This window comes from Aotus nancymaae, unplaced genomic scaffold (assembly GCF_030222135.1).
Source record: "Aotus nancymaae isolate 86718 unplaced genomic scaffold, 86718_ANA_hifiasm-v0.15.2.pri h1tg000017l, whole genome shotgun sequence".
Taxonomy (NCBI): Eukaryota; Metazoa; Chordata; class Mammalia; order Primates; family Aotidae; genus Aotus; species Aotus nancymaae.
The window spans coordinates 12,956,901-13,101,079 of record NW_026988429.1 but is presented as its reverse complement, the minus strand read 5'-3'; the positions used below and the strand labels follow the sequence as shown (position 1 = coordinate 13,101,079).

Below are 144,179 nucleotides of genomic sequence, written 5' to 3'. Positions count from 1 at the left end.
CCGACCAGGCCAAAACTAAAGCGGCACCGCCCCCTGCTGGGCCCACCGGGAGTCACATTTTGCTGGAGGCGGGCGACAAGCGAGATAGGGAGTGTCCCTGCTACTAGTCCCAGCTCAGTCTGGGACCCCGAATTACCTGGGGTGCTCACCCTCCCCGGGTCTCCGTTTTTCTTCCTCTGTGAAGTAAATGTGCCGGGCCGGATCTTTTCTGAATTCTCTTCCCACTCCGGATTCTAGATCCCTCACCTGTCCTCTCTGTGCCAGAGACCTTCAGGCGACCCTTCCCTGTCCCTCCACCCCACCCTCTTTGCACCCCGTTTCTGCCTCGGGGCGGCGTGCTGAGCTCTGCCCCCTGCCAGGGACCTGACCTCCTCAGGGGCCGCTGTTTCCTGGGGTAACAGTGGGAAACGTGTCGGCTGTCTCCACTCTGGGGCTTGCTGTGCACAGAAAGATTAATTCATAGGAGAGTGACGGGGGCATCCGGGCTCTGGTGGACACTTTACAGCCCCGCCAAGGCTGACCCAGAGATTTGCGCAGAATGAACGGCTGAGGATGGAAGGACTGCAAGGTCCACGGCCTTACTGCTGGGACGCGGCCCCACCTCCTTGTCAGCCGACCTTGCCTCCACCGGTGCGCTTGGTGCTTGGTTCCCAAACACTGAGGCTGTTTCTGGTCTGAGATCCCGGCCCTGCTCCTGCATGCCTACAGCCTGGGCTAACCCCGCGCCCTTCCCCCAGCTCCGGCCCCTGCGCCCACCACACTGCTCCTTCGCCTCCTCTAGGCTGATTCAGGAGCACCAGCTCTCGTCGCCGGGTGGCCCTCCCCAGCCCTCCTCCGCGCCTGCTCCGGGTGGCGCTCCGCTGGGCTCCTGGTGCGCCTGTCCGCGACCGCGCCCAACGCATCCTGGCATCCCCCCCACCATCGTGACATCACGTGTTCCCTCGTCTGTCCCCCAGGCTGGCGTGCCCCCCTTCTGTGGGACCTGCAGAACAGAAATTGGTGCGGGGTCCGCAGCCTGCGATGAAGCCGAAGGAAGCCTGCAAACCCCACCCCTAAGCCAGCTTCACACATAGCTCCTCTCCATTGCACAGCCGCGTGGGGAAGCACCGTTCTCTACCCCCCAAGTAAGAAGCTGACTATGGGGCACAGGGGAGATCTTATAGCATAGCTCTGCTTTTGGGCACTCGCAGGCAGAAACATTCCCAAAGGAGTTTTTTTGGTTTTGTTGTTTGTTTTAAGAGACGGGGGTCTTGCTCTGTCGCCCAGACTGGAGTGCAGTGGTGCAATCAGGGCTCACTACAGCCTCGACCTCCGGCCTCAAGTGATCTCCCCCACCCGCGCCAGCACGCCAGCTGGGTTTTTTTTGGTTGGTGATGGTGGGGTTTTTTTGTTTTTGTTTTTGTTTTTGTTTGTAGAGAACCTGATTTCCTTCCAACCAATTGTGCTGTCCTAATTCCAACAACCAAATGAGGCTTCAATGCTTCTTTTTGTTCAGAGGCCATCCTGAGTCCTGTCCTACTCACAGTAAAGGCTCTGGCAAAAACAACAACAAACAAAACAAAACGTAACTGGGAAAAATAAACTGCAACTTAAAAAGGCTCATTTTCCTCTCTCTCTCTCTCTCTCTCTGTCTCTCCAATTTGTTATCTTGAAACGGTTTACCCAAAATAGAAACTTTAAAAAACCAGTGGAAAATTTTCTTTTTCCACAAGATGGTTAATTCTTCTTTTGGGTCCTGGCCTGGGGTCCACGAAATAAACTACACTCTACCACAAAGCTTTTCACTCCCATGGTTTGCACACTGACAACCTTGCTGGTAGCAAGCCCCCCTGTGTGACTTTCCAAGGGAATTTGACTGGTGAAAGCCAGAGGATGGGGCTTCATTATGTTGCCCAGGCTGGTCTCCAACTCCTGAGCTCAAGTGATGCTCCCAGCACGGCCTCCCAAAGTGCTGGGATTACAGGTGTGAGCCAATGCGCCCCACCCAAAGGGCAGTTGACCTCAGTGTCTGAGGTGTGGAGGAAGCAGTTTGTTCCTTTTTCCTGCTTAACTGGGAAGGTGCAAACCATACAAGAAATTGTCTTCAGACTGTCGCTGCGAAAAGAGAAAGAAAGAGGAGTTGCTGCAGGGCAAGGACAAGGAGGAAAGGGGGAGCAAGCCCTGGACTTTCCTTGTGCTTGTCTTTCCTTCCTTCCTCTCTCCAAGTCCACACCTCTCCTTCTGAAGTCCTAGAAATGGGTCACCCGCTACGGGAGTCAGAGCCTTTGCACAGTCCTCACGCTCTGAGGGTAAGTGGGTGGAAACAGTCGCCTTTCCTCTTGCAATGTTTCCATCACTGCATCCTCCAGCTTCCACCACTCAGATCCCCTCGGAAGGTCACATGGGGGGCTTGCCACCTGCAAGGTTGTCACTGTTTGCATAATGTGGGAGTGAAAAGCTTTATGGTTGAGTTGAGGTTATTTCATGGATCCCAGGCCAGCACCCCAAAGAATTAACCATCTTATACAAAAAGAAAAATTTCCATTGGCTTTGTAGTTTCTATTTTGGGTAAACTGTTTCAAGATAACAAATTGTCACGTACACAGAAAAGAGAGAGAGAAAGAAAGAAAGAAAAAGAAAGAAATGAGCCTTTTTTGGATGCAGTGTATTTTTCCCCATGATGTTTTGTGGTATCTGTGTGTGTGCATGTGCGTGTGTGTGGGTGCGTGTCTGTGTGTGTGTGTTTTGCCAGAGCCTTTACTGTGAGTAGGACAGGATTCAGGATGGCCTCTGAATGAAAAGAAGAGTTGAAGCCTCATTTGGTTGTTGGAATTAGGGCAGCACAATTGGTTGGAAGAAAATCAGTTCCTTAAGCATCAACAAAATTTGTATTTTAAGTGATGTGAGTTATGGAAGGCAGAAATAGTACTTGGTGTATAGAAGTTACTGAAACAGAGCAGTGAGCAAACGGGTGATCAGCAGAAGAGGAAAGCTGAATAGCCAGCAAACACGGGGCCGGATGCTCAGTCTCAACCTTAATAAGGGAGGTGCAAGTTTAAACAATGAGATACCATCACACCTTATCAGATTGGCAGAATTAAAAAGACTGACCAAACCAAGAATAACAAAGCTCGTGGAAAAATGAAAACTCTTCCACAGCTGGTGTGAGTGTGAACTGGACCATGACTTTGGATAAAAATGTACCAAAAGCTATGGGGCACATCTTTCAAATCAGTTATCTCTCACAAGGTTGCCATACTCCTCAAATTATTCCTTTTCCAGGAAAACACCCTAAAGAAAATCTTGTACTTGGACTCTAGGGAATGTATACAAGGATGTCTGTTGTAGATTAGCTTATAACAGCAAAAACCAGAAGCAGCCCAAAAGTACATCAACAAAGGAATGAATAACAAGTTGCAGTTGTCGTTACACCTTCTTATTCTTGTATCACCCCAGAGTATGAAAGACTATGGACTCCTTCACTCACCAAAAAAAAATTTTTAGGCTGGGTGTGGTGGCTCACACCTGTAATCCCAGCACTTTGGAAGGCCGAAGCAAGTAGATCACATGAGGTCAGGAGTTCGAGACAAGCGTGGCCAACTTGAGGAAACTGTCTCTACTACAAATACAAAAATTAGCCAGGCATGATGGCGTGTGCCTGTAATCCTAGCTACTCAGGACACTGAGGCAGGAAAATTGCTTGAGCCCAGGAGGTGGAGGTTGCAGTGAGCCAAGATCATGCCACTGCACTCCAGCCTGGGTGACAGAGTGAGACTCAGGCTCAAAAAAAAATTAGCAGGGAACAGTGGCTCATGCCTATAATCCCAGCACTTTGGGAGGCTGAGGCAGGAGGACTGCTTGAGCCCAGGAGTTGGGAGGCTCAGGAGTTGGAGTTGCACTCAACCTGGTTGACAGAGCTAGACTCTGTCTCTAAAAAAAGGAATTCTAATTAATTGTGGCAAAATACACATAACAATTTTACATTTGAAGTGTGTGGTTCAGTGGTATTGAGGACATGCATACTGTTGTGGAACCTTCACCACCATCCTTCTCTGTAACTCTTTTCATCTAGAAAAACTGAAACTCTATAACCGTTAAACAGTAACTTCCATTCCGCCCTCTCCCCAGCCTGTCCCAACCACCATTCTACTTTCTGTCTCTATTGTTCTGACTACTCTAAACACCTCAGATAAATAGAATCATACAATATTTGTTTTTTTGTGACTGGTTTACTTCACTTAGTGTAATCTCCTCAAGATCCATCCATATTGTGGCTTGTGTCAGAACTTCCCTTTTAAGGCTGAATAATATTCCACTCTATGTATATACCACATTCTGTTTGTTTAAATAAATCTTATTGTGTATATTTAAGGTATATACAACATAATGGTATAAGACACACCTATTTAGTAAAATGGATACTATAGTGAAACAAATTGACATATCCATCATCTCAGTCACCCATTTATTTCCTTCTTTTTTTTTTTTTTTTTTTTTTTTTTTGAGACTGAGTTTCGTTCTTGTTACCCAGGCTGGAGTGCAATGGCGCGATCTCAGCTCACCGCAACGTCCGCCTCCTGGGTTCAGGCAATTCTTCTGCCTCAGCCTCCTGAGTAGCTGGGACATTTATTTCCTTCTGTAGCAAAAATCCTGAAACAATATACTATTATTAACTATAGTCTTCATGTTGTTCTTTAGATCTTTTGACTTGTTCATCCTGTATGTTTGCTACTTTGTATCCTTAGACCTACATCTCCCCATTTACTCTCTCCTACTCCAATCTAGATAACCACTGTTTTATTCTCTATATATTTGACCTCTTTAAAATATTCCACAGGCCAGGCACAGTAGCTTACACCTCTAATCCCAGCACTTTGGGAGGCCAAGGTGGGTGGATCATCTGAGGTCAGGAGTTCGAGATCAGCTTGGCCAACATGGCAAAACCGTCTCTACTAAAAATACAACAATTAGCTGGGCATGGTGGTGGGCACCTGTAATCCCAGCTACTCAGGAGGCTGAGGCAGGAGAATCACTTGAATCCAAGAGGTGGAGGTTGCAGTGAGCCAAAATTACAACACTGCACTCCATCCTGGGCAACAGAGTGAGACTCTGTCTCAAAAAAAAAAAAAAAAAGAAAAGAAAAGAAAAGAAAATTCCACATATAAGTAAGAGCATGCAATAATGCAATAGCATGCAATATTTTTTCTTTTTTTTTGAGTAGAAGTCTTCCTCTTGTCACCCAGGCTGGAGTACAGTGGCGTTATCTCAGCTCACTACCACCTCCACCTCCCAGGTTCAAGTGATTATCCTGCCTCAGCCTCCCAAGTAGCTGAGACTACAGGTGCATGCCATCACGCCTGGCTAATTTTTGTATTTTTAGTAGAGACAGGGTTTCACTGTGTTAGCCAGGATGGTCTTGATCTCCTGACCTTGTGATCCACCCACCTCGGCCTCCCAAAGTGCTGGGATTACAGGTGTGATCCACTATGCCCGGCCTGCCATGTTTATTCTTTCTATGTCTGGCTTACTTCATTTAGCATAATGTCCTCCAGGTCCATCTATGTTAAAGCAAATGGTAGGAGGTCCTCGTTTTTAGAGGCTGAGTTCCTTTATATATATACATGCCACAATTTCTTTAACCATTCGTCCATTGTCTAGGTTGTCTAGGTTGTCTCCATATCTTGGTTATTATTAATAACGCTCCAATAAACATATGAGTACAGATACCTTGTTGAGGTGGAGATTTCATTTCCTTTGGGTATGAGCCCAGAAGAGGGACTCCTGAGTCCACATTTTGTTTATCTATTCATGTAGTAATAGACACTTGGGTTGCTTCTATATTTTAGCTACTGTCAAAAATGCTGTTATAAAATGAATGTACTTTTTTACTCACTTTTAACTTGACATCAAACATTTTTCATCACTATAAAGGATATAATTTCCAAAGTGAATGTTGATTTTTAAAATAAAATCTTTACATCATTCTTTTTAATTATTTCTAATAGCCCATAAATAATATATCAGTTTTATTTGAACCATCACTCATTTTTAAAATATAAGAAAAAGTTCTTAACTTTTGGAAATTTTTCATCACTCCTTTTTCTCCCTAAACTTATGAATTCTAGGCCAGGCACAGTGGTTCACACCTGTAATCCCAGCACTTTGGGAAGCCAAGGCAGGCAGATCACTTGAGGCCAGGAGTTTCACCAACCTGGCCAACATGGTGAAACCCCGTCTCTATTAAAAATACAAAAATTTAAAATGCAAAAATTAGCCAGGCGTGGTGGTGCACACCTGTAATCCCAGCTCCTCAGGTGGCTGAGACACAAGAATCACTTGAACCCAGGAGGCAGAGGTTGCACTGAGTGGAGATTATGCCACAGTCTGGCCTGGGTGGCAGAGTGAGACTCTGTCTCAAAAAAATAAAAAAATAAAAAATGAATTTATGAATTATATTCTACTTCCTCCATAAAATTTTAATATAATAGGTGCACCTTATATTGATCAATATTTCATACTTCTCTGCCAAAAAAGTATATGAGATGAATTTTTAATTCCTATAACCATGTTTCTAAATATTAAACGTTTATTTAGATTATGTCATAATTGCAACTATTAATTTTGCACAATTGTCCTTTATAGCATAAAATAAACTATAAGTCTTTAAAATTAATGAATATTAAAAGTAACCTTTGGCCAGGCATGGTGGCTCACACCTGTAATCCCAGCACTTTGGGAGGCCAAGGCAGGCAGATCACTAGAGATCAGGAGTTTGAGACCAGCCTGGCTAACATGACGAAATCCCGTCTCTACTAAAAATACAAAAATTAGCCAGGCATGGTAGCGGGTGCCTGTAATCCCAGCTACTCGGGAGACTGAGGCAGGATACTCGCTTGAACCTGGGAGGTGGAGGTTGCAGTGAGCTGAGATCACACCACTGCACTCCAGCTGAGGCAACAGAACAAGACTCTGTCTCTAAAAATAAATAAATAAGTAACCTTTGTTAGGGGAAACTGGGTGAAGGCTATGGAATCTCTCTGTACTCTTTCTTTGTTTGCATGTCAATCTACAATTGTCTCCAAAAAAAGTTTTTTAAAAAATAATTTTGGGGGAAAATTCAGCTCCTAACAAAATGAATCCCGTCACAAATGAATTTTGGGGTCCAATTAATTAATGAACCCATAAAATAACAGGATTTATTGATTGTTAGAATGAGACAGAGCTCGGCATTAATTTTGTTTTGTTTTTGTTTGTCATACAATGTAAGTACTGAGAAATTTTGTCTTCATAAATGAATAGTTGGTTTTGTTACAGCAGAATCACTAAATCTTTTAACTTTTTCCTTTCTTTCTTTTTTTTTTTTTTTCCACAAGACAAAAGCATGAGCTGGGTGTAGTGGCTCATGTCTGTAATCCCAGCATTTTGGGAGGCCAGGGTGGATGGATGGATCCCTTGAGTCCAGGAGTTCAAGACCAGCCTGGGCAACATGGTGAACCCCATGTCTACAAAAAGTTAGCTAGGTATGATGGTGTTGCACCTGTAGTCCCAGCTACTTGGGAGACTGAGGTAGGAGGACTGCTTGAACCCAGGACGTTGAGGCTGTGGTGACTCCACTGCACTCCACCCTGGGCGAGAGTGCAAGACCCTGTTTAAAAAAAAAAAAAAAAGCAAATAAAAAGAAAAAGGCAACAAACACAATGTTATCTATCATCAAAAATTAATTTTAATGATCTGTTAGTTGCTGTATTAGTTTGCTCGGTCTGTTTTAACAAAGTAAGACAAACTAAGTAGCTTCAACAAAAGAAATTTATTGCCTCACAGTTCTAGAAGCTAGAAGTCCAGGATCAAGGTATCATCTGGGTGTGTTCCTTCTGAGGCCTGGAGAAGAAATTTGTTCCATGCCTCTCACATAGCTTCTAGTCAGTTGCTGGCAATCTTTGACATTCCTTGGCTTGCAGAAACATCACCCCATCTCTGCCTTGTTTTCAGATGATGTTCCCTGTGTGTGTGTCTTGATTGCGCCTCTCCATAAGGACACCAGTTATATTGGATTAGGACCCATCCTAATGGCCTCATTTGAACTTGATTACCTCTGTAAGGACTCTCTCTCCAAATAAGGTCACATTCAGAGGTACTAGAGTATAAGACTTCAACAAATGAATTGGGGGGACACAATTCAACCTGGGATAGTTGCCAAATCTAGAAGGCCTTCTTCCAATTTTGTTAAAAGCAAAGACTTGGGAACCACTGACCTGCACATGGGTTTGTTACCATCTTTAGAGTTATTCACTTTCTCAGTTTCTGGAAGCCCTAAACTAGGTTTTACCAAAGCCTACCAAGTAGACAGCAATGACATCATTCTTTTTTCACCTAGAAACAATTGCCTAAATTGATTAACTTGGAAAATGTTGGAGTATTAGAAATATTTTTTATTTAATTTCAAGATAAATTCCAGCACACACAATATTTTGATAAAACACTTTTTTTTTTGAGACAGAGTCTTGCTCTGTCACCAGGCGCCAGACTGGAGTGCAGTGGCACGATCCTGGCTCACTGCAACCTCCACCTCCCGGGTTCAAGCAATTCTCCTGCCTCAGCCTCCTGAGTAACTGGGATTACAGGCACGTGCCACCCCCACCCCCCAATTTTTGTATTTTTTAGTAGAGACGGGGTTTCACCATGTTGACCAGAATGGTCTCGATCTCTTGACCTCGTGATCCGCCCGCCTCAGTCTCCCAAAGTGCTGGGATTACAGGCATAAACCACCGCGCCTGGCCGATAAAACACTTTTATCTTTTTTTTTTTTTTTTTTTCTGAGACGGAGTCTTGCTCTGTCACCCAGGCTGGAGTGCAGTGGTATGATCTCAGCTCACTGCAACCTTCGCCTCCTGGTTTCAAGCAATTCTCCTGCCTCAGACTCCTAAGTAGCTGGGATTACAGGCACATGCCACCACACCTAGCTATTTTTTTTGTATTTTTCGTAGACACGGGGTTTCATCACGTTGGCCAGGCTGGTCTCAAACTCCTGACCTAGTAATCTGCCCGCTTCGGCATCCCAAAGTGCTGGGATTATAAGTATGAGCCACCATGCCTGGCCAAAATGCTTTTATTTTACCACAGATTTTTAACTTGTTAAAATTGTTTTCTTTTTCTAAGCTGTTTCTTAAGCACTAAACTTGATTTTCATCAAAACCTTGGAGCAAAAGCTTTAGTTCATTGGATTCAAGGAAAATTAAAATACTGCCTTATTGACAAAGCTGGTCTTCAATGTCAAACAAATGAACAAATCAGACCTACTTTCTGTTAAAAAAAAAAAAAGTCTGATTCCTTTTGCAATCATAATGAACATGTTAATATGCATCCTAATAATGACTGTCTCACCTCTGAATTCTAGCTCTATGATAGAGAACTAGACAGAGTGATGAGGCCCCAAAGTCTGCTGTGAGGAACTCTGCCTCCTGCATCCCTCCCAGATGACTCTTTACCTAGATACTGGGGTATCCAGGAGAAATGCATTCTTTGGCAATTTCTAATGAATGGACATTTTATGAAAAATGTTTGGATTTGTCTCTTTTTTTAGATGGAGTCTCGCTCTGTCTCCAGACTGGAGTGCAGTTGCGCAATCTCGGCTCACTGCAACCTCCACCTCCAAGGTTCAAGCGATTCTCCTGCCTCAACCTCCTGAGTAGTTGGGATTACAGATATGCGCCACCACGCCTAGCTAATTTTTGTATTTTTAGTAGATGCCGGGTTTTACCATGTTGGCCAGGATGGTTTCAATCTCTTGAACTTGTGATCCACCCACCTCAGCCTCCCAAAGTGCTGGGATTACAGGCGTGAGCCACCTCGCCTGGCTGGATTTGTCTTTTTATTGGTGGCCCAGAGGATTATGCACCCACCTCCGGGGCATAGTAAAGAACAAGAGGGGATTTTCCAGCTTTCCGGAATCCCCTCCCACACAGTGGGAGCTCCCTCCGGGATTTTCCCCTTGGGAATCTCCTTCCACACTCTTCGTGGAAGCCTTTCTCTTCTCCTTTCCTTCTCTTTTCTCTACCTAAATAAAATCACCTTTCTGCAAAAAAAAAAAAAAAAAAAAAAAGAACAAGAGGTGGGAAGTTTGCCTTTCAGTTTTAAGGTGGGAAATAAAACAATCATGAAAGAATAGGCCAGAAAGGAGAACGAGCACAAAACCTAAACACAGGCACTTGTTCTTGGGCAGATCCATTTTACGAAAAGAGAGTCAATGGGAGTTGAGAATCTGGAAAACAATTTTCTTAAAATTATGTGTATCCTTAAGAACAGCTTCCATGTACCTGCAGAGAGATGAACACTCTAGAGGTTCAGGAACCACTGAACATGGAAATGTGGTACATTCACAAGACGACACACCACACAGCACTTAAAATAAATCTGTACGTATCAACATGGCTCAAAGACACACAATATAATAACATTTCTGTATTTTGAAACTCTCAGAAAATAAAATTACATAGCATTAATATATATGTGCGCATATACATGTATACATATCTAGTAAAAATTTCAAAACAGAGAAGGGAAAGTTGAAAGTAAATGGATCGAAAAAGATACATTATGTAGGCTGGGCGCAGTGATTCATGCTTGTAATCCCACCACTTTGGGAGGCCAAGGCAGGTGGATTGCCAGAGGTCAGGAGTTTGAGACCAGCCTCGCCAACATGGTGAAACCCCATCTCTATAAAAGTACAAAAATTAGATGGGCATGGTGGCGCACACCTATAGTCCCAGCTACTCAGGAGGCTGAGGCAAGAGAATTGCTTGAACCGCACAGGTGGAGGTTGCAGTGAGCAGAGAATCCCACCACTGCACTCCAGCCTGGGTAACAGAGCTAGACTCTGTCTCAAAAAAAATAGAAAAAGGAAAACATACATTATGGTAACGGAAAGCATAAGAAAGTTGTGTTCCTTGTGAAACAAAAGTAGACTTCAAAACAAAGTATTACCAGAGGTAAAGAGAGACATTTCATAATGTTAAAAGAGTCAATTCATCCAGAAGACACAACAATTCTAAATGTGTATACACCTAATAACCAAGCTTCAAAATATAGAAGACAAAATATAGACAGAATTAAAAGGAGAAATAGATAAATCCACAATCATTGGAAATTTGGCATCCTTCTGTCTCAGCACCATAGAAAAGGTAAAAAATTAAAAATTAAAAAAATTAACATCTTTCTGTCATAATTAATAAACAAAACTCCAAATTTGGTGAGAAGGCAGGTGGGGGAGTACTTGGGAGGGTACAATTTTATCTATAATGTTTATATGAAGGAAATACGACAAAATGCTAGCACTTAAAAAGTATAAGGAGTGGGCATTTTATATTATTTGGTGTATTGTTCTATGTTAAAATGTTTTCAAAACTTTTTTTTAAGTGAATAGCAGAAACATTTAAATGAGTGAATAAGAATGAAGTTCAGATGTCAACATCACTTCATCCAACATTACCCTCCACAACTCCCCATGCTGTCCCCTCCCTCGCTTGTCGGTCTTTCTCCTATGAGTTTTCCTTCTTATCATCCACCGATGACAAATGTGGGACATTCTCATATGGGCCAGGGGCAGACATGAGCTTAAAATCTCTACCTGGCACAGGCTTTGATGACCTCTCTGTGCCTCTCTTAGAGCCCAAACCTCCCTTGTGAAGTTTTTCCACCTTCTGAAGCCCCATTCTGAATTTCCTGTACTACCTGGATGCCTTGCCAACATTTTATTTCCTGCTCTTCAATATAAGCTTTCCCTGAAGGTTCCATATCCTCTTCTGTATGTTTCTTTCTACACTACCTTCCTTGGGAATGACACCCACTCTCACAACTTATCACCTTCTTCCCAAGGCTGCATCCCCAGCCCTGGCTTCTCTCCTGAACTCAAATCCTGGCTCTCCAGTTGCATGCAGAACACTTCTGTTTCAGTGTTCTTGAGACTAAAGATCCACAACAATTTCGTTACCAAAACACCAGGGGATCCATCTAGGTCCTTCTGCTTGCCTCACAGAAAGCCAATCACTGAGACAACAAGTATTGCCAAGAAAGAAGAGTTTAGTTAGGTATTGTTGCCAAGGAGATGGGAGATCAGTCTCAAATCCATTTCTCTGACCGACTAAAATTAAGGAGTTTACATAGCAGGGAAGACGTGTAATCATGTATCGGAAAGCAGGAAGTAGGGAGGAGTAAGGAAAAGGAGTTGGTCAACAGGAAACAGGAGGTTGGTTAGGCCATCATGCCAGGTGAAGAGTCTGATGCCTCATTGTTCAAAATAAGTGGTCTAGTGAGTTTCAGCTCATCGCTACTATCTGGGAGGCCTGATGGTTGGTTTCCCTAGAACGGAACTTAGATAAGACAAATGTAACTTTCTCAGGTTTTAAGACTGTGAGGATCAATTTCTATGTTTATTCAAAGAAACCATGAACATCAACTCTATGGGACCATTGGATCAGCTTCAGTTTGACCCAATTCAGCTTTACAGTAGGCACGTGTCAGCACCAAGAGAAGGGGACGACAGAGAGTCAATGCAAGGGGTAACCAAGATGCGTACATTTCTCCCCATAACATTTCAGCTTCTTACCCTCTCTGACCAATCCAATCTGCACCTAAGGATTCCCCTGAATATATTTCAGACATCCTAGCTTCCTGGGATGCCCTCCTGTCTTTACTGTTTATGTCTTATAATTTACTTTGATATGTGCAAAAATATGTATGTTTTTATACCTGGCACTGAGAGCATTTTTAATCTGAGAATGTTTGTCTTTAATTGTGAAAATTTTCAGCCATCCTTTCTTCCAGTATTCCTTCTCCATGTTCCCTTTGTTCTCCCCTTTCTGAAATCCTATTAAACATTTCACCATGCTAATATACATCTCTGTGTTGTATTCTCTGTGAATTTCCCAATGCTAGCTCCCAATGCTCTATTATCCCTTCAACCATGCCCAACCTAGAGTATATCCTAGTTTATACCTAGAGTGTTCATTTCCACTATGCTCAGTATTTATCATCTTCAACTGTTCTTCTTTAATTTCTGCATTTTCTAGATTTGTTGTTCTCTTTATTTTAAACTTTTTTCAAGTTGCTCAATAATTTTCATCTTTTGGGAAGTGAATTCACATTCCACTTGTTGAGTCTTTCTTATATATACTTTGAATTTTGAGTGTGTGTGCAGGATTATCTTGAATAGAAATTTTTGAAAATCTCTTCCTCTCTTTACTCTCTCTTTTCCTGAGTTATTTTTTTAGTAGCCTCTGACTTTCCATGGCCCACAGTCAGAACTAGGCCTTACATAGGTGGCTGTGGAATCTCTCTCAGTCAAGAGAAACCCAGATCCAAATCCTTGTTTCAAGCAGAGAGCCTGGCTCCAGCCTCCCCACAGGGAAGCCAGGGAGCTCCCCAGGGGAACCTGGCTCCCCTCCCCCTCCACAGCACTTTGGAACTTCATTAGCTGAAAGAGTCAAATTCTTGGTGTCTCTGCACTAAGAATAGACCCTCAAGACCCAGGCCCAAGAATGGTTTGCTAAGAACAGATCCCAGCAAGCCAACCCCTGATTCCAGCCCTTGCCCTGAAACTACATCCTTTAAGATGTTTATCTTGCTTTTGAGTACATCTGCCTTCTCCCCTTCCTCCTCTTCCTTTTGTTTTTAACTACACCATTACTGTGTGTTAAAGCACGGTGTCAGCCAATCTTAATCAGAAATATCAATGCCTCATTCTAACCAACTTCTCTCCTAATTCTTCCTTTATCTTCACACCCAACTATGTGTGAAGCCTTTCTTGACCACCCTGAGTTGAAATGAACTATCTCAGCCTCCTCTGGTCTGCTATACCCTACTTCTGCCTTCCTTTAGCTTTTACTGAGCAAGAATTTCTTGAGTGTGTGCCATTCAAGTGTGTGCCAAGCCCTCTGTTTGGCACCCTGGTATAAACCTGAGAGGTACAAGGCTCTTTCCTCAAGGGACCAAGGGTTTGGTGGTCAAGCTGGACAGGCAAACAAACCATTGTGTTCTAGTCTGCAGATACTCAAGGTCTGGGTGACACAGAGAAGAGAAGGATGTGGTCTATACTGGCTGGGAGTGGGAGGAGGAAGGAGCTGAACCCCACAGGAAGGAGACGCTTGAGCTGGGTCTTAAGGGAGCTGGGTCTTAAGTTTGGTAAGCAGAGAACAGAGGTGAGAACATTCTCAGTTGAGGGAATATCATGCTTAATGGCTCTGAATTGGAAAGGACTAGGGCCCCTTTGAGAAATGAAAGATGCTGAACCTAGGAGGAGTGAAGAAAGTGATGGGGAGAGAGGACAGAGACTATGAAGCCAAATGTGCAGGGCCTCACAGGCAACATTAGGGATCCTGACATTCTCCTAGGGACACCAGGAAGACATTTAAGGTTGAAGCAGAGGGTTGGCATGATGAGATTTTCACTAGAAGAGACCAGAGCAGAAATGGGGATGGCCAGTTAAGAGGCCACTGCAAAAGTCCAGGAAATAAGGACAGCAGCCTAGATGAACTTGGGGAATTCAGGGTGGAGGAAAATAAAGATGACCAAAGTGAGGCCAAATTGATTGGCATTTGTAATTGAGATCAAACAAAGCCCTGATAATTTAGAGTTTCTAGCCTTGAACAAGCTAACTCCTTCCAAGAACAGTAACATCTCCATAGACGTGAATTGGCAGTGGGAATACAGCAGGCAATTTCCCAGCCGTGATTCCAGACTGTCCCTGCAGTCCATGTCTTAGGAGGAGTGGCACAGAACCCTCATGAAATTCCTACCACTGCTCTGCCCAGTTATACATTTTGAATACGTCTTCAACCTAAATTAAAATTTTCCATTTCCATGGACCAGTTTAAATAAGCATAGAAACTGGTTAATATTAAGCATAGAAACTGGTTAATATTGAGCCTGGTTACTATCTTACCCTATTTGCCTCTGCATATTTTTTAAAATAAGGTGCTTGCTTAAAGGAATACAGTCATTCACATTTCTTCATGCCATCCCAAGTGAGTGCTGCAGTGTGGGGTGTGGAAGCTTACCTGGCAGTGATGGATAGGCCCAACCCAGCCGTCTGCACACCTGGTCTATAGAAAGTATCTCCAGAACTTGTGCAATTGCATCTGTTCTGCCTACTGCAAGGCGGATGTCATTGTGGTTACATCGAGAATGCACTGCGTTCTGTGAAAAATATCATTGGGGTCACAAAGCCTCCTTGGTGGGTTTGACATGTTGCCTTGTCCTCCCCACAACCCACAGGGCTAAAAGGCCCCCAAGCTGATTTCCGGGAGACTGAGATGGAACTACTCTATTTTCAAGCAGTATGCCCCAAAATCTGGCCATCATCATACTCAGGGGCCTGGTTCCCAAGATCCAAATGTGTGGAGGTTGACTATGGCCCCCTCAATGCTTCCACCACTGGGCAAGTGCAGTTTCATGTCTAGCCATCTTTACCACCCTCCTGATTGTAGCCTTTGGCCAGTAGGGCCATTTGACACTCCTGATACAGTGCTGGTGGTGCTGAGCAAAATGGCAAACTGCCATCTAGAGCAAGGATCGATGTGTTGGTGGCCTGTCTGGACTTTATTGCTTCCTTGTCTCCTTCATTCATGAGAGCTGAGGGACGGCACTATGTCTACACAGCAAGGGACCAACATACCATGCACACACACACACACATGCATACATCAATATGCCAGTTCTAACCATCAATGCAAAGGTGTTTTCTTCCTCAACTCCCTCATCTTCCATTTGAAAAAGCTGTAGGTACTGGTGCAAGTCCTCAGTGATACAGATACATTGTACCTACCACAGCCTTAGTAGTGTTGCAATAATGGGCAATTGCCAAATTTGTCCACTAACAGCAGAATTAAATTATGGAACACCCATATAAAATGCACCCATTTATAAGAATGGGGTGGATTTACATCTGCTGAAAGCTCTCCTACTGTGAAACAAGATAGGTTGCAAAAAATGTATACCTCATTCAATCCCATGTGTCTAAGATGATGTATAAACATCTGTTTATGTATAGATACTATCTGTTTTCTGTGGGGAGCAGATGACAGTGATGAGACTTGAGACAGGGAACTCTGTGTTTGTTTTTGTATTGTCTGAACTTTCTCAAGAACATATTGCACTCTTGTCTCTTAAAAGACATTTAAAAAATTTCTGAATATAAAATATTCCATGTTCGAATAAGCATCTTGGATGCTTTGAGGAACCTGGAAGGAGGTACTGAAATCAAAATAATTAGGAAAAAAAAAAGCTCATCCAGTCCCAGATATGGTAGCTCACGCCTATAATCTCAGCACTTTGAGAGACCAAGGCGGGGCTGAGTGCTTGAGCTTAGGCACTAGAGGCCAGCCTGGGCAAAATGGGTGAAAACCCATCTCTACCAAAAATACAAAAATTTAGCTGGGCATGGTGGTGCACTCCTGTTATCTCAACTACTTGGGAGGCTGAGGTGGGAGGATCACTTGAGCCTGGGAGGTAGAGGTTGCAGTTAGCTGAGATCGTGCCACTGCACTCCAGCCTGGGAAACAGAGCCAGACCCCATCTCAAAAAAAAGAAAAAAAAAAATAGCAACAACAAAAAAATCCCACGAAACTTGTGAAGTTTGGACCTCACAAAGACAAGGAGAGTGCAGTTCAACAAGCACAGCTCAGCCCATGCTGTGTTTCTGGGGATGGAAGACACATCATGAAGTCTGGGGCACAGTCCTGGCCCAGGGGAACTCGTGGGTGGGGCAGACACGTGGAACACAGAATGCTAGGTGGCTTGCCTCTAGGATCAAGCAGTAGCAATGCGAGGTGCAGCCACTATGGGATTCAAAGTGGAAAGACTCAGAAACCCTGAAGAAATGGGAAGAAGGCATGCCACTGGTGATAGAAGGTTTCAGGATGGCAACGGACAAAAAAGAAGGATGAGCTTATAGTCCCAGCTACTCAGGAGACTGAGGCGGGAGGGTCACTGGAGCTCAGGAGTCTCAAGCTCAGCCTGAGCAAAAGAGTGAGACTCCAGCCTTTTTTTTTAAAAGGGAAACAAAAGGGAAGGGGACGACACATGTGTGCCAGGGATAGAAGAGAGAAAACCACCTCCACCAAACATTCACCCATGTCACCCACACCTCTCTGCAGAGCACCCAGAGCTGGGGGTGAAAGAAATGAGGCCCAAGTGAGACAGCACGGGAGCTGGCTCCAGGGCTTAAACAGACCAGTATCCCTGGTCTGATAGGGACCGTAAGTGCAAGGGTATGAAAGCACAGAGAGCAGTGGTTGGATGACTTCAAGCCTGTGAAGCTGCGGCTGCAGGTGTATGGGAAAGGCAGGGCAGGGGGCTGTGCAGAGGCTGGGAGGAGCCAGCACCCTAGGCCTAGTCAACCAAGCTGGGGTTGAGTTTCCAGCAATGCAGACCATGGGAGGCTGCAGGAGTGACGTTGTCAGATCCCCTTTATGAGAATAATAATAATTTTTTTTTTTTGAGACGGGGTTTTGCTCCTGTTGCCCAGGCTGGGATGCAATGGCACAATCTTGGCTCACCACAACCTCCGCCTCCCGAGTTCAAGAGATTCTCCTGTCTCAGCCTCCCATGTAGCTGGGATTATAGGCACCTGCCATCATGCCCGGATAATTTTGTATTTTTAATAGAGGCGGGGTTTCTCCATGTTGGTTAGGCTGGTCTCGAACTCCCGACCTCAGGTGATCCGTCCGCCTCGGCCTCTCAAAGTGCTGGAATTACAGGGAGAATAATAATTTTTATAACAACTTGGCTGGAAGACAAGTCAGGAGAGAGAGTGGTGTGGAGGCTCTTGCAACGGCCCCAAGAAGAAATGAGGCTGTGTGGTTAGTTTAGCCGCTAGGTGAAAGCCCGGAAGGGTGAGGTCAGCAGCGCCACCCAAGGCTTCGTCTGCTGCAGCCCTCATGGAAATCTCCTGGGGGAAGGGACAGAGCCCTTCCTCGGTGAACACCGCGGCTGCTCTGCCCGAGTTCCCGAGAAGCGGGCAGGTCGCTAGCTCTTCTTCCTTTTCAGTCCTCAGTGCCCATTTTGCCGATAAAAAGCCCCAAAGTTCAAGAGACGCCTTTAGTGAAGGCAAAGGAAAGGGACACTCCCCTCCTTTCCTGCCTGCTCTCGCCCTCACTTCTTGAAATCTTTGGTCTCTCTTCACCCACTCTGTCAATCTCACAAGACAGCCATTTCCAAGGACTATTTCCAAATCCTTTTCCTCATCCCCAAACCCGCAGTTTTCAGCTGTCCCCAGCTGCCCCGCCAGACTGCCTCGACGGCCCCACTCACGCCCCGTGTCCTCACCCGGCTGGAAGGCGACAACCGCGAAAAGGAGGGTGACTGTCCTCGGCGGGGGCTTCAGGTGACATCACATCCTCCAAATGCGAAATCAGTCTCCGGGCAGGTCGAAGGGCGCAACATCCCCCCACTCCCCCGGTCTGCGCCCCACCGGCTCCCGCGCGCCTCCCCTCGCGCCCGAGCTTCGAGCCGAGCCGCGCCGCGTCCTGGGGAGCGCGTCATGGCCTCGCCCGTGACCGCCTTGCTCCTGCCGCTGGCCCTGCTGCTCCGTGAGTTTGTGACCCCCGGGAAGGCAGAGGGTGGGGCGGTCGGGGGGCGCGGGACTCAACCTCGCTGCCTGCTGCCTGCAGACGCTGCCAGGCCGAGCCCGTTCCGGGTGTCGCCACGGGATCGGACCTGGAACTTGGGCGACACGGTGGAGCTGAAGTGCGAGGTGCTGCTGTCCAACCCTGCCTCGGGCTGCTCGTGGCTCTTCCAGCGGCGCGGCGCTGCCGCCAGCCCCACCTTTCTCCTATACATCTCCCAAACCAAGCCCAAGGTGGCCGATGGGCTGGACACCCAGCGCTACTCCGGCAAGAAGATGGGGGACAGCTTCATTCTCACCCTGCGCAACTTCCGCGAGGATAACCAGGGCTACTATTTCTGCTCGGCCCTGAGCAACTCCATCATGTACTTCAGCAGCTTCGTGCCGGTCTTCCTGCCAGGTCCGGGCGCGGGGTGCGGCGCCTCCCCGCGTGGGGCTTGGGGTTCCCCTCACTTTGTTTTCCTCACGGAGGCCCTGCTTTCAAACCTCCTAGAGCACCTGGAAACGACTTAGATACTGTTCCCATTTCACAGACGGGCAAACTGAGGTTAACCTGCGGCTGACTGGGGACTGGAGATGGCTTTTTAAGTCCGGCTGATCTGGGCTTGAGTTCGGATGCTTGCGTGGTTCTGGGCAAACAACTTAAATTCTCTGCGCCTCTGTTTGCTCGTGGGTAAAATGCGGACAGCAATCAACCCGCGCTCCAGGGTTGCTGGTTCAGCCCAGGAGAGAGGCCGGGTGCCAGGAAGCGGGCTCCTGCGCTCTAGCCCCAGGCGCCGCGTGCTCAGGGCTGAGCCAGGGCCGAGCACAGGGGTTGGCGAGCATCCCCGGGTCTTCATCCCGTCTCGTCTGCCATCCCTTCTCCCAGGAAAACCCGGGGGAGGGTCCCCCATGGGGAAAGGCGCCCGGGGCCAGGCTGGGTAGGGGCCGGTCCATAACCCCAGCCTGGCCCCGGACCACGCTCTGTTGCTCCTGCAGCGAAGCCCACCACGACGCCAGCGCCGCGACCACCCACACCAGAGCCCACCACCGCGTCGCAGCCCCTGTCCTTGCGTCCACAGGCTTGCCGGCCAGCGGCGGGGGGAGCAGGTGAGACGTGCGGGGTCCCGGGGCGGGGGCGGCACGGACCGCGGGGAGAGCCCATGCCAGGGGCAGCCCTGATACTGTAGGTAGAGCCGAGGGCTGTCCAAGTGGTGGGAAACCGAGACCTGAGGCCAAGAGACGTGTCCGGGACGGTGGGCCGGGTCGGGGGATCCCGGCCCGCTCCTAAATGTTGTTGTCTTTGGTGTCGTCAGTGGACACTAGGGGGCTGGACTTCGCCTGTGATATCTACATCTGGGTGCCCTTGGCCGGGACCTGCGGGGTCCTTCTCCTGTCACTGGTCATCACCGTTCACTGCAATCACAGTAAGTCCCGAAGAATCGCGGCGAGGATGAGTCCGCCCAGCTCCCGCCCTCGGCGCTGCTAGCGACAGGCAGACCTTGCAGGCGGTGGGTTGAGATTTCTGGGACTCCCGAGCTGCCCCACAGGTACAGGCACTTCTTTCCTGGAGATAAGACGCGAGAGAGCCCTTCCTGCTCCTTCTCGCGCTCTTGGAGAGGTTTTGGTAAGATAAACCCCTGTTCCCAGAGGGGCGCAACGGGTGTGTTCCGTCAGCGAAGCCCGCAGCTCGCGCACAGGTAGGGACACAGGACAAACGCCCGCCGGGAGGGGGCCGCTGTGGCCCTGGGTCAAGCGCCCATAAGGGTTAGGTCAAAACCACGACCAGTTCACCCTTGGTTCCCTTCCCGCGAGCCGCCCACCCCGCTTTGGGTCCCATGCAGGGGAGGTGCCGGATCAGGTCCACAGGCTCCTCGCGTTCACTCACGTCTATAGTTGCATTTTTTTCTTTAAATTGATGCTTGAGACGAAGGATGGATGAGAAACCCTTACCTGGGTCTCAAGAGTTATAATCCTCAAAGAAATAGGGGAAAGGAAGGAGAATTCGTAGGGGCAATTCGCTATCTGCCCCATCCAATTTCAGCCCATGATCATTCTGAAATGATTTTTTTGTAAAACCAAAAAACAAAACAAAACAAACAAAATACCCCGTCTTTGGGGACTACTGGTGGATAGGGGTACTCACTTTTTCCCTTCTTTCTCCTTGTCCAGGGAACCGAAGACGTGTTTGCAAATGTCCCCGGTGAGTCTCTTTTGAACTCCCAGCTTCACCTTGGGCAGCCCTGGGATGGGGTCCTGATTTCCGCAGCAGCAAATAGTGGGAACTTTTCCTAAAGGGAGGTCATGGCCGTGGAGTCCTGGGGCAGGGAGTCAGCTCGTTCCAGAGCAAAGAAAAGCTGAGGCTGGCATCTGGCCTGCATCCTTGAGAAAAAGGAGGCCCGGGTTAGGCTGGTGCCGAGAGCAGTGTGACTCCAGTAAATCTCCATCTTATTTGGCCTGGCACTTAAAAAACAAAACAAAACAAAAAAACGAATGGCTTTGATTCCTAATTTCTCTGTATCATGTAGGGCCTTGGTTTTCTGCCAAGGACTGGAGTAGAAAAAAGGGGAACCAGATGCAGGGACAATTCACTATCTGGCAGTTCAAGTGACTGCCCCATCCAGTTTCAGCCCACGATCACTCTGAAATGATTTAAAAACAAAAACAAAAAACACATTTTCTGTTAAAAACCTCCTCTCTTCACCCGTTGGCTGAGGCATCCCTGTGGTAGCATCTAACAAGTGCCTGCTGTCGCCAGGCACTGTGATAAGGGTGATACTCTCCATCTCTCTTAATCCTCACAGCAACCTTGTCCCATCTCACAGCTCATCGGCTCAAGGATTAGGAAACCTACCCAAAGTGGCAAAGGCACGATTAAACTCAGATTATCAATAATAATAGCCATTTGATGAAAGTTACCATACACGTTACTTGCTTTATAGATTTTTTTTAAAGTTTTATAACAACCTTTAAAGTAGTTACGATCACCTCCATTTTACAGATAAGGAAACTGAGACTCAGAACACTTAATGATTTGTCCAAAGCCATACTGCCGGCAAGAAGTGGAGCCGCCACTTCCAGCCAAGGCTCAGACACCTTCCCGTGGTTGCAGGCTGAAGTGTTAAGGATAACCGACTATGTACACCAGTTCTTTCCAGTAGATGAAATAGTTTACATTTTATACCTTTTACATTTTATTTTTGCATTTTATACGCCTTTACATTTTTCTGAGGGAATCCAACTTCAGGACTTCACACACTGTTATCTTTAACAACGGAAATGCAATGAATTTCCAATGCATATGTTATAGGTGATATACCACGGAAATAAAGACTCTTTGAAACAGTTGGGTGTTGTGGCGCGTGCCTGTAATCCCAGCTACTCAGGATGTTGAGGCAGGAGAATCACCTGAACCCGGGAGGCAGATTCAGTGAGCTGAGATCGGGCCATGGCACTCCAGCCTGGGTAACAGAGCACGATTCCATCACACACACAAAAAAGGAGAAAGTTAGTTTTTTAGCATTTTTATTATTCAGGGTGCACTTGGGAACTTTTGCAGCAGAATCATCCCTTTTCTCTATCTTTTCTGAAAACTCTCATTTTGAGATGAATAACTGAGAATAAAATTCTGCCTTAAAATACAAAGCTATACAGATTAAACACATCTGGGGAATTTCACCACCTGAATTAATATACTCAGTGATGACGGCGGGCAGCTCAGCTTCAACAGAGAGGTTTTAGAGGGCTGAGAGTGCAGACATGACACTCATGATGAATTAGCATATTTAGGAGGTGCTAGCCTGGTGCTGAATTAACACACATTTTTAGCGTAACATCATTTGGCTGATGGTGGTGATTTGCTGACATCCTCCTCTATCCCTGTGATCCTCCGGGGCTGAGACTCAGGTCAGCTAATGACTTTGGTTATCAGTCTCACTCTCGCACCTCTGTGGAGACCTTGACAAGGGCTCCAGGAAGCTAGACTAACTCCCTATAGATCCTGGCTCAGCCACCTCCTAGATGTGTGAGCTTAGGCAAGTTTAACTTCTCAGCTCAGTGCCCACCCCAAGGCTGCTGTGAGGATTACAGGAGATGGTGCAAGTAAGGCACTGAGCAGAGGTGCTCTGCTGAGGTTGTTCCCCCAGTCCCATGCTGGCGCCCCAGGGGCAGGTTCTCAGATCTTTCAGAGGCTGGGGGTTTGGGAGGCTGGACATGGATGGATGTTGCACTGATGGGGTTCTTGCTACGACGATGGTGGCTTTCCTCTCTTTCAGGCCTGCGGTCAAATCGGGAGGCAAGCCCAGCCTTTCGGAAAGATGCGTCTAACGCTGTGCGACAGCCACTACATTACTTCAAACTGAGATCTTTCCTTTTGAGAGAGCAAGTCCTTCCCTTTCATTTTGTCCAGTCTTCCTCCCTATGTATTCATTCTCATGATTATTATTTTAGTGGGGGTGGGGTGAGAAAGAATACTTTTTCTTTATGTGTTTGACGGGAAACAAAACTAGGTAAAATCTACAATACACCACAAGGGTCAAAATACTTTTGGGCGCACATTGGGGTTGCGGGTGGAAAGGGGCAGGCCAGAGCCGCCCGCAGAGCCTTGTTCTCAGAATCATGCCGACAGAGCGGGAGGCACCCAGCCATCTCAACCTCCTCTCCGCCCATTTTACAAAGGAGGAGGCTAACGCCCAGCGACAGCTTGATCAGAAGCACACAGCAAGTCAGGGTTGGAGCGGGAGCTGGAGGGACCTTGTTTCCCAGCTCAGGACTCTTTCCTTCACAGCATTCAGGGCTTTCTTTCGGAGGCCCCCGTCTCAGGGTGAAGTGCTTGAGTCTCCAACTGCAAGGAAACAAGTACTTCTGGATAACCTGGGATACTGTGCCCAGAGCCTCGAGGAGGTAATGAATTAAGGAAGAGAACTGCCTTTGGCAGAGTTCTATAATGTAGTTGAACAATATAAAACTTTTTAAATATATATAATAAAGCCTAAAATTGTATAGATCTAAAATAAAGTGAAGGCTGATCTTCACCCTGGAAAATGAATCCCTCTGTCGCTAAAGAAAATCTCTGTGAAACCCCTATGTGGAGGCAGAATTGCTCTCCCAGCCCTTGCCTTGCAGAAGGGCCCATGAAAGAGGAGAGGCCACTGCTTTACACATAGAGTTTGAGCATCAGTGAGGTTAAACGAAGGCCCTCTTGAATCTCTGAATTTGAGATACCAGATTCAAACATGCTGTTGGGATCACTGATGACTTTTTACACTTTGTAAAGACAATTGTTGGAGAGCTGCTCACACAGCCCTGGCCTCTGCTCAACGAGCAGATGCGCGGATGAGGCAGACCTGACTCTCTTAAGGAGGCTGAGAGCCCAAACTGCTGTCCCAAACACACATTTCCTTGCTTACCGTATTATACAAGCAATGCCTGCCACCATTAAAGGGAAAAAAACTCAAGTAGATAAGGAAATACGAACCACTCATAACTTCTTCACCTGTTAATATGGTGTACATTCTTCCTGATTACTTTCTACACATACATGTAAAATATGTCTTTCTTTTTAAAATGGGATTATACTGTGCTGTTATAAGTGGCTTTAATGAATAAACATTTGTAGCATCCTCTTTAAACAGCATCCCATTTTGATCGTGTCATCATTTATTTAACTATTACCTGTTGCACATATCTTTGTTTCTTTAGGAAAAGACCTAAAAGTAAAATTATTTAATCAGTCCCCACCTTCACCCTGAGCCTGCCATTTTCACATCAATCAAAACAGATTAGCTTCACCCTGCATCACCCTTCTTCCTTTTGCTCTTTCTTGGTAACAGATGTGACGATGCTTCTTTCATGACAAATCACAAAGTCATCTTGTTGTTGAGGTAAAATATACGTACTGAAAATTGCTAAGTTGTAAATGTACAGTTCGATAACATCATAAAGCAAACACACATCCATGTAACCAGCCCTCCAGAAGTCTGTTGTAAATTTTAAAACCAAGATACTTTTAGAGAACAGAAAGCAAGGGTGGCTTTCCATTCCCTAAATGAAGTATCCTGTGTGTGAAAGCAGAAGAGAAAGCTGAGAAATTTCCCATGAGACAAATTCTCCATGTCCCTCCTCCCTGAGCCCAGTTGATCAGAGCCAGGAGGTGCCTGGCACACTGAGGGCCCAGTCAGGGCAGGTGCCGGGTTTCGAGGCCTCCTGTGGAAGTAGGGCCTGGGCTCCAGGCTATCTCTGGATTCCCTGGGAAGGATGAGGCAGAGCATCTCACAACAGGTCTCTCCCCTTCTCGTGGGAGAAACTAGTGAAGTTAACCAATGAATGTCAAAGAATCTGTGCCAGGGCAAAAACAGGAAAAGGGCATTTCTGCCACAAGCAGCATTTCCTCTTCAACCTGGAGCTCAAAGTTGGTGGCAGTGAGTGTGGAGGGGCTGCCCTTGGGAGGCTGCAGAGAAGGCCAAATACTTACTGATTTTTTTTATACCCTCAAAAAAAAAAACCTGGATTTCACTTGCCACAAGTAAAATGGTAAACAATAATTTGGAAGTTAAAAATACCAATATAGGAAAATGGATTCATAAGAGCTAGCCCTCTGGACCAGGAAGAAAATAGAAAACAAATCTGCAGGCCATGCAGGCCTAAAGCACACTCATGGTAGGCTGTGAATTCAGGCTTAGGAATCAGCGACAACCACAGACATCCAACCTGTTCATTCTACACACGCAGAAGGAGCACTCCACAGCCAGCCTCGGGTCCAACAATGTTTCATTGCCAATTGCTAGCCTGAGACATGGGTTCTACACACCTTCTTATGTGCCCATAAATATTTTTTTTGACCCTGAAAAACACAAAGGAGAGAAATGACTCCTTTATTATGCTGGAAACTGGGTATGAGCTGGCTGGAATCCAGCCTCAATGTGGTTCATTTAACATGCATTCATTTAATAAAAACATATCCTATTTGTGGAAGAAAAAAGCCAGAGAGAAATTTGTCATTTCCTTCTCCAGCTGTTCCATTGGTTTTAAGAGCGCCCACCCTACCTTTGAAAATTCCTCATGAATCTTTATCCAAGTGGGTTAGGGAGAAATCTCCCTTTTCTACCAGCCAGAAACAGCCCCCTTCCTGCCCTGGATCTGTGTGCAAATACTTCTCTGCACACAATTTTATGAATACCTGGGGCAGCACCACTTAAGCTGCTCCTAAAAGCAGGGTTGAGCAGCATTTCTCCACCAAAGAGAACTAAAGGAGGCCTCAGTAGCACAGTGGTTAAATGCAGAGGCTCTAAACCAGCCTCCTGATGCCGGGCACGGTGGCTCAGGCCTGTAATCCCAGCACTTTGGGAGGCCAATACAGGTGGATTGACTGAGCCCAGGAGTTCGAGACCAGCCTGGGAAACATGGTGAAACCCCATCTCTACAAAAACTACAAAAAAAATTAGCCAGGTATGGTGGTACACGCCTGTAGTCTCATCTACTCAGGAGGATCTCTTGAGCCCAGAAGTTTGAGGCTGCAGATAGCCGAGACCACGCCACTGCACTTCAGCCTGCGCAATGGGGCACAACCATCTCAAACAAAAACAAAAGAAACCAGCCTCCTGGTTCTGCTACTTACTTAACTACGTGTTCTCTAGCAAGTGACTTGATTTCTTCATCCCTCAGTTTCCCCACTTATAAAATGGAACTCATAATAGTCCCTACCTCAAAGTACATGAGTTTATACATGTTTTCTCAATTGCCTGGAACAGCTACTGGAACATGGTAAGCAAATAATAAATGTATGCTAAAAAAATGAACTTGTACTGAATTTTTCCAAACCAGTGCCATATTGATTATATTCTGAATGCAGCTCTATGAGTCTGATTCTTCCCATTTCTGTTATTCCCCCAAAAAAGTAAACAGTAACCATTCCTGACCGATATTACATATACCCCAGGATCTCAGCACCCCGTGCACAGCAGGGTAACTGCATCTCAGGAAAGCTCTGTCCCAGACAGACTCAGCCCCTGACAGCACTGTGTCATTTGAAATTCACCTCAGCCTTGAATCCTGAGTGCCACCACCCCACTTCTGCTGTTGATGGCTATGGTCATTAATTCTACAAGGGAGCTCTGGCACCGTGTTATATTAGGTTAGTTGGGATTTCACCATGTTGGCCAGGCTGGTCGCGAGCTCCTGACTTCAAGTGATCCGCCCGCCTCGGCCTCCCAAAGTGCTGGGATTACAGGCGTGAGCCACCATGCCCAGCCACTAAATGTCTTTAAATAGAATAAAAAGGCCAGCCCCAAGTGAAATTTGAGAGAGTTTGCACAACCCACACAGTGTATCTCATTTAGATCTCAACAAAACTATGATGTAGGAACTACTATCATTCTACTTTGCCGATGAGGAAGCAAAAGTGTAGGAAGTTTCTATCACTTATCCTCTGGGCAGCTGAGGAAGGGCAGAGGAGGAAAAAAGTGTGCTGTACTATTTTGCCATCTTGGCACCTACTGAAGAGCCCTCCATCCCTTCAGACACATCTCACCTCTGAGTGCCAGTTACTATTTCTCCCTTTTCTGCTCCGCCTTAGCTGACCGTCGTCTGCAAATGTCATTTATGTTTCATTGACTTAATAAAACTACTAGTTTATTCAATGTTCACCATAGGTCAGTATCTCATTTAGGTCTCATCAAAACTATGATGTAGGAACTATTATCATTCTATTTTACAGATGAAGAAGCAAAAGTGTGGGAAGTTTCTTTCACTTGCCCAAGAGCACACAATTAGCATCTGAAAAGACGGTAATGTGTCCAACTGAGACCACGTTCCCACACAGGCCTGCAGCCATACGCAGCAAATAAGTTGCCAGGTGGGGTTTCCAGGAGAGGCTCCTAGAGGGGCTATCTCAACGGAGAAGTTTGCTCTTTCCCCACCCACCTCCTCCTCCTTCCTGTCTGGAACACAGCTAGGATTACACAAGAGTAAATTTGAGGTAGTATGTTAAGACCATGGAGCAGAAAGGAGTCTAGGCCCCTGATGGTCATGAAGCTACCATACAAACCCCGTGCAACCTACTCCATAACTGCCACTAAGCCTAGTCCTAAGGGCACACGCTAGGAAGAACAGAGGCCCTCAGCCCCATATTTCCTGAGCCACCCTTGAAAGCTTTCAAGACAATATAATAATTTCCTGTGAAATTCCTCTTTAGGGCAGATTAGCTCACTAATCTCAAATATCTAAAGACAACATAGTCTTGTGCTTAAGAATGAAAGAAAACCTAAAATGCGTTTCTAATTATTCTGAAGGGGAGAGCTTAGTCTTGAATGATAAGGACATGTCTTTCAAGAAACATTTTTACGTCAGAGGGGAAAAGATGTTATAGAATCCTTCATTTGAATGAATCCAACACTTGAGCGGTAGCTAAATGTATTTATTTAGAGGCAGAGTCTCACTTTGTTGCCCAGGCTGGAGTGCAGTAGCCTAATCTTGGCTCACCACAACCTCCACCTCCTGGGTTCAAGCAATTCTCTTGCCTCAGTCTCCCGAGTGGCTGGGACTACAGGTGCACACCACCGTGCCCGGCTAAGTTTTGTATTTCCAGTAGAGATGGGAGTTTCATCATGTTGGCCAAGCTGGTCTCGAACTCCTGACCTCAAGTGATCTGCCCACCTCGGCCTCCCAAAGTGCTGGGATTACAGGCGTGAGCCACTGGGCCCAGCCACTAAATGTCTTTAAATAGAGTAGAAAGGCCAGCCCCAAGTGGAATTTGAGAGAATTTTACACAACCCACACAGTGTAGGAGACCAGTATAAGGAGACCAGTGAAGTTAGAAATTCATCCTCTTAGAAAACATAGATAATAGAAAGAGTGAGAATAGTTAAAACGCTAGAGCAAAAAAGCCCACTATCACTTGAGACAAGAACATCATACTGCTTCTCTAAATAACAGCAGGTTCAGAGCATTGTGTGACGAGCACATTGCCTTCCTGTATTTCCTTCAAGACATTTCTGACTCTCAGATATGACACTGATTCTCGCTTAGAGAACAAGTCTGCCTTGTTCACCATTCTATCTGAGATCTCCAAGAGTACCCGAGACCAATACTCAACAAATACTGTGGTTTTTTGTTTTGGCATCTGTATCACAACACCAGCTAGCAATAGATACCTTTCTTTTTTTCTGAGATGGAGTCTCGCTTATTGCCTAGGCTGGAGTACAATGGTGTAATCTGGGCTCACTGCAACCTCTGTCTCCTGGGTTCAGGTGATTCTCCTGCCTCAGCCTCCCGAGTAGCTGGGACTACAGGCGCCTGCCACCACCCCCAACTCAACAAATACTCACACTGACCTTAATTACCTACTGTCCTCCCTGGCTCTAGCCTTGTCTCCTCCCCCAACCACGCTTCATCCCATTGTGGCCAGAGTGGGCCTTAAAAACATGCAACTATTAAAGCTCTCCTTTCTCTTCCAACACTCTCGTGTTATTAACCTCACTACAGGACCTCAGCTCTGCTGTTCTGTATTTTCCAGCAGTTAGTAGGCTGTTTCAATTTAGTGCCCAGCACAGTGGAAATGTTAGATGAGTGACTGCTAAGATGTCAAACCACAACATGCTAAAACACATGTCTTTTTATTACAGGACTCTACTTTACATGCCAATGTTTAGCATAAAGCACTTTGCACTTTCCGTTCTGTTGTTCTGAGATGGAGTCTTGCTCTGTCGCCCAGGCTGGACTGCAGTTGGCATGACCTTCGCTCGCTACAACCTCCGCATCCCAAGTTCAAGCAATTCTCCTGCCTCAGCCTCCCGAGTAGCTGGAATTACAGGTGCCCACCACCACACTCAGCTAATTTCTTTGTATTTTTAGTAGAAACAGGTTTTTGCCATGTTGGCCAGGCTGGTTTTGAACCCCTGACCTCAAGTGATCTGCCTGCCTTGGCCTCTCAAAGTGCTAGGATTACAGGTGTAAGCCACCATGCCTGGCCAAAACTTTGCACTTTTCTAGGCTGAAAGGAAGTATAGCTAAATAAATGCAACATTACCTGACAGGACAGCTCACTAATTAGTAGCTCTGGATTACACAAGCCTTCTAACATTGAGGTGTATTGCCACATTTGCCAGCATAGAAGATTCACACAAGGGTATGAAATACCCTACCGCTACAAGGAAAGTGTTGTTTTTTTTGAAAAGTACTGTCTATCATACATATATTGACAGATTTCAAAGAAATCTGGTGGGTAAGTAGACCATTGCATTATTATCCTGTCATGCAAGGTTTTAAAAACTGACTCATTAGCAGGTCACAATATCAAATCACTCTTGGTGACCATTAAAAATGACATAGCACATCACACACATTTGTAGCATTAAGTATTGTTTTGCAAAATGTTTCAGAATTCTAAATTTTGTGTACACAGGGTTATGATATTAAATTTCTTACTGGGTGCTGAGGGAAGAAGAAAAGTTAAGAAAGCCTGTCCTTCTACTGGGATATGGTTGATAATCAAGTTTTCTCTACTAGGGGGTGAGAAGCATCAAGCTGTTTTGTTTAAGGGTGCATTTTTAGTCCCTGTCATTATGAAAATTATTTTTCATCTTTGATACTCACCTTCCCTGTTTCAGTGGAGGGGGTGGAAAATGCATTTTACCATGCTGCAAATACAATACTCCCTCAATTCCTTAGATGTTTAAAGAAATAACACTCATTTAAAAAATATAACTACAGTTCAAAGCACAGTAAGTTTAAACCTTGATGACTAACAGATTTACCCTTAGTCCTCAAGGGTAAATCCTATTCAGTATGAGTGATCTTGACCTGCCACATTTACAAGGGAGGATACTTCCTGAAATAGGAAGCATCCAGGAAGCTCCTTATAAAGGAAATCTGTTTTCTCATGACCATGCAGATTTCAGTTCAGTAGGTTTGAGCTCAGGCCTGAGATTCTGCATTTCTCACAGGCTCCCAGGTGAGGCTGATGCTGCTGGTCCATGGACAACACTTTTGAGTCCTGAGGAGCCCAAATGCTGGAGGGAAAGGTGGTGAGACCTTGGCCTGGCCTGCCAGGCCTCTTTTATACTACCTGGGCCACTAGCTCCAATCTGACTGGGTGGGATCACAAGGGTTTCCATAGGTAGGAAACATCCTAAAATCTTAGGTTAACATCAAATCTCTCTTGAAAAATATACAAAAGGAGAACAAATAAATTCTTGGTCTCTACCACCTGAGCCTGCCATTGAGGACGAGGCAATTCAGTCTCTGGTCTTCCCTGGCAATGCTGACAGCAAAAGTCCCACCCCACCAGCAGCCTGGACATCAAGCTGCTTCTGGGCTCCTCTTTGCCAGGCCTACACTCACTGCCACTCTGGTCAGCACACCAAGCAGAGTCCCTGCTGTGCACAGGAGGGGTGAGAGGGGGCAGCAGCCTGGAAAATTAACATAATTGCCTACTCAGAAACTCGGGACTCAGCTAGGTGTGGTGGCTCACACCTGTAATCCCAACACTTTGGGAGGCCTAGGCAGACAGATCACTTGGGGTCAGGAGTTCGAGACCAGCCTGGCCAACATGGTGAAACACTGTCTCTGCTAAAAATACAAAAATTAGCTGGGCATGGTGGCATGTGCCTGTAATCCCAGCTACCCAGGAGGCTGAGGTAGGAGAATTGCTTGGACCCAGGAGGCGGAGGTTGCAGAGTTGAGATTAGGCTACTGCACTCCAGACTGGGCAACAGAGTGAGACTCTGTCTCAAAACAAAACCACCACCACCAAAACTTGGGACAATACCCAGTCACCACCTCTTCTCGCTGTTGGTGGCACAGAAACAGAATTAAGATGGTGACAGATATTTTCTTATGCAGACCCTTAGCAAATGCAGACAGCAATTTTACCACAATCAGCACCTCCCTACTCCCTCCCTTATACCTTTGTCACCTGGCACATTTATACAGACCGGTTCCACAAAACACTTTTTAAATGTGCATTTAATTTTAAAAATATACACAGGAGAAGCCATGTGTTTTACATAGGAATACACACATTAACAAAGCATTTCTTATAGTTTTCCAAAACTCTGTATCAGTCAGAAATTTATAAATTAAATATATCAGAATTCTTAAAGTTAAAATGAATTCCCTGAAACTACTGGGTATGCTAGACTTTTTCCAAAATCAAATGAACAGAGGATATGGATGTGGTTTGTGTTAAATAAGGTTTATTGTTAGCTTTATTGCCTATAGTCTATAAGATGCAACTTTATTGTGCCTTTGCAAACAGGATACATTTCGTAAAAAATTGATCAAAATTTTCTATACATATAGCTCTATATGATAGATTACAGTGCAACACTATTCTCATTACATAATTATAGAAATACTATAGAACCCAAGAGCACGGGGTAAGCAAAATAAATACAATCCTGAGCCATCTGAACAAGATGATTTGATGAATCCTTTAGTGTAAGTTTAGAAAACACAGAAAAGGAAAAAAATACATGCATACTGCAGTCATGAGCAAAATACATCAAACACCTGGTTCCTTGCTAGGTACAGGTGGGGGCAATGGTGAATTTCAGACACATGCACACTCACTCACGCTCCCATTTTCTTCTGCTTCCCTCCCAGCCCCAACACATTCATTCCCACCCCCTTCCCAAAGAAAAGATCAGGCACTAAATCCTAGTGAACCCCTCACAACTGCCTTGCTGGAGGTTAAGTGACTGTTAAAATAAGAATGTATGTAGGTCCTCACCCACAACATGAAACAAAGCATGTGCTGTAAGCCAATTCCAGCTGCTCTTGCCTCTTTGGAAGTAAATGAAGCATATGCCCACTACAGCTTGAAACTGTAGCAGAAATGTCTCAAAAACAAAATTTTCTGTCTCTTGCTATGTCTTGAAGTAAAATCAACAGTGGAAAATTCATCCTAAAACTAACTGCCTCATCTGCTATTAAAATACATTTGCCATTCTATTTTTGGTATCTATTCAATTGTAGTTCATTAAGAATGGTTCATGAAGCTTGTACCGGCTTATGATAAACAGTGTACCACACAAAACCTGCTGCAGCTAGACAGGCTTATGAAACACCAAACCTTCTATGTGTTTCTTGCTAATATTCCCTCAAGACCACAGCATTCTAGTGTTACCAGAGATAACGTTAAGTATAGTTAAGTGATGAAAGGTATTTGGTTTATGTCGTCACCTTATACATCATAGTGATGAAACTAACCAAACTATGCCTCCATGCCTTCCCTGAAAATAACCTGAGTCGGCTGACTAAACAGATTGAGCAGCGTGGCTGTCAGTCCACTTTATCAGAGGTTGAGCTGGAAAACCAGAGGGCTAATGTAGTCTACCAGCAGCTTGTCTTGTGCGGTTAACCAAGAGTTCTTGGTTGCTGCAGTATCCACTGTCCCAAAGGCCAAGCCACTGAGGTGGAAATCATTCACAGCATAAACAACACTGAACTTAAGCTGCCTAACCTGCGGGACTACCTGGAGAGGACAAAAGAGGATCCTCATTCCCCACAACATGTGCTGTAGGTTTTAGTGTCTCTGTATACATTAGCTGCTACAGAAAAGTTAAGATTTACTTCATAACTTTCTTATTTTCAATTAAATGTTCACACACTCAAAAAATACACACCCTATGAATATGAGGTGGCTCTTTTCTTCAAAATTTTTAAAATAAAGAGGCACCAATACCCGTTCATTTATGTATTAGAAGTCTTATATAATCACCAATAAAACAACAGAAATAGCATCTGTGATCACACAACAGAGAAAAAAGATCAAGAGACAACCTTAGCCACTATAAAACTGTACTTGAACACTCAGATGCTCTGGCTAAGTCAGAATCTAAAGACTTGCTAATAAGGTTTTATTGGTGTAGCATAGTCTCATGGCCTTTGTCTATAACTGATATGTGGAAACAGTTTCCAAGAAAATTTTAGAAACCATTCTGAAATTCTGTCTTCGATGTACCTTATAATTAAATGTGACTGTTAAAATCTTGCCTCTGTCATTATCTTTTTTAAGTGGAGGCAAAGAGACAAAAAGCATCCTCCTGTACTGCTGACATGCAGAAAGCATCAGTGATGAAACAGTCGTGACAGCATTTATGACAGAGTTTTTAGGGTAGGGAGGACAGAATGCTGTATCTCAGCATCTTTGGTTAAGGTCTGGCCTCTTTAAATCCACCTCTCCCTCCCATTTAGTCTCTCATGAATTTTAGGTCTATGCACTTAGGGATGGTCACAAGACATAATTTCTATGTAAAATTGTCAGATTCATGAGTTGCAGATTTTTTGGTCCTCACCTTGCCCAGGGTGAGTACAAGGACCTTACACAGAAAGTTGCAAAGTCAAATGCTTCAGTTAAAGCATGTTCTTTTTAAAGTTTTCATGAGCTGCACAAGAAAACTGTCAACAGTTTTTTGACTCCCAACATTAGGAGAGGGATAAAGCTGAGCTCTGGCTTTTGTCCTTAAAAGTGGCCCAAGCCGACTGTATGAAGTGTTCGGTCACCAAACACATTTACTACCAGCCTTCAGAGTACATCTGTCTCATTCAAACCTTACATGAAGCCTAAATGTTGTGTAGGTATATGTGGTGGAAGGATGAGCATAAGCTAACCTTGGCCTAGGGAGGAAAGGGTAAAAAACAAAAACAAAAAAACAATACTCTAGGTTTTAATTCAAAGGAAAAAAAAATATATATATATATATATATAATAAATTGGTTTACACCCTTGGTCAGACTGTTGCCTGGAATTCTCTGCCTTCTCTTTCACAGTCCAGAGTTTGTCTCTGTTCTCTTCCTCCACTGCTTTAATAAAGAGGGGGGGAACTTCAAAGAGCATTCCAACAGTGAGGCAGAATCATGGGGCAAAAGTCGCTATGGGGCCAGACTGAGGTTGGACCAGACAAGCACTCTGAGCTGGGCCAATCCCAACCACTGGAGAACCCACATAGCAAGCAGTAGCCATCCACATAGCCCTAGCTGCACAGTATGCAAACAGAGCTTTTCCACAGCACTCTTTTGCTTCACAAACAAATCCCAGCTCTCCCAGGTAAACAGTTCAGAAAAACCATCCAGGCTGGTGTACTACTGTAAATGCTGCCAGTTTCTAATTAGCACCAAATCTGTGATTGCCCTCCCTCAAACTAAGTCCATTTGTAGTTTAAAATGTGAAGCACAACATTTCTCTTTGCTTCGGTTTTCTTCTTTTTTCATTCTCTTATGAAAGTATTCCTATTGATATTCACTCCATGTCAGATGAAATAAAGTCACAAAATATTTGGTGATTTCCATGTAACATTCTTCTTATACTGAAGTAACTTCATGGGCTTAAGTCAGATTTATGTCCACAGAAGTCTTTTCCATGTAGTTCATCAATACAGAGAGACTCTTACACATGGCTATTTCTGGACAGTGCATTAAATGAAGATACCTCACAAGAGAAAAGATCATTATCTGTATCCATTAGATTAATATACAGATTCACAGTAATGATACACTTTGCAGAAGAGAGGCATCAAACATTATACTATTCAAACACAAAAACAGCAATAAACATTCTGCACTACAGAAAATTTGCTAGCTTCTAACTTTGAAGATTTAAAGTGATGGGTCTGGTAACTGCATTTTAGAATTGAACATGCTGCTTTCCTTCCAGGTACACAATGTTTGATGCTGGTGCACACATATACACACATGCACAACACTGTGTCTGCAATGATATAATAGGGCTACCAAGACCGAGAGAGCAAATATCAACTTAAGAACACCTCTAACTTTAGAATTTCATTTTATTAAACACACTTTTAAAACAAGCACCTCTTAGCAATAAAGCAAAAAAAAAAAAAAACAAAAAAACAAATAATAGTACTCCTTCCACTCTAACGGAAGACTTCTCACACCAGCTGGTTAAACAATGAAATTTTTAACATGCAGCCTACTGGGGCTGGCTGCATGGAGAGCTAAAATGCAGGTGTGCTGACTTCTCGGAGCTGGAGCAGAGGAAAACATCAAAAAGCAAATCTGGAATCTATCACAGCTTTCTTTCTTAAGCAAATAAAAATGCAAATTAGTTTCATGACCACAATTCATCAAACTTTTTCTGAAAACTTTTCATTTAATTATGTATCTATAACAGAAAATAAAACTTTTTCACAAACACTCTCAAGGCTTACAATTATCAAGAAAATGACAAAAGTAAAAGCAGGAGAAATATTAAACACATGGTGGGGAGGTCAATTTCCGTTTCTGCTCTTAAAAAGTAAAAAAATCACCATATAATTAAGTACAAAAACCTGCACTGAATGACAACTGCTGGTGTATTTACTTGATCAGAAATGAAGACCAAGAATATAATAAAGCCCTATGATAATATTCACTGGGAGCACTCCCCTCAGTGTGTGTACACTAACAGGTTGGCAAAGTTTCTGGAGCATTAGCTTATAGAAACATGGGAGTCCTTGGTTAGCTGCATTATATGGAACATTCTCTTCTGAAATGCGCCCACAATTCAGTTTCACTTACAAATTGCAAACTAAAGTTATCTCTTCAGAAAAATATCTGTTTGGCATCTCCTGGGCTTTGTTCCATTGGACAGTATGGACATTTTAATCTAAAGACAAAAAAGAAAACACTGAGTGAAGGAACAGGCTCAGCACTGAGTACTTGATTTTTATCTAGTTATAGAGTATCTTTAACAATTATACACATATATAAGAATACACAAAACACAGGTGTGCTTGTATTTTGCTTTGAGGATAAACTATGCTTTCCCTTAATGTAACTGCCAAGATTTGACAGGTCACAAAAACATTATCATCCATGCCAGATCCTAAACGGAAAGCCTCTTCTTCATTGAAAATTGTTTCATAAACAAAACAAAGATAACTTTTCTGAAAATTGTTTTTGGGGTTTCAAAAATAAATTCAATTTCCCTTTCCCAAAGGTTAAGGTTGCATCAGTCTCTGAATGAATTTCAAATGCACTGATCCATTTGCACAAATGGATCCATTTGATCAAATGCACAAATCCATTCAAGGGCAGCAAAATATGATGGCAGCTACAAGCCCACACCAAGAACAGCCCACATGCCTCACAGTGGGACATGAAACCAGTACAGTCTGAACGAAGATCAACAATTTTGGCCGGACGTGGTGGCTCATACCTGTAATCACAGCACTTTGGGAGCCTGAGGTGGGGGGATCGCTTGAGCTCAGGAGTTTGAAACCAGCCTGGGCAACATGGTGAAACCCCGTCTCTAATAAAAATACAAAAATTAGCCAAGCATGGTGGAGCGTATCTGTAATTCTAGCTATTCAGGAAGCCGAAGCATGAAAATCGCTTGAACCCGGGAGGCAGATGTTGCAGTGAGCTGAGATTGCACCACTGTACTCCATCCTGAGTGATGGAGTGTGACTCAATCTCAAAAAAAAAAAAAAAAAAAAAAAAAGTTGAGCTCCCTATCTAAAATAAATTTAAAATGCATATATTCTTTGAACCAGCAATTCCAATTCTAGGAATTTATGTATCATGTATAGATAATTCACTTTAGCACTGTTTAGAGAAACAAATGTTCATCAATAGGGAACTGGCTACCCAATCTTATATTTCTATACAGTAGACTATGCTGCAGCTTTAACAAAAACAATGAGGGCTGTTTCTGCAGCACAGAAAAAGATCTCCAAGATACATCACTAAGTAAAACAGCAAACCATGGAACATTTTTTAGCATGCAACCATTTGTATAAAAAAAGGAGAAAATCTATCACCTATCCAAAAAGTTAAGTTAAAGACGTGCTTATAAATCTAATCACCAAATCCATAAACAAACAAAAAATACTCAAATCAGATACCACCTACTTTGCCAAATGAATAGTTAAGAAATGTATTTAGTTCTAATCTAGCTGCATTTTTTCAATCCTCATTACTTCTTATCCTCCTACCAAGTTCCAAAACCAAATTTATTTGCTAATATTTTTAAAAAGCCAGACACTTACTTGCTACCATTAAACATTTTATTCAGGGCATCTCTTGATATAATATGACCACAGACCAATTTCATGGGTGGATTGTTATCTGTTGTTTGCTGACGAAGAATGGGGCAGGCAAATATAGAGTGATACCAGCACTTTTTACCAAGGTCCACTTCAATCTGTTAAAAAAGAAAAAAGCTAAAGTCATATTTTGCAAAACCATCCACATGGTAATATACACTGTGCAGCAAAGAACACTGATCAGATATATTCACCTGAATATAACTTTCCATAGCACTCTTCTAACTCAAAGATGGAGAGTCTTAGTGATTCAAAGTGTTAATTAGCCTTCAAGATTATTTTCAAGAAAGCTGACAAAACATAAAAACAAGCCTGACAAACAGTGACCAGATTACCACCTCAAATGGGCAGATCACCACATCTAATGGCTTTACGGGCTGGATAACACAGTCTTTAGGTGAATTCAGATATCAGTCTGCTCTGTCCGAGGGCATGTCAGAGATGCTTAAAACATAAACGGGAAACTGCCAGATGCCAGGCACCTGCCTCCACAAAACAAGTGAAGGCTCAAGTTCTTTTCACTTGTTCAAGTTAGCAGCAGTGAAGCAGGAGTGCTGCTTGTGTCCTGACCACACTCAGGACCAGAACTGCACCTGTGCCTTTAATCAGAAAAGATCTTTGAGGAGAAGCTGGGGAAACCAACTGACAGGGTTACCAGCTGGAAGAACAAGGTAACTGCAAAGAAACCTGTGTATAGGTGTGATATAAAAGGCACAAAAAACCAAATGCGTATGTTAGCTTTTCAGGGTCTGTGACATAATCATGACATAAATGACAATTCCAGGCCAGAGTCTTAGTGCCTGTCAGAGACCTGGCAGAAACACACATACAATGACCTCTGCCACTCCATGTCATAACTGCACCATGGCAGCCACAATTTGAGTGCCCATCAGGTGTCCCATACTATTCTAGCATGCTTACCTCTAGCCTTCAGCAGCCCCATAAAGAGAAAGCTAGTCCCTGTCTTAGAGATGAATAAACTACTGCTTAGAGAAGTTCTAAGGTTGGCAAGTGATTGGTGCTGCTGTTTAAAACCACAGTCCTTTCCACAAAGAGCAGTAGCAATACGGTATTGGAGGCCCACTGATGACTACAGGTGTTAAAGGAATGACCTTGAACAGCTCTATACTTATTTCTGTTGGCATTAGGAAAATGTAACCAGTGCAAACCCACAATCTTAACAATAGTTAAGACAAAAGCAAATCCAATTAAAATTGCTTTTATATTTGAAAAACAATCATAGGAGTGGTCTGTGAACTGCACTGCAGAACACAGTGCATGCTACTGTATGTATAACCCTCCCCACTTCTGATGTTTTCCTTCACCATTTTTCAAGGCCACTTCAAGTCAAAATTATAAGAATACTCCTCCAGGGTCCCCAAAATATACTAGGTTCCTCATTTGTATTGTTTAATCTTTTACATATCCATAAAAGAACTACTGTCAAATGGCTACAATAATGTTTCCTGATTAAAAGGTAAGATGAGCATTTAAAGAGGCCATATTTTTCTAATGACAGTAAACGTAAATAGCCAATAGAAAATGGAACTCACAGGTAATTCATCTTTCTGGTTCCAAACTCCAGTGCACTGCCTTTGTTCAATCACGGCTTTGATGTTAATTAAAGCTGGCAGCGCCACACAACCTGCTGAGAAACTAGGAGAGCAGAATAGGAAATGTCAGTCAGTGCCAGGCCAGGTGTCAGGCCACTTGGTCCAAGGAGACAACAATTTCTACAGACTCTATATACCGCAGGCCCTGGCCACTGGACAGGGAGAGAGCCTTATGTTCCGCTCGAAGTAAACCTAGCCATTTCCACTAGAAGAAAAATAACTTGTTTTCCTCCCCTTCTTCCCCAGGCCCACTGGTTTATTTCCTGAAGTTACTGAAAAACAATCCCAGTTAAAAAATAAAACTCAATTTACTAAACAAACCTCTCCAATATGGGGAGAAATGCAGTTAAAAAATGCAAAAGTTAAAAAAAAAAACAAAAAAACTAAAACTCATCTGGCTAGGGTGATTTAACTTTAGCTTACTTCCTCAAAACATAGAAAATCAAAGTTTTAAAACATGCATTTTAAAAAAGAAAGAAGCTTTGGAAAACCAATTAATTCAAATGAAGGAAGAGCAGGAATTAAGAACTACTACTCTTCCAAACAGGGTAGTTTCAGCATCTGATTATGAAAGAAAAAGAGATGTTCTTGGACAAAATTCTGCATTCAGCAATATACAAGATATAACTTCCTTTCCTATTCTCTTTCTTTCAGACCACCTACCACCATATTTGTTAATTTTTCTTACACAATGTGCTCCAAGGTATATGTTAACTAGAACAGTGATATTAAAAATGTGTTCTGCAAGGCCGGGAGCGGTGGCTCACGCCTGTAATCCCAGCACTTTGGGAGGCCGAGGCGGGTGGATCACAAGGTCAAGAGACCGAGACCATCCTGGTCAACATGGTGAAACCCCATCTCTACTAAAAAAAAATACAAAAAATTAGCTGGGCATGGTGGCACATGCCTGTAATCCCAGCTACTCAGGAGGCTGAGGCAGGAGAATTGCTTGAACCCAGGAGGCGGAGGTTGCGGTGAGCCGAGACTGCACCATTGCACTCCAGCCTGGGTAACAAGAGCGAAACTCCATCTCAAAAAAAAAATGTGTTCAGCAGACGGTGCTGATTTATATACCATTTTTGCTCCAAAGGAAAGAAGTACAGAACTGAGAATTAAGTTTTTAGAGAATTTCATAACAACAACAGATGGTGGTGGCTTACTCCTATCACTGCAGCACTTTGGCAGGCCAAGATGGGAGAATTACTTGAGTCCAGGAGTTTGAGACCAGCCTGGGAAATACAGTGAACCCCCGTCTCTACAAAAATATAAAAATTAGCCATTAGCCAGGTATGGTAGCGTGTGCTTGTAGTCCTAGCTACTCAGCAGGCTGAGGTGGGAGGATCCCTGAAGGTTCAGGCTGCAGTGAGCCATGATCATGTATACTGCACTCCAGCCTGGACAACAGAATGAGACTCTGTTTCAAAAAGTAAATAATTTCATAATAATCTTACATTAGTGCCAAAAAAGGTTTCATATTATATAAAATAACCAGATTTAATGGGCTCAGCTTATCAGTCAAATGACATGCTTGCCCCTGAAACACTTTTTTGCCTAGTTCATCTTATCCCCAGATCACCCCTGTCCAGGGTGGAAGCACTCATTTCTTCGATCTGGAAGTGTTGGCAGCCAAATGTCAACTGTGATCGTCTCTTCAGGACTGTCCTGAGTTGAAGAGAGTCATCTGGCTAAAGTCACATCCAGTGATTACTCGATGTGAGGATACAGAAGCCTAGCCCTGTAGGCCCACTTTGGGACAACTCCACAGGCCCATCAAAGCTCCAGAGTTCCTTAGGGACAGGAGAGACCTTGCTGCAATTCTAACATAGTCTAACTTTCCTCTCTGCGCAGTTCTGCTGTTTTCATTCCCCCAGATGCTGATGTCAATAAACTTCCTGCATGTACATTCCCTCAAGAGTCTGTTCCTCAGAAAACCCGATGGCAACAATACCTCAGATTATAGCTAATTGCATTGGTTTGCTTCGACACTAGGATGGAGCACCCTGTGAAATGCACCTTATCCATCTTTGTATCCAACACAGTGCCCACAATGCTTGGCACGTAACAGGTATGCAAAACATTTGTGGAATTAAATGAACAGAAGAGCTAAAAAAAAAAAAAAAGTTATTTTCTTAAAACACGTTCTTAAAATATTTTGGATTCCTTTTTATGCTTAAATATTAAGGATCTCAAAGAGCTTTTGTTTTCATGGGCTATATCTTTTAATGCACTGGAAATTAAAATGAGAAGTGTAAAAGGTGCCCATTAGTCCATTTAAAAATAAAATACCATGCCACTATTATAAACAACATTCTTATAAAAATAACTATACTTTCCAAAACAAAAATATATTTGTGAGAAGAGTGGCACTGTACCACAGTTTTACAAATCTCCTGAATGACAGCTGGATTCTTATAGCTTACTCTGCATTAAATCTATTATGATATGTTCTTTTGGTTGAGGTAAATTTAAAAAACCTTGTCTCATGCACATGAGTAGTACTACTTTGATCACTTTTTTAGATCATTGCGGATATTCCTCCTTAATACCACACCAAAACTGACTTTTCATAGTTTTGGCCAAAACAGGTAGTAGTTTTCTAAAAGTTAGCTGCAGAGCAGAATCTGAAACTTTACCATTAAACTTTCTGTACCCTGCTACATTAAAAATCCATTTGTCTGTCTTTTACTTTAAATGACTCTTTTACTCATGCATGCTTTTGTAAGATCATACTTAATTAAGACCTTTCAAATGTGACAGGGTTGCTTCATTCACCTAAAAAAAATGGCTGGGTGATACGGTGCACAACTGTAGTCCCATCTACTCAGGAGCCTGAGGCAGGAGAATCACTTGAGCCCAGGAGTTCGAGTCCAATCTGAGCAACATAGTCAAACTGTTTCTTAAAAATTTAGGGGGAAAAAAGGACAGACAAAAACCTGAGTGTGAATAACTGTATGTTAATAATTCTTTCAAGTAAAAACTATTCCATGGCTGTGTGCAGTGGCTCACGTCTGTAATCCCAGCACCTTGGGAGGCCAAGGCAGGCGGATTGTCTGAGGTCAGAAATTCAACACCAGCCTGGCTAACATGATGAAACCCCATCTCTACTAAAAATACAAAAATTAGCTGGGCCTGGTGGCAGGCACCTATAATCCCACCTACTCTAGAGGCTGAGGCAGGAGAATCGCTTGAACCAAGAGGTGAAGGCAGCAGTGAGCTGAGATTGCACCACTGCATTCCAGCCAGGGGACAGAGTGAGACTCTGTCTCAAAACAAAACAAAAAACAAACAAAAAAACTATTCCATGAAAAAAAGTGACTAGCTAGCTCATTAACTCAAAACGACATACTTTTTCTCAAGACAATTATAATAATTTGGCATAAACTAAAGTGCTTTATGTGGATTTCCTATTTTGTCATACAAATTATTAAGATGATGTATACTCAAAGGTCAAAATTTAATAAAATAATTTATATGTTTAAAGAAGTAAGAACATCCTTTTTTAAAAAAATTTTTTGTAGCGATAGAGTCTAGCTATGTTGCCCAGATGGGTCTCAAATTCCTGGCTTCAAGAGATCCTCCCCACTAAGCCTCCCAAAATTACAGATGTGAGCCACCACACCAGGCCAAGAGCTTTTTTTTTTTTTCTGAGACAGAGTCTCGCACTGTTGCCTGGGCTGGGCTGAGTGTAATGGTGTGATCCCAGCTCACTGCAACCTCCACCTCCCAGGTTTAAGCAATTCTCCTGCCTCAGCCTCCCGAGTAGCTGGGATTACAGGTGCCTACCACCATGCCAAGCTAATTTTTTGTATTTTTAGTAGAGACGGGGTTTTACTATGTTGGCCAGGCTGGTCTCGAACTCCTGACCTCATGATCCGCCCGCCTTGGCCTCCCAAAGTGCTGTACAGGCATGGTTAAGTAAAACTAGCATTTCTTAAGCTATAAGTGTGTGATGGTGAGGAATCCACCTATTTGTGGAGTTTGTACCACCACCCAGACTTGTGCTAAGGCTCTAACAGTTTAGCCCATCACTGTTTCTGGACCATCTGTACTAATGTCTACATAGTGAAAAAGGCTCTCAGGAGCCCCTGAGGTTCACATACCACACTTTCAAAACTGCTGCTCTACAACAGTGTCACTGCCAATTGTGCTATCTTTTGAAATACCAATTGCACTCTTCTTCAGAAAGACAAAAATTCTTTTGGTCTTAAACATCAAGAACCAAAAACCAAACAAGTTAAGGAGAGTAACTAATGCAGTGCATACTTCAATAACACTGGGCCAATTTCCATACCTGACACTGAGAGGGGACTCCACGGAGAGCCCCAGGAGGGCACAAGCATCCCGTGTAAAGATGTCACAGATATCAGCCCACTGGTTTGCATCAAGTAGGTGAACATATGGTGAGTTCTCAATCCCTTGTCTCAGGTACACAAGGCTTCCCATCAAAACCTGAATGTCTAAAAAAAAGCACCAGCAAGAAAGCATTAGTTTGCTTGCAGGTAATAAGCTGCGAAAGGCAAGAACACCCCCACCCATAACAGCCTAAAATAATGTATTAACAAGTCTTTTAAAATTCTGGTCTTTAAGCTTGGTTTCTTCCTTCACCCTAAATTAAACAAATAGCATGGACAGAAAAGGAAAGCAGTGAAAATACTGAACTTATAATTTAAATTCTTGTTCACAGCATAGCATAATTACCATTACCTAGAGGAGTCACAATTATCTCATCACATTATCTCTGATTGCAGAGATAATGTATTCCTACACAGATACGAGGTGTTAACAGTTGCCACCTTGGCTCTCTGACACTTTGCTGTGGCAACAGCAGCAGCATACAGCCAGTTGGGGGTGGAAATGAGCACACACTTTGCTCTTTCTCAGGTCCGCTCTTAGTTTAATATGGAATTCCAAAATCTGCAACATCTCTGACTTATAAGTGATTTTAATATTTTTGCTTTTGTTCTAGAGCCAGTCAGAGCTTTTCCTGTAAATGATTATCATCTACAACTGTTTACCGGCAAATATGTATTAGCTCTAGTTAAGAACTGTTAAGTTACAGTGGTGGCTATAGCCCTGATTCAAACATTAATAATATCTGACTCCAGACTCACCTTTTTGATGATTTAGGGCAAATGGCTGAAAATTTTTAGCATATTGTAATGCCTCTCGCTGATTTGTGGTTCCACCCATTAACAAGCTAATAAAATACAGTCTGTGTAGCTTAAATTCCAAGGAGCTGTTTTGAGCTATAAGCATTTCTCGGTTTGATACTGCCCACCTAAAGAAATGGCAAAAAAGACTTTAAGAATAATTAAGAGCATAAACAGAGTGTCTTAAAAACTATTTAAAACCCAGTAAAACAAAAAAGCGGTTTGGTCTGCCATCTTGTGGAAATCTATGGTAACATCAATCCCTAGGGCCAAGAGTTGTCCTGAAAGTAACCACCAACTACACCTGCAGAGGCCCTTCAACCAGTGAAAGAAAAAGCATTAAGGTAGATGACAATTACTAGATTAAGTCTGATGTATCACATAATGCATCTGAACTTGCATAGGACCACACTTTGAAGCGGCATCAACCATGAGATTCAGAAGTAGATTGCCACTGCTCTTTTCCTGTAAAACTGGCCTAATATATACAAGCATGAATCAAAGATCCTGAAAGGGAACTATACTTTCCAACTTTCAATAATTGCAAGATTTTGTGCTACTCACTTTGGGATTAAAAACAGTAAATACTGTTATTTCCCCTCAAAGTGCATTGGTCTGATCAGGAAGATAAAGCCAGACAAATATCATACAGTAAATAATCTTACCATGCAAAATGATTTGTACAAACTTTTTTTTTTTTTTTTTTGGAGACGGAGTCTCACTCTGTCATCCAGGCTGGAGTGCAGTGGCGCATTCTCGGCTCACTGTAACCTCTGGACTCCCTGGTTCAAGTGATTCTCCTGCCTCAGCCTCCCGAGTAACTGGGATTACAGGCATGTGCCACCATGCCCAGCTAATCAAATATAGTTTCAATGAGGGAAAAAAACAAGATTCAATTTTAAATGAGCCAAAATATAGTCCCTCGGGCTTCTATAGAACAAACAGTTGGAATAATCAATCCTGAACTGGAACTACCAGGTCAGGTAAGGCCAAAGGCAGGAAAATATACAGCCAGCTGTTAAATGAAATTTTGCAGTAAGGAAAAAAGAAAAAAATACTTTATTTCTCTAAATATACTAACATATAGAAGCTGTTAGGATTATATTACTTAACTTGACTATCAGTTAGACAAATATTCCCCACCTAATTCACCAAAGATCACTGGAATCTGACCTGGGTATAAATATAAAATCTGAGTAATTCCACAAACTACAAGAGTAAAAACCTTCCAAATTATTTAGAATGAATTTACTGATTGGGATTGGACTTCACAGAGCTGCACTTTTACTGGGTGCTAACCTTCCTAGAAAGGGCTGTACATTCTAATTAACTTGCTGATGTATTCACATCTTAGAGTCAAATCAACATGGTGAAACCCCGTCTCTATTAAAAATACAAAAGTTAGTGGGGCAGGATGGCACGCGCCTGTAATCCCAGTTACTCATGAGGCTAAGGCAGAAGAATCGCTTGAACCCAGGAGAGGTTGCAGTGAGCCGAAATTACACCACTGCACTCCAGCCTCGGCAACAGAGCGAGATTCCATCTCAAAAAAAAAAAAGAAGAAGAAGAAGAAGAGGAAGTAAATGTTCCACTTGAACTATAAGCATCTTTCTATTCTAGTACAATATTAAGTGAAAAGATGTTGAAGTGACTTTACTCTGGTCTTTATAGTGATAGGACTTTTCCAATATGCTTTGTACCATTAGCCTCCTGTAAGCTTAGGTCTTGCCCTAGCTTCACCTTGGTGTCGTCATTTTCAAATCTTCCTAATCATATCCAATTTCACTTCTAGAGATTTTTCTTGTTGCCAAGTCCATCTTCCAATTATCCATTTTTGTAAAATGTCACATGGGTTTATCACTGGGAGTTAAAGAGGTGATACAACTACACACTTTTTGCCTGAGGAAAACTGACAGTAGATGTGCAGTGACCACTGAGACTCAGAAAGAAGGGACAGAACTAGTCATGACCGTGATATGCCTGTTACTCACGTCCTGATCTGCAGACTGAAGAGCTGGCAGAGAAGTGTATTTTATACAACTGCTTACAGTTAATACACCATGGTGACTGAAATCTGAACTGTGTTGTTGGGAGTCAGGTGTTATTTAACTAAACTGTGGTAAAAATGAATTTATGTATATTGGAAACATGCCCACAGGTTCAGTAAAGACTACAAGGGCTGAGCGCAGTGGCTCATGCCTGTAATCCCAGCATTCTGGGAGGCCGAGGTGGGTGGATCACCTGAGGTTGGGAGTTCGAGACCAGCCTGACCTACATGGAGAAACACTGTCTCTATTAAAAATACAAAATTGGCTGGGTGCGGTGGCTCATGCCTATAATCCCAGCACTTTGGGAGGCCAAGGCAGGTGGACCACGAGGTCAAGAGATCGAGACCACCCTGGTCAACATGGTGAAACCCCGTCTCTACTAAAAATACAAAAAAATTAGTTGGGCATGGTGGCACACGCCTGTAGTCCCAGCTACTCGGGAGGCTGAGGCAGGAGAATTGCTTGAACCCAGGAGGCAGAGGTTGCGGTGAGTCGAGATCGCACCATTGCACTCCAGCCTGGGTAACAAGAGCAAAACTCTGTCTCAAAAAAAAAAAAAAAAGAAAAAAGAAATTAGCCAGGCATGATGGTGCATGCCTATAATCCCAGCTACTCAGGCAGCTGAGGCAAAAGAATTGCTTGAACCCGGGAGGCAGAGGTTGTGGTTGGCTGAGATTGCGCCATTGCACTCCAGCCTAGGCAACAAGATCAAAACTCCCTCTCAAAAAAAAAGAATACAAACAGGAAAGAAAGAACACAGAGATCTCAGCGGTAAGAGGTGACTTTATTATAAAGACAAGAAAGTTCCAGATTGATATAATGAAGAAAGATGTAAAGTTTGAGAAACTGAGCAAGTCAGGGTGTCTATGGCTTATTCTCATAAATCCTAAAGAATTAGAAAGAAAATGACATTAGTTTTCTATTTGTCACCAAAGAAAATGACATTAGTTTTCTATTTGTCACCAAAATTATTCCTGGCCCTCTCCTGTTTTGTTTTGTTTTGTTTTTAGGTGGAGTCTCACTCTGTCGCCCAGGCTGGAGTGCACTGGTGAGATCTTGGCTCACTGCAACCTCCACATCCCAGGTTCAAGCAAATCTCCTGCCTCAGCCTCTAAAGTAGCTGGGATTACAGGCGAGAACCACCACGTCTGGCTAATTCTGTACTTTAAGTAGATATGGTGGGAAGGGGGAACAAGCAAACTAAAAATGCGGTGACAAATTATTGCCTCTATAATTTTTTTAAAAGAAATTCTGCTCCCAAATTTCCAGCAAGGACCATGAGAGCACTGTCACCTTTGGAACTACTCCATTTAGAGAAACACTGAAAACCCCCAAAATGACACTTAGTAGGATCAACAGTGTCACACTGATCTCTGTGCACTGCCACTACATTCTTCTGATGAAGAGCCTTTTGCGGACCTTTCTACCAACAAAAGTATTTCTTCTGAGAAGACTAAGTCAGAAGCAATCCACATCTACACAATTACCCAGAAAAAATATTAGCATTAATTATCCTAATTGCCAGGCCTGTAAAAAGACTTGGCACACTGTTACCTCCGTATTTAGAATTTCTACATCATTCCAAAAATAATTAATACAAGATTTCGCCTTCATAGTTAGCTGTTCTCCCTCCGGAACCTAACTGTCAGCATTAGTGGGTTTATGTTTCTCATCTTAAATTGTGCCAGCCTGGGTGGCTATCTATTTCTAGTAATACTTGAAAAATAAAAATACAGCCTCTTGCCAACCCCACAGCGTACTCCACTATAACCTTTCACAGCATTTTAAAGGGTTACAAAAACCTCTTTTTCTAGTTTCCTTTAAGGCTATACTCTTGGTGGTAAAAGCTGAAGTTCAGGAGAATGAATGACATTTTTTTTTTACTCCACAGGGGTGGACCTGGTGAAATGCCATTAGTAACATGAATCAAATGCTTAAAAATTCAGAGAATGGTAAACCTGATAAAAATCAAAGTTCAGTCAAAAAAGTGAAGAACTCTATAACTTTGCTTTAGATACTGAAAAAAACACTTAAGCTTTCATTTCTTAGAAAACTACCATTTTCAAGTGGTAATTTCTCTGCTATGGGATGAGTCCATTGCTGAAACTACTACCATTTAACTCATCTCAGAGTTGGTGTGAGTCTCTGTCCTTTTCACATGCTATTTAAGAAACCATACAAACTATGGTATTGCATACATGACTCCACTTAAAACACACAAATACACACACATACCTTTATATGAGGTTCTCAGTAATCCAGAGATTAGTAAGAGCTACACATAGCAGTGGTCACCATATTGGATAAACAACTCTACAGATTAGTGATCTTTTTAAAGTACTTAATATAACTTTGCCTTATTTACTGCTAGTTTCCAATCACAAAAAAAACAAGGTATTTTATAAATCTAATAATAGATCTGCATTTTACAAGCACAAACTCCAATGTCTTTCCCAGGTCTCCCTTTTCTTTTCTATCATGTGTGTTTAGCCTCCCAGCTAGTTTAGCTCCTTATGTTTTTAAACATTTAGTCCCAGGGACCATTTAAGTTTTCTCTTTCTATAAAGACTCTCAGTTTCTCTAAGTCACAGCTTTCCTACTCATTTCCAATACTGCTCAAGTCTTTGGTGAGGATGTCAGATAATGTCTATTCTTTCTCCTAAGGAATACCTACAGAACCTGTATAAACTTTCACCAGCAACAAATATAAAATATAAAACAGTGTTATCAATCCAAATATTTTTTTCTCTTCTGGCTTTTTCTTTTTCTTTTTTTTTTAAGATGGACTCTTGTTCTGTTTCTATGCTGTAGCGCAGAGGCGCAATCTCAGCTCACTGCAACCGCCACCTCCTGGGTTCAAGCGATTCTCCTGCCTCAGCCTCCCGAGTAGCTGGGACTACAGGCACCCACCACCATGCCTGGCTCATTTTTTGTATTTTAGTAGAGATGGGGTTTCACCATGTTGGCCAGGGTGGTCTCGATCTCCTGACCTCGTGATCTGCCTGCCTTGGCCTCCCAAAGTGCTAGGATTACAGGTGTGAGCCACCATGCCTGGCCTTCTTCTGGCTTTTCTATTCCATGTGCTGCTGCCTTCTTTTCTGTAACCTTCTGAAAAACAGCACCTCTTTCTACATTTCAATTAGCTTCTCTTTAAGAAGTATGCTTTCTCCACCAGACTTAGGGTATAGAGAGTGAGTTAAAATGTGTCTACTAACTTCTTCCTCTTCTGCCTTTTCAAAATTAAGACCAAAAGGGAGGGAGAGAAGAAAAACAAATCAACCTCTGGAAAAAAAATCCAACTTGTTCAAGCCTTGATTGTTGTTCTGTTGGACTGGCACATCTATCAGAGCCTTGCTTCCTCTGTGGTTCTGTGTGGCTATTAAAATGTGCCTGAGTCAGGAAGACTGCTCACCTATAGGAAGCCACAACTGGGAATAAGAAAACAGACACCAGGCTGGGCACTGTGGCTCATGCCTGTAATCCCAGCACTTTAGAAGGCCAAAGTGGAAGGATTGCTTGAGCCCAGGAGTTCAAGACAGCCTGGGCAACGTAGTGAGACCCCATGACTATTCAATTAAAAAAAGGAAAAAGAAAACACCAGAAATTACTGAATCATTGTTACCCTCATTTCCAGTGATAGTCAAGGCCCCATGATCAGGCACCTCTGCTTGTTTCCCTCCATTTTCTAGAACTGTTTTGTTTTACTCATTGGTACTAGAATTTCTATTAAGTCTGTCAAGCATCTTCTCATCTTTAGGACTACTGGCGACACGCACCACAAAGAAACCTATGGCTTATTTCTATTCCCACTTAGCTGCTAACTTTAGAGATGAAGTCCTCCCATATTTCAGCAACCTGCCTGATACTGTTCATGGCCTGTCCAATCTAAACCCTTCTGTGGTCTGAAGTAATTTTCTCTCTCTTCTGTGAAAAATATTGTAACGTCTCTCTTCCCTTTGCCATAACCATTCAGTTGCTTTCTTTCTTTCTTTTTTTTTTTGAGACAGAATCTCACTCTGTCACCTAGGCTGGAGTGCCATGACACGATCTCAGCTCACTGCAACCTCCACATTCTGGGTTCAAGGGATTCTCCTGCCTCAGCCTCCCAAGTAGCTGGGGTTACAGGCATGCACCACCATGCTGAGACCTGCTTGGCCATAGAGCCCCCCACCCAGGCAGTGCTAAAGGAGAAGGAGACACCCAGATAGAACAGCAAAGTGGGTCTATCTGGGAGGCCAACAGCCTATAGAGCTGAGAGCCTCAGGGGCTTACAGCATTCTGGGCTAAGGGCCTCGAGTAAACTCTGACCCACATCATTTATTCTCTCTGAACAGGTGATTATTATTAACAAACAGATGTTCAGTATTTTCTCATAACACAAAAATACACCAAGTAGGCAGCTGGTGCCCGCTTACCACTGATTACAGACAAACTAAAAAGTTTTCTCCAGGAAGGAGCCATGGGGACAGGGTCAGATGTCCTGCACTAAAGAATTGTTTTAACTGGTGTATGTTATTTATATATTGTCCTGCCACTTTAGAATGCCCCCAAGTTTTCTACTTGGGGTGGGGGCCTGGCTAGGTTTCCCTTGCCATCGTTCTTCCTAGCAAACAACATATTCTGTCATACACTCAGCATTTCTCAGCAATTATACACTCAGCATTTCTCAACACTACCACACCTGGCTAATTTCATATTTTTAGCAGAGACAGGGTTTTGCCATGTTGGCCAGGCTGATCTTGAACTCCCAACCTCAGATGATCCACCCGCCTTGGCCTTCCAAAGTGCTCGGATTACAGGCATAAGCCACTATGCCTGGCCAGTTACTTTCTTTATGACATTTTACTGAGGCTTTGCTGTTAGTAAATTCTTTGAAAAAAGTGTTACGAGGTTCCTCAGAGGTGGTGGTGAAATGCTCTCACAGGCCCACGTAAATGATTTTGTGGTATACATGGTCACATATCTTAAGGCAGCAGTGGTCCCTTCTGCCTTAAGATTGCCTTAAGAGTCAAAGACTGTTAGCCCATGCCAGAAGTCTAATGGACTTAGCCTTTGCCACAATGAAGGTGTAAATATATCTAGAAAAGATGTGGCTCAACTCAATTCACTTATGTGATAAATGCAAATGTCATTTTTGATTAATGTCATACATAGTTAATCTTTTACTATGCCTAATTTATAAAGTAAATTATCAAACGTATGTATACATACGAAAAAAACCAACATATATAGGGTTCAGTACTATTTGTAGTTTCAGGAATCCACTGGGGGTGTTGGAACATATCCCTTGTGGGTAAATGGGGAACTACCACCCACATAAACTTGTGGACTGACAGACTATCTCTAGAATGATGCACAAGAAAAAAGTTAATGGCAGCTGCCTATTTGGAGAGTAACTGATTAGAAGGCAAAGGTGGGGAAAAGGTTTACTTTTCACTGTATTTTTATTTTACTGTACCTTCTGATTTCGTACTCTATTTATTGCCTATTGGGATACTTAATGCTGACTCAAAACTCAAATACGGAGGTTTCACATAAAATAAACTTTTTTTTCTTTTTTAAATTAAAGCAATTAATTCAAGATAAAATAAACTTTTAACAATGTAAATTTTTTAAAAAAGGAGTGTGGCCAATAATGAAAGGCTAAGAACAGACTGAGTAAGGCAAGCCAAAGACCATTTTAAGAAAAGGAGTCCGCGACCAGCGGCTCTGCAACACAACCTTCATTGCAGAGATAACAGCATCAGGACATTTCAGCCTGAGAACACTGAACCCTTTCTAGAACAATCTCCTCTTGTTCCAACTCCAGGCTTAGCAAGTTCATGTGCCTTCCACGTGGACCTGCCTAGCACAAGCTAGTTTCACAGCCCCTAGTAATCCAAACTATACATGTAGTTTAGCAATTCCAGGTTTTCGTTTTTTAAAGGCCTTTTCTTAGTGAAACAAAACAAGGACACCAAAAACAAGTTTCCAAGTCTGCAAGGCTGAAAGTCAGATACTAGACTGTGGCAAATCCAGCAAGGTAGTATTACTCTTTGAGATACCTTTAGAAAGGCAATGAAGTAGCTTCCCCTAAAGATAGTACTTTCTTTCAAAATGTCAATAATGGCATAGCTACAAGGACAGTTTCTAATTTTTCTAACATTTCCCCCGCTTTGTTGTATTAAGTTACTATTATTCACTCGTTAACACTAATTATTTTTGGCTTCCTATCTGCCACATAAAAGAGGATTGGGGCTGTAGTGTAGCCCCGAGGGGTTGGGGCTGTAGTGAGCCGTGATTTTGCCACTGCACTCCAGCCTGGGTGACAGTGAGACCCTGTCTCAAAAACAAAACAAAACAAAAAAAAAAAACTGAGAAATGATCAGAAACAAAAAACTAAGCTATAAAGAATTAAATGGGTTAGTGGAACTAAATTTTAATGAAAAAAATGTGCAGTTTTAAAAGTCAACTTCCCAACTAAACCCATAAGACTGATGGCAAATTTTTCTCATTTTAAAATACCAGGATTCTAAAGCTATAACCTCATAACAAATCACTGCTTCTATCATCCAGTGTCTTCCCTTTATTTTATGAGCTATTTATTACAAACAACCTGGTAATCCTCACATTAAAAAACTTTAGGACTGGAGTCAGTAAACTATGGCATAGGCCAAACACAGCTTGCTGCCTGTTTTGTATAGCAGATGGACAACAATGGGTTTTTAAATTTTTAAATGGTTGTAAAATAAAGCGAAGCATATGCGACAGAGACCTTATGTGGACTGCAAAACCTCAAGTATTTACTACTTGGAAAAGCTTGCTGACCCTGCTCTAGAATATTTATCATAGCTTACTCAGTAATTTCAGATAATTCTCATCAATGAGAGGTTCATAGTTAATTACCAAAATCCACAGTAATTAAGAACAGAGTGCCTTTATAAAAATATTTGTTCTCTTCATGCATACCACTAGTTTCAATAACCAATTATTTTAGAATGCTAGCACAAAACCCAGCACATTAATGGAAGCTTAAATATCAAACTTGTACTGCCTGAACAACAGTGCTTGTTATAATGCCAGCCCACACAAAGTGGTGGTATAGCCTGGAAACAGAAAACCCTTTTCTCTCATGGGAATTCAGACCAACTGGTAAGTGAAATAAGCTTTAACTGTTTTCTCATATTGCATCCCCTCCATATTTCACTTAGCTAAAAGAAATAATTCTCCTTTGATTTCTCTGAAGTCTACCACAAGTGAGATAAATATATCTACAAATCTCTAATGTGTTTTCTCATTGAGTTTTCTTACAGAGAGTTCTCAAAGTACTCAAAAGAAAGCAAATTCAATACTCACTCCAGAGCGGGTCTCAGAACTCTGACCTTTAATGCCTCTAATATTCTATTTAACTCCACAAATGGTTCTTTCTGACTTGGGTCTACAGAAAGACCAGATTCCTGAAAAAAACAGAAAGAACTTTTGTTAGTAGTAATCAGAGTAAGGAGATAGTGGTAGAAGTATATTCTAGATGGTAAAATATGGGGCAAACCATTAAAGATAATTTCCTACAGTAGAGACTGATGACTGTCCCCTAGTGCCATTCTTACCCTCTTTGCCACAGCAGAATCCCCAAATTTCAGCAGGGTACATAAGCAAATGGATTAAAGCTGGGTATGGCTTTGTAAGACAAAGTTCTGACCAATGAAATGTAAACATGCACTCTGCCCCTTCCTGAGATACAAAGGTGTGGCTGGAGCTTTGGCTGCTCTTCTGGACCCTGAGGATAGGAAACACCCTGGGAATAACACAGTTACAAGGTGCTAAGTCCCTAAGAGTTTCATAGAGCAGAGATACCAAACATGCTGTGGACGTCTTACTACCCATTTCTGTGCAAGAAAAAAACTTCGCTTTTGCTTAAGCCACTGTGATTGTGGGTCTTTTGTTACTTAAAAGCAAACTATCTTCAATGATGGTTTACTGCAGGAAATTATATGGACACACACACAAAAGCCCTGTAAGGTACAGAGGAAGACCTGAGTTACCATTTATCTGAATTGTTTAAAATAGAAAAGCCTTAGTTAGATTAGAGGTTTGGTTTATAGACTAATTTTAAATTATCTAAACCTTTTGGTGCTTCATTTTTCTAAATAAAAATGCAACAGCACATGGTGGCTTAGAACAGTGTGTGAAAACACATGAATAGTGGACTGAATCCCAAGTTCTTTCACAAAGAACCTGTTAAGGCCTTGGGCAAGTTACTTAGATTTTTAGGTCTTTTACAAGACCTTAGATTTTTCAACTGTAGAATGGAAAAATAATTTGTACTTCATGGGACTGCAGCAAGGAATAAAGGCAGGGCTTGGCTTAAGGTAAGCACTCAATATATGGCACTTGCTACTATTATGACTACATGGTATTGGTAAACTGTTCTAGAGCCCTAAGCTCATGTGTGATAGAAATAAAAGACAAATGCTGCCAACGTGAAGTAAAATTTTAGTTGGAAATCCATTTGATAAAATAGTTTAAGCTGGGCTAGATCAGAAGAACAAACATCAATGTTTTTGTCTTTTTCCTCTTGTCTGCTATACTAACCTTCTCTATCAAAAAGGGAAATGAAGAAAGGATCACTTCTGAGCTCTCTGATTCATGACCTGGGGCTAACCTTCTAGGACAGGAACAAGAGAAGAATAATTTGGATAACAAGTTCTAGAACTGTATTTTTGCCACTTAAAAATTCCCCAAAAAAATCCTAGTAAAATGAGGTCATCTCTGATAATTAAAATATTAAAAATCTATCTATAGCTAGAGGAAGACTCAAAACCCCACCCTGCAAATACTGTAAACTTCAAGGAATTTCCTTGTTTCTTTTTCATATCCTCCCAGTTGGCACACTGTTACCTGACAGAGCTCCTCAGCTACATCCAGCATTCCTTGTCGAAAGAAGTGCTCCACCATCACCTCATTGAGAAGTCTCTGGCTGTCTGCCTGCCAGCAGCCATCTATTCCCACACTGCTAATGTCAGAATCAAAATTCTGGGGAAAAAAACAAAGAAAATCATAAATAGATTATTTTCACTCCACTTAATAGGAAAAAAATGGTCTTCATTTCAGTCTGAGATACCCCCAATAAGTACTCAACTACAATTTATCTATAGCATATCAAAAGAAGGAATTTTTCCACTGCTCCTTTCTAAAACATGTCATACTAGAAAAGTAAATACGTGTATTTTTAGGGAGTATTTTTAAAAAGTAGATTTAATAATGGTGTCCATGAATAAAATAAAATCAAGTGAATGAACTGATTTCTAGACATTATATACAGCAATATTTTTAGAGGAAGGCAGTGACCCGTAAAAGCATGCTCACTGAAGCACTGTCTATAATGGGAGGAGAAAAAAGGAGAAAAAACATGAGAATCCATGGCACATCCCAACAAGTGCAGTATTGAGATCAGAAGTGGTTGGGGGAGATGGCTAAGTAGTTAAGAGAGTGGTTTGTGTACACCTTTGGTTTGCCTTTGAGCTATGCATGCATGGTCCTGGCTCTAAACAGCAAACTACAGATTTTGAAAACTGAACTAGGGAATAGACCTAGTTCCTAGGTCCCAGATTGGCTACCAGGTGGTACACACACAGGACAAATCTAAATAACTTTAATGGTTTTAGAAAAAAAACTAACATTGAAACTACAAGCCAGAGAAGACTGGTCAGAACTTGTGGGCGGAATCCAACCAGGATGATTGCCTGCTAAAACAAAAATACCAACAATCTCCATAGAACTTAAACAAGACCCAGAGTACTATAACACAATATTCAAACTGTCCAAGATATGCTGCAAAATTACTTGGCATATAAAGATCAAGAAAATCTCAACTCATGTGGAAAAAGACGATCAACAGACACCAATGCCAACATAACAGAGATGTTGGAATCATCCAAACCTTTAGAGCAGTTATTACAAAAATAAAAACACTCTTGAAACAAAGGGAGTGACTTAGCAAGGAAAAAGAAGATACAGTAACCAAAATTAAAAACTCATTGTATGGACTCAACAGCAGAAGCAAAGTGGCAGTGCAAAAGTCAGTGAAGGTCAACAGAAATCATCCCGTATGGGCTGGGTGTAGTTGCTCATGCCTGTAATCCCAGCACTTGGGAGGCCAAGGTGGGTGGATAACAAGGTCAGGAGTTTGAGACCAGCCTGACAAACATGGTGAAACCCCGTCTCTACTAAAAATACAAAAATTAGCCAGGCATGGCGGCATGTGCCTGTAATCCCAGCTGCTCAGGAGGCTGAGGCAGGATAATCACTTGAACCTGGAAGGTGGAGTTTGCAGTGAGCTGAGATCGGGCCACTGCACTCCAGTCAGGGTGACAGAGCGAGACTCCATCTCAAAAAAAAAAAAAAAAGAGATCATCCAATCTGAACAACAGAAAAAAAGATGAACAGAGCCTCAGGGACCTGTGGGAAAATTACAAAAGATCTAACGTGTGTCATCAGAATACTAGAAGAGAAAGAGTATGATATAGAAAAAATATATGAAGAGTATTTCCCAAGTTTAGCAAAAGACATAAACCTACAGATTCTAGAAGCTCAGTGAACTCTAAAAAAGATAAAATCAGCTGGGCGCGGTGGCTCAAGTCTGTAATCCCAGCACTTTGGGAGGCCGAGGCGGGTGGATCATGAGGTCAAGAGATCGAGACCATCCTGGTCAACATGGTGAAACCCCATTTCTACTAATACAAAAAATTAGCTGGGCATGGTGGCGCGTGCCTGTAATCCCAGCTACTCAGGAGGCTGAGGCAGGAGAATTGCCTGAACCCAGGAGGTGGAGGTTGCGGTGAGCCAAGATCACGCCATTGCACTCCAGCCTGGGTAACGAGTGAAACTCCATCTCAAAAAAAAAAAAAAAAAAAAGATAAAATCATAAATTCAAAGAAATCTGACCCAAACATCTCATATTCAAACTGGTAAAACTAAAGATAAAGCAAAAAAATCTTGCAGGCAGCCAGAGAAAAGTGACATGTTACTTACAGGGGAACCTTGATTCGAATGACTACAGATTTCTGAACAGAAACTATGGAGGCCAGAAAGAAGTGGCATGACATTTGTCAAGTACTGAAAGAAAATAACTGTCATCCTAGAATTCTATATCCAGTGAAAATACCCTTCAGGAATGAAGATGAAATACAGACATTCTCAAACAGAGGAAAAGTGAATTTGCTGCCATCAGACTTGCTCTAAAAGCATTGCTAAAGTATGTTCTTCAGACAGAAGACAATGACACTAGAAGGAACATGTAACATCAAGAGTGAAAGAAGAGCAAATGTACATCACAGTACGAAAGCTTTCCCTGCCTAATTCCACTTTGGCATCCTTTATCTTTCATAGGCATGGCTCCCTAATAAATGTTTTGCATTTCTTTTTAAAAACATAAAAAGTTAACCAGACAAGGCCATTTAGATTTAACTAAAGTTGCCATCCTAGTCAACCAGTGCTTAAATACAGTCCAATCAACGTGGGATTATTTTGCAGGACATACAGGAACAGGTAGTAAGCAACCAGCAAGAGCAACTGCAAACAACCCACTATTTACGATCACAATGCAGGAGTGCTCTTCTCCAAAATTAATCAAATTTTTCTCCCAATAAAAAAATAGGGTAGGATAAAGAGCTATCTACTCTATTTTTAGATGTCAAATCAATAGCCTAAAACTGAATACATACGTTAAGGTTTGGAATCACTCAAGACAAAACAAACACAAAAAACCAATAGTACTGCAGTCTTAATTGTATTCATTTTCTTTTCATAGACGTTTTTCTTAGCCAAGCACAACCTAAAGAATAGAAGTAACACGGCTGGGGGTGATGGCTCACTCCTGAAATCCTAGCACTTTGGGAGGTCAAGGCAGGAGGATTACCTGAGATTAGGAGTTCAAGAACAGCCTGGCCAACATGGTGAAACCCTGCCTCTACTAAAAATACAAAATTAGCCAGGCGTAGTGGCGAGTGCCTGTGATCCTAGCTGCTTGGGAGGCTGAGGCAGGAGAATCGCTTGAACCTGGGGAAGCAGAGGTTGCAGTGAGCTGAGATCACGCCACTGCACTTCAACCTGGGCAACAGAGCAAGATTCTGTCTCAAAAAAACAAACAAACAAAAAAAACACAAACAAACAAAAACCGAATAGATATAATACAAAGTACTTAGATGCTAAAGCAACAGCATCCATGCACATAATGAAATGACTGTTATCTAACACTGAAGAACCACAACTGCTTATATAAGATTATTGTGTCTAATTTGTATTTATCAGATTCTGCTTGTTGAGAGCTAATTTTATAACAGTTCATCAGAATTTTTAAGTAAATTATTATATCTTTACGCTGTCTAGAACAACTAGAACACTGGATGTTGTACTACTTTCTGCTTCTTCTGGAGTAGAGGTTCAAAGGCTGATCGATGTTATTCTCTCCCAAATTCTACTTCCCCGAGAGCCATTCAAATGAATAAAGAAATGGGTTTCTGAAGATGACAATTTATTACAAACTCAGGAATCTGTCTATGACTCTCTAAATGTCTAAATGCACAGTATAAGCAAAGAATCAATGAGATTAATTAAGAAAGTTCTCTCACTAATTTATCAATTGCATTAAATCCAAATATAACCTTCAGGTTTCTACCTACTCATTTAATTATTTTTTCCCCCAATCCCATCACCCCCCCAACAAATTTATTAGTTTTCCTATTCCTCAGGAAAAATTAAACAACTCTGGAAGATATGCTGGTCAGCTCAAAGCACAGATCACATTGAAACAATTTTACCTGGTATTATATATATTAGGTCAGAATTTTAATAGGCCACCATCTGACAGTATCCACTCAGATCAAACAAAATAATCCCTTGAATTCTTTCCTTAATATATATATTAAAAGTAAATACCAATTACCTAGAAATTACAAAAAAAGTTTAATATTTAAACAGTTTTCCTTGGGTTTGCTGCAAAGTTTTACAATGATGCCCTTTGTGTACCTGTATTTCCTTAAAAGGCTTACTTTAGTCACTACTATATGGGTAAGAAAAATCAAACACTTTTACATTCAAAATCTAACTACATTCATGATCATAACTTATTTTCTGCTCTTGGAAAATAAGCATGAATGAACAATGCATTCGATTGTTTTCTGGACACTTCTGATCTCCCTTCTACCATTCTGATTTTCCAGTATTAACTACTGAGGTAAGATAAGTAAACTTCCACAGCTTATTTCCTTGTCACATGTATTAAAAATTAAAGCTACGATTATAAAATAGATAGAGGTTAAGGAAATACAATACAGTGTCTAACTCCTTTTGTTTTAACTGCAGTTTCTTTTTTTTTTTTTTGAGATTTTATCCACTTAGTTTATTATAAAGCATAAAAGAATTAACAATCTTAAGTCTCTCTCTCTCGTTCTCTTTCTCTGAATCCAATGGACAGATTTCCACCCCATTTGGATAATGTATTTGTGATGGTATGATATAAAATATAGGCTATGCGGAGTAAACATTTCACCTTTAGAGCCTTGTGTGCTCGCCTTTTGTTAAGTTGCCGTGGACAAGAATAGCTGAATCTCAGAAACAAAGAGGGATCACATGACTGACAATGTATAGTCATCAAAAAAAGCACAGAGCTATATAAAATACATGATCAAGTTTGAACCACAAGACCAGCCACTTCTAAAAGCATGCTCTGACTTGCCATTCGTCTGCTTCTCACACAGCCAACTCTAGGTAATGGGTTCCAGGGTGGATAGATGTAGGAAATCAATACTCAACAATGATTAACAATTCTCTCAATCAAGAAATGGAAAATAAATTACAATGGGCATTTCCTCAAATGAACTTTCTCCAGTTCAGTTCAAAACATAATTTGCTGATCCAGACTAACTTAATTTGGCTATGGATATAGCAGTCTAGTTTTAGGTTTAAGGGAAGTAAAGGAAAAAGGAAACACCATTTTGGAGGGTAAACCCAATGTCATGGGAAGAGAATAGCTCTGGATCTGTAAGCAGGACTTACTATTTTGAATGATGCTGCTGGAACTCAATTCCTTATATTATTTTGGTTGAAACGCATCAATCATTTGACATGTCCTCTTTGTGTGTAAATTAAAGAGCTTGAATGTGGCATAGTTTAAATTGATATACAAAAATCATGAAGTTGGTGTGTGAATAAGTGAGGTTCAGAAAACTCTCTAGATGTATACACAAGTATACAACTTGAAAATGTCATTGGTATTCACTTGTGAAGAAACCCAAGCTTTGGATGCTACAACCAAGCTCTTTAATTTACACATAACTGCAGTTTCTTACTCACTGTTGCATCAGAGCCAGCATCACTTCCAGCTTCTGTTGCTAGGTAACCAAACTCGTTTACATGGCTGTCCAGAAAACCCGCAGCACTGCAAATGAGCCAAGAGGTGGCTAATGAAGAGAAATACCACCTATTATTAACATCTTCGTCTTACTATACTTTTTCTTTTCATAATTTTTAAGCAAAAAAAAAAGCTTTGGCATCTTGTTCTTAATTGGGAAGAAAGGATCCAAACAAGAACCAAAAGCAAAAAAGCACACATTCAAGGGTGTGTCCATCCAAAGATGATATTCTGACTTGCAAAGAGAAATCCAGGACATACTAAATCTAGAAGCTGAGGCAGAAGAGGAGTAAATAACTTTAACACAACATCATTATGAAATTGTGAGATCTAAACAGACCACCCTGCCTCTTTGGCCATATCATGAACACACAATTCAGTCAGAAATGGCTTTCACTGTTTACTGTCAAAAACCAATCCGTTTCTCAAATATATTTTATAAAATTATAATGACTGAGCAGACAGTGGTGACAATATATAGTAAAACTCAGTACTTAATTCCTAAGTGCCAATTCCCTAATAGTATTAACATGTATTTTGAAACTTCTCCATCTACTTTGAAGAAAAATTAGTGTATGAACCTAACAATGTGCTATTGTTTTACCTACCAGGAATTAATTTCCCTTCTAAGCATCCAGTTAATCTGGTTTAGCAGTAAGAGGTAGACTGCAAAGGATACAGAATAAGAAGACCTGGATTCTGGCTCCCCTCAGACTAACAGACGATAGCTACTTCACATACAACCCACACAAGATTAGTATTCAGAAGAGTTTGAAACAAATACACACGTCTCAATAAGAAAGACGACAGAAAAAATGGACAGAACATGAAATGCACAAATGGGAACCTAATGTTAAACATGAAAAGATGCCCTACCTTCATGATGGTCAAAGATAGGCAAAATTAGTACTATATACTATTTCATACCCATCTGATTTATTTTTAAACATTTAAAGTCTGATAATACCAGGTGTAGGTGAGAAATGAGAAAAAAGGAAGTGTTATTCATGTTTGGTAGAGCTGTAAATCGGTATAAACCCTTCAGGGAAAAGTTTTGCAATATCTAGTAAAGCTGATCATGAGGTACCTGTCCTATGATGAAATAATCCATATTTAGGCATATACCAGACAGCAGTGCTTTACAAGCCAAGGGTTGGGAAATAAACTTGGTAGTGTGTCATCATCAGCATTTTGTAGATTTTTTTGATGCAGACATTCCATATTCTCCTCATGGTATTCATACCTCATCTTTGGTTATCAATTTTAAAAGAAAGGTAGATTCACACTGTTATATTATTACTTTATTTTTAAAAAGTGGGGGAGTAATGTGCCAAACCACTCTGCCTGGCCTTTCTGTCACATTTGTATCCCTATCCCTTCACTATTATCTGCCTTTCTGTGGCTATTTTATTAATTCTCCCAAGGATGGTATGTATCTCTTACTATTCTATAGAAAGGGGAAAAATTTATACGTAGAGTGAATACTCTCAGGGCAGTAGAGATTAATTCTCTCAAGGAACTTCAGTTGAGAAAACTCCTCCAAGTCTTAAAATCTGGGTTTTATTCTCAGTTCTGTGACCTCAGGAACGTACTACCTGCCTTAGATGTACTTATACATCTAAGTTTTCGCATGTGTATCTAGAAACAATAACCTCCACCTTACAGGGTGTTTGGTGAAGATTAAGGTAAATAATGTACATGAAAACCTCTATAAGTATCCATCCATCAGTAAACCTTCAATACACAGTAGCTGAATCTAAGAGCCAGGCCAAACCTGGCCAAACCTGAATCTGAGAGCCAGGTTGCCACCAAATCTTTTCTGTATTTGAAAGAATCCTTCTTAGAAAATATAAATAAAAACAAATACACAAAAGCATACAGAAATATTAATATTCATTAATGTAAAAGCACGTAAATGCAATTGCAGACTGGATTAGCTAGCACAGTTTAATGGATATTAAGTCCTTTTGTCCCTCTCTACCCAACCTGACTTGGGATGCTAGACCAAGCAAAGCTAGACCTTACTAGACTCAGGCAAAAATGGTCTGTCACCACCTTCCAGGTCCAGTGGGATTCTCTGACCCTGAAACCTAAAACAAGACCTGACTGCAAAAGTCTAGGTTTTCCTCTGTGGCCTGGACTAGAAGTCAACACATGATCATCAGCACCAACTAAATAATGTAGCTTCACTCTCTTTAGAACAGGAGTAATAAAAACACATGTCCAAAACTTACAGAATAATGTAATGTGACAGACAGCTGAGAGAGAAGAACTCAACTCACCTTCTATTTTGAGAATGATCTTCAGACTGAAAAGGACTGAACCAATATTGTTTCACAGGAGCTGAAGTCCAATATTAAGGAAGAGTCACAGAAAACATCCATCTAGCTGTCTGTATGAGTCAGGACTCTTGGTTTGCACAAACAGAAAATCTTTTTGCCCAAGCAAGTTGGATTTAAAGAAAGCAACAGGAAAGTAGTTGGACCTCAAAAATGCTCCCTACCTTTCTCTTGGCACCTGGGCTTTGTTTCCCACAACACATCAGATTCTCTCAAGGGCAATTAATCATTCCTAGGCTCACATGTTCCCAAGTCCCTCTTGCTTTAAAAAGCTCTAATGAGAAAGATCCTAGGGAAGGATTTTGAAACACCCACCATGCAGCAAACGACTGAGGCCACAGTGGACAGGGTATTGAGAATATTGCAGGTCCTATTCAACCAACATAATTTTAAAAGCAACATCTTTTATCCTGACCACAAAGATACATTTTATTAAATGCCATGCAAAAGTTTAGACATTTTTTCTATACTGCATTTTCTTGGATTACTCTCTAGCAATTCAGGGGATGGCAGGGGAAAGGGCACAGGGAGAAATAATCTGATATGCTTTATTTTATTTTTAGAAAATGAATTTTGGCTTTTTATCACCCCCTCCCTTTTTTCTTTTGCCAACTCTTCCTTTCTGCAATTTTAAAAATTCTACCCAAAACATCTATCAAATAATGTATTTTCTAGCTTTTTTTAAAATTTCCTTTTTCTTTCCTTAACACTAAGATTCTTCTACTACGTAAGGACTTATTTATTACATAATAATAAACTTTCAAAGCTAGTATATATCTAACTTCAACCAGTCTATCTAAACCAGGCTTGTCCTACCTGCGGCCCACATGCGGCCATGGACGGCTTTGAATGCAACCCAACACAAATTCATAAATGTACTTAACACATTATGAGACTTTTTTTGCAATTATTATAATTTTTTAGTTCATCAGCTGTTGTTAGTGTTAATGTATTTTAATGTTTGGCCCAAGACAATTCTTCCAGTGTGGCCCAGAGAAGCCAAAAGATTGGACACCTCTGATTTAAATTATAATTTAAGGCTAAGCACAAAAATCTTACCTCCTGCTGTTATCTTTTCCTTCTCGTATACCGCACACATACCTACATAAAAGGCAGTTCTGGACTGCTCACCCAGAACTATCTTAAAATATGCTATATGTCATTTTTTTGTACTATTACTCTATTCACTCCTTAATATAGTCAGCATTTTGCCTCACCAATGTAGACAATCCACCTAGTGGCAAAAGATCTGTTTAAACAATGATGTTTAAAAATTTTTTAAATGGGGCCAGGCGCGATGGCTCACGCCTGTAATCCCACCACTTTCGGAGGCTGAAGCAGGTGGTCCGCCTGAAGTCAGGAGTTCAAGACCAGCCTGGCCAACATGATGAAACCCTGTCTCTACTAAAAATATAAAAATTAGCCAGGCGTGGTGGCATACACCTGCAATCCCAGCTACTTGGGAGGCTGAGGCAGGAGAATCACTTGAACCCGGGAGGCAGAGGCTGCAGTGAGCCGAGATCACACTACTCTGCACTCCAGCCTGGGCAGCAGAGTGAGACTCCATCTAAAAAAAAAAAAAAAAAAAATTTTTTTTTTAGACTATTATTGTCCTCCCTCCTTCAACATTACCAGCTCTGCAATGGTCTGATTTCCTAATATAGCACAGTGTTTAAGAACAGATTCTTGAGTGAAAACTTTTTCCAAAGCTTGATCTACCACTTCCAAATTATATACCTGGGGTATGTTATTTCATATTGTTGAGTCTCAGTTTCTTCATATATAAAATGAGAATTTCCCTGCATCATGGGATATAAATGTATGTAAAGCACTTAGCTCACTATCTGGAACATGGTCAACATTCAATAAATGATAGCTATTATCATCCTATCTATGACTACTGCTTAGTCTGTTTTCATCCTATTTAATGAGGTCAAGTAAATCCTCAACTGCTTTCATCATCTGATCAAATCCACACCTCTCAGGCCTTCCATCATTTGCCTTACCCTATTCCCAACAGGTGCAGTCACACTATCAAGTCAATCCTTAAGCGTCTTAAACATTGAGTCAGGCATACTATCAGTTGCTGGTCTGCCCTTTCACAGCCTCATGGAAAAATCACACCTCACTGTTCTGCTGCTCTAAATCTCACCCATTCTTTCAAGTCAAATTCAAGATATCAACTATCTTTACTTTATAATAATCAGTGTCCATTCCATGCAAACTTCTTTCATGTTGCCTCAAAATTTTTTCAGCAATCTTATAAAGGACATGTACTATGCGGTCAGCTTTTAGTAATACCATGTCAAATTTCAGATACTAAAATCTTTACTAATATTAAAACATATCCACACATACCTAGAAGTATAAAAAGCAGTAATTATTTTTACTGACTTTTCTTAGGAAGTAAACTTTAAAAGTCAATTGACTAAAAATAAAACACTGAATAAGATACCCTAAACTGGGCTGAATTCTAGATTATCTAAAAATGGAAGATAAAATTAAGAACAGTTCAATACATTATTTTTACTAAAAAAAAAAAAAATTGTCACACAGCAAATATTATTTATTTAAAATAAATAATGGGCCAGGCATGGTGGCCCACACCTATAACCCCAACACTGGGAGGCCAAGGTGGGAGGACCACTTGAGGCCAGGAGTTCAAGACTAGCCTGAGCAACGTTGCCAGACCACACCTCTACGAAAAAATGAAAAAAACTAACTGGGCATGGTGGCAATCATGTGTAGGCCCAGCTACTTGGCTGAGTCTGGGGTGCTGAGGTGGGAGGACCACTGGAGCCCAGGGAGGTCAAGGTTGTAGTGAGATATGTTGGCGCCACTGCACTCTAGCCTAGGCAAAGAGAAAGACTGTTCATAATTAAAAGCCAAACAATATTTTGGCTAACACCACCAGAAACTTCTATTCTGTTTACATTTTTAGAGACACAGTAACTGAGAACTTTAAAACATAAGTATTAAAATATAAAAGAAAAAATATCACTGAGCATGTCTAAAATTTACTATGTTTCTCACTCAACACAAGCCTGCTCATAAAGGAGCCACTGGCTTCTTTGTCCTCATTTTGTAAGGGTGGGAGCATGTGTCCATAAAGTGGTACTCATAGGTTGATGAACAGCATTCCAGTTTATTACTCAGGGCTGTTGCCACAGTGGATTCTGCTTTATCCTGTTTGGTCACCACCAACTCAGGTCCTCCCAGCCTTTACAACAGGCTGCCCAGAGCTTACACAACTACCAGGTTCAAATCAAAAAGTACTCCTGGAATCCTCCTGCCATCGCCACCATCCTGGCCTTGGGGGCAGCAGCCTCCGGGCCCCCATGAGGAGAACTCCCAGGGCTACTAAATCCTCGCTGGTGGTGATGGTTTCTTATGTGGGGGGATGTGGCTGAGCACCGACTTTGGAAGTCGGGGCCGGTCGGCCTCTGCGGTTCGCAGAGGAACGTGATGGGTGGGAGTGAGGACGATCAGGCCCCTCCACTGGTAGGGGTGGGAGGGCGCAGGTTGCCAGTGGTCCATGCCGACTCCGGAGGTCCAGTGTCTAGCAGTAATCTGTGAAAATGTTCACTATTCACTTGATCCGGAGAACCCCACAAAGTCATGCAAATCAAGAGGTTCCAATCTTTGTGTTCACTTAAGACCACACGTGAAACTGCCCAGGCCATCAAGGGTATGCATATACAAAAAGCCACGAAGTATCTGAAAGATGTCACTTTATAGAAACAGTGCATACCATTCCGATGTTACAATGGTGGAGTTGGCAGGTGTGCCCAGGCCAAGCAGTGGGGCTGGACACAAGGTCGGCGGCCCAAAAAGAGTGCTGAATCTTTGCTGCACAAGCTTAAAAATGCAGAGAGTAATGCTGAACTTAAGGGTTTAGATGTAGATTCTCTGGTCATTGAGCATATCCAAGTGAACAAAGGACCTAAGATGCGCTGCCGGACCTACAGAGCTCATGGTTGAATTAACCCATACATGAGTTCTCCCTGCCACATTGAGATAATGCTTACCAAAAAGGAACAGATTGTTCCTAAACCAGAAGAGGAGGTTGCCCAGAAGAAGATATCCCAGAAGAAACTGAAGGAACAAAAACTTATGGCACAGGAGTAAATTCAGCATTAAAATAAATGCAACTAAAAGGGAAAAAAAAAAAGAACTCCTGGAAGACTTAAGTCAACAGAGTCTCATGTGAAACAGCCTACACAGAATTCCTCATGTATGTGAGAAGACTATTCATAATGTCTAGGTACTTCTAATGGAGAAACAGCTTCCTCTTCAGCTAAGGCCAAGTAGATGTCAAAAATACAGGGAGAAAATACTGAAAGATGTTATGGAACTGAGCTAAAAGATCCAGGCTTCCTCTGTGGCGGTAGACTACAGTACCACAAACGTTATTCAGTATCAACTAAATAATATAGTTTATTTTTTTATTTTTGAGATGGAGTCTTGCTCTGTCACCCAGGCTGGAGTGCAGTGGTACAATCTCGGCTCACTGCAACCTCTGCCTCCTGGGTTCTCCTGCCTCAGCCTCCCAAGTAACCGGGATTACAGGCACCTGCCACTATGATGGCTAATTTTTTTTTGTTTTTAGCAGAGATAGGGTTTCACCATGTTGGCCAAGTTGGTTTCAAACTCCTGACCTCAGGTTATCTGCCCACCTTGGCCTCCCAAAGTGCTGAGATTAGAGGTGTGAGCCACCAGGCCCAGCCAACTAAATAATATAGTTTTACATGATGGATGAGAAGAATCCAGAATCCAGGTCACCCAGAACCGAAACTACTTTCACAGGAACATGAAACAATTTTTTGGGCTGGGCACTACTCAGGAGGTTGAGGCAGGAGAATCACTTGAATTGAGGAGGTAGAGTTTGCAGTGAGCTGAAATCATGCCACTGCACTCCAACTTGGGTGAGAGAGAGAGAGAGAGAGACACCATCTCAAAAAAACAAAAAACAACAATAATTTTTTGAAACAAACTATAAAAGAATTACTTGAAAAAGTCCTTATAACTTCCAAGGGCATGAAAAAAAATGTCCTCAAGAGAGGAACAAGTAAATTAAAATATGTAATTAGGAATCTTCACCTCAAACACATCCCCCTCCAAAATAAGCCAGAATGTAGATTATTCATTATAAATGTGTTCCCTTGATAGCCATTCCCAATAAGATACTTCCATTTTTGGCACCAAGTACATCCAGATAATGTTTTGCCTTAAAGATTGGTCAAAATATCTGACAACCCTTATGAGTATCTATAAAGATCTGCTAGATCTGGAGTAAGACATGCTCAGCAAGGTACCAGGAGCAAGCAGGGCAAGACCAAAAGAAGGTTCCGACAATCGTGACAGAGCAACAGACATAAACTAGGAAATAAGGACATATATGGTCACGCTACCAGCTGCAGAAAGCATAACTGGTGAATTACTTGCCCAAATGCTCCAGATCCTGGTCAGTAGCCCACACACTATAGTTATAGTTGCTGAGCCCATCCTCACTTATTTCAAGAATCTGGGATCTCTTCCCAGACACCTTCTCTGATTGGCTGCCTTGGAAGTTTTAGCTCTTCTCACTGTCATAGCACCTTTGGTTCTATTGTTCAAATGCTGACCCTGTGTTATAACTACAGGCAGCCTGGTGGTCAAACAGATGTCCCCAGGAACTTCCTGGAGTTCTCTCTGAGCTTTGAGCCCTAAGAATCTTCAGGATGCCTTGGTTACTGTCAAAGAGATGTCCCCAGGAACTTCCTGGGGTTCTCTCTGAGCTTTGAGCCATTAGAATCATCAGGACGCCTTGGTCACTGTCAACATCAAAATCTGAATCTTCTTAGATACCACCAGTAGTTACTGTACCCTAAAGGAACCAAGGGTTCTTCACCCGCAGTGATTTAAGACCATCTCTAAAGTGTCCCATCGCATTCTAGAAGGATACAGCTGCTGGAAGAAAATAAATAAAGTGTCCCACCACCACTCCCATATTTCTTAAGCTCATACACACCAACAACCACTCCAGGTACCAACTGAAGACATCAAATATCATAGCACCAAATAGGGTTGATGCCAAACCCACTTCTAAAACTGTGTTCTCTCTCTTGGAGTTACCAAACAGGCTACACAACCTTAAAGCCATTTCAGAGAATACTCACTGCCTTCCCAGACTTTGTCGGTAACTGCCATCACCGATAATAACAATGTGGCTGGAACTCTGCTGTTGCCAAAACTACCCTCTGACTCTTTGGCCAAGTCAAAGCCCTCACACCACTATGAGAGTGGTGAGAAGTCTCTGAAAGGCCACTAACACTTCTGTAAGCCACAACTACCTAAAAAAGTCCTCAGAGCCCCTGCCACTTACAGTCTTGTCATACCACACCTACCAGTGAACAGTGCTGCCTTATAAGCACATAGCTCTGACTTAAGCACCATCAAGCCTAGCCTTTCCACAGGATAATTTCTAACAGTTGGGTCTACCCATGAATTACATGAACCACTCTCCGGATTCATTTACCTCTGTTACAACTTCTATTACCTCTGTTACAACTATCACTCTTATGAGTTCTCCTATGAGTAACTCATAGGACTGTTTAAGATGCCTTTGCTACAGAGGGGACTCCTTAGAAGTTCTTCCTACCCTCCCAGAATTTTACGACGTGTGAAGAGAAATGCCCCGACCAGTCACAATCTCTCCAATGTTCGAAGTAGTCAGAGGCATCATACACACAGTAACTTTGTGCTACTTCTCTCAGGCCCCAATGGGACTATGAACTCCATTAGTAAAATCAGCCAGTACTAAAAACGATAACTGCTTGTAAGTCAACCAAGTCAAAGATTGCTTACTCAAGAAATGCCACAAGAAAAAAAACATCAGACAAAAATGGTCAGTCTCACTGCCTAGCAACCAACCCATTCACTCATTCACACAGAGGGCAAAATTAAGTAGCTGGGATAGCCATAGAAAGAAAAGAGTTAGGATGATTTAGGGGAGATTGATACAAGATTGTTACTCTAACCATCCCATAACAGAGGTAGAGTCAGGGAATTATTCGGGAATTAGGAAAAGTTACTACTGGTAAACAAACTCCCACATGCTGGGTTAAAATTTCTTTGGAATGGCAGAGTGAGGTGGCTCACGCCTGTAATTCCAGCACTTTGGGAGCCCAAGGCAGGCAGATCACAAGGTCAGGAGTTTGAGACCAGCCTGGCCAACACAGAGAAACCCCGTCTCTACTGAAAACACAAAAAAGCCGGGCGCGATGGCTCACGCCTGTAATCTCAACGCTTTGGGAGGCCGAGGCGGGTGGATCACGAGGTCAAGAGATCGAGACCATTCTGGTCAACATGGTGAAACCCCGACTCTACTAAAAATACAAAAAAAATTAGCTGGGCATGGTGGTGCATGCCTGTAATCCCAGCTACTCAGGAGGCGGAGGCAGGAGAATTGCCTGAACCCAGGAGGCGGAGGTTGCAGTGAGCAGAGATCGCACCACTGCACTCCAGCCTGGGTAACAAGAGCGAAACTCAGTCTCAAAAAAAAAAAAAAAAGAAAACACAAAAAAATTAGCCAGGTGTGGTGACGGGTGCCTGTAATCCCAGCTACTTGGGAGGCTAAGCCAAGGAGAATCACTTGAACCTGGGAGGCAGAGGCTGCAGTAAGGCAAGATCGTGCCCCTGCACTCCAGCCCAGACGACAGTGTGAGACTCCATCTCAAAAAAAAATTTCTTTGGAACTTTATTCATCATGACCCTAAGAGCTCCAGTCATGTATGCAAATGGATAAACAACAAAGGTATAAAAGGAGGGGGTTTTTAATTTTGCTTTTATTTTTTAAATAATAGTAACAGGGAACTTTAATAAGAATAACATAGTAAAACTAGACCTGCATAAGTTATCAAAAGCAAACAAGATAGGAATAGCATAATTTGTGAAAGCTAGTGTTATCTAAGTACTGACAGAAGAAAGACAATGATGCATAAAAATACAAAATAATTCCTTCAATACCATACCTTATCAATGGCTTTTCCAACACGAGAAACACTGCTGTGGATGTCTTTGTGGTCTGAGGCCAATTTTTGAACAGTATCCTTTATTCTTTTACAGCACTGTGTCAAAACAAGTGAAAGTGTCCCTGATAATTCAGCATCTTGGCCTGTAAAAAAATTAAAAAAGTAAGATTCGTTACTTACTAAAACCCAAAGATCGCAAGTTTCAAATGGCCTTTTGGACCATGAAAGATGGAAGAAAAGTGAAGAAAAATTAGTATCTGCTTTGAAGCTGATGGTCACATTCATAGATGTTATTTTTCAAATGGATACTAAGAAAGATACAATTTTCTTATTTTTGGAAAAAGAAAATTTTACTGTAAAAGGAATCATTTTTCTCATTACAAAAATAAGTACAGATTGTGAATAATACAATTAAGGCAGTATTATTTTTAAGAAAATATGTCTAACTGAATAAACTCACTTATTAAACCCAGTTACACTGTTGAAATCATTCTCAAAACGTTCTGGTTGTTACTAAACTCCTCAAGAGAGATGATTTAGTGCAAATGCTTCATATCCCATAGAAAGAAGTAGAAGAAAACAAACTTTTCTGGATACCATGATGTGCAGAAAAGAGTTATGTCAGACACAGGTTAGAGACTGCTACCCTTAGAAAGTCCTGCTTACAAAGCCAGCTCTTGGCATATAGAAACTTAGGAGTTTGGAAGTGTTGCCACCATTCCCTAACTCAGCGTTACCCAACCTTTTTGGCACTAGGGACCAGTTTCGTAGAAGACATTTCTTCCATGGATAAAGGCTGGGTGGTGGGGGGATGGTTTTGGGATGAAACTGTTCCCACCTCAGATTAGGCTTAGTTAGATTCTCATAAGGAGCACACGATCTAGATCCCTCGAATGTGCAGTTCACAACAGGGTTCGGGCTCCTACGAGAATCTAACGCTGTCACTGATTTGACGGGGGTGGAGTTCAGGCGGTAATGCTCCTTCAGAGCCGCTCGCCTCCTGCTGTGCAGCCTGGTTCCTAACAGGCCACATACAGGTACTGGTCCACAGCTGGGGGTGTTGGGACCCCTGCCCTAACTGAGAAGAATGGCCCATTGTGCCTAAACTTTTGTACAGTGTGGTTTATGGTGAACACCTGCGTTCCTTCTGGGAATCTAGAATTTTGGTACATGCTAGGCAGTGAGTACCTGGCTTTCTCCTGGCATGGAGAAAGCTTCCAATAGTCCTCTCCCAGTGGAGTCACACAGAACATGCTTAATTCCTCTAGTAATGGGTTATGAGAAGTGTTAAGTGTTGCCTACCAGAGAAACTCATTAGAAGCTCAGTGCCCAGGGTTTTTATTGGGGGCTGGTCACTGGGGCACCTACTGCCTAACTTTGGACTTTGGATTTTTGCCCCACGAGTAACTGGTGATTTTGCTTTGTATTCTTTGCTGTAATAAACTTTAGTTAAGACAGCATGATTATATGCTGAATTGTGTGAGTCCTTTTAATGAATCACTGGAAACTAAGGGTGGTTATGAAGACCCCCTGACACACATGATCAACTGAAAGTTACTCCAGTTTACATCCTCTTTCCCTGAGCTACCTCCCTCCAAATTTTGTTCCTATAGCAGGAAAAAAAGGAGAAGGGAGAAAAAGAGACAGAGAGAACAAACCCAGTTAAGGTATTTGTCATTTATTTCTGTATCTACATACTCCCACCTGTAAGCAATAGGCCTGGTATCTGAAATCCTAACCAACATGATATAGCTGAAGTTCTTAAATTTTAATTTTACATCAGAATCACCTGGAAGCCTTTAAGTTAAAACAAAGTAGCTGGACCCCATCCCCAGAGTTTCTCATTTAGTAGGTCTGGGATGGCACCTGAGAATTTGAACAAGGAGCCCAAGAGTACAACATCCCTAGGATGCCCACTCATTTAACCAATATTTTATTGAGCACTCACTATGTGACAGGTACAGCAGTGAAACAAAATAACTAAAAATCCATGCCCAAGAACTCACCTGCTAGGAGGAGACATAACACAAAAAATAAGTATATAATTTATATACTACAACAAAAGATGATACATGCTACCTGGGGGAAAAAAAGCAGGGTAAAGGAGATGGGGAGTGTGTGTGGTTGGAGCAACCGCAACTTTAAAACAGTGCCAGCATGGTGGCCTTCACTGAGTAGATGACACTGGAGCCAAGACTTGAGAAAGTGAAGGAATTACCATGTGGCTGGCTACTTTGGGGAAAAGCATGCCAGGCTGAGGGGAGAAAAATCCTGTTGCAAGAATACACCTAGACTACTCATATAGCAAAGATGTCAGTGCGTCAAAAGTGGATTTCTGGTCAAGGAAAGTAGGAGAAGAGGTCCAAGACATAACAGCCCTGGTTTGGTAGGATCTCTTTGGCATTGTAAAGACTTATGCTTGCATTGGAACCAAATCATTTTCTGAGTGCTAAAAAAAAAAAAAAAAAAAAAAAAACTTATGCTTTTACTCTGACTGAAAGGGAGATCCACTGCAAGGTTTTGAGCAGATACAGCATGTAAGCTAATAAAATGTTTCTGTTTTTGTTTTGGAGACAGGGTCTCGCTCTATTGCCCACACTGGAGTGCAGTGGCACAATCTTGACTCACCACAACCTCTGCCTCTCAGGCTCAAGCAATCCTCCCACCTCAGCCTCCTAAGTAGCTTAGACGACAGGTGCCCACCACCACACCAGCTAAATTTTGTATTTTTTGGAGAGACAAGGTTTGCCATGTTGCCCAGGCTGGTCTCAAACTTCTGGGCTCAAATGATCCTCCTGCCTTGGCCTCCCAAAGTACTGGGATTACAGATGTGAGCCACCATGCCTGGCTAATAAAACATTTTAATATGGTCAGTCTAACTGGCAATAGGAGTACCAGAACCGAGCAGTTTGAAAATAAGAGGCTATGGCAGCAATCCAGATGAGAAATGACACTGGCTCAGCCCAGGATTTCATGACTGGACATGAGAGAAGAAAAGGACTCACAGATGTCTCCAAGGTTTCTAGCCTGGGTCAACTAGAAAGACGGAGTTGTCTTCAATTAAAATGAAAAACAATCTCATGAGGCCAAGGCAGGAGGATCACTTGAGCACAGGAATTTGAAACTAACCTTGGGCAGTGGAGTCAGACCCTGTCTCTACAAAACAAACAAAAATTAGCTGGGCATAGTAGCACATAACTGTGGTCCTAGCTACTTGGGAAGCTGACGTGGGAGGATCACTTGAGCCTAGGAAGTGCAGGCTGCAGGGAGCTACAACACTGCACTCCAGCCTGAGTGACAGAGCAAGACCTCAACTCCCCATCCCACCAAAATAAATAAATAAATAAATAAAGGTTGAGTGGGTATGAGGGGAGAGGAGAGAGAGAAAGTTCAGTTTGGGGCTTGTTAAGTTTGAGATGTTGAGTAGGCACTGCAGTGCGTAAGTGGAGGAGTTGGTGAGACCTACAAACCTGGAGTTCAAGAGCAACGTTAGGGCTGGAGATACAATTTGTGAGTCGCTGGCATACATGATATTTAATGCATGGGACTATATGAAATCAACAGGGCAGTCTGTACAGAAAGAGAAAAGTGATAAAGGAACTGAGTCTTGAGAACTCCAAGTTTATGAGGCTGCGAAGAAACAGAACTGGACAAGGAGACTAACAAAAACTACTGAAGCATTAACTGTGATGGAGGAGGAAACTCAAGAAAGTATAGTGTTGGGGAAACCAAGAAAAGCAAATGTATCAAAGGAAGAAGGAGTAATCATTGTGTTATGTGCTACTAGGTCAAATAAGATGTGGACTGAGAACTGGCCACTGAATTTACAATGTGGAAGTAATCAGTGACCATGACAAAAACAGTTTCTCTAAAGTTCCATGAAAATAAATCCTAAAAGGTTACAGGGAACTGTGAAGAGGGCCTATATTAAGTCTGGTTCAATGGCAATTACTGAGAGAAATGAAAAGAAAAAAACTGTCCTTATCTCTAAACACAGTTGCATGCAGTTTATATCAAGTGCTTCCAACTTCCAATAACACAATTAGGCTTCCAACTTTTAATAACATAATTTAGGCTAAGGCAAGACTTGGTCTTCAAGAAAATTTCAAAATCTGTTTAAAAGGTGTTCCATACACTCCTTGGACCAAAAAGAATCTAATTGCTTCAACAGTTCTGCTTTGGCCATTTCTGATCTTTCTGAACCTAAAGCATACCTAACCTCAATAGCTTCATCTTCTCTATAAACCCATCTGACCAGAGACTTACTCCCTCTTCTGAATTCCTGGTAACTTCTGATCTCTCTCCTACCTCCCCAGCACTTAATTATAAACCATTTTAACAATTTCATGTATATATACCATCATCAGTCTCTACTAAACATTAGCCCCCAAGGGAACACCAAGTCCTTATTGTAAATTGAATACTCCAGTTTTATATTAATAGTGCCTGCAAATGTGCAAGACATACAAGTATCTGAATTGATGGTAAATAAAATGAAGACAAAGAATAGTTTTGGTTTTAAAGCCATATTCAACAAATGGTACTGGGACAACAAGATATCCACATGCAAAAGGATCACAGAGTATATAAAAACTAACTCAAATGAGTTGAGTGCAGTGGCTCATGCCTGTAACACAGGCACTTTGGGAGCCTGAAGTGGGTAGATTGCTTCAGCCCAGGAGTTTGAGCCTACCTTGGGCAACATGGCAGAACTCCATCCCTACAAATAATACAAAAATTAGCAGGGGGTGGTGGCGCACACTGGTAGTTCAAGCTTTCAGGGAGGCTGAGCTGGGAGGATTTGCTTGAGCCCAGAAGGTCAAGGCTGCAGTGAGCCATGAGCATGCCACTATACTCCAGCCTGGGCAACAGAGCGAGACCCTGTCTCAAAAAAATAAAAACAAAAATAAAAATTAACTCAAATGGAATAAAGACCCAAAATGTAAGAGCTGAAACTATCAAATTCTTAGAAAAAAAAAGATGCATTTCTGACCTTGAATTAGGCAATAGTTTTTCAGATATGACACCAAAATCACAAGCAACCAAAAAAAAAAATAATTAAAATGACTTCATCAAAATTAAAAATTTCAGTGTTTCAAACACTATCAATAAAGCAAAAAGACAATTAATAGAAGGGAAACAAATATTTGCAAATCACATTCTAATAAGGGTCAAGTATCCAGAATATATAAAGAACTCTTAAAGCTCAACAATAACAAGACAATCAATGTAATGAAAAATGGGCAAAGCACCAGGCACAGTTCACGCCTATAATCCCAGCACTCTGGGAGGCCAATGCGAGAGAAACACTTGAGTCCAGGAGTTTGAGACCAGCCTGGGCAACAAGGCGAGACCTTGTCTCTATAAAAAATACAAAAATGTGGCTGGGCACAGTGGCTCATGTCTGTAGTCCCAGCAACTAGGGAGACTGAGGCAAGTGGATCCCTTGAGCCCAGGAGGTTGAGGCTGCAGTGAGCTATGATTGTGCCACTGCATTCCAGCCTGGATGACAGAGCAAGACCCTATCTCAAAAAAAAAAAAAAAGCTCAAAGACATTTTTCAAAAGCAGATATACAAATAACCAATAGGCACACAAAAAGATACTCAATATTATTGGTCATTATGAGATGAAAATCAAAACTGCAATGAGATACTACTTCATATCCACTAGACTGGGTATCAGGAAAACACAATAACAAGTGTTGGAAAGGATGTGGAGAAATTCAAAGCCTTATCCATTGCTAGTGAAATATAAAATGGTGCAGACACCATAGAAAACAATTTGTCAGTTCCTCTGAAAGTTAAACAGTTATCATATGACCCAGAAATTCCATTCCTAATTATATCCTAGTTATATACCCCAAAGAACTAATGACATGTCCACACAAAAACCTGAATCAGAATGTTCACAGTAGCATTATTCCTAAGACAAAAACTGGTAACAAAACAAACCTCCAAATGATAAGTGGATAAACAATGGATTATTCAGTCATTAAAGGAACTGAGGTACCGATACATAAGACATAGATGAACCTTGAAAATATTACATTAGGCTGGGCACGGAGGCTCACGCCTATAATCCCAGCACCTTGGGAGGCCGAGGAAGGTGGCTCACAAGGTCAGGAGTTTGAGACCAGCCTGACCAAAATGGTGAAAACCTGTCTCTACTAATACAAAAATTGCTGGGCGTGGCGGTGTGTGCCTGTAATCCCAGCTACTTGGGAGGCTCAGGCAGGAGAATTGCTTGAACCTGGGAGGCAGAGGTTGCAGTAAGCCAAGATCATGTCACTGTACTGCAGCCTGGCGACACAGCAAGACTCCGTCTCAAAAAAAAAGGAAAAGAAAATTTACATTAAGTATTCAATAAGCCAGACACAAAAGGCCACACATTGTGTCACTACATTTATATGAAAGGTACAGAACAGACAAATCTATGCAGACAGACGTAGATTAATGGTAGTCGTAGTGAGGAAAGGCAGGGTGGGAATGGAGAGTTACTGTTAATAAGTACTGCATTTATTTTGGAAACAAAATGTTTTTAAAAAGGAAGTCATACCTCCTATCCGTCCAGACACATTTATTTCTACAACTAGTACACAATAAGGTAGGAAAAATAAAAAAATAAAAAGGGTGCCAGGTGCAGTGGCTCATGCCTGTTATCTCAGCACTTTGGAAGGCCAAGAAAGGCTGATCACTTGAGGTCAGGAGTCTGAGACCAACCTAGCCAATATGGTGAAACCCCGTCTCTACTAAAAATATAAAAATTAGCCAACTGCGATGGTAGGCACCTGTAATCCCAGCTACTAGGGAGGCTGAAGCAAGAGAATAGCTTGAACTGAGGAGGCAGAGGCTGTAGTGAGCCGAGATTGCATCACTGCACTCCAGTCTTGGTGACAGCAAGACTCGGTCTCGAAAAAATACAATAATAAAAATAAAAAAGGAGAAGCTAAGCTGGAGGAGAGAGGTCACCTAGAATTTACGACTGAACTTCCACACACCAACCTTGAAATCTGCTGATATATTCAAATTGTAGTAACTTACATATCTGGAGTTTGGTGCTGTTTGTTACCTCCTTTACTTCCTTTACCATCTAAAATTCCTCTACTTTTTGGTTTTCAATTTTATGAATGACAGATACAAGCAGTTTATGGTCAATTAATTAATACTGAGAGTTCTCAGAATGCTCCAAGGAAAAATAATTTCTACAAGGTATTTGGAAACTCAAGAAAAGCAGAATGGAATAATCTGAAAGAGAACCCTGGGAAAGCCCTGTTAAGAGAGAAAGAGTCCACTAATGCATTTTCAAATGGATTCAGTGGAAAGCAGCCAAAGGTAAAAACAGGTTTGAAAATCACTATAATGACCAAACTGACAGAATCAACCAAACTTCTAAGTCCTACTGGGAGAGTTCTAATGTTCTTTTGATCTCTCTGTATGAAAAAACAATCTGCTTCTAGGAGAACCTTTATGTTAAAGAAATCTAACTGGATTCAGTTCTAGAAGAAAAGTTGGGAATTATTGTGACAGCCATCTCCACCATAACTACATCCAGGTTGGCCACTGCAGTGGTCACTTGTCACCCAGGAGAAAGTCCTGCAATAACCGTGTCTTCCAATGTGATAAACCCAGGTGACCCAGACCTAATACATGAGCCTAAAAGAAACAGCTCTGAGGCAATGCTCACTTATCACTGGATGGTCACAAGTACTTTTTAAAGTCACTTTTATGATTAAACAAGTGTAAGAATCAGCATGTTCAATACAAGCAAAGAACAAACATATGTAGACCATCTACATATGTTGGTTTATTAAGTTAAAAATTTCAGTACAATAGAACAGCACCTTTTATTATATAAACAGATTTTAAGTATGACCCTCTCAAATTTTTCAAGTTTTGCCCTTGGGCCTCACTGCTTTGCCATTTTAGGATGTATGCCCACTAGTTTCACAGGAACAATAAACTAGAAAAATGTTTGTTTCCATAGTAACCTATATTTCCTTATCAGAGTTTCATACTTTGTTGTAAAAAGTTATTTGCCTATTACTCCCATGAAATTAACTTTAGTAGGAAATATGACTAACCCCCAACATTTAGCATAGTAACTGGCATATACTATACATTCGGTAACTAGTTACCAAAAGAGTCTGAAAATAATTATGTATTACATAATCTCAATTTCAAACCCAGCACTGAAGACTGTCTGGTACTACCAACACCCTCTGAAACTGCCAGCAGTTTCACTCAGCAGTTTACTATCCCTCACTCACTTAACAGAATGTTTAGTGTCTACTACACAATAGCACTGCACCCTATGTTCTCCAAATACCAAGTTAGTTAGGAAATAATACTGTCCCTATTTGTCAACATTATTGCCTAAGTAGAAAATCCCAAGGAATCTACACACAAACACAATCCAAGAATAGGTGAGAGTTCAACAAGGTTACAGTATGCAAGATCAACACAAACATACACACACATGCACACCAATTTTCAAATAGGACACATTCACAAAAGAGTACCCCCCCATCAGTTGTAAGTTCCTTCTCTCTTCCAAAGAATGACCTCTCCCCCTGCCCGCCCCCAGAAATTAATGGGCTTGTGCTCTGACTCAAGTCACTTTTGAGACAATTTCTTTTTTACAAAACTATCCCAACATTTGTCAAAGATGCAATGAAACATCTCTAGAATAATTATGTGATCCTATAAAGGTATATCCTAAGTCAGAATACAGGAAGGTAGAATAAACTTATATATTAAAAAGGTGACTGGCTTGCACAAAGCTAAAAATGGTAAAATCCCTAGTTATATCTCGGTTATACCTTCAATACAGTTTTAGCATTCTGTACATTTGCTTTTATTTTCTTCCCTACTGATCACAAGACTTAAAAAAAAAAATTCTCATGTCCAGTTCCGTCACAAAATTTACCCACTATTTTGGCTCACCTTAATACAATCAAGACGAATACACCATTAATATTGACAAGTATGTTTCTCATCCCTACTCAGTATTTGCACTTTTAATTTTCGTCTGCCACTTATTTTTATGATATGGGGGGAGGGAATTCAACTGCACAAACAAATTGTTAAAGATAGCATTGCTAAAACTAAACAGCTGGCTGGTAGGCAGCACACTATGTTGTAGCCTGAAATGCCTGCTCATCAGCAGATAATAAAAAGTTCTAGTTTGGTCTATAAAAGGCAGTTTAAAGGTGTCAATTACACCATGAAATACATGCTGCCCACAAGTCAAATAAATGAGAGATGAGACCCACCATACTTGAGAGCACTTTATAAAAAATAGAGAGGCACAATATAAAAAGGTACTGTTATAATGATGATTTTCAAGAAGGCTGAAAATATACCACCTAAGACTATTTTCAGAGAAATAAGATTCCCCAGAAATCACTAAGACCTGGCTTGACATTTTAATGAATATCCTGTAGGCAGAAAAAAATTAAAATATCCAAGTTTATAAATATTACATGTATTGTATTTGAGCTCTTCTGAGTTATAAAAAGTTAACTCCATTTTCATAAAATGGACAGAGATCTTAAATTTAGAATTAAGTGGAAAGCAAAATGGAACACAAGTTTTGATGCAGATAAATACAAAGAAATCCATTTAGGAAACAAACCTAACTGTACGTAAATGAAAACTCAGACCTCATAGAGATATACTCCAGAATTCATTCTAGATTAATTATTTAAATAAAAACATTAAAATCAGAAAGCTTAAAGAGTATTAGGTATCACTGAGAAGGCTGGGGGGTGGAGGACGAATCTATGATACACCACTCTTATATAAGTCTTAATGCCTTAAAGTAAACAAAATGAAACCAAGACAAAACAGAAAAAAAGGTCAAAGGGAGAACTATGACATTTAGATTTAATTAACATTTATTGAGTGGTGAAGGCCTGTGTGAGCAGTGTTCAAGATACTTTTCCCATGTTATCAGTTTCTACACAGATTTAAGAAATTTAGACTGGAAATAAAGAAGATAAAGGATAAAAAGGTGTAAGATAAACTCTAGAAAAGTCACTGGTAAGGTGACCATGGATATCCTTGCAAAGTATTAGAATAGAAAAACCTGAAACTTGAAAAGGTAAGGTTGGTATTTTAAGAAAAATAAAGGACTATTTCATTTTGTCCATAGTAAAATAAACTGTGGCCTACTGAAACTTTGGGCTTCTTGTGCTACCTCAGCACCTAGGACACAGCAGCTGCTTAACAGAGATTTACTCAGAGGAAGGAAAAGGCACAAATAGAACATATTCATTTTATTCTGGAGGAGTTACACACTGAAAACAAAACAAATTTTTTTCAGTATATTAGTAGCTGGTAAATTTGCAAAGCAAAAGAATGTATGGTATTTGGTGTTCAACCTCTGACCTTTCAGAGAACAGCAGACTGACAGACAAGCGTTCTGATCCAGAGAGGTTATTAAAGACCACAGCATCAAATCAGAGGCACAGTGTGCTGCAAAACCAAGCATGAGGAAAAAACGAAATAAAGTTAGTATTTAAGAGCTAAATTACATGGTACAGAGTAATAGTGCTCCTGAAGCAAAGAACAAGATCAATGACTATCATAGAGAAGACAGGAAAGGCTTCAAAGCATATGAGGCAAAAACTGCAAAGAGAAGAAAAAAGATGTAGGCACAAGATTTTAAATGTCTGTGACAGTCCCATTTTAGAGAACTTGTTCACTCCCTTCAAATTCAAAATATAGAGACCTAATCTGTAGGCATCTCATTTATCTCTGAAATGAACAGTGGAACCACATTAGGTTTCCTGTAGCACTGGAATCTGGATTTCATATTCAAAAATCAGACTCAGATTTCTACCTTCCCCTCTCCTAAACTTCCTATTTTCTACCTGATTCCATGACAATCTACCTATCACTCATGCTTAAAACCTTGGATTAACCTTTGGGTTTTCCTGCCCTTTTCTCCTACTCTGCCAGACTCCATCCGTGCACCAAGTCCTGGTCATTCCTTCCCTCAGAAGGTCCCGTTCATGGGTCCCTTTAAACTTCTACCACCAGTACCCAAAGACAGGTCCCTATTTCATCAAATCTAAGTTGACACTTTACCTTAACTAGCCTTCTTGCCTCTAGTAAAGCCTCACTCCCAACTCCAATCCAACCTAAATACTGCTGACAACTGGTCTCTGATCATGTCCCTGTCCCCTCCCTATTCAAAATGTCCCCACCCCAAAGTCATTCAATATCTTCCCAGTCTACTACTTTCTCTGGTATCCATGGCTTTACAAAACCTGATTCCAATTCGATTTTAATGCTCTTATCGCCTTTCTCCTGCAATCTGGTCCTTTACCTCTCACTCCTCTATATCTTTGTTCTTGCTATCCTCCCCTCCAGGTACTCTATCTGCTCGTTTTACTAACCACATTTAATCTCTGCTACTAAAACTTCTCATAGGTAAAAAGAGTCTCTCCTTGTCTCAAATCCTATCCCTTTTTGTCTGCACCACTCATGCTGCATTTGGCCTAGATACATAACCTTGCACTACAGAGCACTGCTGCTATTTGTGTGTTTGTTTAAAAAATGCTAGTCTCATCTCCCTAACTGGACACAAAGTTCTCAGAGGATGAAAACCCTTGTTCTTTTCAACTCCTAGAAGATTTTGCTTAGTTCCACATATAAATGGTGATTAATAACTTCTGATGAGATGATCTAAAGTTCAGCTGAAATAATGCCTATCTACCCCCATGCAGTACTTTCTAAGGGCTCGCTCTCTCTTCACTGGTGTCTGTACTACTAACCAGAAGCACTGTTATATACTGTGCCATGGTCTTGTTTTTTTCTCCTTTCAAATATGAGTCTGGTCTCTGAACTAACTTTTAAGTTCCTTAAACACTCTTTCTTATACCTTTTCAGCATTCCTTACAGTGTTAAGCAGATCACTGGGCACAGAATGGTATTTAACATAAACCAGTAACAAAGACACCTAAATATTACTTAAAATGTCTCAACTAAAACAGTGCTTAACACTACTTAAAGACACAGACTTTTTAAGTAACACATCTACCCAGTTTTACAAATTTCAAGCAGTTAACATCTACTATCTATTTCATTCTCATAACTCTGTGATGTCAGTTTACTGAAGAAAAAACAGGCTAAGCAAGATTGTAGATCAGGCCGGGTGCGGTGGCTCATGCCTGTAATCCCAGCACTTTGGAGGCTGAGGTGGGTGGATCACTTGAGCCTAGGAGTTCAAGACCAGCCTGGCCAACATGGTGAAACCCCATTGCTACTAAAAATACAAAAATTGGCTGTGCGCAATGTGCATACCTGTAATCCCAGTTACCTGGGAGCACAAGAATCGCCTGAACCCAGGAGGCAGAGGTGGCAGTGAGCTAAGATCACACACCACTGTACTCCAGCCTGGGTGACAAGCAAGACTCTGTCTCAAAAAAATAAATAAATAAAAAAGAAGAAGAAGATTGTAGAACTAGTAAATTGGCAGTGCAAAGATTCACACCCAGACCTCCTGAGCCCAGGGTCAAAATTTTATGTACTACTCCACAAGTATAGATTCATCTTCTCATTAACCTCCAAGTTCCTGGAGGACTAGGACCATGAATAATGTTTCTTTTAAAAGACTCTCTCCTCATCTCCCAAATATCTTCATATATCAATAAGATGAATTAAACACATATGAATTCTGCAGATACAGCAAACTCAGAGATAACACACAGCCTGATACTACATTGTGCCCCCATAACAGAAGAAATAACCACCCTGAGCTCCATCTTAAGTGGAGAAAGACTTGGTAATATAAGCCTATGGCTTCCCCAAACAGTGTTCCCAAACAACCATTTAGAGCTCAGCCACACAATCACCACACCCATATACAATGAAAGCATACTGCATTTCTCAACATCCTTGAGTCCTGCCAGACAGTCTAGTCTTTGTTCTTTGAAGGGCTGGGCTAACATCTAATCTAAAGAGAAAGGCCAGAAGTTTCTGCTACTCTTGGAGCTTTCAAGGAAATGGCCAGTTAGAGAGCATCATCTCCTGGAAGTACCAAGAGTCTCCAAGTACACATAGCTCAGAGCCAGAACCCTCCACAATTCTCCCTAAACTGCATTTCTGGATCATTTTCAAAGACTTTAGAAGCCTTACAGATGAAGAAGCAGGGCCCTAAGTAAAAACAAGTTAGTTTTAATATTCCAAGTGAACACTTTGCTAAAACACTATTTTCACCATTCTAACGACTAAGAGGCTAAGACATGAAAACAACAGAAACTTCTCTATTAGCTGCAGTATGTATGATAGTATCACAGAAGTGTTGGCAAGTTTCTGCTTACCAATGTTATTATTCAGAGTTAGAAACTACTTAAGACATAAAATAACCTTAGGAAAATAACTTTATATGTCAAGCATTAAAGTAATTTTTAAAAAGTTCCCAAGAAGAACATGAACCAAGTTGTATTCTCTAGTCTATAGATTAAGTCATGCTAAAAACTCACTACTTGAATTATATAAACATTAGTTAGGAGGCAAGGCAAAAGCTGAGAAGGCTAGGCTAGTAAGGAAAACATCTCAAAGAACGTTACTGATATAATATGCAGCTGTTCCACTGTAATAAGACACATATTATGCCTGTCTGGGTTTAAGTGTTCCTTTCTAGAACTTCCTCTTCTCTATCTGAGAAACAGTGTATCATATGGCCATATACCTCCTGAGGAGGTGAGCACAGCTCAAGGTGGCCAGAAGACTTCACTCCCTGGCCCCAGTTACTGATTCAGGGTGAGGCTCCAAAACAGAATAATAAAGGTATATCCTGGACTGTCTCCAACAAAATGGCCATGTTCCTGTCTTTTGAGCTCTACTGGTCATCTCTACTCTATGTGGAGAAAACTCCCCTGAAAATGAAGCCAAGAGTTGATAGAAGAGAACAAGATCAGTCCTGAGGACATCCTTTGTGCCCCTGGAGCCAGCCTGGCCCTAACCTCAGCCTATTTATACACCAACAAATTCCATTTTAATGAAAACTATTATATCACCTGCCAGTCTAAATGAATAAGGTGCCAAATAACAAAGAATTAATTATCTCCAGAGTGAGTCTGGAAAAAAATGGCTAACAAAGTTAAATCTACTTCTAAACCCAACTGGAAACACCAATATACTGACTTTTTATTCTTACCACTTAAAATAGCCTAAGTAACTTGAGAACCAGTCTATTCTTCTCTTAGAATATTTGAACAATGTCCACCCAAACTTTTATTTATGACCTACTGATACACTATTTTCCAGACTAGATGTTAAATAGACACCAAATTGTATTCAATTTAAAACAAAGTCATTATTCTCTCAAGAGTGTCTTGTTAGTATTTGGCAAAAGTCTGGGTAACAAATGGGCAACCTGGCTATATGGCCTACTCCATGTACACCAAAGAATAAGGCTAAAAAGGTAAAACAAACTACTAGTCTACCAAGCCCTGATATAATAAATTTACTTTCATTCAGAACAATACATTCAACACTAGTAGGCTCTGAAAAAGCACAGATCATTCATATATACAAATAAGCATACTTTTCAACACATATGTATAATATACACAACCCAAATTCTAGAGTGGATTATACTTAACATGTGACTCTCAACCTCTGGTTTCTGTGTACTGATACAATATCACATCACAAAAATAAGTTAAAAATGTGACCGCCACAAGTTGTTTTTTCTTTCACGTTTACTTGCCTACTTACCTTCTCATTTGTTACCCTTAAATTTTTAGAAAGGAAGCAGTTCTCCAATTGGTAACCAAATTTTCAACAGTTTCTTTCATTCACCAAAGAGATAAAAAGAGAAGTTACAGTTTACGTGAGTTTTACTACTAGAAGTCACAACATACACACACACGAAAAAAGGAGTTTTAGGTGCTAACATAGTATATGTTGATCATTCCCACAGAGGAAGACATCTTTACCAACTTGCAAAGTGAGATAAAAAAAGCTAACAAAGTGAATAAGGTGTCATATAAAGAAGAATTATCTCCAGAGTAGGCCTGGAAAAAAATGGCTAACAAAGTTAAATCGTAGTAAGTATAAATACATATCCAATACATTAAAGAAAAAAGGAAGAGTGACAAATCATCATTTCCCTAGATTCTTTTAAAATTTTTTCCAGAGGTTGGGCACAGTGGCTCATGCCCTGTAGTTTCAGTACTTTGGGAGGCTGAGGCGGGTGGATTGCTTGAGGTCAGGATTCCAAGACTAGCCTGATCAACATGTTGAAACCCTGTCCCTACTAAAAATAAAAAAAAATTATCCAGGTGTGGTGGCAGGCTCCTGTAATCCCAGCTACTGAGGAGGCTGAGGCAGGAAAACTGCTTGAAGCCAGGAGGCAGAAGTTGCAGTGAGCTGAGATCGCACCACTGCACTTCAGCCTGGGTGACAGAAGGAGACTGTCTCAAAAAACAACAACAAAAATTTTCTTCTGGGAACTGGCATTTATGTCTGTGAAGTGGGCAACCAGGTGGTTCAAGAACAAGAGTAGAAAGATTTTTCACTGGGTGTCCTTTTTTTTATCATTTGAGTTTATACCATTTAAATGTACTTACTACTCATGGGGTTATCTTTTTCATTGTTTGAATGGATACCATTTGAATGTATGACCTACTAAAAATTAATAAATTTTAAATTTAGAAAATTCCTTGAAAGTTACTTTCAGAAACCACATTAGAACTCCCCTTAATAGTCTAAAAATAATCAGAAAATAATACTGCATGTCCCTTACTCTTACAAAAACTGCAATTTTCCCAAGTATGTTTTAAACGTGTCCTGAAACCACTACCAACAGTTTCTGCCTAATTTTCTTTCACAAAGTATAAATTCAGAATACCAGAAAAACATGATAAGTAGTTCTTTTCTGTTTTTCCCTTCCACCACAGAGTTGCTAATGGGAAACAATATAAATTTGCCAATAGGAAAAAAATGCTAAAAGGCATAAAATCCAAATCAAATCAAAATTTTACCATACTACTTATCTGTTAACCCAGGGTTATCCAAAGTGTGGCTCCCATACCACTGATGTGAATGGTAATTTTAGCCAGTATGAAAACTAGTATTTCAATTGTTATGTATTTTAACATGTAGTTTATTATACCTAACAATACCTATATACCACATGTACAACTTCACAAATATCATTGCCTAAAATAAATCTACTTAGTAAAATCATGAATCCATCTGAAAAATAAGAGTACACATGTGTATGAGAGAAGTTTTAGAAGCACCAGTGCACTATACAAATTAGATTGAGGCACACTGGCAATGATTACCAGTAATTCTAGGAAACTGCAAGCACAGGGGGTTACTGACTCCCAATAGCCAAATAAAAGCCAACCAACCTCTCTTTTTAAGCCCTGCCCTTTTCGGTTTCTGCTGGCTCTAATTTAAGATTGTGGTTAGACCCTAGTCTTTCTTCTTTGCATCCTAAGTGATCCCCTCCACTGTCCTCTTAGAAATGACCAGCCTGCATTAACCACAATGAATCTTAGACCAAACTTCGCACTCACAGGGAAACTCTTCACTAAAGGCTAGCACAACTAAATGACAGAAGTTGTGATCTCTATTCCTTTTACCTTGGGCACCTCACTGCAGGCTCTGGATCACTCCCCACCCTCCTATCTTCCACCCTAAGGTTTCTAAGGTAGTTCCAAGGGCATGAAGAGAACTAGAGTCAGTCTCTAAGGAGAGGAATGGCTTGGGCCTCAGCAGAGCTCTTCAGTATTCTCCCTGGTTCTTACTGCCTCTTCATATATCTATTAGACCTATGTTGTCCCTGAACCACCAATATTCCCCAACTGGCTACAGCACCAAGTCAAAGCCCGCACTTTCCCTCTCAGAGCCCTATATTCCATTCTCCACCGCAGGCTTGATACCACTGCACTCCCATTTAAAAGAAAAAAAAGATATTCCTGTTCTCAGGCTGATGTGAGGTTAGAGGTGGATTAAATGGCAGAGCACAAACTAATTCACCAGGTATGAGAGACCAGCCCCGACTACCCTTATTCTCCCAAGAGTATTTGCATTAAGAAACTTGCATTTTAAAAAAGATTAATGAGAGACCTTTTATGTGAAAGAATTTCACGCTATATAAAGGTGATTTAGACCACCTGAGAAATTTTAGGGTTCACTGCAGGACTATCTCCCAGCCAGCAGTCAGGCAGTATTTACAATCTGGAATAAGGGTGCTGAGACTAGAAGAGGGTGGTCAATGGGGTTACTAAACTCTATTTATGTATCTGTTTCCACCACTATCCTAACAACTCATTCAGTATATAGCTGTCTGCTCACAACTTTAGAGAGGAAAAAAAAAATTTTTAACATAAAAACTAATTCATCCTCAGAAACTGAACCAATCCCTTTATCCTAGCTAAAGGATGTTTCTGAAACAGGCAATCATTCACCAGTATGACACAATGATGTGTCCTACATAGTCCTCAAAAATTCTGTTTTATTCATACTAGATTCTGGCAAGAATATTACCACACGTCATCTCAGAGAATGAGGTCCGAAGTCCTGACAGAGGGGTCCCAATTAGAGTCTCTCAGGTTACTAGGATCATTTGCCCAGACATGTATATTCAGAAGCCCTAAAATCTTCCCTTTAAACTTCAAAATACAGTTCCAAACTCAGTTTTCAGTAAAATATCTTTGAGAAGGGTATATTTAAGTTTCAATGTAATATCTACATCCCCTGCAGAAAACTTTAATTTAGAAATCACCTGTTTGCAAAAATACCATAGCCCAGATGCCAAAGCATGATGTTTATCTTCACATAAAAGAACACCAAAAATAAGAAAGATTTTATTTTGAAAACTAGACTGGCACTTTGATATTTGTTTTCTTTCACATTTTGTAACTAAGTTTTGTCACTTAATCCTATTACTAAAGAATTAAAGGAAATCAAAGAGATACCAATATAAGACTAGCAATCTGGAAGACGAGGGAAAAAATTGGGAGGCTGAAAAAGGAACACATAAACTCACCAAGTCAGACTGTTTTTAACAGCATAGCATACTGTGTGGCCAATACCCTTCTGACAATAAATTCTGAGAAAAGTTCCCTAGTACCCAGTGAAGAGGTAAGAAACAAATTCTTGCCTCAGCAATTCCTCACAGTCATTTTCTCCATCTGAGACTGGCCCTAAATTTTCTAAAACAAAGCCCACAGTAACATGCCCCTTCAACTTACATCCTCTCTCATGGAAGAAAGGTACATCCTGTTCCATCATTTTCCTCTAAAACCCTGCCTATGACCTGTTCCCTAAAAAGGAAATGTTCCTTCCACCTCTCCAAGTCTAGGCCCTTCATTCTTTTCCTCCACTAGTTCTTCGGGGGGGGTCGAGAGCAGAGGTAATACTTCCCATCACTGCATTGTATTTCCCACACTTCGGTTCACATCACGTTTTTCTTCTTAACCCCCAGTAATCTGGCTTGTCTTAGCAATTCTATGAAACTGCTGACTCCCAATAATCAAATAAATGCCGACCAACCTCTTTTTCTTAACCCCACCCTTTTCGGTTTCTACTGGCTCTATCTAGCCTTGGCCCTAGACTCGCCAAGGGAAATTCAAGATTGTGGTTAGACCCTAGTCTTTCTTCTTTGCATCCTAAGTGATCCCCTCCACTGTCCTCTTGGAAATGACATCAGGAAACAGTCTTAGACCTATGCATCTCCAGCCACCAGTAAATACGAGAGCCCTCGACTATATATCATCATTAAGCCCTTCAACTTTACCTCACAAGTACAAAACCAACTTCAAAGTCTTCCCAGGATTCCTGCCCCATTCCACCTTCACTTCCCTGTAGCTACCAACTATATTAACCCCACCACGTCAGTCAAATTTCCCTTCACAGGCAGCCACCAAAATCTGCTCGTTTTTCCATATTAGTACTGCAACTCCTACGAGAATTAATATTTTTTTCCATATTAAATCTCATCCACTATGACTGCAGGTTGCTTCCTTCCTAAAGTTCAAAAATGTCTGCAGTCTCCAAAATGAGAAGTTGCTCTAAGACTCCTTTCCCATAGACCAGCACCCTTCCTCAACTGAAATGCAGTCTGGGTGAAAGTGTGAAAAAAATGGAGGAGGAGAGAGCAGCTCAGCTAACACCACTGCTCTCATCTCACCTGCCACAAATATCTGCATCTCCCTCAGCTACCAAATCTTTCTTCACATAAATTTCTGTTCAGCCCACAAGCTGAGAAGTCCCCTCAGCCTCTTTAATAAACCCATTTAAAAAGTCCTGTACTTCTTGGTCAAAAGGAATCACAGCTGTCATTTTTTATGTGTAAGGAAACCAAACCTTTAATGTTATTTGAAAAAACAAACAAAAAAACCCAAAACCTTCCCAACCAGCTTTCGTAAGTTAAATTAACTTCGGCAAAGTACCTGTCCCCAGGGCTTGCGGTAATAAAAATAATAATAATAATCTAGGTGAAACGTCTAGGTAAAACAGAAAAATCTATTTTTTAAAAAAAGGAAGAACTTGACCAGGCAAAGCAAGTAACTAGCAACATGTACCAAAATTTGCTTGGGCAAATGTCGCCCGTTCCTCCTTCGTGTTATCAGAAGCTACAATAGGAGAGCGGAACGGTTCCTAGGAACAACGTCAGAGCCGCTGCGGAGTTCACAAGAGCTGCGTCCACACGGCAGCCAAATCGTAAGTTGCAAGAGCGGCTGTTGTTAACCCACAGCTAAGAATAACGCTCGACTTTCCAAAATAAAAAGACAGAGAAACGAAGTCTCCTGGACAAGGATTCGGGGCGGCACAGAGGAGTAAGAGGGATTCCTGCACTGCCCTCATCACTAGAAGCCTGGGATCCCAGGCGATTCGCTCACCGCCCGCCCGCAGGACTGCGCCGCGTGCACCACGTGAGACCCCCAGGGGTCGGCTGGGGGCGAGGGGCGCCCACTCAGGGAGGGCGGCACCTTGCAGGTGCGGTGAACGGCCCCCTCACCCACGTTTATCCGGAGTGGAGCCCGCGGCTCCCGGCCGGGTTTCCGGGTGGTTCGCACTCCTGAATTAGCAACGAGGTTGCGGCAGGTTCGAGGTAAATTGAGTAAAAAGAGGAGGAAAAGTCTCAGGGGTCTGGGGACCTCCGCGCTTTCAAGAGAGGCGGGGGCCGGGCAGGAGGCGCGAGGGTGGGTGAGGGGTTCCCGCCGCGAGGCCGGGGCTCGGGCGGTGGCCCTGCCCCGCGCGCCTACACAGGCGCCCTACCCTGGCTCTGCAGGATCTCGTGCTTGAGGCCGCCGGTGTAGTCGATGAGCTCCTCCAGGCCGCGCTCGCATAGCTGCCCGTAGCCCGAGAACTTGTGCAGCACCTTCTCCAGCTCGCGCTCCACCGTCACGCATTGATCCATGCCGGAGGCGGCGCTCGGCTCCCCGGAGCCCGGGTGTCCGCAGCCGTTCGGCCCGGGCCCTGCCGAGGCCGCGTCCTGCTCCTCGTCCCCCAGGCGGGCGGCGCGGGCGGCTGAGGTGGCCGAGGCGGCGTGCGCACTAGCCGCGGCGCCGGGGGAGCCCCGCGCAGCAGGAGCCCGCCTGCCCCATGGCGCCCTCGCCCCCCGGCGTGTCGCCGCCGCCCCCGTCCGCTCCCTCCACCCGGCCCCGCGTCCCCGGGCCCCGCTCGCGGCGTTCGGATGCCCGCGGCTGCGCGGCCGATTGTTTTTGTTTTCACGGGAACCGACCGATGACCTGGTTCTCCCGGGCGGCACCAAGCGCCGCCGACTGGGGGGAGGGGGACGGCCACCCCGGCGAGGAAAGGAGGCAGCGCGGGCCGTACCAAGCGCACCCTCTAAGGGGGGAGGCCCTGCGATCGCGGGCGGAGGAAGGCGACTGGCGCCCACACGCGCCGCCGCTCTAAAGGTGTGGGCCGTACCACGCGGAAGGCGTGCGAGGGAGAGGTCGAGGGTGGAGCGAGGCCCCAATTGGCCTGAGAAGCGAAATAGGGAACTTTGGAGACAGCCCCAGCGCTCGAAGAGCGCTACAACTACGCGCTCCGTAAACAAGGGGGCGGAAACCGGCCCTCACCACTCCGCCCAGAAGCGGGGAAACCCAACCAATGGGCGCGGAGAATGGTAAGAAGCCAATCCATGGCCGAGGCGTAAGGCTTCAGCCAATTCAGGTTGACGGGCCAAACCAACGGGCTCGCTGTTGGAGGGGGTGACTTGGAGAGCGTACCGGGAAACGAGTCGTTTCTGGAAAGCCGTGGGGGAAAACCAGACAAAAATACAGAGGGCTGTTTTCCATAGGACGTCGCCCTGACCCCAATTTATTTCGTCTCCTCATCGCTCTTAAGGGAAAGAGATGCAGTCATTCCGAACTTTTAGGGGACGGATCCGCCTCCCAGGATGAAAAACCAAGCCAGGCCGCCCAGGGGCGGGTGCTGAGGCGGGTCGGGGGCGCTAATGGGAATTAAAGGCGGAGGTGATTGGGTCCGGGTGACGGGAGCCGCTCGCTGGTTGCGAATGACCCGCGCCTTCTGTCAGCGATGCCCCGGGCTTGCGACACCCTAGAGGTCAGGTCCCCACCCCCCGCGGGCTGTAGTGGCCCTTTGGCCCCGGAGCCGGGAACTTCTCCTGACGGTGGCCTCGCCCCGGAGCCCTGATCCGGGCAGCTTAGCCGAGTGGAAAGAACACGCGCGGGAGAGCTGGGCAACTTGGCCCTTGCCCCCTGGGAAGCCTGATGCTATTGAATAGGATCGGCTTTACCCCCTTAGGCGTCTCCAGCCTTGCGTAGACCTCCGTGGTCAGCATTGCTTGCACTAAGCTTTGCATTTCTTCAGGAACCCAGCTAGTTCGTGCCTCAGGACTTCTGCACTTGCCCTTTCCTTGGCCCAGAAAACTCTTCCTCCTACCTTTTTCATCCTAAAGTTCTCAGCTCACTTGTCCCCTTACACGGTCCTCCCCTGCCTGGCCACACTAATGTACTTCCTCCTCACCGTTAATATCGTAACACATTTTTTTTTTATTTCCACACCACTTAAACTCTGAAATGATCTGATGTTTTATTTTTCTGTCTGCACCACTTCCACAAACCATGAAAGCAGGCCCCTTGCCTGTCTGAGTTTTTTGCCTAGAACAGTCCCTGTCGTGAGGTGGTAGGTAATCCTTTTTTTTTTTTTTTTTAAGTGATAACCTTTTTGAGCCTTAACTTCCTTATAACTGAGAAATAACTGGAATTAATAATATTTAACTAAATTGTTAGACTAAAGGAGATAATATATGTAAATACCTATGATAGGCTCATGATAACCACATAATAAAGGTGGTAGTAAAAAAGGTAATAAAAATGCAGCCCCAACTGATGTTATTTCAGATCTCCCTTCTCCCTACTCACTCCATTTTTCTTTCTTCCCTTTTTTCTTGGTAGATGTCTATGATCTTCACTGAGATTTAAAAAAAAAAAAAAGGAATCCAGCTCCAGCAACCTCTATCACTCTTCTCTGAGTATTGCTGTGTACCATCCATTTTGTGAGCATTCTCACGTACCCAAAGGACCAGGATTCCTTTCTCCCTTCCCAAGACAGCCATTGGGGCCTGCTGGCTGCCGCGAAGGTTCTTCCTTTTTGCTTTCAGGCCAAATAGGTTTGACCTACCTAGGGGAAGAACCTTCATTTAACTTACCTCCTCAAGCACGCATTTCTTTCACTGCCAAACTGCCTAGACAAATCTGTTTATTACTTTTTTCAAGGATCGCCTTGATAAGCTCAGCCACCCTTTTCTCAGTCTTCTTTTTTCTTCAAAGGGTTGTTTCAATATGAAATATTCCATGTAAGGCACCCAACCAAATGCCTGGCACAAGAGCCATTATTACTGATCAGAAATAATCAATAACTCCTCATTATCTACAGCTTCAGATCCTCAACGATTTGGTCTGCCCAGTGTAGCAACAGAGCACAAGCCCCCATCCAGGCGTGAAGCACTTTTCCACTCTTTGCATGACTTGAGTACAGCTCATTCATACTTTGTCTTCTCTTAGAACACTTTGCTTTATTCTGTTTTTTGAATCCTCCCTTTCTTCAAGTAACAAGTCTTACTTTAGTGACACGTTCTAGAACCTAGGCCTGCACCATAGCCACCAGCCACATGTAGCTAATTTTTTTTTTTTTTAGACGGAATCTTGCTCTGTTGCCCAAGCTGGAGTGCAGTGGTGAGATCTTGGCTCACTGCAACCTCCACCTCCTGGGTTCAAGCGATTCTCCTGCCTCAGCCTCACGAGCAGCTGGGACTACAAGCATGCACCACCACACCCAGCTAATTTTTGTATTTTTAGTAGAGATGAGGTTTCTCCATATTGGCCTGGCTGGTCTCGAACTCCTGACCTTGTGATCCACACACTTCAGCCTCCCAAAGTGCTGGGATTACAGGCATGAGCCAGCAGGCCTGGCTCACATGCAGCTATTTAAATTGAAATTTAAGCTAGATAATTAAAAATTTCCTCAGTTGTACTAACCACATTTCAAATAACCACATGTGGCTGGTGGCTACTGTATTAATTAGCATGAAATAAATATTTCCATCACTGTAAAAAGTTTTATTGAAAAGTGCTAGTCTAGATCATGACCACAGTAAAGTTACCAGCCTTACCTTTAACTGCTGTAACACCTCTGTGTAAGTCATTTCATGCCTTAGTGCATACTGCCCCCATATTTTTAGTTAACTTTTCCAACATGTGCCTTGTTGACTTAACTAGACTATCGGCTTCCAGTTCAGAGCTGACTTCTTTTTATCTTCCCTGATTTAATCAGCATGAAAAAAGTGTTTGTTAAAGAAAAGAGAATACACAAATTAGAGGAGAATAGGCTTCGGAGTTAGCTGGGAGAGAAAAATAGTACTTGTAAGAGCAGAGATTTATGTTCCCTCTTTACTTTGTATTGGCCCTTTCTACACAGCGCTTAAGTGCTTTAAGCCTAAACTATGAATTGTCAAAGAAGCACCTCTAGAAACAACAGAGAAACAAATTTAATTGTCAGGGCAACTGCAAATTATTTTTCTATAATTGCATTTTCAGCACACAACAAAAAAGAACTCATACACACAAACAAACAGAAAATCCTACTGTAGTGTCAAGTGGACTCCTGCCCCCACATGCTGTTCAGCCTGGAGAAGCTTTAATTGACACTCATTCTGGACTTTGCTCTGGTCTTCCCCTCCTCTCCAAATTTGACTCTGTAAAATTTAAGTAAACGTTAAAAAAAAAAGGAAAAAGAAAACCTTCTGTCTTTCAGCCAAAACACATATTTATTGTAGGAGAATTAGAAAATACAAATAAGTAAACAGAAATAAAAGTCCCATGAAAACCCAAGACCTAGAAAAAGAAAAGAAAAGAAAATCAGTTTTAACATTCAGGCTGAATTTCCACAGATTTTTTATTTTTTGTGCATACACATAAACTCATATACACATTTTTATGAAAGAAAACTCATTGTATTTACTATTTTGTAAACAGCTTTGTTGTCCTCTTAACATTTCTTCAACAACAACAACAAAAACGGTTTTTAGAACTGCTTTTGACATCTTTTTGAAGTTTTTAATAGCGGTTACACTAGCTTATAGCTTATTCAACATATCTCATAACATATTCTTTTCACTTTGATTTATTCTTAGAAGACTTAAACCAGAGAAAGACAAGATAGAAAAAGGCAAAATTTCCATCTCTCAAATTTGAGAAATTATATTTTTCAAAACCCTCTGCTTTTATGCAAAATACACTTTAAGATAAGGGTAAGAAAGGCTACGTTTATAATTATATTAATAAAAATGAATCAGCAAGGTTGTCAAAGACCTTACTAATTTCTTGACTACTCTGGCTCACAAAGAATATAAAAGTAAGAGTAAACTGACAAAATGTGTTATTAAAAGAAATACCGAATTGCGAAAAATAGTATTTCTTCTCACTTAAATCAGTTTTTATCGTGTTTTGTTTTGTTTTCTAAGAGTCAGTGTCTTGCCGTGTCACCCAGGCTGGAGGGCAGTGGTGCAGTTATGGCTCACTGCAGTCTTAAACTCCTAGGCTCAAGCCATCCTCCTGCTTCAGCCTCCCAAGCAATTAAGATTACAGGTATGAGCCACCCACTGTACCTGGCACATTTTTATCATTTTCAAGTAAAAAATGTATATCTATCTGAGATATTTCTGGGAATTGCTGCTATGACCAGTTGAAGAAATGGTTGAAAGCACAACTATTAGCAAAAAGTCTTGATCTGAATGTGTTATACATCTTTCATGTCACCTGTGTGGTTTGGGGCCTGTTTGCTGGCTGGATGAATAATACTTGCTCACTGTTATGATTGACTCTTAAGGATTGGATATGCAGTACTGACAGTAGTGCACTTCTATGTACACCATCCTCGTCCTTCAGATTCACTAATGTTTGTAGAAGATAGCCTCTCCTAAGCTGTGAAGCCCTCCTCACTGTGGCCTTTACCACTTACCAAGGCCAGGGCAGTTCTAGTCTGATTGCCTACCAGTTAAATTACCCCCTCATAAACTTCCATGAGGACCTCATAGACTTCCATGAGTATAGTTTGTAGGCACTGCCCTTATACCTGGGCGCTTAGCCTTTAGGGGTTATTTATACCTTTTGAAACCTGCTGTCTCAGGTTTTGTTGTCTGAATCTTTTCCTTTCTGGAATCTGGATGTTTTTCTGCTCACTGTTGGTTTGCTTTACCAGCTGTAGCAGGAAGGGTGCTAGCACTATAATCTTGAAGTAATTCACTCAACCTCTCTCGGCCTCAGTTCTTTATCTATAAAATGAGAAGCTTGGAATAGACGACCTTTAAGTTCCTTCCAGTTCTAAAATTACAGAGATGCCGGGGCTTATTAAGTAACACGTGAGGTATACGACACAACCAAACAGGAATAGACAGAGGCACCCTTCCTGTTTTGAAAGCTTGGAGTCTGAATCATTACTTCCTCATTATGGAAATGCGGTGAGATTTGTTTTTTTTGTTTTGATGTGGATTTTTTATTTTGGTTTTAATAAATAGCTACAATTTATGAGTGCTTATAACATGGTAGGCATTCTGCTTTAAATATGCGATTATCTCAGTCCTCAAAAAGCCTTTTAAAGTAAATAATATTTGGATTATTATCCCTGTGTTATAGATGAAGAAATTGAGGCACAGAGGGGATAAGTAATTTATCCAAGATTACACAGCTGATAAGTACTAGAGCTGGAATTTTAATTCAAATCTTTCTGACTCTAAAACTTCTAAGTCACTGTACTTCAAAAGGCAAAATTTATGCTCCTTGATTACTTGTTCAGCATGCTATGTCCAGTAGAATAAAGGAGGATAATTTATTCTAGGTAGCATGGTTTGCCAATAGGAGCACAGGGCTAAAATTTACAACAATTGTTAACATTTTCTCTTACCAGCTTTTTAACCTGAGGCAAGAACCTTAACCAGACTTCTTTGGGTTTTTTTATTATTATTATTATTTTCATAACAAGGTCTACTCTACCCACATTGCAACATTGTTGAGAGAATATATATCAGTGTTACAAGGTAGGTGAAGTAGACATTGTTGAGTATATATTTTAAAATTACATATATATTTTAAAATATACACATATTTTTATATATGTAATTTTTTAAGTGCTCATAAACCATGAAGCCCCATAGAAGTGCAGGGTGCTATTATTTCCTCTTATGATTTCACTTTCTCTTTTTCCTTTCTTAGCATATGAATTGTACTTCTTTTTTCAACTTTTAGTAGTTGCCCTAAAGTGTGCAATATGCATATACAACTAATCCAAATCCGCTTTCAAATAGCATTGTACCTCTTCATGGGTAGTGTAAATACTTTATAATAATGAAATATTCCTAATTATTCCCTCCAGTCCCTTATATAACTGCTGTCATTCATTTCATTAATATATAAACTATAACCGTTCAATACACCATTGCTATCATTTTGAATTAACTCTTATCTGTTAGATCAACTAAGAATAAGCAAAGCTTTTTACTTTATTTTCAATTAGTGCTCTCTTTTTCTTCATGTAGATCAGAATTTCTGACCTACATCATTTTCTTTCCCTCTGAATAATTTTTTTTTAACATTTCTTGCAAGGCAGATCTACTAGCAACAAATTCCCTTAACTTTTGTCTGAGAAAATGTTTATTTCTCCTTCATTTTTGAGGGATAATTCCACAGGATACAGAATTCTACATTGGCGTTTTTTTTCTCAACACTTCAAATATCATTCTACTCTGTTCTTGCTTGCAGGGTTTCTGAGAAGTCCTAATATAATTCTTATCTTTGCTCTTTTTTAGGTAAGGTACTTTTCTCCTCTGGCTCTTTTGAGTTTTTTTTTTTTTATCATTGAATGCTTTGGAATATTTCAAAATAAATTTTTCCTTTCTCCTTCCAGAAGCATAGATTTTTCTCTGATATTCACTGTGAGAACCTCCCAAAGCTCCAAGAGGTAAACCCCACACAAGTGTGAGGACCTTCTAAGACAGCCTCCCCACACCACCCCATCCTAGGGTTTTTAACTCTCAGACTTGTCCACTGAGTCTCAGCATTTCCTCAATTACAATTTAGGTTTTCCTCATGAGTACTGCTTCACTTTAGAGATTTCTATTTCTGAGTTTCTGCTCCAGCATGTTGTAATTCTCTGTATCTGCCTATCTGACCCACCAGCTTAGGAGGCAGAAGTTTGCCCTGTGACCTCACTTCTTGAAAGAATCTAAGAATATCAGCCTAAGCAACATGGTGAAAACCACCTCTACAAAAAAAAAAAAAAATACAAAAAATTAGCCAGGCATGGTGATGTGTGCCTGTAGTCCCAGCTACTCAGGAGGCTGAGGCAGGAGGATTGCTTGAGCCCAGGAAGTTGAGGCTGCAGTGAGCCATGATCATGCTCTCACACTCAGTCTGGGCAAAAAGAGACCCTGTCTCAAAACAGAAAAAAACCTAAGAAGAGTTTGTTCAGTTTTTTACTTGTTGTTAGAATGGAGTGATGACTTTAAAACTCCTTACATGAACTGGAAACTGGAAGTCTTCTTAAGTATTTGATTCAGCCTGTTTATGTACCTTATTGTGCATCTGTGCAGGGTAAGGTTTGGGTTGTAAATTTATAAAGTACAAGATTCATGGCTTTTAACAACCTGGAGGAGACTCTAGGCAGTAAACTAAAGCAAGTGTTTAAAAATGTCCTTTTGAGGTCTGGCACCGTGGCTCACACCTGTAATCTCAGCACTTTGGAAGGCCAAGGTTGGCAGACTGCTTGAACTCAGGAGTTCAAGATCAGCCTGAGCACCATGGCGAAACACCATTTCTACAAAAAATGCAAAAAAATAGCAGGGCATGGTGGCATGTGCCTGTAGTTCCAGCTGCTTGGGAGGCTGAGGTAGAAGGATGGCTTGAGTCCAGGAGGTAGAGGTTGCAGTAAGCTGAAATCACAACACTGTACTCCAGCCCAGGCAACAGAGCCACATCCTGTCTCAAAAAATAAAATAAAATAAAAATGGCCTTTTGAGACTTCCAGTTCTACCAAGATAGAGTAGTCCCATTTTTCCTAGGCCTTCCCAGATAAACCTGGACATAACACAAAAAACAAATATAGGAAGACTTTGAAAGGTAGAAAGAAGTCAGACTGCCTAGGGATCTCAAGACTTGAAGAATGACATGTGGGAAGTTCCTTAGTTTCCTCATTTCCTCCTAAATTTCAGACAAGGCACTGTAGAAGTCTGCAGCCCTGCACCATGAATAGGCACAGACAAAAAAAAAAAAAAAGTTGTCAGTGGAGCAATAGAAGAGCTGAACTTACAGCCCACCATTTGCAATAAGGCCATGTGAGTCAGTACTTCAGTTTTGCTAAGGTACTGTCAGTGGGGTCCAGAGGGCCTGCAAAGAAAAAGGAGAACAAGAAGAAGAAGGAAGAAGAAGAAAGAAGAAGAGGAAAGAAGAATTAAATAGGATATAAATCCAAAGTCTTATAATATGCTATCCAAAATATACAGGATACAATAAAAAATCATTCATCCAAGAACCAGGAAAATCACAACACAGATGTGAAAAGCAATCAACAGCTGTCAAATGATGAGATAAATCAAGTGTTGAAATTATCTAACAATCATATTAAAATAGCATAATAAAATGCTTCAATAATCATTGAAATTCTCTTGAAACAAAAATTTTAAACCCAGCAAAAAAAAAAAATAGAATTTATTAAAGAACTAAATGAAAATTATAGAACACAAAACAGAAAGGTACAAGTAAAATTTTAAAACTTGCTGTATGGGCTCAATAGTAGAGTGAAGATACCATAGGATAGAATCAGTGGCTTGAGGACAGACTGGTAGAACTTACCCAATCTGGACAACAGAGATAGGGGAAATAGTGAACAGGCTCTCAAGGATCTGCAGGATATTTAAAAGGAAAAAGAAAATGTTCAAATAGTAACTGAAAATTCCCCTTACTTGGCAAAAGAGATGAACCTTCAGATTCAGGAAGCTGAACAAATCCCAAGTAGGATAAACCCAAAGAAATCTATGATGCCAAGACACATGATAATTAAACTTCTGAAGGTTGAAGATAAAGAAAAAAATATTGATACTGAAAACAGCCAAAGAGAAATGGTGCATTATTGATAGGGAAAAACCAATTCAAGTGACAGCAGATTTTTAACCTGAAACCATGGAGACCAGAAGGAAGTGGCATAATATTCTTCAAGTAATGAACTAAAAGAATAATCTACCGAATATCCAATGTCCAGTGAAAATGTTCTTCAGTAATGAAAGGGAAACAAAGACATCTCAAATGAAGGAAAGGTAAGAGAATTTGTCACCAGCATATCTACCAAAAAAAAATGGCTAAAGAAATTTTCTAAATAGAAAGCAAATTATAAAAGAAGGAAACTCAGAACATCAGGAAGGAAAAACACAGCAAAAATATGGGTATATACAATAAACTTTCCTCCTCTTGAGTTTTTAAAATTTCTAAATTGATAGTGGAAGCAAAAAGTATAGCATTGTGGCCAGGTGTGGTGTCTCACACCTGCAATCCCAGCACTTTGGGGGGCTGAGGTAGGCAGATCACAAGGTCAGGAGTTTGAGACCATTCTGGCTAACACAGTGAAACCCTGTCTCTACAAAAAAAAAGAAAAAAAAATTAGCCAGACGTGGTGGTGGGTGCCTGTAGTCCCAGCTACTCGGTAGGCTAAGGGAGGAGAACCACTTGAACCCAGGAGGCGGAGGTTACAATGAGCTGTGATTGCACCATTGCACTCCAGCCTGGGTGACAGAGTGAGACTCCATCTCAAAAAGAAACAAAATTATAGCATTGTTTGATAAGTTATAAATGTGTAGAGAAAACATTTAAGACAATTATAAACAGGGCAATAATGTAAAGGGAGGTAAGGTTTCTATACTTATCTTGAACTGGTAAAATGATGACACCAGTAGACTGTGATGAATATATGTGTAATGTAAAATCTAGAGCAACCACTAAAAAGATACTCCAAGGGGTGCAATAAAAACACTGTAGATAAGGGGAAGAGGTGTTATTGTTTAATGGGTAGAGAGTTTCTGTTTGGGATGATGCAGAGATTCTGGAAATGGATAGTGGTGATGATTGAACAAGTAACCCACAGCATGGCAAGAAAAAAGAAATTGGTAAATGAAACAAAGAGAACACACAGATACAAAAAAATAGCATACATAAGCCCTAATATATAATTACATTAAACACAAATGTACATTTGCAAATATACCAATTAAAAGATGAGATTGGCAGAGTAGATTAAAAGCTAGGTGCTGTGGTGCATACCTGTAATCCCAGCTACTCAATAGGCTGAGTCAGGAGGATCACATTAGCCCAGTAGTTTGAGACCAGCCTAGGCAGCATAGTGAGATCCTGACTTAAAAGAGAAAAACAAAAACAAAACATGACCCAACTCTATGATGTCTACAATCAGTTCATTTCAAATTTAATGATACAGGCAGGTTGAATGTAAAAAGATATGTAAACATAATCAAAAGAAAACATAAATGGCTATATTAATATCACATAAAGAAGACTTCAGAGCAAAGAAAATTACCAGTGGCAGAATTGGACATTATATAATGATAAGAGGGTCAATCCACCAAGAAGACATGACAATTCAAAATATGTATTCACTAGACAACAGAACAGCAAAATACATGAAATAAAAATTGTAGAACTGGAAGGAGAAATAGATCAATTCAAAATAATAGTTGGAGACTTCAACACCCATCTATCAACAATTGATAGAACAACTAGACAAAATCAGCAAGGATATGAAAAAACTCAGCATCACCACCAACAGACATGATTTAATCAACATTATAGAATACTCTACCCAAAAGTAGCAGAATACACATTTTTTTCAGTGCCCATGAAACGTATACCAACATAGATCATATCCTGAGCCGTAGAACAAAACTCAACAAATTATAAAAAATTGAAATTTGTTCAACTGAAATTGATGTTATGTTCATTAGCACAATGGAGTCAAAACAGAAACAATAACAGAAAGATAACAGGGAAATCTCCGAACACTTGGGAACTAAACAGCACATTTCTAAATAATTCACGGGTCAAAAAGGAAGTCTTATTTCAAGACACAAGAAAAAGAAGAGCAAAATAAACTCAAAGCAAGCAGAAGGTAGGAAATAATAAAGAAAAAAATCAATGAAATTGAAAACAAAAACAATAGAGAAAATCAGTAAAACTAAACAAGCCTCTAGAAAGACTGACAAAGAATAAAACAGAAGATTCTAATTAACAATATCAAAAGTAAAACAAGGGCTATCACTGCAGGCTTCAAAGAATAAGGGAATACTAGTACAACTCTACACATGTAAATTTAACAACTTAGATGAAATGATCCGCTACTCAAAAAACACAAACTACCATAACTCAATATGAAACAGTTTGAATAACGCTATAGCTATTCATGAAATTGAATTCATAATTTTAAAACTCTCAAAGAAGAAACCTCCAGGCTCAGCAAGTTTAACTGGAGAATTCTGCCAAACCTTTAAAGAAGACCTAACACCAGTTCTGTGCAATCTTGAGGGGAGGGAATACTTCCCAATTCATTTTATGATGCTAGTATTACCCTGAAACCAAAACCAAAGATTATACACCAAAAGAAAACTATAGACCGCTATCTCTCATGAACTTAGTCAAAAAAAAAACACAAAATAGTGAATAGATTCTAGCAATATATAAAAAGAATTCTGTACCATGACCTAGTGGAGTTTATTCTAAATAAATGGAGAAACATACTATGTTCGTGAATTGGAACACTCAATTTAGTGAAAATGTCAATTCTCCCCAAATGGATTGCTGTAGGTTTAATGTGATTCCAATCAAAATCTCTGCAAGGTGTTTTATAATATAGATAAGCTTATCTTAAAATTTATATGGAAAGGTGCAGGCCCTAGAATAGCTAAAACAATTTTGAAAAAGAAGAATAACATAGTAAGAATCATTCTAGTTTTAATATATGTCTTAATATATATAATATAATAAGGATACAGTAACTAAGACTGCACGGGATTGGCACAGACATAGGCACATAGATCAATGGAATAAAATATAGAGGCACTCAGATATAGATCTGCACAAATATGCTCAAGTGATTTTTGACAAAGGTGCAAAAGCAATTCAATAGAAGAAGGATAACTTTTTCAGTAAATAGTGCTAGAATAATTGGGTGTGCATAGGCAAAAAAAAAAAAAAAACAACTCAACCTAAGTCTCACACTTTAACTCAAAATGGATTACTGATTTAAATTTAAAACATTTAGGCCAAGTGCAGTGGCTCATGCCAGTAATCTCAGCACTTTGGGAGGCCAAGGCCAGTGGATCACCTGAGGTCAGGAGTTCGAGACCAGCCTGGCCAACATGGTGAAATACAAAACTATTAAAAATACTAAAATTAACCGATGTGGTGGTGGGCTCCTGTAATCCCAGCTACTCGGGAGGCTGAGGCAGGAGAATCACTTCAACCCAGGAGGCAGAGGTTGTAGTGAGTTGAGATCACACCACTGTACTCCAGCATGGGCAACAGAGTAAGATTCTGTCTCCATGAAAAAAAAATTGAAACATTTAATGTAAAACTTAGAAAAAATAGATGAAAATCTTTGGAACATAGGACTGGACAAAGAGGTCTTAAATTTGACACCAAAAGCAAAATCAATAAAATTAAAAGTTGTTAAACTGAACTTTATCAAAATTAAAAACTTTTGCTCTCCAAAAAATTCTGTGAAGACATTGAAAAAAACAAAATACAGGCTGAGATAATCCCTTTGCAATCCACATACCCTATGAAGGATTTGTTTCTAAACTATATACATAGAACTCTCAAAACTCAACAGTACAAAAAAAAATCCAATCACAAAAAGGCAAATGACATGAACATAACATTTCATTAAAGAGGCTACACAGGTGGCAAATAAGGACATGAAAAGAATTCAACAGTTATTAGTTATTACCAAAATACAAATTTATACCACAATGAGATACACTACACACCTATCAGTGTGGCTAAAATAAAATATAGTGATATACCAAATGCTGCTGAGGATGCAGAAAAATTGGGATTACTTATACGTTGCTAGTGGGAGTATAAAAAGATACAGCCACTCTGGAACAGAGTATGGTGTTTTGTTTTGTTTCATTTACAAAACTAAGCATGCATTCAGCAGTTACATTCTTGGGCACTTATGTTCCCACAAGAACCTGTACACAAATGCTCATATAAGCTGTATTTGTGATAGCCCCACATAAGAAACAACTCAAATGCCCTTCAGTGGGTGAACTGTTAAACTATGGGACATGCATACCATGGAATACTACTCAGCATTAATTTGGAATGAACTATTAATACCACAACAACATGGATGACTCTCAAAAGAATTACGCCGAGTGAAAAAAGCCAGTCTCAAAAGATTCTTTTTATATAGTATTCTTGAAATGACAAAACTGTAGAGAGGAAGAACAGATTAGTGGTTGCCAGGGACCGGGGACAATAAGAGGGATAGAAGTGGCTGTGGCCACAGAAGTATGGCATGAGGGATCCTTGTGATGGAACAGTTCTGTACCTTGATTGTGGGGTCACATGATTCTACACACATGATCAAAATGAATAGAAGTAAGCACATGTGCATGTAAGTAAGCACAAGTGTAAAGTAAAGCATGTAAGTAAGCATGTAAAACTGAAGAAAATGGAGTGAGTTCCAAGGATGCATCAATGTTAATTTTTTGGTTGTAATGTTGTGCTGTAGTTATGAAAAATGTTATCATTGGGGGAAACTGGGTGAAGGATATTTGGGATCTCTCTGCATTATTTCTTACAACTGCATTAAATCTACAATTATCTCAAAATCATTTTAAATGAACTTTTAAGGATAATTATGATAATGAGGAAAAGGCAACCACTCTTTTTATGTCCCTAGTTGTATCTGTAGCCTCTTCTCTCTGTTTTTAGTGTTGCCTCTTTTAATTTTTTTCAGTGAATAATTAATCACCCCTTTTTTCTTTTTCATTTTTTTCTATCATATTTGGGTCTGATGTGAGATTATTTATTTATTTTTATTTTTGGAGACAAAGAGTCTCACTCTATCCCCCAGGCTGGAGTGCAGTGGTGCAATCTCAGCTCGCTGCAACCTCCGCCTCCCAAGTTCAAGCGATTCTCATGTCTCAGCCTCCCTAGTAGCTGAGATTATGGGTACATGCCACCACGCCCAGCTAAGTTTTGTATTTTTAGTAGAGATAGAGTTTTGCCATGTTGACCAGGCTGTTCTCGAACTTCTGACCTCGGTGATCCACCTGCCTCAGCCTCCCAAAGTGCTGGGATTACAGGTGTGAACCACCATGCCTAGCCAAGATTATTTAAAGTTACATTTAAATATAGAAACTTATTCCCAAGACCAGTGGACAGAACTGTAGTGGTTAGGCACTCCAAGTGGACAGAATGTAGACAGTGTGTCAACACCATGCTTCTGTTGCTACAAGAGACAAGTGCCTCCATTACTAATCTTCAAAATCACCTCATGTGTTAAAACAAACAAGGTGATTTTTCTTCTCAACTCTTTCTGAGCCTCTGTCATTGCACTTGGTTCAGAATCAGGAATTACACTTTTCTTAAAGAGTAATGATTTACTAGAATTCAGAGAGAGTGATGTTTATCAATAGAAATGAAGGTCAGAATGTGAAGAAGACCACACTACTTTGATTACAAACATTTGAAAGGAATAGTAACAGTCAGTCTGTGCCTTAGCATATGTTATTTCATCTGCCTGGAATGCCTTTCCTCTGTCTTTCAAATCCTGCTTAGATGTCTGCGAATCCTCTAACCGTTTTACCCTACAGATTTAATCATTCCTCATGCTGTAGTACTTCCATGAAGCATACATAGTTCTATTACGGTATATAAAATAGCAAGAGGCAGTACAAAAGAACTTGAAATCTGGCACAAAACTGAGTTTGAATCTCAGCTCTACTGTATGACCATGAGCAAGTTATTTAACCTCATGTTGCCTTAATTTCTTTATAAAATGGTGATAGTAATAATACCTAATAGAGTTGTTGTAAAGATGAAATGATTGGCCGGGCATGGTGGCCCACATCTGTAATCCCAGCATTTGGGAGACCAAGGCAGGTGGATCTCTTGAGGTCAGGAGTTTGAGACCAACCTGGCCAACATGGTGAAACCCCGTCTCTACTGAAAATACAAAAAAAAAAAAAAAAAAATTGGGGGATCGTGGTGGCAGAAGCCTGTATTTCTAGCTACTCGGGAGGCTGAGGCAGGAGAATTGCTTGAACCCAGGAGGCAGAGGTTGCAGTGAGCCAAGATTGTGCCATTGCACTCCAGCCTTGGTGACAGAGCAAGACACTGTCTCAAAAAAAAAAAAAAAAAAAAAAGATGAAATCATTAAGGACTGGCTAGGAGTAGTGGCTCAAGCCTGTAATCCCAGCACTGTGGGAGGCTAAGGTGGGTAGATCACTTGAGTTCAGGAGTTCAAGACTACCAGTCCAGGCAACATGTTGAAACCCCATCTCTACAAAAAATACAAAAATTAGCCAGGTGTGGTGACATGCACCTTTATTCCCAGCTACTTGGGAGGCTGAGGTGGGAGGATCACCTGAGCCTGGGGAGTTTGAGGCTGCAGTGAGCTGTGATCAAGCCACTGCACTCCAGTTTTGGTGACAGAGTGAGACCCTGTCTCAATAAATAAATAAATTAATTAAAATGATTAATGATTAATTAAATGTAAAATGCTTAGAAGAATCCCTGGCATATAGTAAATACTATATTTGTTAGCTATTATTTTTATTTGTATGCTTAGTGTATTTAATTAGATCATAAGCTACTTGAGGGGAGTGTAAATTATGCTCTGAATTACTCCAAACTTACTCCAAAACTTAACAGAAATCTGGGAGCATTTAGGTGGTTCGCTCAGGCTGCAATTAAGGTGTTGGCTGAGCCTGCAGTCATCTGAAGGCCTCATCTGTTTTCAAGCTCACTCACATGGTTGTTGGCAGGATTCAAGTCCTCATGAGTTGTTAGACTCAGTTCTTTACTCGCTGTTGGCCAGAGGCCAACATAGTTTGTTCTTTGCCACATAGGGCTGTCCATAGGTTGCTTACAACAAGACAGCTGGCCCCCCTCAGAATAAGCAGGCAAAAGAGAGCAAGACAGACGCCAGCCTATTTTTATAACCTAATCTCAGAAGTGACTCACCTTTCTGGCATTCTATTTGTTAGAAGTGAGTCACTAGATCCAGGCCACAATCAAGGTGAGGGAATTATACATGAGCAAGAATAGGAGGAGGCTGCTGTCACTGGGAACCATCTAGGGGCTGCCTACTGACCCCTGTGAGTCACATTCCACATGCACGGTATATTCACTGCCTCCCAAAGTCCCCCAGAGCCTCATCCCATTGTATGTAGGTGACTGTTTCTTATTTGTATTTGTAACTGCAGCCACTTTTTCTTATTGATTTGAACAAAATGAAAAGGGTAATCTTCATTATGAAAGAAAAGTATAGAATCTTCATGTCTCTAAAACTAAAGCCATATGAATAAAATTGCATAAAAATACAATAAAGAATAAGATTTTTTCTTAGCTGTTATTTTGTATACATGATATAGTTGGAGAATTTAATAATTACATTTTAAACATGCATCATTTTTTTCACATCCATGTTTGATTCAAGGGCAAAGATGTCCCAAGAGATCAGAAGGTAAAACCTCATTTTATGTTTTAAATTGTAATACATTCATTCATATAATTCTGTTTACAGTTGGGTTCACAATTGCAAGGAATGTAGATAATTTATATACCCTTTTCCAAATCAACCCTTGATCATGGTTATCCAATAATGTACAATCAGCTAAAGCACATTATTCCATTGAGATCATTTCTCATCCATCATCTCTGGGGTATTTCTCCAATCCCTAGATATGGGCACATTCAGTCTTAGTGTCTACACCTCGTGATATGAAAGAAAGACAGAGTAGGTATACGTCGTACCATGTGTCCTTTTCTCTCTAACACTCCTCTCCATGACACACATTTTCCAAGGCATAAGCAAAAGCCACAGAACCAACTATTAATACTTTGCTGGGATCCTCTGGCTTGGGTCTGCAACAGCCTTTTCAACGAAGAGTTGAGTTCAATGCCTTGAAGCAAATCGGAGGAAATGAGCCTAAAGTCTACAGGTCTGCTCAAGGTGTATATTTTGAAGGCATAATGACTGAAATCTATTTTTTTGTTGTTGTTGTTACTGGCCTCTTGGGCTAGAAAACAGTTTTCCTCTTTTTAAACTTAAGGATTTGAAGACAAAGATTTTTAGATTTAAGTTACTGAAATAAGGGGGATTCTTAAGCTACTTTATCTATCAGGGAAAAAAATCCTTGTAACTTATCCTACCAAAAAAAGTAATAAAGTCCTCCAGTAGGGGTCTTTAAGATAAAATGTTATTTTTCATGAGAAACTATGAATGAATTTATTCACAAAAAATCAAATGTTTATTATAAATAATAAATAGTTCTGTCCATAAATGACCAGTCTCCTGAAATAGCACCTCCAGGGCTCTTCATGCACTGCCCATTTATTAAACCCAGTAACCTTCCTTGTCTCTCTCAGCTGATTCATTTGTTCTGGAAATTAGTTCTGGCATAAGCCTTCAGTCCTGATCTAAATCTGTCTCCTCATTTTGTCTGTTCACACTGTTCTTGGTGCTCCCCTCAACTCCTCTGCTAATCTAGTGCCTTCCTCTCAATCCCCTCAAGTCTAATCCTACCCATCAGAGCCCGGCTGAAAACACACCTTTTCCTTGAAGCCTCCCCACATCACAGAAGCCCCCCTACATTTCTCTTGTAGGTAAAATTGTCACTGCTTACTCTGGTTCTTCACCAAATACTCTCTGCTTAATTATAAGCTTTTTTTTTCTTTTTCTTTCTTTTTTTATTTTTTTTATTTTGGAGACGGAGTCTTGCTATGTTGCCCAGGCTAGAGTGCACTGGCTATTCACAGGTGCAATCCCACTACTGATCAGCACGGGAGTTTTGATCTGCTCTGTTTCCGACCTGGGTCGGTTCACCCCTCCTTAGGCAACCTGTTGGTCCCCCGCTCCTGGGAGGTCACCATATTGATGCTGAATTTAGTACAGACACCGGATCATCATAGCGCACTATAGCTCAGAACTCCTGGGCTCAAGCGATCCTCCCACCTCAGCCTCCCGAGTAGTTGGGACTATAGGATGCGTGACACCGCATCCACTAATTTTTATATTTTTTGTAGAGACAGAGTTTCACTATGCTGCCCAGGCTGGTCTTGAACTCCTGGACTCGAGCAATCCACCCACCTTGGCCTCCCAACGTGCTGGAATTATAGGTGTGAGCCACCATGTCAGGCCTATAACCTTTTTTTTTTTTTTTTGAGACCGAATCTTGGTCTGTTGCCCAGGCTGGAGTGCAGTGGCATAATCTCAGCTCACTGCAGCCTTCACCTCCCAGGTTCAAGCAATTATCCTGCCTTAGCCTCCAAGTAACTGGGACTACAGATGTGTGCCACCACGCCTGACTAATTTTTGTATTTTTTTTGTACAAACAGGGTTTCAACATGTTTGCCAGGCTGGTCTCGCACTCCTGACCTGAAGTGATCCACCCGCCTCAGCCTCCCAAAGTGCTTAGATTACAGGTGGGAGCCACTGTAATATAACTTTTTCATAAATGTGTCCATAAAGCTGTCATATGAGAATTGTTTTGCAATTTTAGACCTTTGGAGATTAAAAATACTTTTATGAAGAGGGAGGTAGTCCTGCAGATATTGTACAACTCTACCAAGTGGTGGTAAACAGTACTACATTTTCTTGGAATCCTTGGAAAAGGTGCAGGAGCAGATGTCTTTTTAAAATTAAATGATGGGTTATTGCCTGACCCTATACCAAAGTTAGAGTTCCAAAACACAGCACAGAAATAAGCTAAAACAACTTGCAAGTGAAGTCAGCTAAAGCCAGTATTTCTTTAGAGTATTTTACTAAAAATATTATACATGGGTGTGCATGTGTATATATATTCTATGACACATATGGATTTCTTTCCTCGTATGGTTAATTCTCTCTAAAACTCTATAATTATCTAAATTTCTAATTTTCTAAATTTCCTGAATTTTTACTTAGAGTAAGTCCTTTTGATGGCAGTTTGTCAAGTTTACTACTTTTTCTGGGAAGAATTTTCTATAATGGCTCTTGAGACTCAGAAGTAAAATACCTACATACTTCAGAAAGAAATTGTAAAAACAGTGACAAGAATTTTTCAATCTTCCTTGGGCAGCTTGTCACATATTTTTCCAACCTCTCTCTCACTTTTTTCACTAGTCATTTCTCCATATAAAACATATAAGACAGTGTGTTATAATCAGGAGCCAAAACTTCTTGCATATTTTCTACCAAACAGAAGGTAGTTTTCAACCACTTAGGAAAATTCAACCTAATTTTACTCTCTCCCATGGCCATTTTAGGCAGGGGGCCAATTTGGCAATTTTAACTTACTGACCTAAGTTACCAATTTAACAACTCTTTTGCTACTTTCCCTTGGCAGATCAAACTTGGCAGTGTTTGCTTTATATTAAATTTAAAGTGACAGTATCCCTTTCAGGGGAACAGAAAAAATAACTGGTTTCATCATACCCGATAACTAAATTGTCAATTTCTCTTCAATTTTCTTTTCCCCGAACCTCTCCCAGTTTAGCACACGTGTTTAAGTAGTATAGAAGCACTGAATTAAATTTTAGGCCAGGTGCAGTAGCTCATCCCTGTAATCCCAGCACTCTGGGAGGCCAAAGCAGGAGGATCACTTGAGCCCAGAAATTCAAGACCAGCCTGGGAAACATAGCAAGACCCTTCTCTCCAAAAAATTTAAAAATTAGCTGGGCATGGTCGAATGTGCCCATAGTCCCAGCTATTTAGGACTCTGAAGTGGGAGGATTGCTTGAACCCTGAGGGTTGAGGCTCTAGTGAGTCGTGATGGCATCACTGCACTCCAGCTTGGATGACAGAGTGCGACCCTGTATCACAAAACAAAAATTCTGTTCTATAATACAAAAATTATGTCAGTGCACTGACTGTTATGAAAAATTCTAGGTCTCCTCCTTTTTTATTACTTACCATTAATATTGACCATAATTATATAAATTTCACTTGTTAGAAATGAAATTTTTAAGACCAATGAATAGTTAGCAGTTTAATAAATTATATTGCTGGGCAAGGTGGCTCACACCTGTAATCCTAGCACTTTGGGAGGCCTAGGTAGGTGGATCACCTGAGGTCAGGAGTTCCATCCAGACCAGCCTGGCCAACATGGTGAAACCCCGACTCTCCTAAAAATACAAAAATTAGCAAGGCACAGTGGCACGTGCCTATAATCCCAGCTACTCGAGAGGCTGAGGCAGGAGAATCACTTGAACCTGGTAGGTGGAGGTTGCAGTGAGCTGAGATTGCTCCACTGCACTCCAGCCTGCTTGACGGAGTGAGACTCCATCTCAAACAAACAAAAAAACCCAAAAAACCTTTAATGCTTGTTGATGAGGGCTCAAGATGATGATACTGCTTAATTTTTCAACAGATTATTATTATTATTATTATTATTTTGAAACTGAGTCTCACCGCTGTGCCCAGCTGATTTTTGTATTTTTAGTAGAGACGGTTTCACCATGTTGGCCAGGATGGTCTCGATTTGCTGACCTCGTGATCTGCCCACCTCGGCCTCCGAAAGTGTTGGGATTGTAGGCATGACCCACCGTGCCCAGCCCCAACATATTATCTTTATACACACATAAAGAAAAAAATGCCATCTGTAAGTCTCCATGTTCTTTCTATGATCAGAGTCATGACTCTCCCTTTAGAACTAAGGGAGTGCTGGCAATCCATGACTCGACTTACTATTGGAAAAGAAGTGACAAAGCATTGATCCAACCACTCCCAATGATGAAAGCCCTGGAACAATTTCCTGAGGTGGACTTCCTTCCCCATTACCCAGTCCCCTGTACCTTGAAAGAGTTTGGAGGAAATGTCATGGCAGAGTTGCTGTATTAGTTATGTATGACTGCATAACAAATTATCCCAATACTTAGCAGTTTGAAACAACAAAAGTAATGTTACACAGTTTCAGACATTTAGAAATCCAGGAGTAGCTTAGTTGGGAGGTTCCAGCTCAGTGTCTGAAAAATAGGTGATTCTTTTTATTCTATGTAAAAATGTATACATATATGTAATTGGAAACAAGTAAGCACATTTTATTTTATACGAACATTATGTTTCATCAGATATGTGTTTTATTATAATTCCAATTGATTTCTGATTCTTTAAAAAAATAGTTTCTGAAATGTGGCTCTGGCTTGCATAGTTCTGGGAAAAGGAATTCTAGTACAGTGGTCCACCATGTCCACAAAAGCAGCATTTAATTTAACTGTAATATACATGTAACTATCCTTTATCTTTTAAAGTTTAACATTATGAATTAATGATCTTAGTTAATGATAATCATGATTTTGAGGCTAATATACTTGCTCAGTGTATTTTTAGTGAAATTATTTTTATGCACATTTTCTTATTTGATCTCCTATCAATTCTGTTTACTATACCTGGCAGCCAGAGCTCATCCTATCAGGGAAACAAAAGAGATGGCTCACAAAAGGAGTCGTCAGATGAAAACTATTTACCATCCTAATCTTTACTGATAATTTACTTCACATGATAGTTTGTAGAATACAATTGAACTTCTGTATTCTCCTGAGTTTTATAAGCAAAAGGGTTCTGTGAAGAAGATGGAATAAATTGAGAAAACCCACTAAAGTAACAATAGAGATATAGAAGACAAAATAAGCTTAAACAAGACATGAATTAACAAGGTAAGTCTCCGTTATAATGGGGGTGGGAGGGAAAGGTTTTTTAACCTCAAGATCTCAAAGAAAAAGAAAGAAAATGGAGGGAAAATCTTGAGAACCACAAACAGGAGATTGAAGTAACTGAATTGACTGTAAGAAAAGAAAGTAGATCAGGCGCCTGTAATCCCAGCACTTTGGGAGGCTGAGGCGGGTGGATCACAAGATCAGAAGATCGAGACCATCCTGGCTAACACAGTGAAACCCCAGCTCTACTAAAAATACAAAGCATTAGCCTGTAGTCCCAGCTACTCAGGAGGCTGAGGCAGGAGAATTGTTTGAACCTGGGAGGTGGAGGTTGCAGTGAGCTGAGATTGTGCCACTGCACTCCAGCCTGGGCAACAGAGTGAGACTCCATCTCACAAAATAAAAGATCTGAGGACTACAAATTAGAAAAAGACAGAAAGACAGTGTTCTCAAAAGATCGATCATAGTCATAGAGTAGCAGGGTGGGGAAAAGGTTATTAAAAGCTTTCTCACACAACTTTGCTTCCCCCAGAGAAATAAGACAATGTAGCTAATAAGCAATAAAGGAAACAATATGAAAACATGTCTCAAGCCACAGGGAGGTTAAGCAGAGAACCCTTAAAGGGAAATGATGATCCATCATAGAAAGAAGAAGAAGAAGATGTAGTACAAAAGGCATAGAACAAGGAATCAAAACTTTGATGTTCCAAACCAGTTCGCCCAGTCATTTGGTCTTAGGTAAGACATTCTCTGTGCCTTCATTTCCTTGTCTATAAGTTGAGGAGATTGGGAGATCATAGTATCCAAAGTCTCTTCCAAAAAGGATGCTGCTCTGGGCATCTAGGCTCCAACAGACAAGACACAGAGCTACACAAGAAGGTAAAGGAAAGGCCAGCAATATGCGCAATTTAAGTAATAATTAAGCTGGATGTGGTGGCTCATACTTGTAACCCCAGCACTTTGGGAGGCCAAGGTGAAAGGATCACTTCAGCCCAGGAGTTCAAAACCAGCCTGGGCAACATAGCAAGACCTCATCTATACTCTAAAATAAATAAATAAATATAGCTGCTGTAGTGATGCTTGCTTATAGTCCCAACTACTTGGGAGGCTGAAGTGGGAGGACCACTTGAACCAGGGAGGTTGAGGCTGCAGTGAGCCACAATAGTGCCACTTCACTCCAGCCTGGGTGACAGAGTGAGATCTTGTCTCAAAAAAAAGAAAAAGAAAAAAGGAATAATTGAAGATAAAAATTCTGAAGCAATAAAAAAAAAACTTCAACTTAATGCAGAGATTAAGAAATTTCAATTGTTCTCTATACAGTATCTAAAAACAAGAAAAAGAAATTTCAAGTTGCCTCCAAAGAACCATCCTCAAAAAAGAGTCCCTTCCCACACAGTCAAGCATATGTAAAAGAATCTATCATCAATGAAACAATAAATGTGTAATTATAATTGCAGGCAATAAATCTACATTTTCAAAATATATTTTAAAATTTCATAAAGATACAGTAGGTTTGAATAACACAATAAAATGGAACCAATATAAAATCTATAAATGTACTTCCTTTTAAATGATTTCAAAAGATTTAAATGCATCTTTTATAACAACTACACAACAGACATAGAGTGTATATTCTATAAATGACTTTATAGAATTCCAAATGATAAGTAATACAGCATCACAAAGTACTTAACCATAAGGATAAAACATTATTTTTAAAAAGACCTTTTTCAAGGAGGATATATGAAATACAACAATGGAGTTTTAATTAAGCTTTATTGAAATATGGTTAATATATAATAAACAGCACATGTTTAAAGTATACAATTGGTGAATTTTGACATATGTATACACCTGTGAAGCCATCATCACAGTCCAGTCAATGAACATACCCATCACACCAAAAGGTTCATTGTGACCCTTGGTAATCTCTCCCTCCTGCACTTCCCTGCCTTATGCCCATCCAGATGATCTATTTTCTGTCATTGTAGATTATTTTGCATTTTCTAGACTTTTACACAAATGGAGTTATAAAATATATACTCTTTTTTTGCCTGCCCTCTTGTACTTCATGTGATAGTTTGAGATTCATCTATGTTATAGCATGTATCAATATTCATTTATTTTATTGTTTTTTAGGAATAAAATGAGTACTTTAATGAGTAGTATTCCATTTCCATTGTACAAATTTACCACAATTTGTTTATCCATTAATCCAATGATGCACATTTGTGTTATTTCTAGTCTGAGGCTCTTACAAATAAAGTTGATATGAACAATTGTGCACAAGTAATTTTATGGGCATATGCTTTAATTTCTCCTAGGTAAATACCTAGGAACAGAATGACTGGGTTATATGGTAAGCATATGTTTAAATTTTAAGAAGCTGCCAAACTGTTTTTCAAAGTGGTTAATCATTTTTCATTCCTACCAGCAATATATAAGAGTTACAGTTGCTCCACATCCTTGACAACACTTGGCATGGACAGTCTTCAGAATTTAAGATGTTCCAATTGGGGTGTAGAAGAATCTCGTGATTTTTAGTGTGTATTTATCTAATGGCTAATGATTTTTTGAACATCTCTTCATTTGCTTATTTGCCATCTGTATATCTTCTTTGGTAAAGTCATATTTTGCCCATTTTTGTATTAGGTTGTTAATTTTTTAAATTTTTATTAGTTTTGAAAATATATATATTCTTTGCACATTAAAGGACACAGTTCTCTATCAGATATGTGATTTACAAATATTTTTCCAACACTGACTCTTGTCTTTTCATTCTGTTAATAGTATTTTTCAAAGAGCAGAAGTTCTTCATTTGGATAAAGTAAAAAAAAAAAAAAAATCGTGGCTGGATTGTGATTTTGGTATTGTTTCTAAGAAACTATTGACTAAACCAGGGTCACAAAGAGTTTCTCCTGTGTTTTCTTCTAGAACATTTGTAGTTTTAGGTTTTACATTTAGGTTTGTGATCCAGTTTGAATTACTTGTTTTATGTACTGTGTAGTATGGATCAAAGTTCATTTTCTTTTTTTCTTTTTTGTTATGGATATCCAATTGTTCCAGTAAAATTTGTTGAAAAAAAAAAAGAATTGCTTTTAGCATTTATGAAAACATTAGTTGTTTACATATGTGTGGTTTTATTTCTGGGATTTCCATTTATCTATTTATCTTGATGCCAATTCCATACTGTCTTGATTATTGTAGTTTCATAGTGCCTTAGGGGTATGTAATGAAAGTTCTTCAAATTTGTTCTTCTTTTGTAAAAATTGTTTTGGCTATTCTAGAGCCTTTGTATTTCCATTTGAATTTAATAATTAATTTGTCAATTTTTACAAAAAACCTAGTGGTATTTTGGTTGGGAATGCATTGAATATATGAATCAACTTAGGGACAGTTGACATCTTAATATTGATTCTTCCAATCCATAAGCAAAGTGTGTTTCTCCATTTAGGTCTTCTTCAATTTCTTTTAGCAATATTTTATAGTTTTCAGTAATTATTAAGTATTTAATTTTTTATGTAATCATGTGTGGAGTTTTCAATTTTTTTTCAGTTTCAAATTGTATTTCCAATAGTGTATGGAAATACAATTGAATTTTTTATTTTGTCCTTGTATCCTATAACCTTGCTAAAGCTACTTCTAATCACTTGTCCCTTCTAATATCTATCTGTTTTGCAAATTCCTTTGAATTTTCTGTAACGATCATGTTGTCTTCAAATAATAAGTTTTACTCCTTCCTTTTCAGTCTGGATGCCCTTTATTTTTTTTCTTGCCTGATTGCATTGGCTGTAATCTCCAGTGCCATATTGAATAGCAGTGGTGAAAGTGCACATCCTTATCTGTTCCTGATGTTAGGAAGAAAGCATTTAGGCTTTCACTAGTAGGTATAATGGTAACTATAATTTTTTTAGACGCCCTTTATCAAGTTCAGGATGTTCTAATAGTAATTTGCTTAGAGTTTTTATCAGAAATGGTTGTTGAGCTTTGCTAAATGCGTTTTCTTCATCTATTGAGAGGATCATATGTTTTTTCTTTTTGGTTCGTCAATATGGTAAATTACATTGATTGGTTTTTGTTTTTTGTTTGTTTTTAAGAGACAGCTTCTCATTCTGTCACCCAGACTGGCGTGCAGTAGTGTGATCATGGCTTACTGCAGCTTTGACCTCCCTAGCTCAAGTGATCCTCCCACTTCAGCCTCCCAAGTACCTAGGACTATAGGCAAATGCCAGCATAGCTAGCTTTTTTCTTTCTTTCTTTTTTATAAGTAGAGACAGGGCTCACTATGTTGCCCAGGCTGTTCTTGAACTCCTGGGCTGAAGTGATCCTCCTGCCTTAGCCTCCCAAAGTGCTAGAATTACAGGCACCTGGCCTTGATTGGTGCCTGTAAATTGAATCTCAAACCAGCCTTGCATTCTTGGAATAAACCCCACTTTGGTCATGATACATTATCCTTTTTATATATTGTTGAATTCCATTTGCTAATATTTTGTTTAGAATTTTTGCATCTATGCTCATGAGGAATATTGGTCTGTAGTTTGCTTGCCTTTGTCTGCTTTCTGGTATCAGGTTAATCTTAAATTTATAGAATTCATTGAAATATTCCCTACTTTTCAATTTTCTGAGAGTTTTAGTAGAATTAGTATTATTTTATTTTTGTGATTTTATAGACTTCATCAGAGCAGCAAGCCACCTGGATATGGAGTCTTTTGTGGGAAAATCTTTAACTACAAATTAAATGTTTAAAATAAGCATGGGACTATTTAGGCTATATATTTCTACTTGCGTGAGCTTTGATATTTTGTGCCTTTCAAGGAATTTGCTCTAAGTTGTTGAATTCATTGGCATAGAGTCATTCATAATATTCTATTATTATCTTTTATTATCTATATAACTTGTAGTGATGTTACATTCCACATTAGTAATATTGTTAATTTGCATCTTTTGTCTTTTGTTCCTAATCACCCTAGCTAGAGACATATCAATTTTATTGATTTTTGTTTTCAAAGAAGCAGTTTTGGTTTCACAGATTTTTGCTATTGTTTTTCTGATTTTTATTTTATTATTTTTGCTGTGAACTTTATTATTTTATTTTTTCTATGCACTTTGAGTTTAATCTTCCTTTTCTGGTGTCTTAAGATGAAAGCTGGAGTCATTGATTTGGGACCTTTTTTCTATTCTAATGTAAGTGTTTCGTGTTGTAAAAATTTCCTTAACTACTGCTTCAAGGGCATCCCAGACATTTTGATGTATTGAGTTTTCATTTTCACTCTATTTAAAATACTGTCACTTTGCCTTTGATTTCTTCTTGGCCCATTGAATATTTAGAAGTCTCTTATTTAGTTCCCAAATATTTGGGGTCTACCTAGCAATTTTTTAGCAGTCATTGATATCTAATTTATTTCAGTTGTAGTTAGAGAACATACATGTTCTTTTTAGCTTGTTGACACTTGCTTTATGACCCCAAATATGCTATATTTTAATAAATATTCCCATGGTCACTTGAAAAGAATTTATATTCTACTATTGTGGGGTGGAATGGTCAATAAATCTTAATCAAATGAGGTTGGTTGGTAGAGTTAATGATAAAATTCTATGACTAGAACAGTGGCTTCCAAAGTGGGTATATACATCCCTGAAGGTATGAAAACTGATCTATTGGAATATAGAAATAAATTATTAAAATTAGGCCAAATGTGGTGTCTAACACCTGTAATCCTAGCACTTTGGTTGGCTAAAGTAGGGGGGATCACTTGAGCCCAAGAGTTCAAGACCAGCCTGGGCAACATAGTGAGAGCCTATCTCTACATAATATTTTAAAAATTTAAAAATAAGAATTAGCCAGGCATGGTGGCACATGCCTATAGTCCCAGCTACTCAAAAGCCTGAGCCAGGAGGATCTCTTAAGCCCAGGAGGTCAAGGCTGCAGTGAGCTACAATCATGCCACTATGCTCTAGCCTTGATGATGTAGCAAGACTCTGTCTCAAAAAAAAAAAAGAAATTATTAAAATTATATATATAATTTAATGTATTATGCATATGATTTGCTAAAATGATATATAATTCTTAAAATAAGAAAATACAGATAGTATCATATACTTTTTATTTCACTTTTTGTATATTGTTACAAATTACAGTATATTTACCATAGGATGTCATGAACATGATTAATATTTTTAAAAATTCTAAGCAATAGACTCTATACAGTACTTTGTATTGAGATGAGGAGATACTATGCAATTTTTTTTGTCCCACAGAGAGGTTCACCAGCACATTCTTTGTCCTCTGGAGGAACTCCTGAAATAATTTCCAGGTCTCAGGGAACCTCTATATAAAAATTATTTTTATCTAAGCCCATAGTACATTAGCATGATCAGTAAGTTGTAGATACAACAATCCAATAATAATTGCCAATGCTCTTTTGAGTAGAGAATGATATCTTTTCCTGAAGATCTGTTTATTTTGGCTAACTTACTTGCCTATCATTTTATGTGGTTCCTCCTACCAAAAAAAGATATTAATTCATTATCTCTACTTGGTTTTTTAGGTTTTTTACCTTATCCAAGTAGATCCCAAACTCTTATCACAAATTTCTACTAAATTAGATTCTAATGTGGTTGTTATGTCTTTTTAAACCTATGTCCCTGAAATAAAATCAAATAGTTAAGATTAGCTTACCTTTCTTGAAATTAATCTCCATAGTGGCTTTTCATAAAATTTTAAAACTCATTTTGTAAAAATAATACATTTTTGTTAAGCAGGCTTAAGACAAAATGAGACCATTTTTTTAAAGGTAAGAGGAGTTGATTTAATTCACATATAGGTTGTAAATTGATTTTAATTAATGTTATTTACAACATTAAATTTTATTGAAAATGTTGAAAAGTTACTAAAACTGCAAAGAAAACAATGTGAATAAAAATGGCCTAAGACTGTTTTAAGACAGTTTAAAAGCTTTTCCTTACTGAGTGACATGATCAGGCTGCCTGCTGTGGTTTGGATATTTGTTCCCTCCAAATTCCATGTTTAAATATAATAAAGTTGGAGGTGGGGCCTAATGGGAGGAGTTTGCATCATGGGAGCAGATCTCTCATGAATGGTTTGAGGCAGTCCCGGTGATAATGAATGAGTTCTTACTCTGTTAGTTTATGTGAGAACTGGTTGTTTAAGAGAACACTGCCCCCCACCTTCTCTCTCTTTTCGTCTCTCACAATGTGACACTCTGGCTCCCCTTCACTTTCAGCCATGATTGGAAGCTTCCTGAAGGCCTAACTATAATGCCGGCTGCCTCACCAGGAGTTAAATGGACACACTTATCTCTCCCCGTGCTGGCCTCTCCATGCTGACACACTTATCTCTCCCCATGCTGGCCTCTCTATGCTGGCTCCCCACACCCACTCCTGCATTCCTCACTCAACCCCTTCAAAATTTAAAAAGCCCACCAAAGATTTGTCCAACGGCAGCTTAACATTGACCTCCCCAGCCGGTCAGCCCACCAGTAGTCCCGCCTGGCAACCAATGGCAGCTCGCCCCATCAGCACCTTGACTTCCCCTCACCAATGAAACTCTCTGCTCTTTGTTTCCCTAGTAATCAATCAAACCCCCTCACCAATAAGACTCACCAATGAAACTGTCTTCTCTTTGTTTCCCTAATAATCAATCAATCCTCCTCACCAATGAAACTGTCTTCTCTTTGTTTCCCTAATAATCAATCAATCCTCCTCACCAATGAAACTGTCTGCTCTTTGTTTCCCTAAAGACCAATCAATTACCTCCACTCCCTATAAAACCCCACACCCTGAGAAGCCCAGTGGGACTTCCTGGACCACAGAACCTCCCCCGGGAGCTGAATAAATTGGATTCTCATTTTCTCACACTGGCCTCAGTTTCCTCATTTTAACTCGGCAATATACCTTACACTAACCAGGAACAGATGCTGGCATCATGCTTCTTGTATAGCCTGCAGAACCATAAGGAAAATAAACGTTTTTATGAATTACCCAGCCTCAGGTATTCCTTTATAGCAACACAAAATGGACTAACACTCCCTTATAGGCCTAGCAATTACAAAATTATTATACACACGCATTACCTTCTTGATCTCTTTAACTGGTCTATATAAAAGTATTAAAAGTGTTTTAGTTTTAATACTTTTTTGAAACTAAAACTTAAGGATGGACTTTACCCCTTAATTGAAACTTATGCCTGTGTATTTGCTGGTCAAATACACAATTTTCAACAGAAATATGATAATTTCAGATGCTTCTTAAAGAAGAAAAACTAGCTTGAGCAACATAAGGTGATTCTACCTCTGCAAAAAAAAAAAAAAAAAAAAAAAAGCCAGGTATGGTGGCATGCATATGTAGTCCCAGCTACTCAAGAGACTGAGGTGGGAGGATGGCTTGAACCAGGAAGTTGAGGCTGCAGTGAGCTCTGATCATGCCACTATACCAGTGTAGGGAACAGAATGAGACCTTGTCTCAAAAAACAAAAACAAGAAAAAGTTCATTTACAAGTTTAAGAAGTTAAAAACCAATTGGTCGCGGTGGCTCACGCCTGTAATCCCAGCACTTTGGGAGGCTGAGGCAGGCGGATCACCTGAGGTTGGGAGTTTGACACCACCCTGAGCAACATGGACACCAGCCTGACGGTCTCTACTAAAAATACAAAATTAGCTGGGCGTGGTGGCTTATGCCTGTAATCCCGGCTACTTGGGAGGCTGAAGCAGGAGAATTGCTTGATCCCAGCAGGCAGAGGTTGCAGTGAGCTGAGATCATGAAGCTGCACTCCAGCCTGGGCCATAGAGTGAGACTTCATCACAAAAAAAAAAAAAAAAAAAAGAAGAAGAAGTAGAAGTTAAAAACCAGCAAAATGTTCGTTGCTTTCCCATGAATAGCAGAAACCTGTTTTTTCATAGAAATCCAGTTTGTCTCCATTGTTGGAGAGCTATAAAAAAAAAAAATAGAAATCCACAGTTTGTCAAGAGATAGATGAGTAAATCTCATCTTCAGTACATGATCAGACTGTATCTCTGTTTAAGAAAGTTGACTATTTTTGTCACATCATCCAGACTTTTAAAATTTCATCTTATAGGCTTTGACACCAGCCCCTCTCTATGAAGAAAAGAGTGTGTTGTGAACAAAGTCAGAATTTCCTGTGTTCCCTTTGCTGCTCCTGGAGCTCACTGGTGGGTCCTGTCAGTATAGATGCCCACATGTTTCCTCCAGATCAGACCTTTTTATTCCAGATACTAAGACAGAACATTGAATGCGTCTGGGAGTTTGTTGTTTGGGATAGCTCTTTGCACCAGGGGAAAAAAAAGTCTTAAAAACCACCTCGTTTACAAATCTTACAAATGTTATGATATTAATTAGCCAGGTGTGATGGTGGGTGCCTGTAGTCCCAGTTACTTGAGAGGCTGAGGCAGGAGACTCGCTTGAACCTGGGAGGCAGGTTACAGTGAACTGAGATGGTACCACTGCTCTCCAGCCTGGGTGACAGAGCGAGACTCCGTCTCAAACAACGTAATAACAATAAAAACTAATGTTATAATATGACATTTACTGGTAAAATCTGTTGATTCATCAACCTACATAGAGAGCCATTTGTTTCTGTTTATGACATAAATCATCAAGACATTGACTAATGGTATTGTTTGAGAGAGAAAACTTTTCATTTTCTTCTTTTTTTTAAATTGCATTTTAGGTTTTGGGGTACATGTGAAGAACATGCAAGATTGTTGCATAGGTGCATATGTGACAGTGTGATTTGCTGCCTTCCTCCCCTTCACCTATATGTGGCATTTCTCCCCATGCTATCTCTCCCCAACTCCCCATCCCCCGCTGTCCCTCCCCTATTTCCCCCCAACAGACCCCAGTGTGTAGTGCTCCCTCTTGTCCTAATATTTTATTTGTTTGTTTGATTTTAGAGACAGGATCTCGTTATGCTGCCCAAACTCCTGGGCTCAAGCAATCCTTCCACCTCAGCCTCCCAAGCAGCTAGGACTACAGGCAGGAGCCTCTTTGCCAGCCCTAGCATTTTATTTACTCTAATTTAGGATCTCATCACTGTGTGCATTTTTCTTTTCTGGACAATGAATAACTGCTACTAAATAGCTTGCTTCCTGAGGCTATTCACTGACTATGACTTTTTTTTAAAAAAAAAAAAAACAAAAGCTTTACTCTCTTTCAATTTTCCGGTAACCACTGAAAATAATCTGCCCTTTTATTTGTCAAATGTCTGTGCTTTGGAGTCGAGTCTTTGCAGTTTTGTTGAAACCATTGCTTGATGTGCACGTTGTTTACCACAGACAATGCACGAAGGAATGGAACAATTTGGATTACCAGAGTTTCCTTGTTGCCTGGTGCAGTAAAATGCTTCAAAAGATTAAAATTCTTGACTGGGTGTGGTGGCTTTCATCTGTAATCCCAGCATTTTGGGAGCATTTGGTAGGACTGCTTGAGGCTAGCAGTTTGAGAACAGCCTGGGCAACATAGCAAGATCTCTTAATCTACAACAACAAAATAACAAGGCATGGTAGCACATGCCTGTAGTCCTAGATACTCTGAAGGCTGAGCAGGAGGATCATTTGAGCCCAAGAGTTTGAGGCTGCAGTGAGCTATAATCACACCACTGCACTCTAGCCTGGGTGACAGAGTGAGACACTATCTCTAAAATAAATAAATAAATATAGATTAAAACTCTTCATCAACCCCGTCAGAAGAGTCCATGGACCTAGGCCTATAACATTTTTCTTCTGTCTCATACCTTGCCTTCAAAAATCACCATATTGGACAGTTGGACATGTTTAAAAACACAAACACTAATAAAATATAAAATGGTAGAGCATAATAACAGCCACATGAGAAAAATTATTTACAAAATATGTGAAATTTTCACTGTACAGTTTAGTTCTAACCTATACAATCCATGCTTTCAGTGACCATTACTTATGAATAAGTGAAATGAATGGTCGAAGTGCCATAACGTGTGGGAGGAAGGCATGGGGAACACCATTATAAGGTACTTGCACTAACTGTGAAGCAGTATACTATTACTTTAAAGTGGACTTGCCTTAGTTATGAATGTATATTAAAAATTCTAAGGAAGCCACTAAAAAGAAGTATAATTGATGTAAGAGAGAAGAGAAAATAGAATCATAAAATGTTCAATTAAAACCAGTGAAGGCAAAAACAAAAAAAAACAGAGAAGGCAGAAAAAGAGTGGAAGACAAAAAACAAAACAAAACAGAACAAAAGCAATGAATAGAAAAGTTAAACATATGATAGGTATTAATCCAACAATATCAAGATTTACTTTAAATGTGAAGGGTCTAAGTACACCAATTAAAAAAGACTGTCAGAGTAGATAAAAAAAGCAAGACTCCACAAGAAGAAAAAATTAAAAAAAAAAAAAATGCCAGGCGCGGTGGCTCACACCTGTATTCCCAGCACTTGGGAGGCCGAGGCGGGCAGAGAATGAGGTCGGGAGATCAAGACCATCCTGGCCAACACGATGAAACCCCGTCTCTACCAAAAAAAAAAAAAAAAATTAGCCAGGCATGGTGGCACGCGCCTGTAGTCCCAGCTACTCGGGAAGTTGAGACAGGAGAATCACTTGAGCCCAGGAGGCAGAGGATCCAGAGAGCCAAGATCATACCACTGCACTCCAGCCTGGGCAACAGAGCGAGACTCCATCTAAAAAAAAAAACAAAAATAACAAAAAGAAAGAAAGAAAAAGTTCTGACTAAATTTTGTTTAAAAGAACATTTTAAATATAAAGACAGATAGAATACAAATAAACTAATTAAAGACTATACCATGCTAATATTAGTCAAAAAAACCACTGGAGTTCTACATTAATTTCAAACAAATAATTTAGCACAAGAAAAATTATCAGGGATAAAGAAGAGCAGTACAAGATTTTTTAAATCTCCAAGAAAATGTAACAATTCTTAATGTGTGCACACCTAACAGGAGTCTCAAAATACATGTGGTGAAACTCATAGAACTGCAAGGGGAAATTGATGAAAACACTATTATACTTAGAGACTTCAACATCCCTCTATTAGTAGTTGACAGATCCAGCAGGCATGAAATCAGTAATTATATAGTTGAACTAAACATAAACAGCACCAACAATCAACTGACTCTAATTGACATTTATAAAATACTTCATCCAACAGAACAAAATACACATTCTTTCCAAGCTCACATGGAACAGTCACCAAGAGAGACCACATTCTGGGTCATAAAACAAATCTTGACAATGGGATTAAATCAAAATCAGTAACAGAAAAATAGCTGGAAAATCCAAAAAATATTTGGCAATTAAACTACATATTTTTAAATAAATGAGTAGGTCAAAGAAGAAGTCTCAAGAGAAGAGAAATTTTAAAATATTTTAGCTCAATAAAAGTGAAATTACAACTTATCAAAATTTGTCAGATGCAGTGAAAGCAGTGCTTAAAGGAAAATTTCTACCATTAAATGCTTATATTGGAAAATCAAAAAGACCTAAAATTAATCATCTAAGCTTCCACCTCAGGAAACTAGAAAAGGAGGAGCAAATTAAATTGCAAAAGAAGAGAAATTATAAAAATCAGGGCAGAAAACATCGAAATTGAAAACAGGAAATCAATAGAGAAAGAATTAATGAACCCAAAGCTGTTTCTTTGCAAAGATCAGTGAAATTTATAAACCTTTACTCAAACTAACCAAGAAAAATAGAAAACACAAATTACTAATATCAGAAATGAAAGAAGGCACATCACTATGAACATTAAAAGTGTAATAAAGGAGTGTGATAAATTATTATATGCCCACAAATTTGATAATCTAGGTGAAGTAGACCAATTCCCTAAAAGACACAATCTACCAAAGCTCTTACAAAGAGAAGTAGATGATATGAATAGGCCTGTAGGTATTAAATAAATTGAATCAATAATTAATAACTTTCCAAGACAGAAGGCACCAGGCTCAGATGGGTTCACTGGTGAATTCTACCAAATATTTAAGAAATAAATTATAATAATTCCCTATAATCTCTTCCAGGAAATAGAAGCAGAGGGAATACATCCTAACATTCTTTGAGGCCAGAATTATCCTAATACTTAAACCAAAGATATTATAAGAAAAAAAAAACAACTACAGACCAATATCTCTTGTGAATATAGGTACAAAAGTCCTCAACAAAATATTAACAAATAAAATCCAACAAATCTAAAAGGAATTATATGCCATGACCAAGTAGGATTTATTTCAGGTATACAAGGCTGGTTCAATACTAAAAAAATCAATTAATATTACTATGTTTGGTCTTAGCCAAAAGCCTGAGAAGAGATCAATTAATGTAATTCATAACACCAACACACTAAAGAAGATAAATCATATGATCAAATACAGAAAAATAATTTGACAAAATCCATCACCCATTCATAATAAAAATTCTCAGCAAACTAGGAATAGAGGGGGATTTCCTCAGTTTGATAAAGAACATCTACAAAAACCCCTACAGCTAACATCATATGTACTGGTGATGCTTTCTTCCTAAAATTAGGAACTATGCAAAGGAGTATACTCTCACCAGTCTCATTCAACATCATTCTGAGAGACATGGCTAACACAGTAAGACAGCAAAAGGAAATAAAACATACACAGATCGACCAGGCGCGATGGCTCATGTCTGTAATCCCAGCACTTTGGGAGGCCAAGGCAGGTGGATTGCCTGAGCTCAGGAGTTTGAGACCAGCTTGGGCAACATGGTGAAACCCTGTCTCTACTAAAATACAAAAAATTAGCCAGGTGTGGCAGCATGTGCCTTTAATCCCAGCTACTCAGGAGGCTGAGACAGAAGAATCACTTGAACCTGGGAGGCGGAGGTTGCAGTGAGCTGAGATGGCACCACTGCACTCCAGTCTGGGCGACAGAGCAAGCCTCTGTCTCAAAAAACAAAAAGATATGCAGATCAAGAAGGAAGAAATAAAACTGTCTTTGTTTACAGCTAATGATTTTCTATGTAGAAAATCCCAAAGAACTAACAAAACAAATGAACAACTAATTCCTGGAACTGATATGCACTTATAGCAAAGTTGTAGGATACAAGGTTAATATACGAAAGTCAATTGATTTCCTATATACCAGCAATGACCTATTGGAATTTGAAATTGATAACATAACATCTTCAGTAGCATCCTTAACTCAAAAAAGAAAATTAAAAATAAAAACACAACATCATTTACATTGACACCCTGCAAAAAAAGAGAGAAATACTTAGGTATACATTTAGCAAAATATGTACAAGAGCTATATAAGGAAAACTATTAAACTGTCATGAAAGAATCATGAATAGGAAACTCAATATTGTTATCAGTTCTTTATAATACGATCTATAAATTTAATGCAATACCAATAAAAATTAGAAGTCTTTTTGTAGCTATCAAAAAACAGATTCTAAGGTTAATATAGAAATGCAAAAGACCCAAAATAGCCAACACAATATTGAGGAGAAAAAGTCAGAGGACTGACACCACAAAACTTCAAGACTTACTGTACAGTAATCAAGACAGTGTGGTATTGGTGAAAGAACAGACAAATAGATTAATGGAACAGAAAAGAGAGGCCAGAAAGAAACACACAAATATAGCCAACTGATCTTTGACAGACAAGCAAAAGCAGTTCAATGGAGAAAGGACAGTCTTCAGCAAATGATAATGAAACAATTGAACATTTGCATGGGAAAAAATGAATGTAGACACATACCTTACAGCTTTCACAAAAATTAACTCAAAATGGATCATAGGCCTAAATGTCAAATGCAAAACTATAAAGCTTCTGATTTAAAGTGTTAATAATAGGGGAAATGGGGGAGCAAAGTGGGGACAGAGAGAAAGGAAGAATATCAGAGTTCTCTGTACTTTCCGCTCAGCTTTTCTGTAAAACTAAAACTACTTTAAAAAAATTAACTCTATCAATTATTTTTAAAAACTCCATCTGCATAGTTAATTTTAAAAAGCAAACAGCTTTTAAATAGGATTTCTAACCTACTTAGAGGTTTTCCAGAGCACTCTAAATGAATTTTGAACATATTTATTTAAAACATAAATATGGCCAAGGGCGGTAGCTCTTGCCTGTAATCCCAACACATTGGGAGGCCAAGGCCAGTGAATCACAAGTTCAGGAGTTTGAGACCAGGCTGGCCAACATGGTGAAACCCTGTCTCTACTAAAAATACAAAAAATTATCTGGGTGTAGTGGCAGCTGCCTGCAGTCCCAGCTACTCAGGAGGCTGAGACAGAACAATTGCTTGAACCAGGGAGGTAGAGGTGGCAGTGAGCCAAGATCATGCCATTGCACTCCCACCTGGGTGACAGTGTGAAAGTCTATCTCAAAAACAAAAAACAATCAAATAACATAAACATTAAGGTCGGGTACGGTGGCTCACACCTGTGATCCCAGCACTTTGGGAGGCCTAGGTGGGCAGGTCACTTGAGGTCAGGAGTTTGAGACCAGCCTGGCTAACATGGTGAAACCCATCTCTACTAAAAATACAAAACTTGGCCGGCATAGTGGCACGTGCCTGTAATCCCAGCTACTTGGGAGGCTGAGGCACGAGAATTGCTTGAACTGGGGAGGCAAAGGTTGCAGTGAGCTGAGATTGTGCCACTGTACTCCAGCCTGGACCACAGAGTGAGACTGTCTCAAACAAAAAAAAAAAAAAAAAAAAAAAAGGAAAAAAACAAAAAGCAAAAAAACATGAACATTACATGTTCTACAGGAACAATTATTGTCATTAGGTAAGATGAAAAATTATTTTCTCCTTCCTTCCTTCCTTTCTTCCTTCCTTCCTCCCTCCCTCCCTCTCTTTCTTTCTTACCCTTCCTTCCTTTCTGTCTGTCTTTATTTCTCTCTTTCTTTCTTGCTTTCTTTCTTTCTTTCTCTCTCGCTTTTTTTTAACAAGATCTTTCTCTGTTACCAAGGCTGGAGTGTAGTGGCGTGATTATTGATAGGGACGAGGGCAGAGAAATTCTATGCAGAAAAGGGTGGAGTCCCTGGTGAGGGCCACACCCTAAAACCTGGTACCATGGCCCAAAATGAAAACTTTAAATTCTCGCTTTCCCTGCTTGAATGTTGCCTTTTCCAAAACCACCCCTGGCCCATTCCGCCCCACATCCTGTACCCATAAATACCCCAGGATCCACTGTCAGAGAGCAGAAAAAGAGAGAAGCAGCAGCTGAACATTAGAGAAGTCACTTGACTTCAGAGGGACAGCTTGACAGCAGCACTTAGGAGAGTCTGACCAGAGACAGCTGGACTTCAGGGGAAGAATACCTTCCCACTCCAACCGCTTCTTAGCTCCCCTTCCCACTGCAAGCCACTTCTGTCAGCAATAAAATCCCCTGTATTTACTATCCTTCAATTTGTTCGTAGGGTCTGATTTTTCCTGGACTCGGGACAAGAGCTTATGATACAGAAGGCTGTAACAGTGACCAGCTACCCTTGTGAAAAGGCAGAGGGTCCACTAAGCTGTTAAACACTTGAGCCATCCGCGAACGGCAAAGCTAAAAGAGCCCTGCCTGTATCATTCCTTCTGAGGTTTCAGGGGTCATGGGTACTCCCCGCTAGGTGCTGCTGTGGGGCCCACACAAAGTTTTGCTTCTGCCCACACCCATGAAGTACTCGCCCCAGTTCTTGCACCCACTCAGCTGTGCTCCCCATCCTGCAAAGGGGGGAGCACAGCAGATCCTAGTTAGTGAAGCCAGTCAAAGCAGCTGGCTAGCTCCAGCACCCGCATTTCAGTTCCCACCCATGAAGGGGTAAGGAAAAATTTCCTGTTTCATCATAGTTCACTGCAGCCTCGATCTTGTGGGCTCAAGTGATCCTCCCACCTCAGCCACCGGAATAGCAACTATTAGCTATTGTCAACAGAAACCTTTGCATAGCCGTTAGGTGAGATTGAAAATATAAACCTGGAATCAGCTTTCTTTCTGAGTGTCTTTTGAGCTATTATGGACATTAAATAAAAACTTAAAGTCACTGCAATACACAATGATAAATCCACATTTTACCTGACATTTATTGTTACTACATACCAGGCACCTATAAAATTCCGACATGTAGCCGGGCGCGGTGGCTCATGCCTGTAATCCCAGCACTTTGGGAGGCCAAGGCAGGTGGATCACGAGGCCAAGAGATCGAGACCATCCTGGTCAACATGGTGAAACCCCGTCTCTACTAAAAATACAAAAAATTAGCCGGGCATGGTGGCGCGTGCCTGTAATCCCAGCTACTCAGGAGGCTGAGGCAGGAGAATTGCCTGAACGCAGGAGGCAGAGGTTGCGGTGAGCCGAGATCGCGCCATCGCACTCCAGCCTGGGTAACAAGAGCGAAATTCTTTCTCAAAAAAAAAAAAAAAAAAAAAAATTCCAACATGTAGGTATTACTATTCATTTGACTTTACAAGTGAAGAAACTGAAGCAAAAAAAAAAAAAAAAAAAAAAGAGAGAGAGATTGAAAGAGAGGAAAGATTAGGTAACTTCAGGATCACACACTTTAAGTGGACTACTGGAATTTAAATCTCAACACTCTGGCTTCAAAACTTGTAATATGTAGAATAATTATATTAAATATAAATTGATTAAGTGCTCCAATTAAATGGTAGAGTTTATCAGATTGGATTTAAAAATCAAGATATTGCATGGTGCAGTGCCTTACACCTATAATCCCAGCACTTTGGGAGGCTGAGGCAGGAGTATCATTTGAGACCAGGAGTTTGCGACCAGCCTGATGAGACCTTGTCTCTACAAAAAAATTATTAAAACATAGCCTGGTGTGGTGGTGATGGCACCTGTAGTCCCATTACTGAGGAGGCTGAGGTGGGAAGATTGCTTGAGCCCAGGAGTTTGAGGCTGCAGTGAGCTATGATCATGCCACTACACTTCAGGCTGGGCTACAGAGCAAGACTCTGTAACAAAAAAATAAAATAATTAATTAAATTAAATATATATAAATAAAAATCAAACCTAATTAAATGCTATTTGCAGGAGACACACTGTACATTTAACTACATATATAGGATGAAAGTAAAGGAATGGCAAAAATATACCAAACACTTATTATAAGAAAATTGGAGTGGCTATATTAATATCAGACAAAACAGACTTCAAGTTAAGGAATATGGGCTGGATGCAGTGGCTCAGGCCTATAATCCCAGCACTTTGGGAGGCCAAGGCAGGCTGATCACAAGGTCAGGAGATCGAGACCATCTTGGCCAACATGGGGAAACCCCATCTCTACTAAAAGTACAAAAATTAGCTGAGTGTGGTGGCACAGGCCTGTAATCCCAGCTACCTGGGAGGCTGAAGCAGGAGAATCCCTTGAACTTGAGAGGCGGAGATTACAGTGAGCTGAGATTGTGCCACTGCACTCCAGCCTGGCAACAGAGAGAGATTCTGTCTCAAAAAAAAAAAAAAAAGCAATATGAACAGAAGTAAAGAGACTGTAATCCCAGCACTTTGAGAGGCTGAGGCAGGTAGATCACCTGAGGTCAGGAGTTCAAGACCAGCCTGGCCAAAATGGTGAAACCTCATCTCTACTAAAAATACAAAACTCAGCCGGGCATGATTATAGGCAGATGCCTATAATCCCAGCTACTCAGGAGGCTGAGGCAGGAGAACCCCCACAGGTGGAGATTGCGGTGAACCGAGATCACGCCACTGCACTCCAGCCTGGGCAACAGAGTGAGACTCTGTCTCAAAATAAATAAATAAATATACAAACAAACAGACAGACATATTCTGAGTGTAATGGTGAGTTTAAAGCTAAAAAAAAAGAGGGACATTTTAATGATAAGAGAGTCAATTCATCAATAAGACATAATCTTACACATGTGTATACATATAGTAATAAAGTTTCAAGTATATAAAGCAAAACCTACAGAACTAAAGGGAAAAATAGACAAACCCACAATCACGCTTGAACAGTTTAATACCCTTCTCTCAGTAATTGATAGAACAGACAAAAGTTAGTAAAGACACAAGAGATTTCAGCAACACTGTTGAGCAACTTGATTTTATTGATGTTTATAAAATACTACCTAAAAAAAAAGATACACATTCTTTTAATGTGAAAATCATCTTCACAAAGGAAGCTTTGCACATGTTCATTTTTGTAAGAATGAAACACTAGAAACAAAATTGGAGAATGGATAAATAAACTGTGGCATTTTTTGACAATAAAAACACAGAGCAGCTAAAATACATCAGAGCTCATTTTTTCCTCATGAGTTAATATGGATAAATGTCAAAAATATGATAATGAATAAAGGAAGCAAGTTGCAGAATAATATAGTAGCATATCATTTTTTTTTAAAGCTTTAAAGCATATGAAACAATGCTTTATATTATGGGTACTACATGCTTAGTGAAAATATAACATTAGCTGTATGAGAACACCATTGCTACTTCAGAATAGTGATTACCTCAGAAAAGAAAGAAATGCGATCAGGTGTCCAACTGTATTAGTAATGTTATATTTTTTAAGAAAGAAAGGAAGTGATGAAAAGTAAGCTTTTTCCATTACTTAAAATATTGAAAAACTAGAAGCTATCTCAGTGGTCAACAGTAGCAGAACCAAACAATCCCCTATACCCAAGTTACTGAAAGCTTCTGGGGCAAACCACACCACTGAGTAGGGTAGTATTTTCACAAAGTGATGATTTTCATTTTCTTCTGCGGGGTTCCTCCTGTCTCAGAGGATAAAATGGCCTTCTACCTATTCAATCCCTCTATCTCTGTGCATAATCTCCACCCCCTGCTCTCAACTCCAGGATCTCATTCCATCAATTATTGTCTCCCTCCCATACTTGTTCAATCTCTTATTCTCGATTTCCTATATGTATGTTCATATCTCTATCACTTAAAAAATAAATTAAAAAGTTGATGTTACAGCCTGGGCAGCATAGTGGGACCCCCATCTCTACAAAAAGTAAAAAATTAGCTGGTATGCTGCAGTGTTCCTGTAGTCCGGCTACTTGGGAGCCTGAGGTGGGAGATGGGAGGATCACCCAAGCCCAGGAGGTCGAGGCTGCAGTGAGCTTTGATTGCTCCACGGCACTCCAGCCTGGAGAACACAATGAGACCCTGGGAAAGAAAAAGAAAGAAAGAAAGAAAGAAAGAAAGAAAGAAAGAAAGAAAGAAAGAAAGAAAGAAAGAAAGAAAGAAAGAAAGAAAGAAAGAAAGAAAGAAAGAAAGAAAGAAAGAAGAAGATGTTGATCTTGGCCATGACGCCATCATTTTTCTTCTTATCTGCAGCTCAATTTCTTAAAAGGCAAATCTAATGACTCCCTTCCATTTCCTCAACTCACTGCAATCTGGCTCCCACTCTGTAGGTATTCCCTTTTTAAAATTTTTCTCCCCTGAACTTCTAAGACCCACATCTTTCCTGTTACCTCCTTCATTGGCTTCCCTTTTTACTGCCTGCCTTCTTTCCCTCAGTGATTTTCTAACTAACTTCATCAACCTTCCAGACTTTTCTACCATGTGCTGATGAAATCTCTAACAGGACCACTTTCCCGAATTCCAGGGCTACATATCCAGCTGTTACGTAGCTCGACCTGGACATGCCACACATATCTTAAATTCAACATATCCAAGAAAACCTTGGTATCTTTCTCAATGTATTGTCTTTTCCTGCTCCCCAACCTTACTTCTTATCTTAGTCCATGCCTCTATCACCACCCTAGTTACCCAGCAGAAACCCTTAGTTACTTCCTCCCACCTTCTCATCCCCCAAATCCCATCAGACACTAGTTCTGTTGCTACTACATTACTTCATGCCCAGCTTCTCTCTCACCTGTGCTAGTGCCTAGCCTTCTGCCTAGGAATCTTCCTCCTTCCGTCTTTTTCTCAAATCATCTGTTCTCCTTCCCACTGCCAGAGTTATTTCCTTAAAATGCAAATTTGATAAATTCCCTCTCTTGCTTCAAATCCCTCAGTGACTCCCCTCTGTTCATGCTGCAAAGCCCAAGTTCCTCTGCATGGCTCACAAAGTCTTCATCTTCTGTTCCCTGCCCACTCATTCAAACTAGTTCATAGTCCCTCCTCTGCTACACTCCAACAGTAATTGAGGATATTATCAATGAATCACCTCTAAGGCACCAACACACATCTATTGAGCTGTTAAAATAATTGAAAAAAATTTTTTAAATCATTGCTTAATAACATCAAAAGAAAAACTACACATATGCCCATCAAATGAAGAATGTGTAAAGAAGATGTGGCATACTCGCTTAGTGGAATAATACTCAGCAATGAAAAGAATGACCCACTGCCATAGGCAACAACCAGATGGACGAATTTCACAGATATAGTGATGAGCAAAAGAAGGCAGGCATGCAAGAGTACATAAGAGTATGGTTCCATTTATATAAAGTTCAAGATTAGGCAAAACTAATCTATGATTGTGGAAGTCATCATAGATTAATTTTGCAGAATGTGGTTACTTCTGCAGGTGGTATTGACTGGGAAGGGGCACAAGAGAAACTTCTGGAGAGCTGGAAATGTTTTGAGTCTTCATATGAGTGGGTGATTACACAGAGCCTGTATATTTATCTATCTGTTCATCTCTGTCTATCTGTAAATATTAATCAAGCCATAAAGTTAATATTTATATACTTTGCCACATAAATGTTATACTTTGTTTTAGTCCGTTTGGGCTGCTATAACAAAATGCAATAAACTAGATGGATTATAAAGAATAGGAATTTATTTCTCATAGTTCTGGTGGCTGTGAAGTCCAAGATCAAGGCACTGGCTGTGAAGTAAAAGATCAAGGCACTGGCAGAGTCCGTTTCTGGTAGGGGCCTGCTTTCTCATGGATGGCCATCTTCTCACTGTAACAGCAGCAGAAGTAGCAAAGGGTATCTCTCTGGCCACTTTCATCAGGGCACTAATCCCACTCACAAGGATCTAACCTCATCACCTAATCATCTCTCAAAGGCCTTCACCTCCTATACCATCATCTTGGGGATTAAGATTTCAACATACGGATTTAGAGGGCACACAAACATTCAGATCATAGCACATTTCAATTTAAAAATTGCTAAATTAAAAAAAGCTGCCAAGTGGGCACAGGGAGACAGGTACACAGCTGTCTGCCCTATAAATTGATGACAATCTTTTGGAAAGCAGTCAAGCAATATGTAAAGAGAATTAACATTTGACATTCTTTCCTCTACTGATTCCACTTTTGGTAAGAAATTTTTCTAAGAAAACAACAGGAAAGAATTTAGAAACCATTTGTACAAACATTTTAGAACAATATCCCTAAAAATAGAAAACTCTATGTAAACCAAATGTCCAAATATTGGGAAAAGTTTAAGTAAAGTATGGTAAGATAACATAATAGAACTGGGTATAGCCTTTTAAAATTATTATCTTACAACTTATTCAATACATGAAAAATTATATAAAAATAATGTTGATTCCAAATCAGAAGCAAATATCAGATACCAAATTCTATCAGTTATCTATTATTATGTACAAACTATCTAAAATTAGTGACTTAAAGCAAGCACCATTTTATTTGTCCACAATTCTGTGGGTTAGCAATTTGGGCTGGGCTCAGCTAAATGGTTTTTTGGTTGGCCTGTTCTGGGTTTACTGTTGTGACTATGATCATCTGGTAGCTCAACTCAGGTTGGATGGTGTAAAAAGGCCTTGCTCACATGTCTGGTGTTTGAAAGCGGGCCTTTCTGTCTCCACATGATCTGTCATAGCAAGGAGGCTATTCCAAGCTCCTTCACATGATGATGGCAGTATTGCAGGAGGGCAAGAGCAGAAACTACAATCTGCTGGGCAAAGCTGTTCATAAGACCAGCAGAGATTCAAGAGGAGATGCAATCAACTTCACCTCTAGGTCACATTGCAAAGGGGAATAAGAACAGAAATGGGAGGAATACATGGTCATTAAACAATCTACACACCAATGATTCACAGCCAATCTCAAAGTGAACATGTACATTCTATATGTTTACACTGATAAGGTTGGAGAAACATCCAAAAAGCTGTAGCAGATTGTTTTATAGGTATGAATTTTTTCCCTCATAAAGTTGTCAGTTTAAAAAAAGCCCTAAGGGAAAACATCTTGCATACCTAAATGTATTTATGTGACCATATTAAATGGGACACAGAAGAATATTTTATGTACAAGCAGTGCTCATAAAAGATACCAGATGAGCAAGTCCAGAGCCTCAGATTCTGTATTTAATGACAAAGCAGACAATGGCAAGGACCAGATCAGCTTTCTTGGAAGCTTTGCACAAAGATTTTCTGAAAGATTTTTCAAGGTTTATTATAAAAGAAAATGCTACATGCCTGCTTATAAGCAAAGGTTTTTTCTTTATTTCTCCTAGACTTCTAGTAGCATTACCCTATGCCACCAAAACAGCTCTCTCCACACTACATTATTTTAGATTTCTTCCACTCAGTGAACATTTGTCCTTACATTCTTATTTCTAAAAAACTTTGTACTTCACATCTGAATGCACTGGATGCCCATCATTTATTTCTTTTACCATTTGATTTCATTTCTTCTTCCCTAGATGCCTAGGACTTGTCTTAGATGTAAGGATGTACAGCTCCTGAAACCTGGAGTGGCTAAAACTGAATTCCTTTCCTCCCACAAGCTGTTGCTGCTCTCCACCTGCCTCTGTTAATAGCGCCCTCATCATTCTAGGCACATCCAGGGACAAAACTCTGGAACTTTGTTCCTTCCTTCTCACTTTCCTGCTAACATGGGCTGAAATCAACCCCTGGAAAGTCTCTCTGGTTGCTTCCATTCCAATCCCCAAAAGGGCCCCAATTCAGCCTCTATCAGCTTGTCTGATTATAGCTGTCTCTCTCTCTCTCTCTCTCTCTGTGGTTCTTTTTCATGCCTCATAGTGCCACCTGTATTATCTTTACAAAACAGACCTGTCCAGGTAACCTGATGAGGAAATTAAGTTCTAGGTTGTAGACAGATAGGGAACTCTGCCTCCTTCGCCATTTTGGCAGCCAAGGCTCTGTATGCTAATAGGTTGGGTACCAAGTCTTAGCTCTGGGAAAGACAAGAGGAGACACTGAGGGTTGAGGCTGAGGTGTATCTAGGGAATGGTGTCATGTCCTGCTGCCCAAAATGTGATCTGCAGACCAGCAGCACCAGCAGCGCCTGGGAGTTTGTAGAAATGCAGAATCTCAGGTGCCACCCCAGACCTACTGAATCAGAATCTGCATTTTAACAAGATCTGTATGTGATTGGTGCACACTGAAGTCTTGGAAGCATTGTAAGGGATACCTCTTGTACATCACTTTCAACACTTTAAATCCTGTTGGCCTCACCTCTGACTCCAGCAGTAATCGCTGGTAGCATGGTCAGCAGCGTCCAGCTCACTTATACATCTATGCATTGCCTTGCACTCTTTCCCTCATCTGCTGCCCTTATCTCTCACTCTCTTTTCTGGGTCAACTTCTCAAATAAACTATTGCACTTACTTAAGTCCTTGTTTCAGGTTCTCCTTCCAGGGAAACTCAGCCTTAGATGATTAAAAAAATTGAGGAGGGCCTGAGGAAGCAGGGCACCAGTGCTCTGGAGGTGGCAGAATCACAGCTGGTGGTGATAAGGTAACAGTTCAGGGCCTACGGAATGAGCACCAGGTTTGGGGAAAATACAGCTGAGACTCCTAGACCTCAGTTTGGCAAAGAAGTGTGTCCCACCCTAGGTTACCTGCCTTCAAGGCAGGGCCAGCTTCATGGTCCTGTGATCTGTGCTGCCACGCACGGCCCTGTGCTCCAAAAGGCCTTATGTTTGGTTCAATGCTTGGTTGTTGCCATTTTGAAATTCTTAGTAATTTTTGAACAAGGGGCTCTGTGTTTTCATTGTGCACTGAGCCCTGCAAATTATGTAGCTGGCCCTGATCCTAGGGTAGGAAGAAATAGCAAAGTTCAGATCACAGACTGAAAGATTCCTCTTTAGGACACCCATAAGCTCTCAGAACTCACATGATTCTGAGTTGAGGGGTTGGGAAGAATGCCTCCTCACCACTGCCATATCCAGTGAGACTGGGATTTTTTGCCAACTCTGGCGAATGGGAGCTGAAGCAAATTTGATTTGATTTTGGAACATAAGGGAATGTAACATTTCTTGCACTTCAATGTTGCAGAACAAATTCTGAAGCTTTCCATAAAGATTTTATCATGTCCATCTTGTGTTTAAAATTCACAGTGGTTCTTCATCACCAAGAAACTGAACTATAAACCTCATAGAAAAGCATTCAAGTTTCTGCTGATCTAACGAGATCCTAGTCCTGCTGTGCACTCAATCTTCTCTTAGACCCCTCTAGTTCTAGTAGCAAATCTTCCCTCCACCTCTGTCCTTATCCACCTGGAATCCATACCATTTCAAACAGTCAACCACCAATAAGAGGTTTTTTGTGAGTATTCAGAAAATTTAAAAATTTATACAAGAAATAATATGCACTTTGTTTTTCCTTTCTTACATATTTGGTAGAATACTATACCCATTTTATTCTGTTCTGCTCTTCATGCATTCTCTTATGCTGTCCTTGATCTGGAATATTTTTCTATTCCATCTCCATCATTAATTCAAGCAGGCTTCAATACCCATTGCAAATACCTCTTCCTGAAGCATTCCTAAATCCCACTATGTTGTTTTTTGTTGTTGTTGTTTTTGTTTTGTTTTGTTTTGCTTTGTTTTGTTTTGTTTTTTGAGACGGAGTTTTGCTGTTATTGCCCAGGCTGGAGTGCAATGGTGCGATCTTGGCTCAACACAACCTCTGCCTCCCAAGTTCAAGCGTTTCTCTTGCCTCAGCCTCCTGAGTAGCTGGGATTATAGACATGGGCCACCACACCTGACTAATGTTTTTTTGTATTTTCAGTAGAGATGGGGTTTCTCCATGTTGGTCAGGCTGGTGTGGAACTCCCAACCTCAGGTGATCCACCCACCTCAGCCTCCCAAAGTTCTGGGATTACAGGCATAAGCCACCGCACCCAGCCTGTGGGCTGCTGGCCATGGTAGCTCACACCTTAATCCCAGCATTTTGGGGGACCAATGCAGGGGGATCACTTAAGCACAGGAGTTTGAGGTTACAGTGAGCTATGATTGCACCACCACACTCCAGCCTGGGTAACAGGGCGAGAACTGCCTAAAAAAAAAAAAAAAAACTTTCCTGGGATATTAAACAGAAACTTTGTAATTAGCCATTCAATATCTCAGAAACCATCTTGCTTCTCATTTGACATAACAAAATACAGAGCCCATATATTAGAATCATATGAAACTGCTATTATTTGACAGTTTTGACCTAAAAAAATCATTTCATATGGATAATCTAATAGATTTCAATTTAACTAAGGCCCTTCCCTGACCTCTTTAGTCTTCTATAGGATTCTTCCTTTTCTCATAGAGAAATTTATTATTTAATGATCTATATTTTATTATTCCAATACCTCTCACCATTTAATATTAACTTAGTCTGAATCTAAGGCTTTCTAGGCTTTTAATTATCTTTCATTTCTACATTATATATAGCTCTTTCTCAAGAAAGATGGCCATTTTTTTACTATTTCCGCCACCCTTATCATTAGAACAACTTGTACACATTCTTGTCAACTTTATCACCCAGTGCTTTGATAAACGAAACATGAAGTCACTCGGACATTGCAGCTGGTGTTGCTTCCAACTATGTTTTTCCTACTCTACTTGCTAGTTTGGGATAAGGTTATAATAATAGCAGTTGGAATATCACACAGATCATGTTCTCTAATCGATCAATCGCCTCATAACTAATTCATGCTATGAACACTTGTGCTGAAGGCCTTCTGCAGATGAACTTCCCCTGTGCAGCAGGCAGCATGCTCTCAAACTGTTCTGGGCCCATAGCCAAAAATTTCAGCAACTGAAAGAAAAGACTAGTTCAGTTAGAAAATATTTGGCTAAGGATTCTGATTGTCCTGGCTGTGGCCATATGTCCATCCCTGGACCAGTCACTGTGGCCAGATGGATGGAGTATTATTCACTCGACCTGGACCTTGTCCATTCCTTTTTTTTTTTTTTTTTTTGAGACAGAGTCTCACTCTGTCACCCAGGCTAGAGTGCAATGGTGTGATCTTGGCTCACTGCAGCCTCTGCCTCCCAGATTCAAGTGATTCTCATGCCTCAAACTCCCAAATAGCTGGGATTACAGGCATGCGCCACCATGCCCAGCTAATTTTTGTATTTTTAGTAGAGACCGGTTTTACCAAGTTGGCCAGGCTGTTCTCGAACTCCTGACCTTATATGATCCACCTGCCTCTGCCTCCCAAAGTGCCAGCATTACAGCCATGAGCCACACGCTCCCCGCCCCTTGCTCATTCCTATAACCAAGTACCAGGTTGCTAACAGAAGAAGCTGGAGAGGCAAAGGCATCCTGATGGACAAGAACAGATCACTAATTACTACTTCTACATTGAACTGAAACAGATTTCCCTACCTGCATCTTCACCCACTGTGCTTTGTTTACCTTTCATATTAGATAAATACCTGTTACCTACTTGTTATATAAAACAAGTTTGATCCCTTTCCCATAAGGAAACTTCAAATATGTTAACACAACATATATGGCTTCCCTTCTACAGCCAGTGATCCCACTTCCTAACAACATTCTGGAAAATAAGGATACAGAGGGTACCTACTTCTAGGATGGTTGGGAATTTTAGATAAGTGAATACATGGCTGTAAGGAATATGGCTGCACTGCAGCCAGGCAGGCATAGGCAGAGGCAAACATCCTGCATGACTCAGTGGGACACAAGCACAGGCACACAATTTCATGCATTATGTAATCACACCTATGTAGCCATAACATGGGAAAGCTCGTCACCTGGCTCTGAGCCACTGTTGTCTGTGAGGTGTACAAATGCAGCACCGACACTGTGAGAGCGGGGTTAAATAATGCTATGTCCGGTCTACCTGATGTCTCTCAAGTGTTCTTCCAGCTCCCTGCCCCCCCGACTTCCACCCACTCCTCTTGGGCCTCAGTTGGGGCTCAAACCTGACAATGGCTATCACAAATAAAGCTGCTATGCACATTCATATACAATTGTTTGTTTGGATATATGCTTTATTTTCTCTTTGGAAAATACCTAGGAGGGAAATGGCTGGGTCACACAGTAAGGATATGTTTAACTTTTTTTTTTAACCTGTCAAATGGTTTTTCCAAGGTGGACATCATTTTATATTTCCACCAGCAGTGTGTGAGAGTTCCAACACTAGGAATGGTGATATTTTTATCTTAGCCATTCTAGTGAGTATGTAATCATATCTCTTTATGATTTTAATTTGTATTTTCCTAATGGGTAATGATGTTGAAAACCTTATTATATGTTTATTTACCAACCACCTATCTTCTTTAACTAAGGGTTTAGTAAAATATTTTTCTAACTTTTGCACGGGTTGCTGGTTTGCTTATTACTGAGTTTTGAAAGATTTTACGCATTCTGGATCCACAACTTTTAATTTATTTATTTTTGAGACGGAGTCTCGCTCTGTCGCCCAGCCTGGAGTATAGTGTAGATCTTGGCTCACTGCAACCTCCGCAACCTCCACGTCCCAGGTTCAAGTGATTCTCATGCCTCAGCCTCTCAAGTAGCTAGGACTACAGGAGTGCACAACCACACCTGGCTAATTTTTGTATTTTTAGTAGAGATGGAATTTCACCACTTTGGCCAGGCTGGTTTCGAACTCCTGACCTCAAGTTATTCACCCACCTTAGTCTCCCAAAGTGCTGGGATTACAGGCGTAAGCCAGTGTGCCTGGCCCAGATACATGATTTTAAAATATTTTCTCTCAGTCTGTGGCTTCTCTCTTCATTCTCTCAACAGTGTTTTCCAAAGAGTAGAAGTGTTTAAGTCCAATTTATTAATTTTTTTAAATGATTTGGACTTCTGATAATATACCTAAGAAATATTTATATAAACCAAGATCACAAAGATTATTTACTTTGTTTTTTCCTGGAAAATTTTACAGTTTTAGATCTAAGTCTATTCTGAGTAAATTTTTATATATGGTACAGGTATGGATTGAAGTTGTTTTGTTTTGTTTTTGCATGTGGATATCTCCAATTGTTCTAGAAACATTCAATGACAAGACTATCCTTTCTCCACTAAATTGCCTGTACCTTTATAAAAAATCAATTGTCCATATATGCCTGCGTTTATTGCTTGTATCTCTATTCTGTTTTACTAATCTACTTCTACTGATTTTGTGTCAGTACTACACTGTCCTGATTACTATAGTTTTATAATAATTTTTGAAATAAGGTAGTCTTAGTTCTCCAACTTTGTCTTACTTTTTCAAATGTTTTAACTATTTCAGGTCCTTTGTATTTCCCTATGAATTTTAGAATCAGCTTGTCAATTTTTATCATTAAAAAGCTTGCTGGGATTATTTTTAAGATTCCATTAAACCTATAAACCAATTTTAGGAGAAACAATATCTTAACAATTCTGACCCATCAACACAGTATATCTCCCTATTTTTAAATTTTAAAAATTTATCTCAGTAATGTTTGATAGTATTCAGTGTATTGGTCTTTCATATCTTTTGTCAGATTTATCTCTATTTGACTTTTAAAAATATTATTGTACATCCTGGTCAACATGGTGAAACCCCGTCTCTACTAAAAATACAAAAAATTAGCTGGGCATGGTGGCACGTGCCTGTAATCCCAGCTACTCAGGAGGCTGAGGCAGGAGAATTGCCTGAACCCAGGAGGCGGAGGTTGCGGTGAGCTGAGATTGCGCCATTGCACTCCAGCCTGGGTAACAAGAGCGAAACTCTGTCTCAAAAAAAAAAAAAAAAAAATTATTGTAAAAAAAAATTTATTTCAATTTCCCTTTGTTTACTGCAGGATATATCAGATTTTTTAAAATATTGATCTTGCATCTTATCACCTAACTAAGCTTACTTTTTCTAAACCCACAATAGAATTTGATTCCCTATGTAGACTAGGATATCATCTCAAATAAAGACAATTTTACTTTTTCCTGACCAATCTGGATGCCATTTATTTCTTTTACTTGCTTATTGCACTGGCTAGAACCACTAGCATAGTAAGAAATAGAGTGGAAAGCAGTCTTTTACCATTAAGTGTGGCAGTAGCTGTAGGTTTTCTGGATGCCCTTTAGCTGGTTACGGAAATTCCCTTCTGTTTCTCCTTTGCTGAGAGTTTTTATCACAAATACTTCTCCTGCATCTATTGAGATGATCATGTTTTTTCTTTATTAGTTTGTTAATATGACAAATAACATTGACTAATTTTCAAATGTAACATCAACCTGCATCCCTGGCATAAACCCCATTTGCTAACAATGCATTACCTTTTCTTTTTTTTTAAGAGCCTCACTCGAGACTGGAGTGCAGTGGCATGATAATAGCCACTTGGAACTCCTGGGCTCAAGCAATCCTCCTGCCTCAAACTCCCAAGTAGCTAGGACTACAGGTTCATACCCCCATGCCCAGCTTATTTTTTATTATTTTAAAGACCAGGTCTT

General features: G+C 40.7%; 2 protein-coding genes, 1 long non-coding RNA gene and 1 pseudogene across 5 annotated transcripts; 3 read left to right on the top strand and 1 right to left on the bottom strand.

The window, feature by feature from the left end:
• Positions 1-17,912: 17,912 nt before the first annotated feature.
• CD8A (CD8 subunit alpha) lies at positions 17,913-24,209 on the top strand. 2 transcript variants are annotated; one of them, XM_012472956.3, is made up of 6 exons: positions 17,913-18,560; positions 18,642-18,995; positions 19,574-19,684; positions 19,891-20,001; positions 20,747-20,777; positions 22,849-24,209. In XM_012472956.3, the coding sequence occupies exons 1-6, from the start codon at positions 18,512-18,514 to the stop codon at positions 22,898-22,900; spliced, it is 708 nt and encodes a 235-aa protein (XP_012328379.3). In that variant the 5' UTR covers positions 17,913-18,511; the 3' UTR covers positions 22,901-24,209. The 2 variants fall into 2 exon arrangements, with proteins under 2 accessions (XP_012328379.3, XP_064234037.1); XM_064377967.1 differs by lacking the exon at positions 22,849-24,209 and adding an exon at positions 21,576-22,842 and having other exon boundaries at positions 18,497-18,560.
• Positions 24,210-31,516: 7,307 nt separating this feature from the next.
• RMND5A (required for meiotic nuclear division 5 homolog A) lies at positions 31,517-91,938 on the bottom strand. Of its 2 annotated transcripts, XM_012472914.3 has the most exons (10): positions 91,422-91,592; positions 71,172-71,314; positions 55,309-55,443; positions 53,767-53,867; positions 44,345-44,511; positions 43,525-43,690; positions 39,174-39,276; positions 37,564-37,718; positions 36,092-36,179; positions 31,517-35,000 (listed from the first exon to the last, which is right to left on the bottom strand). In XM_012472914.3, exons 1-9 carry the CDS (start codon positions 91,561-91,563, stop codon positions 36,116-36,118), a joined length of 1,176 nt encoding a protein of 391 aa, XP_012328337.2. In that variant the 5' UTR covers positions 91,564-91,592; the 3' UTR covers positions 31,517-35,000; positions 36,092-36,115. The 2 variants fall into 2 exon arrangements, with proteins under 2 accessions (XP_012328337.2, XP_012328336.2); XM_012472913.3 differs by having other exon boundaries at positions 31,517-36,179; positions 91,422-91,938.
• LOC105731241 (large ribosomal subunit protein uL22-like) lies at positions 66,835-67,287 on the top strand (annotated as a pseudogene).
• Positions 91,939-96,789: 4,851 nt separating the features above from the next.
• LOC135275619 (uncharacterized) lies at positions 96,790-116,326 on the top strand. Its single transcript, XR_010343237.1, has 2 exons — positions 96,790-97,134; positions 110,300-116,326. It is a non-coding gene; the product is annotated as an uncharacterized LOC135275619 (long non-coding RNA).
• The last annotated feature ends 27,853 nt before the right edge of the window (positions 116,327-144,179 follow it).

Coding starts and splice junctions, on each gene's coding strand:
- CD8A (XM_012472956.3), top strand. CDS start 18,512: ATGGCCTCGCCCGTGACCGCCTTGCTCCTGCCGCTGGCCCTGCTGCTC. Junction 18,561..18,641: donor GCCGCTGGCCCTGCTGCTCC/GTGAGTTTGTGA, acceptor TGCTGCCTGCAG/ACGCTGCCAGGCCGAGCCCG. Junction 19,685..19,890: donor GCCAGCGGCGGGGGGAGCAG/GTGAGACGTGCG, acceptor TGGTGTCGTCAG/TGGACACTAGGGGGCTGGAC.
- RMND5A (XM_012472913.3), bottom strand. CDS start 91,563: ATGGATCAATGCGTGACGGTGGAGCGCGAGCTGGAGAAGGTGCTGCAC. Junction 53,868..55,308: donor TAGCTGAGGAGCTCTGTCAG/GTAACAGTGTGC, acceptor TGTTTTTTTCAG/GAATCTGGTCTTTCTGTAGA. Junction 36,180..37,563: donor AAAATGTTTAATGGTAGCAA/GTAAGTGTCTGG, acceptor TTTTGTCTTTAG/ATTAAAATGTCCATACTGTC.